The 143,555-nt window shown below is 49.2% G+C and overlaps 4 protein-coding genes and 1 non-coding gene across 17 annotated transcripts in view; 3 read left to right on the top strand and 2 right to left on the bottom strand.

Moving 5' to 3' along the window:
* LOC120680947 (ABC transporter B family member 19-like) overlaps positions 1-152 on the bottom strand; it is a 5,450-nt gene extending 5,298 nt beyond the window's left edge. Inside the window, exon 1 of the mRNA XM_039962515.1 lies at positions 1-152. This exon is cut by the window's left edge and continues 775 nt beyond it. Coding sequence (XP_039818449.1) covers positions 1-152 — 152 coding nt within the window.
* An 11,057-nt stretch (positions 153-11,209) lies between these two features.
* LOC120683010 lies at positions 11,210-18,647 on the top strand. Of its 5 annotated transcripts, XM_039965028.1 has the most exons (11): positions 11,210-11,482; positions 11,563-11,596; positions 11,704-11,738; positions 11,960-12,039; positions 12,519-12,608; positions 12,767-12,895; positions 13,139-13,219; positions 13,311-13,346; positions 13,451-13,516; positions 18,270-18,282; positions 18,436-18,647. In XM_039965028.1, exons 5-11 carry the CDS (start codon positions 12,572-12,574, stop codon positions 18,491-18,493), a joined length of 420 nt encoding a protein of 139 aa, XP_039820962.1. In that variant the 5' UTR covers positions 11,210-11,482; positions 11,563-11,596; positions 11,704-11,738; positions 11,960-12,039; positions 12,519-12,571; the 3' UTR covers positions 18,494-18,647. The 5 variants fall into 5 exon arrangements, with proteins under 5 accessions (XP_039820962.1, XP_039820958.1, XP_039820959.1 ...); XM_039965024.1 differs by lacking the exons at positions 18,270-18,282; positions 18,436-18,647 and adding an exon at positions 13,735-14,215 and having other exon boundaries at positions 11,216-11,482; positions 13,311-13,359; positions 13,451-13,559; XM_039965025.1 differs by lacking the exons at positions 11,960-12,039; positions 18,270-18,282; positions 18,436-18,647 and adding an exon at positions 13,735-14,215 and having other exon boundaries at positions 11,216-11,482; positions 13,311-13,359; positions 13,451-13,559.
* On the top strand, positions 14,845-18,634 carry LOC120683009. Of its 2 annotated transcripts, none has more exons than XM_039965022.1 (2): positions 14,845-15,143; positions 15,227-17,804. In XM_039965022.1, the coding sequence occupies exon 2, from the start codon at positions 15,395-15,397 to the stop codon at positions 17,273-17,275; it is 1,881 nt and encodes a 626-aa protein (XP_039820956.1). In that variant the 5' UTR covers positions 14,845-15,143; positions 15,227-15,394; the 3' UTR covers positions 17,276-17,804. The 2 variants fall into 2 exon arrangements, 1 of the variants encoding a protein (XP_039820956.1); XR_005678662.1 differs by lacking the exon at positions 15,227-17,804 and adding an exon at positions 18,170-18,634 and having other exon boundaries at positions 14,858-15,143.
* A 13,962-nt stretch (positions 18,648-32,609) lies between the features above and the next one.
* LOC120682228 (probable cleavage and polyadenylation specificity factor subunit 1) lies at positions 32,610-89,414 on the bottom strand. 8 transcript variants are annotated; one of them, XM_039964036.1, is made up of 27 exons: positions 89,215-89,404; positions 88,713-89,089; positions 88,471-88,608; positions 87,724-87,877; positions 87,336-87,471; positions 86,273-86,418; positions 85,336-85,431; positions 85,193-85,245; positions 77,309-77,440; positions 77,179-77,230; positions 76,961-77,077; positions 73,629-73,766; positions 73,296-73,421; positions 66,838-66,915; positions 65,372-65,491; positions 57,176-57,270; positions 48,214-48,410; positions 46,968-47,734; positions 40,122-40,202; positions 39,715-39,780; positions 39,543-39,620; positions 38,967-39,197; positions 38,738-38,884; positions 38,481-38,654; positions 35,324-35,509; positions 33,609-33,976; positions 32,610-32,868 (listed from the first exon to the last, which is right to left on the bottom strand). In XM_039964036.1, the coding sequence occupies exons 2-27, from the start codon at positions 89,045-89,047 to the stop codon at positions 32,754-32,756; spliced, it is 4,326 nt and encodes a 1,441-aa protein (XP_039819970.1). In that variant the 5' UTR covers positions 89,048-89,089; positions 89,215-89,404; the 3' UTR covers positions 32,610-32,753. The 8 variants fall into 8 exon arrangements, with proteins under 8 accessions (XP_039819970.1, XP_039819969.1, XP_039819972.1 ...); XM_039964035.1 differs by having other exon boundaries at positions 88,713-89,414; XM_039964038.1 differs by having other exon boundaries at positions 38,481-38,660; positions 38,756-38,884; positions 88,713-89,414.
* Positions 89,415-123,106: 33,692 nt separating this feature from the next.
* LOC120684113 lies at positions 123,107-123,213 on the top strand. The gene has a single exon (XR_005679096.1). It is a non-coding gene; the product is annotated as a small nucleolar RNA R71 (small nucleolar RNA).
* Positions 123,214-143,555: the final 20,342 nt, after the last annotated feature.

The following is a 143,555-nucleotide window of genomic DNA, read 5'->3' as shown; positions in this document are numbered from 1 at the left end:
GAGCTCTGCCACGACTTGTCATCGAGGCCCCGGCGCCCGACCAGCACAGGGGCGGCAAAAGAGGTGGAGTTGTCTGCCGTGGTGAAGGGAGAACGCGCGCCTTGCCGGCGACGCTGGTGCTTGCCGGAGCGGGAGAAGGAGAAGTCATCCATGAGAGAACAACTGGCGGAAGAATCCTAGCTAGGCCAATTTGCCGAGCGCGGCGTTCGGTTTGATAGGAAAAGGCTCCCCTCGGCTGCAGCTCCCGATGGTGCTCTGTGATTTGGACGGGAGCGCGACTTCTGCCGCATCGCCTTAGGATACAACGAAGCTTTGTCACGTTGCAATTGGCAAGTTGGTGCCAGGCCAAGACCATCCCTTGGCTCTCACACACTGCAGCAGTAATATAATATTCGTTGACTCACATACAACGGTGAGCGGCCGTAAATTTTGGACCAAGTAAAATGCCTTTTAGTTAGGTGGAAAATATCAGTAAACCATTCTGTGCTTTGGATCAGCTGATCAATGTATTGTGCACAGTGTGCCCTCAAAACAAAAATGTATTTGTACAGTGAAGTTAACGGTTGTCTTTTAATTTATTACCTATTTGACACTTCCGTCCTTTGCGCCACTTAACTCACACAAACAATATATAACGTATGGACTCTCCACTATCTTTTCTAGCCTAAAACACGACTATCAAATCACCTCCACAATTTACGAAATTTTTTTGCACAGAAGTGATACTGCATCCATAGAAGAAAATCATCGCTCCTGGTAAGTTAGGTTATGGTGTCGGTTGACATGGTGGTGCAGGCAGCAATGGTTGTAGGCGGTATCGGATCTTCAGGTGGGTGGGGACAGGGAGGGAGGGAGGGAAGACAAGCGGGCAGTGTCGCTGAAACGGATTTGGTGTTGAAGGCCCATCATGGACAGCATATTGCAGACATTGGGGAGTGGATAGCTACTTGATTTGTCGCGGTAGAAACAGATGGGGATCGGAGAGGAAGAACAAAACAAAAAAATTCCAGGATTGGTCGGTTTGGAGGGATTGCAACATCTAAACCCCAATTGAACAGCAAAGTTCCTTCTCTTTTCGCTAAATCAACCGTTTGCAACTTTGTTAATTCACCGCTGCTTTGAGTTAACTTAAAAGTTCATTTTCTTCATGGCGTTTAAGAATTTCTTTACAATTAACTAATCAATTTATAAACATGTTTAGTGCATAAATATTTGGTGAACACTACAACGAAAAGATTAAGAGTAGTTAAAAATGTATTTTTAGGAACGGGTGCGGTACCCGCTTCTGCTTCTCACAGCTAGAAATTAAAAAATATATTCCTATTTTAGAGGACTTTTTCATGACATTACACTAATAGCAATCGATAATATATTGGAAGAATAATTTGTGGAAAAATATCACTCAAAAGACTTTTTAAAATTCTAATACGCCAATTAGAAACAAACAGAGCACATATTGAACGGTGAATATGCCCTCGTGGAATGAATTAGCAATCCATGATGTCATGTAAGAAATTTGATAAAACAACAAAAAGGAGTTACTTCATCGTGTGTGCATACCATTTGCAAGACAGCACGAGCTCTCACCCAATGTTCGGGAGCTTGTTCGAATGATTCAACAAGTTAACATGTGTAACCAGCATGCCTTGTTTGGAGGAGCTAAAGCTGAGGGCTAAATTTTAGTATATATTAGCACTCATGTACATGCTAAAGTTTTTGAATCTTTGCTTTTAACCACTCCAATTTGAAGAAATTAGTGCTAAAGTTTACCACTTTCATCTATTAGATACAAAAACGGGACCAATTTGGTGTGGCTACCAAAGCTGTCAACAACGCACTAACGGAAATTTTTTATACGGTTGGTGCTTGGAAGTTTAGCAAATTCTGACAAAGAGCATCAGTGCATCACCTTATTCTATCACTTGTCTCCAGCGGGATCGATCTACTGGCCTAGGCGTGGTGGAGTGTGACCAATGATCCAGCCATTCACCACGATCCCTCGCCATATGGAGAAGAAAATCCGACTAAAAGATTTTTTTTCCTTCGCTGTCTACTGTAGAAAGGTGAGTAGTGTTTGTTTCCTTGCGTAAGGGGCCACGCCTCTCTCTCTTCCAAATGGCAAGATACAGCACGATGTAGGTTGTGAGATATGTCCTGTTTTGAGGAATCCAGGCATGCGGATTTAGTTATTAGTTTCGAAGAAGGGTCAGAACTCAGCCATGTCATAGAAATCATCACCACCCAAAGGTTCAACATCATGACAGAATTGTTTATATGGCTCATTAGGCAGTAGACAACTACGTGGGAATTGAATACAAACAAGCCTTCCAACGCTTCCAGATGGAAAGCCATGGTGAACATTCGAAATAGCCACAGCCTTTTTTTGAAAGGGGAACCTTTATTGATTTCAGGAGGGATATACATCAACATCGTTTTGAAATTTTCCCGACCTCTGCTCTAGGAGCACACAGCCTGATACAAAAAGCTCTGACATAAACCGACACACTAATGATTGCCAATTCTAAGACTAAACCGCCACCCATGCGTCCGGGCAAAAAACTCATCACCGTAAGTAAACCTGCCGTGCCATCGTTAAGGCACAGAGCCGCAATAAACGGTTCCTGCTTGACAAGTTTTCGGCATGTCTGATTCATAACTGGCAAGTGTCTAGTAGGGACCTGTCTAACTGTTTGAGTTTTTGTGAAAATATCTATTATTGCAGTAAATCGAAAGTTTTGACCTTGTCTGTTTTCTGGGAAAAGTGTCAGGATGCCCAACTCCCTTAATGTAAACAGTCATCATAACAGAATGGTCTGTAGTGCTTGAGCAGCGAGATGATTTTGCTGGCCACTAAAAAGGGCGTAGCGGCAAAAAAAATTCACGCGGCAACCACGTGTAAGAACTGTTCAATTTGACACCGTTTTATGCAAACCATCGATCATTATTTTTAAGATAAGAGATGACACATGTCCTCATAAGAGCATGACACATGCTAACCCACATCTAAAGACTTCAACAACCAACATGTCATGAACTTAAAATGATATCAAATCTGGTAGTCCCGGTATATGCTCTACAACATGCCTAAGATCAAGCACATATACCGTTTACAAATAGATAGATCACCAATGAACCGTAAAGAACAATTTTAGTCATTGCAAGAGTTCAACATAAATATTAAAAGTTCAAGACGTAGGAGGTTTAAAACTGAAGTTTAAAGAGGTTTAATCTTCCATTACAAGCCTGGGGCTCACGAATAACATAAAAAGAGATGAAATTTAGTTCAATGTTTTCGTCATGCTCTCACAAATACAAGTTATGCAGCAGATAAATTAATAAAAGTGCATAAGCAATGGCGTATTTTTTAAGGGCACCATCATGGTCACATTGCTTACTCCTCTCCCGTGCCAGGATGGCGGGATAAAGTGGCTAAAAACAACTTCGGGCTCACCTGCAACTTAGATTAGAAAGCAACATAAGTACAAAAGGTACTTGCAAGGCTTACACGAATAAATAAACAAGGATTATGCAAGAAGGCTCAAAAGATGAGGCTTTAGGTTTAAGTTATTATTGCATAAGCATGAGCTCTGTAACTAACATCTGGCTCTCTATCAAAATTAATTATTCCTTCCCAACTCACCACACTAATTTTAGTTGATTATGCCAAGAACAAGTAATTAATCATAAAGGTTATATGAACTATTTCCATCATACGCGAAACTTTCTACGAAGAATTCGTTGGATAAGGAGCTTGCTCATAACCGAGAGAGCAGCAATTAAAATTGATTTTTAACTTTGCAAGGGTGTACTTCTTTACCCACACTATCCAAAGGACCATAAGGCTCACCTAACTAATCATGTTGGATAAGGGGGTACTCACGTCAACCGTTCCCCACAAGCCTCGACCATTGAGGGTATGCCTAGCTTGCGTGGAGAGACACCTAGGTCCACTAGGGGCACCCCTAAGCCTCTGTACCTAGCCCCTGGTCCACACATCTAGGACCGGACCTCAATGAGCAAGTCAAAGGAGGTAATTGGCTCATCATTACCAATATTTTGGATATGGGTAGTACAACAAAATGCTCAAAACTGAGGTCATCCACGGACGGTCCTTAATCTGTTCGAGCAAACTATGCCTCCAAGACTCCTTTCTCTAGGCCTTACCATTCCGCTCGAACCATGATACTACTATTCTTCCAACAAAACCATCACCAACCTTTCCAACATATCCTAAACCGAATCATGTGAGATCAAAGATAACCAAGTGAGTGTAGTGTCTCTAACCATTCTTTTCTTTCCTTTCAAGTTATAACTGTATTCTAAGCATAGCTAAGCATCTAGTCAAGTTGATTAATTAATTGACTATCAACTGACAAGGATAAGGATAACAAATCAAGAAAAGGTAATGCAAGAAAGTAGGTACAAAAATGCAATGCATTAGTATAATACATAGATATTAATACCCAAGTGAGATAACTATGTTAAATCAAATTAAGTAGGCACAAGGAATCATACTTAGCTGCTTGCCTTGATGTTCTTCCGGCTCGACAATGAACTCAACACCGGGCTCGAGCTTAACGGAGTCGGTGGTCTCAACAGGCTCGCTCTCCGGCGTTTCGGTCTCTATAATGCATGAATGAGTGTATGCATTAGTATGATGCCATGGTTGTGCATGAGATATTACATGTCAAACAAACATTTCTACTCAACTAGGCCTGAAAGGCACTAAACATGTATTAGCCACCAAAAATCATGCAGCAAGAATAAGTCATGAAATTAATTGATCATACAGAGAACATGAAAACAAAATCAAGAGAGTTGGATTGGCAGCAAAATCATTTTTATAGAATTACTTATGAACATGGAAAATTTCAGCTACTCTAAATAAGATAAATCAGAAAACACATGCAAAATACTTTAAACAATTCTCAAAAAAATTACCAAAGAGATGAGGCATGAAAATAAAGCTAACAAAAGTGGTTTTACCATTTTATTACTTTTCAAAAATAGTTGTGCAATAAACAAACTTTCAGACAACAAGCATGGAATCAAGCTAAAAACCTATAAGATATTGTATAAACAAAAAAATTCAAAAAATAAATCATAAATGAATTAACCAAGTATTTAACATACTTTTAAAACAATAAATCATAAATGAATCTACAGAAGAGTAACATGCAAATCAAAATTTTCAACGAATAGAATAAATCATAGGAGTCTAATAAAACAAGTTTCACATTTTTCTCATGTATGCAAAATTTTCTACACATTTTGCAATATCTCAGCCGATTAAAATAAATCTTCAAAATGTTTTTGCACAAAAGACCCTGTGAAACCCTAGATCTACAGTTTCCACCCAGCAGCAGAGGCTAACCAGTGGACCCTCATTCAAAGGAGACCTGGCCAGGTCAACATGGCCGGCCGGCAACTTTTGACCGGCGATTCCTCGCCGTTGGCGAGGTTCCAGCGAGGGGAAAACGGCTGGTGAGCTTTTCCGAGGCGAGCGGCATCCGTTTTATACCTTGGATTGGGGGAGGGCGCAGCCGGCGAGGGTTCCCGACGAACAGTGGCTGATGACAGTGGAGTAGGAGCTCGGGAGGTCGGGGCAAAACAGGAACCAGCCGGCGAGATCGGGAGCGGTCCTGGTTTGGGGGTTCTGGAGGAGGTTGAGCAGCGGTCAGGGAAGGCTAGTGTGGCGGATTTTTGCTGCAGGGAGCTGTGGGGAGCGCCGGCAACGAGCTCAGTTTTGAGCAACAATGGTGCGGCAGAGTGGACGCCGGAAGCTAGGGTATGGAATGGATGCTAGCGACATAGCGTACAACACCTGAACGCTGAAACGAGCATGGCACCATTTATGCCATTTCGAGTGATTTTGGTGATCGAATGACAACGCAATCAATGGGACTAATATGATTGTTAAGATGACCATTCTCAGGCTTTTAGGTTCAAGTGATGACAAAGACAAAGAGAAGATAGGCAAAGTTAGGCCCGAAGGGCCGCCCCTCGCGGGTCTCAGGGCAGCGCTCTGAAAGCTCTTCGGTCAGTAGCACCGGAAGAATCGACGCATGAGCATCGGTGCATCCGATGGTTGTCGGAAGAACCGACGCCATGGTATTTTGGTGCTGAAGGAAATCGAAGCCAAGTCAGCTTATAGGCACCGGATGAACCGATAGTTCAAAAAGGGGCATCGATGCATTGGGCGTACTGTGTTCCAGAGATGATGCAAGTCGCGCAAGAGCCAAGTCTTCAGCACCGGTTGAACCGGTGAAGCATCAGTGCATACCATCGGTGTAATGACGTCAGCAGAAGAGGAGAATGTTGTGAGTGACCGGTTTAACCGACGGGAAAGCATCGGTTCAACCGGTGGTCACTGTGTCAGCTGTTAGGAGTTCAACGGCTACTTCGGGTATTAGAGTGACCGGATGAACCGACGCTACCCCAGACACAGGCATCGGTTCATCCGATCATACGTAGATTTTCTGCTGACCGTTGGAACAACGGCTACAAGACTTGGTGGCCTATATATACGCCTCACCCTAGCCATTTGAAGATTGCTGGAGTTGCTGGATACACACACCCAAGAACATCTCCAAGCCATACAAGAGCATCAAGATCATATCCTTAGCCCTTAGCACACTTTGAGAGTGTTGTGTAAAGGTTAGCTCTTAATGAGTGTGATTGCAAGGCCTTGAGCCTTTGTGCTGTGGTTCTCTAGTGAACCAAAACAAGAGTTTGGTGCGCCGGCACCTTGGAGCTTTGAAGCTCGCCGGCAACATCATCGACCCTCCGACTTGGTGTGGAGCGGCGACGACACTTTGTGCGAGGGACGTGGAGACCCCCATCCTTTGTGGAGAAGCTCCTTAGTGGAACCCGGGGCCAAGGTGACCGTGATTGTGTTCACAGAAGAGACTTGGTGGCCGAGTAGCAATACCCTTAGTGAGTGCTACAACAACGTGGATGTAGGTGTGCCTTTGTGGCTAACCGAACCACGGGATAAACACCCTCGTCAAGAGTTTGCTATCTCCTATCCCGCTCATTAAGCTTCCGCATTTCTTACTAGCAATTTGTGTGCCTTTACTTTCATAGAATAGTTTTTTGATATGAAAAGCTATAGGTTGCTAAACTCTCTTGGGATAGGGGTTTCACACTAGAACTACCTAGTTGCACAACTAGATAGCATGTTTTAGTTTAAGCCTTGTGCAAACTAGTTGAAGCCATAGGTCAAAGTTTTTATTAGTGCCTAATTCACCCCCTCCCCCTCTTAGGCTAGAGCACCCGATCACTTTCAAACACCCAATCAGCGGAGGAAGACGCTGATAGGTGGGGCCGGTACGTAAGTGAAATGGTTTTGACAAATCAGACTCAAAAGTTTTGCTTCAAAATAAATAGTTCCGAAGTCCAAAGTAGTCCAAAATTTATAGAAGCAATTTCAAATCACCAAGAACACGCTGCAACAAGAATTTCTCAAAAAGATGTTCTAGATTGCTCCCAGAAAAAGAAACAAAAACGTAGTTTTTAAACTTTCCAATAATTTTATACCTCGGTTTTGCTGTAAAAAAATTAATGAAAAATATTGTACATTCCTAATTTTATTTCTAGTATTTGAATAAAAGTTTTGGGGGGTACAGTTGCATAAAAAAATAAACTTCCTTCACAAACATGAAATCAACAAGGTACAAAAATTAAATAACTCATCCCAAACACATGCACATGATGCTTCATTATACTTTTATGATGTTCATGGTGCTATTATTCAATTTTTTATCATGTTTAAAATTTTGGTTCGTGACACCACGTCTTCGATCCTTCATCACGCGCCTTGCAAGATCAAATGCTTGGCATCCGATTTCCTCCCAACCAATCTTCGCACAATTCACCTTCACTTGATCCCTTGCATCATATCGGTGAAATCTTTTTCTTAATGTGTTTGCCTATTCACTCGCTAGCAAGGAAATAATTGATAGAGATAGACATTGTATGCCTATTTCGATATTTACATTTCTCACTAAAATCGGAAGGGTAAAAATGCAAAATGTTGAAACGAACTGGTTTCGCAATATGAGATTAATCCGAATTCTTGTACCCTTGTCATAATCCCGAAATCAATACTTATGGCGAAAAGGCCTCATCCTAGATGAATATCACATCCATACAATGCATAAAGAATTACTAAGAAATAATAGAGCTCATTAGTGACACGGCTACATAACCCAAGTAACATATGGCCAAAATATCTCGCAAAAAATGTTGGTTAGGAATCAAACCTGTGACTTCACGCCTAAAAAAATAGCTCGCACCAGTGCACCATTGACTGTTTAAGTTTGTGCTCCCTCTATTCACAAAAAATGCAATTCTTATTTTATCTCGATCCACAAAAGAATGCAATTTTTATTTGGGAACATATCTGGTGAAAACCACGACCTTCATGAAAACCCGTGCAAACCACGGCAAAAAAGTCGACTAAATTCACCAAAAAAATCACACATATAGATGATATTATGATACACAAACTTGTGAAATATCTTGTCCAAACACAACTTTGTTTGTAAGATATAAAAATAAAAAATTTTAAGCCAGAAAGCTATCCACATGATTTGATAGAAATTTGTTATTTTTATACCTCACAAACGAGGTCGAGTTTAGACAAGATATTTTACAAGATTATGTATCATCATATCATCTACATGTGTGATTTTTTTTGATGAATTTAGTCGACTTTTTTACCATGGTTTGCATAGATTTTCACGAATGTTGCGGTTTCCACCGGATATGTTCCGTTTTTATTTTTCGATAAGTCAAACAGTTTAAACTTTGACTGAAGTTAACAAATAAAGTAACAACATTCAAGATATAAAATAAGTACCATTAGATTAGTTATAGAATATATTTTTATTTGGATATATAAGCGCTAATAGTATTTATTATAAAATATTTCAAACTTGGACTAGTTTGATCGGCACGAATCCCATAATTACATTCTTTTGTGGGCAGAGTAGAAGCCTAAATACTCTTTAGAACATGGTCTTCGTCTTGTTAAGTATGTCCACAACAAATTAAAGGCATTAAAACCAGCACTCCACATCGCAGGCCTGTAGGGTATTGCACACCCTGGCTTCCACCGACGCCACCGCACCTAGCCACCACCCTCCACGGGAGTGATGCCGGATCCGACCCTACCGTTGCTACCCTCCTCAGGCGGGACACCATATCCCACCCCACTGCCGCTACCCTTGTCGAGTAGGTTGGCGAATTTAATTCTCCTTGTCCTCATCCTCCCCTGCCAAGGCTGAGATCCTCCTCGCCTTGACCCTAATGGCATGTGGTGAGTAGGGAGAGGGAAGGGGAAGTTGGGGAAGGAGGGGAGCATTCTCGATGTCCGTGCTTCATGGTTGGTTCAGCAGCTTTGTTGGCATCAACAACTGGGGCAGAACTCGGTGTTGTCTTATGTTCTTTGCCATGTTGACCAACTAGATTTGATTCTAGGTCTTTGATTTGTATGCGAGTGTTAGATGCTGATGTGTTAGTTTGAGGGTTGACTTGTTCTAATTTTGTGGCAGATTTCGATTCGATGGGTTAGGTTTACATCCCAAATTGTATTCTAGCTATGCAAATCCTAGCTTGCTGCTCTATGATATGTGCTTGTGCTGATGTGGTCTACCACTACTTGTGATATTGAGAGCATAGGTCAGTTTGTCTCGGATATGCATGTTTTGCATTTTGTAATAATAGGTAGTGTGCTAGCTTGATCATTCTTATAATAGATTGTGCATTTAGCTTATGATAGATGCTTGTAGGTAGTAGGTAGCTGATGAATTTATTACAAATCGTACATATCATCAACTTAATGTAGCCCTATTTTTGGATAAAATTTAAGTTGATTGGAGACACAATAATCAGTTTACTGCTACTGTTGTATTTTTTAGCCATCTCCTCATATTTAGCCCTATTTTGAATTTATTACTTCTTTCTAAGGTTATGAATCTGAGAATGCTTATTTATTTATGACAATTCTCATTGTTAGTGTGCTAACTGGTAGTACAGATCTCTTGGAACTACACTAGTAGAAATAGTAGCTTCAATGACTTTTGGTGTGTGACGTTCTAAAACTTGGTCATTGAATAGGCCACATCTATGACGAAAATCCCAAGTTCGTCATAGATCATCGGTGGCAGCCCTCAGGTATTTTGAAACCCTGACGACGAAAGGAAAACGCGCGTCATAGAAAAACATCTCATATCATCACAAAAACGGTGCACCATCAACTCCTCGTACTTGTGATGACTGTGACTCATCATAGAACCAGTGGGTTGTTGACATTTCTTAACATCATTACTAGGGTTGTGTTTCCTGGCAATGGAGCCATAAATGCTTTTCGGTATTTCTTAACGTTAATAAATAAATCTGCAAGTGCACAGATATAGCGTTATAGCATTTCACCTAGAGAGTATTTAGAGTATCATATTTTCTCAGGGAATGGAGCTGTAGCGGTGTTCTAGCTAGTTTACCCTGGAGAACAAGTGGTAGAATGGCCTAGGGTGGTGTGTTTTATCTAAGTGGAAGGGACAAGGAAGGCTATACTCTACTGCCCTTCATTTACTTCTGGCACTGGTGCTCAACTGATCTGCCAAGAGATTCTGGCAATTAGGTCGACTGTGAATCGAAACGTTGGGCGAGTTCACAAGCTGCCTACCCCTCGACACTGTGGGGCTTGCAGAAAACAAAGGTAATCTAAGTCCTAGACACCACGCCTATGCCATGGACTACTGCTCTGGCGTCGTACAGGGTTATCCCATCCTTATAAGGGGCCCACTACTAGATCATCCGCTACAACAATGAATGATTATCCCGTAAGTGAATAACAACAAGAGAATAACTTTACCAAGAATATTACCACTATAGATAAACTCAAATACTTACTCAAATGATTCATACCTGACGAGGTACAAGGCAGAAGAGAGGCTGACATGTCCGTCTCTTCTCCACACTTCTCCTCAAACACCCCCTATCCTAATCCTAGAAGTAGAGCCAAGGTGGAGTCCTTCTACATCTCTTCTTCTTCACTTGTATCTTGGTGTGTTAAAGAGGTGCTCCCTCCGTCTTATATAGTCCTCTAAGGTCAGTTCAGGGTACAATCTACCATATTCTCTATTTCTGTATACCAAAACTCTTCCCTCAAGAGCCCACGTTTCCGCTTGCCTTTGGCCGTCAGATTGCGGCGCCAATGCATCCATCCGTCCATTGCAGCGGAGGTTTTCTCGAGCCTTCCTTCCTTGCTCTTATCCTCTTCCTCCGGCCACCTCACAGGGATCCAATCGTCCTCTCCCTCAGCGGCCTCTCCTTCAGGCTGGCTTTCTTCTTCTCTGTGACCTGACGTTCGCTGCCACGGCAGCCTCTTCTCCGGCGCCTGCTCCCTGCAGTTGCAGCCCAGCGAGCGCTGTGCTCCCCCATGCCGTCGAAGCTCTTTCCGGTTCCCCCTGTTACGGTAGGTTAATACTCTATTTCCTCGATCTCATGGCCCTTGCTTCTCCCCCTCACATCTACTGCTTTTGCCGCGCTGTGCAGTGGAGCTGATTTACGCGGGCGGCAGCTCAGAATAGTAATGCTTCTACTCAGTCAGCATCTGTCCATCTGTGTTTCCTTGCTGCAGCAACAGTGATACTTCTACTCAATCAACATCTGCCCATCTGTGTTTTCTTGGTGCAGCAACACGTCCCCATCAAACAAATACCTAATTACAGGTAAACTGCGCCTCCAAGAATCAAGCTAAATAGTACTTCCTTTTAAATATTCATATACATCGCTCACTGTCCTTGCTCCTTTGTTCAGAGACATGAGATCCAAATGTTTCTAGCTTGCATTTCTCCCTCACTATTTTTTACAGAATTGGTTGCTCCAATTTGTATTGCCATTTGCGCCTAAAGTAGATGCAGGTAGCTAATTTGTTAGAAGGGTTATGCAGGTTCGCAATTACATAGAGAGGTTGAATATGGATTCATTGTATGCTTCCCAGTTGTGACAATAATGGCTGAAATGTATATGGTGTCCCACTCTTCTCCTAATCATTTACACTAATACATTTGTTCTGCTTTTACTTAGACAGTTCATGTGTGGTTTCAGAATTGCTAAATATTTGAAGCCATCCAACGAAGCATAGGTCATTCATACAGCTTCGCTTTCAATAGTAGATTATATTAAACTGTGGACTTCCATTTCGATTAAAAAGACCAATAAAGCATGGTCTGATTTTTTTTTCATATTATCCTACGTGCTTCGTATGTTCATCTTCTTTGCCTCATGCCTAGACTGTCTTTTTCTATTTCATCCTCCTTTTGCTCTTACTTTTCCCATTACATTGTTTTCCTAAAACAAACATTTGCCTCTGTTGTTTCCCACAAGGAAACAAATGTTACTGTGACATGTTTTCGTATGCTAGACCAGAATTTGATAATTTCTTCATTGCATCAGTCACCTCTCCTTTGCAAAGTATTAATAGATCCATCATTGCTGCTTGCTCTTAGCTATGGCGTGCTCAACAACTCCAGTAAAGTATCGTAGAGAATCATCTTGAACTATGGACAAAGCACGCAAGCGGAAGGCTGCTCATACAGGTCAGCCATTTGGAGGTCAAACATTAGCTTCAGACATCAACGATAAATATATATACACACACACAGACACATACATATACATAAATATCTTATTGGCAGAGCATTGTTCTACATACTTTTCTTACACAAAATATGTGTGCCTATGGTCTGTGGTACAGGGAGACCCCCCAATGAGCAATTGACGAATAATGATTCATCCATACCGGCTTCTCAGTTAGGAAGCTCCATTTCAGAATCTCTCCTTCCATCACAGAGAGTGGTCAGACAACGAGCCCTGCTATCTTCAGGTAAATCATCAGTTTTGGTGCTTCATGATGCTAACTGACAGCTTGCTTATTGCATCACAATTTTTCTCTCTCTACAGTATTGAATTGCTACACTATAATTATTATTCTGCCAACTGTGGTTCATTAATCTTTCTTCACAATAGATTTGTCACGTCTAATGCCACCTGTATTGCTTCATGCTCAACCAAACTGTGCCGCTTTCTACATTTACAAACACTAATTCGAATTCTTTGTTTCCAATAGATTTGCCACGGCCAGAGTCATCTACTGCTGCTGAAACACGTAAGAAACGTAAGGCAGCTATAGCTTCTGGAAGACAGGAAGGTGCATTTCCATAGTTATCATAGGCATATGCAGTCAATTTTGCCTCCTACAGTTCATTATAACATTCTTACACATATTTACATCTTCCCAGAGAATTCAGAGTCTCCTCTTCATAACCGACACCGCCGTAAGTTGTTAAAGTCCATACTGTCCCTTCCATATTCGATACACTAATTTAGGTTCTTTTGTTCACCGAGTGCATACATGTTTACCTGCATATATATGTCACAGGGAATTGTTCCCTAAGAGGACATTCAGGTCCTATCTCAGACTGCTGCTATATGAAGCTGCTAATACTGCCATCAAAGAATCACCGGCGAAACACACATACAAATATCTGGCAAGTTCTATTCTCAAAAACATGGTGCCTCAGCTTCAAATAATGACCTTTTGGCTATATATGATGATAATAGCGAAACTCAAAATACCATTTACCTACATTTAGTTCAACAAGGGGTTGGTTGATCACCTCATATGCTAACAGTTTTTGTTTACCCCAATTTTGTCATTCTCAGGCACTGTTTTCGCACCCCTTTATTTGGGAAGTCAGAATCAAACATGCTCATATTGTGGTGCTCGCTTTTGGGCTGAGGAACGAGTACGTGGACATGGACGGACAACTTCTCCAGTATATAACAAATGCTGCAGAGGAGGAAGCATTCTACTACCTCCTTACAAGCCACCTCCGGAGCCCTTACTTGGCCTTCTGACAGGAAAGGATCCTGCACTATCAAGACATTTCTTTGATAACATCAGACGGTACAATTCTATGTTTGCCATGACTTCTATGGGCGTCAATGTCATAAATTCTATCAACGATGGCCGTGGCCCTTATGTCTTCAAAATTAGTGGCCAACTATGTCATCGAATAGGATCACTAATTCCAAACGATGAAGCAAGACCTGAGTATTGCCAGTTATATATCTTTGACACTGATAATGAGGTTAGAAACAGAATAGCTGTTGCAACAACCTCAAACAGTGACTTTCAACCAAACGAACCTATTGTTGCTTCCTTGATAACCATGCTTGATACACACAACTCAGTTGTGCAAGTTTTTCGAACTGCCCGTGATAGGCTATCTATGCAGCCAAACAACCAATCTGGTGAACCAGACGATCGTTATGCTGTCAAGCTATTTTCCACCCCAACCCAGCATGGCAACATTTATAGTGACTCAGTTACATCTGAAGTGGTCGGCTTGGTTGTGAATGATTTAGGGACCACTGAAGAGGGGCGCGACCTAATAGTGCAAGATCACTCATGTCAGCTCCAAAGAGTAAAAGAAACACATTGCAAATTTATGGCAATGCAATATCCACTGTTGTTTCCTTACGGAGAAGATGGCTTCCATGAGAATATTAAGTACAGAAGATGTAGTCGCTCCAACAAGATCAAGCGAAAGGTTGTCACCATGGCAGAATATTATTCATACAGATTGCATGATAGAGCCGACGATTTCAATACCCCTTTGCGATCCAAGAGACTAACCCAAGCTTATGAAGTTGATGCGTACTGTTGTGTCAAGGATGACCGCCTGAGATATTACAGGAAGAAATCATTTCAAAAAAAATATAGGTCCAGCCCATATAAAGCTTTAGTTGAAGCGGTCAGAGTGGGATCACTCAAGGTTCAGCTGCGGGGCAACGAATTTACTTGCCAGGATCATTCACTGCAAGCCCCCGCTACTACTACCAAAACTATCAAGATTGTGTTGCACTATGTCGTAGGTTCGGATGCCCACATCTATTCATCACATTCACATGTAATGCTTTGTGGCCAGAAATTGATGAAGCTTTGGCATTCATACCCGGGCAACAGGCTTCTGATAGACCTGATATTGTTGACAGAGTTTTTGAAATGAAACTCAAACTACTCATACAAGATATAGAGAAGTATGAATTCTTTGGACCTATACTTGGAGGTACTGCTCTTCTCATCCCCTAATTTATTATGCTTTACCACTTACTCCAAAGTTTCTAAATCGTAATATGTTGCCTTGCACAGTTGTCTACACGATTGAGTTCCAAAAATGAGGCCTTCCACATGTCCATTTGATTCTATGGCTTAAAAAAAGATAAGCCTATTGATGCTGCTCAAATAGATGCCTTTATATCCGCACAACTGCCAAATCCATCTGTTGATCCGTTAGGTTTTGAGGCCGTTTCTAAGTTCATGATTCATGGTCCTTGCGGATCCTTAAATACGTCCTCCCCTTGCATGGTTGATGGAAAATGTGATAAGTTCTATCCAAAGAATTTTTCTGAAACCACTACTATAGCAGGTAATGGTCAGGTTACTTACGCCCGCCCAAATAATGGTATTACTACTGAGAAAAATGGAGTAAGAATTGATAACACATTTGTGGTACCGCACAATGTAGACTTATTGGTTAAATATCAAGCACATATAAATGTTGAAAGTGTCAATCGCAATGGAATGGAAAAGTATTTGTTCAAGTATACAAACAAAGGACCTGATTGTGCCAAAGCTGCACTCAAGAGAAAAAGAGGTAATCCAGACTCTCCTACGGAGATAATTGATGAAATAAAGGAATATCTAGACTGCAGATATGTTACTCCCAACGATGCTGCATGGCGATTGCTTCAGTTTGATATCCATTACACTAATCCATCAGTAGAACGCCTTGCTGTTCATCTCCCGCTACAAAATGGTGTTCTTTATACAGAGGATGACTATCTTGATCAGTTCATTGAGAATCCATCTAATCTCATAACTAAGCTAACGGCATGGTTTGATGCCAATCAACAATATCCAGAAGCCAGACAGTACACCTATGTTGAATTTCCTGAACACTGGACATGGCATGGTGATGGAAAATATTGGCATATACGCCGAAATAGTCGTGGGAAGGTTGGTCGAATTGCTAATGTTGCTCCTAACGAAGGAGAAAGATTTTACCTGCGCATGTTGTTGCATATAGTCAAAGGAGCACAAAGCTATTCTGATCTCCGCACTGTTGCCGGCCATAAGCACCCAACATTTCGTGCTGCATGTGAAGCATTGGGCTTGCTGGGTGACGATCAAGAATGGTTCCATGCTATGGCTGATGCAGCACACTGGGCACTTCCCTATCAATTGCGACAGCTGTTTGTCACATTACTGCTTTTTTGTGAAGTCACCAACCCTGTCAAATTGCTTGATGAGTACACACAGGCAATGGGAGAAGATATTGCATATCATGCGAAACAACTGACTCCAGAACTCCCTACAACAACCATGGACCAACATATCAGATCATATGTCTTAGTTGAATTAGAAAAACTGCTCAAAGATGCTGGATATAGCTTAGATCACTTTCACTTACCACAACCAGACCACAGTTCCTCTCGGATTCTCACCAATAGATTCATTATGGAAGAACTTAGTTATAATTCAAATGGTGCATTTGCTGAACTAGATGAGCAGATCAAGAGACTGAATTCAAGCCAGAAACATATTTATGATACCATAGAGCATTCAGTCTTAAATGGTTGTGGGCACACTTTCTTTGTTTATGGTTATGGTGGGACTGGCAAGACTTTTCTATGGAATACTTTGCTCAATAGTATTAGAAGCCAAGGAAAGATAGCTTTAGCAGTTGCATCTTCAGGCATAGCAGCTCTGTTACTCCCAGGAGGTCGAACACCCCACTCACGTTTCAGAATTCCATTGGACATCCACGAGCATTCTGTCTATGCAATTAAGAAAAATACACAGTTGGCTGAGCTAATACAACAGACATCCCTGATTATATGGGATGAAGCACCTGTCAACCATAGACATTGCTTCGAAGCACTTGATCGCACACTAAGAGATATCATGTCGTTCAATAATGATGATGCTTCCACCAAACAATTTGGTGGTATAACAGTTGTGCTTGGTGGTGATTTTAGGCAAACTTTGCCGGTCATCCCAAACGCAAGGAAACAACAAATCATGAATGCAGCAATCACTCGATCCCGTATATGGCCGTGCTGCAAAGTTCTTGAATTAACTGAAAACATGAGACTCAACTGCCCAATGCCTTGTTCGGCTGGCTGGATGGCTGGCTGATTTGGCGTGAGAGAAAAATACTGCTGGTTGGCTGGCTGGCTGGCTGATTTGGCGTGAGAGGAAAATACTGTTGTGGCTGGCTGAATCTCCCAGCCGAACAAGGTGCAACTCTTTCAGGCCCTGAAAGAATTGAATTGCAGAAATTTGCTGAGTGGCTCCTCTCTATTGGTGATGGCACAACTCCTGGCAGTACAATAGACCAGCCTGATACAACATGGGTTCCAATTCCAGACAACCTTCTATTGCCACCTGAACAAACGAACCTTACAGGATTGATTTCTTTTGTATATGAAACAACTCCACGTGTCACGGAATTAGCAGCCTATCTCTGTGAACGAGCAATATTGACACCAACAAATGAAGTCGCTGCCATGATAAATAAAGAGATTATTTGTAAGATAGCCACAGAAGAAATGTCATACTACAGTTCTGATTCCATTGATGATCCGACATCAAATTATTGCACTATGGAATCTCTGTACCCACAAGAGTTCCTTAACACTATCCAAATGAGTGGCCTTCCTGACCATCATCTACAACTGAAGATTGGTGTCCCTATCATGTTACTTAGAAATCTGAATCCATCCAAAGGTTTGTGCAATGGAACTAGACTCATAGTGACACAACTCACTCATCGTATAATTGAAGCTCAGATAATCACAGGAAAGGCTACAGGATCTAAAGCTTACATTCCAAGAATAACTTCTGTCTCATGTGATCCAAAATGGCCTTTTAAGATAAAGCGTCGTCAATTCCCAGTCCGTGTATCCTATGCCATGACAATAAACAAAAGCCAAGGACAAACACTTAGCAAAGTTGGCGTCTATTTACGAAGCCCCGTATTCTCTCATGGGCAGCTTTATGTTGCATTCTCACGTGTGACATCACCTACAGGCTTATGTGTGCTCATTGAGAACAACTCTGAGGGGTATGAAAACCACACACATAACGTGGTATACACTGAGATTTTCAATGACCTAACAAGCCGGAGTAATTATTAGTTCCAGGTACCACTGTAACACAGTTACCTTCTTTGCTTGCCCATGCTTCTTATATACACTTCATACTCAGAATGTTTCTTTTGATAGATTTCATAATCATACGGGCTTAGTTCTCTTAACCAATGCAGATGCTTACAATGATTTCCCTATGTTGTACAGGTCTTCTACTTTTGGCTGTTTCCATTCCAAACCACTTGATCATCTATTCCTCCGTTGATCAATTATATTCTACCAATATGCTTATAGCCAGTCTAACATGTATATCCAATCAGTTCATAGGTGTTTCCAATTCACCATATGACATACTTTAGCAGTGTATGTTTTTGTCAAGGCAACAACAATGGAAATATGTCTCTTCTGCTTTTGTGTCACTAAATATTAAACTTCTGGTGACCATGTAAAATTTAATACGATCAACCATGACGTCCACAAATAATACCCACTAAAAGGTTTCGTGATTCTATAAATATTACTTTTTGGCTTAATTATGAATGACAAGGCTGCCCGCGGCAACGCGTGGGGTACTAACTAGTTATATTTGGTAACATAGTAAAACACCTTGAGGAAGCATTGGGGGGTACTTCCATCAAAAGCTGAGCGAGAGGGGAAGTCATATAGGTCCGCCCGACCCCTGGGTGCTGCTTCTCGCATGAGTCTGCAAAACAACGAGATAGCCACCACACTCGGTTTCCTAGACCTAGTGCGGTACTATGACTTTCTGAAACTGAATGTTCAGTTTTGCTTCTAAAATTGCGTGCCAGTGATAAATAATTTTCTAAACAAATCGAGCAGAAGAGCTATTGATTATGCTAATAAAAAATAAGGGAATTCGACAGTGCTTGGAAAATTTTACGAACCATTTATGTATCAATATCCAACTGTTAAAACATAAAAGGAAATGTATTGTCGACCAGCGCCTTTCATCCGGGACATTGCTAGGTGGGTCCCCAAGTGGCTACATGGTGGTTGGTGATAAGTTTAGGCAGTTTTCTCATATCTGTGGGCCCTTGAATCCATGTGCCAGCGTATAATTGGTTGGAGGTGTGTTTCTTGGTATCTTGGGTTGATTTGCTTCGGGATATGGGCCCTTCGATCCTCATGCTCATATAGAATGCTCTGAAGTGTACTTTTTTCTTTGTTTGAGCACGGTTTTCCCCCTATATGTAGAGCCGGTCTCCTATAAATAGCAACTTACCAAAACTCATGGAAATGATGAGAATTAACATCCTATCTCTAGTTGGTGTTTTTTTGTCACCGTTCTTCACAAGAGTTGACGGGCATATTTGGTGTTTAAGGTCCACCAACACCACCACCACCACACTTAGTCGTTTGCTCGTCCTCAAATAAAGATTAAGGACTAAGGTGGATGGCACTCCTTCGATGTAACCAGCATATAAGTTATTCCAAGCTTCCTCCAAATCTTGTGAACTTTTGGGTGGCTACCATGCTTGCCTGGGTGATTGAAGAATGGAATAAAGTAGACTTCAGTTTCCTAGCTCTTCCTGCTTAGGAATCTATTTTTTATTTTAAAACAAAATAATAGTGTTTCTCCCCAAATTATTCATCGGAACACTCTTTTGTATGACTCACTCTTTTGCTTTTGATATTTTGGATGTGGGCTATCTTTCTCTTTCCTCTTATTTTTTTGGATTGGCATATGTCCAGACCATGCTTTTGAGCATGCTTTTATTTATTATCATTTTTTGCATTACCGATATGTTTTTTCTATGACATTTGAAGAGAGTTACCTCAATTGGAGTTTTATTTGATTGATGGGTGGATGGATGACATGTTTTTTGTGCAACTTCCAATGTGAAAGTCTCATGTATATGTGGAGTGTACATGATTTTGATCATAAGAGCATGGCAACTTTCTAACACGGGTCACAGAATTTGATAAAGCTCAATACAAAGACAAGCTGCATATTCATTAGGTATTGCATGATGCTCAAACTTTAGCTCTGGTACGAGTTCATATTAATTTGAGGAGGCAAGCTATTTCATTTTTAATTTTGTGAACAGAAATCCAAAGTACTTTGAGCAAGGTTCCATTCATCCACTTATATCACTTTAGTAAATTACTTAGATAACATGTGTTTCCTATTAAAATAATTGTTCACAAGAACTAGAAAGAATGCAAGGACTGCAATTTTATTCATGGAAGCGCATGAGTGCATAAGGACATTTGGCAAGATTTATGAGTTTAATTTTAGTGATCAACATAACATTCGTTTAGACTGATCATGATCATAGAAAGTTTGAGGGTTGTGTTGCCCAAACCATCGTTGATGTAGGAAGAAGAGGGAATTGAGGGGAGCAAGAGGTGCAAGGGTTCATCCATCCCTCTCAGGATCCTATTTGTCCTGTTCTTCCATGTGTTAGGCCGTCTAATGTTGTGCAACATATGGTGGGAGATCTCGAATGAGTTTACACCTGAGTGTGAGAGATCTCCCACACACTTATTCTTGTATCTATTTTTTATTCAGAAGAAAACACAAAGATGGAAACAAGCAAGGACTCTCCAGGCTTTAAATCACCGCAAGTCTAAATTTTATTGAAGCAAGGAGCATGAAGTGTCTGAAGCACCTAAGTTTGTTTTTTATTTTTTCTATTCTTTTTATCATGGCATATTGGGCATGATGGGTAACTTAGTAGGGTGGAAAACATGAGGTGAGGATGCACGCCATGTGTAGGATACTTACTTGACAGAACCCACTAGGCATTGAAAAAAAATCGAAGAGTTAAGCTTTATATACATGAAGCAAAGCTTTGCATTTGTTCAGTGTTGGCATTTATTAGCATCATCACTAGGGGTGTGTTAATTCCCCCGGTAACAGTCCTAGGAAAATGCCATTGGTATAACTTAACAAATACAGAGGGATCTGCAAGATATACTGTTGTAGCATTTCACCCATGAGTATTCATGGGTATCATTATTTATATTTCCCAATGGATGGCATGGTGTAAAGAGTTTACTAGGTACATAATCCATATAGCTGAACAAGTAAAAGACTATCTTTCATACAAGGGATAAGTTGATATAAAGATGTAAATAGGGGGTAATGTGACACACACGCATGCCAATCTCAAGACTAAACCAAAGGTTAGCAGGAGCATAGGCATAGAAAGGGTTGCCCTAGTGGTATCTACGCAAGTTAGCAAGGGTTATATACAACACAAGGTTAGATTAGCATTAAGCATTCAACATGAGGAGACAGCCTAGTACTAGTCTGCCAACAACCTGGAACAACACTTTAGACTCCCACACAACATCCGAACGTGGGGGATTATAAAGGATGGATATGGATATCACCACCTGCCACCTACCCTCAGACCGTGGGATCTAGTCAAGTTCGATAGATCCCTCATCCCCAGAACACCTCGCTCATGCACGAGATCACTAGTCTAGCCCCTCTGGCACTCCCACTATGATGATGGCTAGGCATTAGACTAGAGCAAGCCCGAGATAGCACACCAATCCGATATTGAGGCTTAAGACTAAGCTAAATAAGGTTATATAACTTAAGAAAGCATAAGACATGGTATAGCATACTATCAAGATAGCAAGATAACCATGACAATCTCTATTAAGATAGCAGAGTACCGACAAGTAGAATGCAAAGCCATACCGAGAGCCAAGGTTGCTCAACGACACCGAGGATGACTTAGATTCGCTAACAAAGATAACAAACCTAACTCCACTGACCTAAGAAGTACATGTCACAAGTGTAGAGAGGGAGAGAGGCTTCAAGTGTGGTGTGTGTTGAATGAGAGCACTCCGCCTCCTTTTATATGCTTCAAGGGCCGTTCCTAGTGGAGATTAATATGGAAACCTTTGCAACCGATGTAGGACTGGCGGTGACAAGCCAAAGGGCACCTGCTCGGGAGCCCGTCCAGGTTCGGCCGACCTATGGGGTCGCTCGACCCCCTGGTGGGCCCCTAACCAACCGTTTTCGCATTGGGAGTCTGGCATGTGGGTCCAGATCTTGATTCTCTATGTTTGCCACCTTAATACGTCTATCTACCCCGCCATGGGCCCTCATTGTAAGTGTGATGCATGACGAAATCTTCTATGTAGATCATTTGCGTCTTTGGCATGTTTTTATCTTATTTCAGACTTGTAACCTGAAATGGTCAAATATACAAATACATCTATGGAGCTAGGTTAATGGTACATGTATCCGAGTAAGGCCGGCCATTCTTCTTTATTTATGAGCATAATTGTAGGTCATATTTTGCACTTAAGGACTGTCAACCACTCCCCGAAAGTTCGGACTTTATTGATTAGGAGTTGATACAATGTTGCTTTTTCAACATTATTCTCTCGTTCTCTCATGGTTTACTCTTTAAGTATGTGGCTGTACTCTTGTTCTCTTTTTTAATTTATAAAAGTTTGCACTGTGGGGGTCTCCCCCACAGACCTTCGGGTCAAAAAAATGTTGCATTTTCAACTTATACCATAGGCACAACAAAGTGTTCTTACCATGGCCCTGAATAAGTTGGCATTGTTCTCGCCTTTTATCTTACCCTTGTGGGGCTTTTAGCTTCACCTTTTCTTTGGCGGTTGAGAGTTATAATGGTTACATAGAGTATCATTTTCTCACTCCATTGTTCGGCCATCAATCCTAAAGTTTTTGTATGTTTTTAAAAGAAATTTTAACATTCCTCAAATGATCTGTCATTGTTGACGCTCCTTAGCGCCCTAATTTATATACCACAAGCGCACGAGATCGTGTAGCTTTTCCCTTAGAGTATTCCCCCAAGGTTTATCAATTCGTGGATCGACAAAGAACTACCCAAGGTTTTCCATCTAATCTAACGGATCTATCCTAACATGAAGCATGAATTGCACATATAGAGTTACCTTTAATAGATATGAGTGTTGTGTAAAGGTTGATCTCATCCATGAACATAAGCGTAACCATAGCAAAACCAAAGACATGACTAGGCCTATTGTCATCTAGTTGTAGTTCAAGCTAACGAGCAAATAAATCATGCATCTCAATCAATGGCATCTTTAAACCCAAAATCTCCAATCCGATCCTTCGATACCCCATCTACTTAAAGCAACGCCCTGTCACGACGCCCCCCTTTGGACGAAAGCACCCTGAAGCAAGTCAAACCCCCTTTGGTAGTTCCGCCATGAACATCTAGCCACCATGACTACAAGATCATGCTAAGCAATCTATCTCGATAATAGATCTAGGATGAAGTGAACCCAAAGAAAAGAACGAAATCGAAAGAGAGAACATGGTCGCTAAAAGATTCAGAAGACATGATTATCACTACTCACATAATAGATTCATTTGGATCGCCACCACCGAGTACATACCCTTGACGACTCCAACTAGCTCATGAACTCCACCATGGCACAACCACGCAGGGAGGCCATGGCGGCTAGGGGCAGCCTAAGCCATCTCCTAGACAACTTTGAAGACTTGCGGCGGCCGTCGTCTCCCTCCGGTCTTGGCCCTAGGTTTTCGTCGAGTTCTGGGTGGATGGATGCCCCGAGTTGAATAAGGTGCGAGAATTTATAATCCGAGGAAGCCACCGGTCGAATGGGAGGCCGAACCGCCTCGGAAATGGGCTAGGCCGGCCGGCTCATGGGCCTAGGCTGGCCAGCCTACCCTCTTTCGGGCCCGCCTTGGTCTCATCTTTCGCGTGTAGACTCCTCGCATCTTCTAGAGTTTATGTCCTTCACGATTGCGCCCCTTTGGACGTCGTTATTTTGGAGATATCTTCGAGGAAAGGATAGGATAGAGAATCCTTCCTTAAATCTTCATTTGCTTTGCTTAATCCCGAAGTATCTTGATCTCATCTTCGTGGGCTCTCCTGGAGGATGGATGTGCATGAATGAGCTTCGAATCAACATGGGCTTTGGTCCTTCCTTTGGGATTTGGCCTTCGTCTTTCTCCGTGTTAGCGCTCGATCACGGGCCTCGTCATTTCATGCTCCAAAATAGGCCAAAAACCTGCAAAAACGAAGTTCCTCCAAAATATATGTGCAAGTGTGAAAATGACCAATAATTAGGCCGGGGTTAGGACGGTTAGTGATTTTGATATTAAATTCATGCCATTATCAAGGATAAACAAGGGATAAAAGGGGTACTTAAGGAGCGCCAACAGTCATCGCTCAAAGTTTTTGATTCTCACCATAGCTTTATTGTGCTTTTCTTATCCATCCTACCTCTAAAGGCTTGTATTTGTGGAGCTGTAGGTATGGAGAAGTTGAAGGCAAACCTATTTCTCATATTTGTTAAGCCAAAATCGGATCCAAAGGAGAAACAAGTCATAATCCTTGATCAAGATGTCCATATGTGTGGATATTTTTGGTGCATAGTATATGAACTCATTTTCATGAACCATCTCTCTCTTTCATTTCTTTCTTGGATATGGGCTATCTTTCTTTCTTTCTCCTTTTCTTTTTCATTGAATACTTGGACCTTCTTGGATCCGATTCTCTCTTTTTATAACATGCTTTCTTGAGTATGTCTTTTATTTCTTTTTGCATAACCCATATGCTCTGTGATGGTAAATTTTGAGAGAGTGGTCATGGATGACATGGAGTTTTAATTTGTGGGTGTACAGATGAGTGATTGCTACCTTCGAGTGTAGAAGCATAGCATATGGTGGATGGATGCATACGTGATCTTGATCATGGGGGTATGAAATGTATCTCACAAAGGGTCATAACAGTTTGACAAAAACTCAATAAGAAAACAAGTTGCATATGTGGAAGGTTTGCAATGGCTTTGGATAAGACTTTTCATATCATTGAGAAACTTTATATTTCTGAATTTTAAAAATTAAATACTCCCGATATCAAGCATCATGCAAAAGAAGATCATAGAAACTCTTTTTCAACCATATCATAACCCACAACAACCTAGATTTGGATCATGTTTTTTGCTACCCACAACTTTCAAGCTTAAGGTTTGGACATGTAGCCAACAACTCAACGACGGCCTACGGACACGACTGCATGTGGGGATGGGGCCCGGCGGGTCCACCAGTGGGCGGCACGACTGTTGGGTCACACAGTTGAGGCTGATGACATGAACTTGCTGGAGCAGCTTCGTGGATCTTGCGTGGCGGCGTTCGAGGTCCGCATGCCAGCCTACGTGCAGCGGCAGTGGCCAGTACCTGCGCCGCCGGAGTCCGCGTGCCGGCGGCTAGGCGACTTGCGGCGGTTGCCGGGCCAGGTCAGAGGGCCAGTGTTGGCCGGTCTGGGCGGCGCACTTGACGACAGTGCCGCTGCGCGTGCGCCGTGGCAGTTGGGCCAGCAAGGAGCATGGTGGCAGTTTGGAAGTGGCCCGGAGCAGCAGCTGCGGTGCCACCGTGCGAGGACGGCAGCAGCATGCAGGCCCGATGATGGCCACGTGCAGACGAAGAGGCCGCCCAGCTAGGTGAGACGCGGCAGCGGGAGCGCTCTCTGCTTCGCCGTTCAGGAGGTAGGCAAGCACTAGCGGAAGCCATGTCGGATCTACCAACAAGACGATAGTGACGCCCTCGAGCGTCGTTTACCTCCTTGAGGCGTTGTCATGGTGTCTTCCTACTCCGGCCAGCTGCAGGGTGCATCATCTGCACCGTGGTGGTGTGGCTGGTGGCAGTTTGCTTTGGTGATTGCCGGTGATGCCATGGTGGCTTCACTAGCAATAACCAAGCAGGGGTGCCAGCGGCGCCATGGTGTCGGGGCGAGAGGAACCTGGCTGCTTCTTGTGCTGCAGGTCTTGTGCTGCAGGTCATTGAGCTTGTCTAGAGGAGATGGACGCGAAAGGAAAGCTTGTGTCGATGACCCAATCTGACCGGATAGAGTTTCGTTGAGGTCCATGTCGATGTGCCAATCCAACCGGTGGAGTTTTAGTGGTGTGGTCGTGTTGATGCCCCTATCCAACCGACTAGTGTGCGGCGTCTGTCGATGTCCCAATCCGATCGGCTATAATTGTAGGTGTAGTTGTAGATGTTGTGGTCGTGATGTATGATTTTCGGATCAAGTTTCGATAAACTGGATCAATTCTCTTCTTATTATCATACACCGAAGCGCAAAGTTTAGGATCTTTCAAAAAAAACTTTCCCTTTTGAGGGGGTGGGGGTGATGTTAGTACACAGTTAGATTCATTGAGTTGAGAATTTGTAACGGTAACCGTAAACATAATTAGAAAACAGAGGTAGCGATTGAGAGGAATTGTTTGGTTCAAATACTGCATTTTCACATCAACACTAAAGGAATGGAGATGCCAAGGTAACATGCTGTTGCGGTAGGCTGCATAGTCATGGACTCGATGGTCTGGACGGGAGCATCCACAACAAGCAACAGGGGTCGAAGGAGCTTGTAGAACTTGGCGCCGGAGCCGACAGCTTGGTCAAAGCTCATCCTTATGGTTGATTTGGGGTGGAAGGTGGAATTGGGTGGAGGAGAGCATGGATGATTGGATGTACGATGTGGAAATGTACAGAGGCTGGTTTGGGGATCTGGTGTAACAACGGTGTCCTGGGCATGGAACTGGGCATGCCACGTTTCGGGAAGGCGGGCCCAACCGAATCTGGTGCTAAGAAGGTTGCACTGTGATGGAGCTGGGTCATAGGCGGCGGCTCTAGATGCCAGCCGGGGTCACTGTTTGTAGTGTGTGCACAAGGAAGAGGACGACTCGCGTGGAAGACAAAAGGAACGAAGCCGTATTGGCCATCCCAACCAAATATAACGCAATGGTAACACATGGAGCTAAAAACTGATTGTGGACCAAATTGACCGAAGCAAACACCACCTCAAGTCCTACTAGCTCTTTCGATACTTAGTTTCTAGTGTGTCTATTTCTCTAATACTAAAAAGGCTATAGTGTCCTCAGCTCCCATGCCCTGCTGGCAGACCCATCACCGCCCCATCACACTTGCAATTGCTGTCGAGCCTCCTATCCGCTCCGCACTCGCACTCACCCACGCACCACTGGGGATGAAAATCGATCGGCACCGTATCCCGAATAAACCGATCGAATACCATTTTGGTAGAAAAAACAGGAACAGGAAAAAAAAAGGAAAAAACCAGCAGTAACAGGAACGGAAGCAGGTGAGGTCTTTTCCCGACCGTTTTCACGGTTACCGGATTTGATCTGGGAATTCCCGATGGTTTTCCCGTATTAAGGCCGCATAAACATTCAAGCCCAGTCCATACTCCAGAGTCCCTGGCTCCCTCCCCTCGCACTCCCTCTCGGCTGAGGCCCAACCTCCCGACTCCAACAAAACTCACATGCCTCCGAACCCTAGCTCCCAGCCTCCCAGGCGCCAGCCGCCTCCCAGACTCAATCGTCAGTTCCACGCGCCCCGACCCTAAGGCCCCGACCTGGCCGTGGCCGCCCCCACCTGCCCGCCTCTTCCACCATCGGCCTGCCCGCCTCTTCCACCATCAGCGACCACAGCATGGCCGCAACCTACAGGAAGCGTAGCGCCGCAACGAGTCCACGACCCCGATAGCCCGACTCTAGTCCGGTGGACGGCAGTCCCCATTCCATCGCCGTATCCAAGACTTCGCAGCCCCACCACTCCACCGAACGCAGGGCGCTGGTCCTGGAATCGTTTGGGTGTGGCTCATGGCTAGCTTTTGCCTCTCGGAGTCGGAGGGTGTGTTGTATGCCTATATATTTTTTTTAGAAATATTTGTTGTATGCCTATATGTATGTGCTGAAGTGCTAGTATTATGTGACATCTATTCACTATTATGTGCATTGTTTGCCAATTAATGATGCATGGTTTTAAATATTGTGTCGAGCTAAATGTTTTGAGTGGTTACATGTATAGGTGTTCCCGATTTGAATTCTCGATTCCCCGATCGTAATCGATATGTTCTTGATCGACATAATCCGTTCCCGATATCCTGTAATATCGATTTCGTTTTCCCGTCTGCCTTTCCCGTTCCTGCATCCGTTCTCGGCAAAAAAAAAATATAGGAGCAGGAACGGTTAGGGAGTTTTCCCGACCGTTTTCAACCCTATGCACCACAGCCCCTTCTTATGCCATCTCGCCCCATCGCTGCCGGGCGGCGGCGCGTGGAAGGTCTGCGAGGTCCCACGCCCTCACCCCGGCCTCGCACGTGGCTCATAGGTGGTGGCTGGGGTGGGCGCCGCAGCAGGGCGAGCGCGCGGAGCGCCACGCGGGCCTGCGACTCCCTGGGCAGGGCTTGGGCACAACTCGAGTGGGGGAGGACAGTCGGCGCGCGCATGGGCGGTGTGCGCGGGAGACTGGGACGGCGGCGAACTCCAGGAGGGAGCCCGTCTAGTGCTGCCCTGGGGGTGGATGCCAAACGGAAGCGGCGAAGCGGGAGGCCGCGGCGGGTTAGGCGGGGAGGGACTAGCTGGGGTGGAGGGGATGCGGCGCCTGGGGCTGGGGATGGTGCGGGGAATCAGATGAGCTGGAGGCCGAGGCAGGGGTCGGGGTGGGGGTAGAGGCAGTAGTGGCGGAGCCAGCATTTTAGAGTTGGGTATTCCATCGTCGTCTCGCCATCATGTGGTCAGGGCGTCAAGCCCTCCTGCCACGGCCAGCCGCCGCCGTCTGGCCTCCCCACAGGTGCGCAATGGACTGGACGGCATCTGTCACGGCCCACGGGCCGACTGGGTTGCACGGGGTTACTGTAGCACAAGCTACTGTAGCACCGCGGAGCTCAGCTCCTTAGTCCCAAACTGAAAGTAGAGAGGGAGCCGAACCAGCTTAAATAGCCGGTCCCTGGGAAGCTAGTAACTCCGGTTCGAACCTTTTGCGCGAAGCGAGGACGAAAGCGCCAGGGAGTTATTTAGCAGGTGTGGTCTACTCAACGTCTAGAGTAGATCTTAGCCGTTATCCTGGGCCGGGTCGTTACAGGGGTATCAGAGCCATACTCTCGCGGTTTCACGCCACGTACGAACAGAAGTGCGCGTACATGAGCACGTCGGCGTGTGGAAACACAGATGCCAATAGCATATGGACGGACACACATGGGCTGCTGGCAGTGAACCCACGGATGTGGCACATAGGATCGTTAGCACTAGACGTATGGGACGTGGCCCAAGAGAGGTGATCCTGCTCCTTTGTCCCGTATGGGTAAGTTGGTTCGACGAGGACGTCGAATCCTAACGGGGGGAGATTGCCACGGCCCACGGGCCGACTGGGCTGCGCGGGTACTGTAGCGCAAGCTACTGTAGCACCACGGAGCTCAGCGCCTTAGTCCCAAACTGAAAGTAGAGAGGGAGCCGAACCAGCTTAAATAGCCAGTCCCTGGGAAGCTAGTAACTCCGGTTAGAACCTTTTGCGCGAAGCGAGGACGAAAGCGCAAGAGAGTTATTTAGCAGGTGTTGTCTACTCAACGTATAGAGTAGATCTTAGCCATTATCCTGGGCCGGGTCGTTACAGCATCCGCTGGGCCTGGGCACCGTGCGTGGCTTGCTAGTGGGGTGGATCTGCCTGCTCTTGATTCTTGATTTGGGGAGGATTTCAATCTTGCGATTTAGGGATTTGAGGGCATTGGGGAAGCAATAGGAGCTGCAGGGAGAAGAAAGGTCAAACCTCCGTGCTTTTCCTTGTGTGTGTTGAGAGAGGTGCGTTGTTGGGGGGCTGCTGGACTATCTGGCTAGTGGGGTTTGATCAGCCAGTTGTGCCGAGCTAGCTGGGCTACATTAAATACAAAATATAAATAAATTAACCCACCTTTATATGTAATAACTCTATTTCAACTCTGTCATCTCACTATTTTGGTACATGATTTCAATTGAAACGCAACTCTATTTTTGATTCTAGAACTAGAGAAATACCCGAATTTCTTCATGTGGCAACACGGCAGGGCGAGCTGTGAGGGGATGGGGCTGTAGAAATATGGGTAGCAAAAACAAAATTTGGATCTCATCCTCATTAGGCTTCTGGCCCTTAAGTGTGTGACCTTATGTGCTCACGCGTAAATAGACATGGCTGAGTACTCCTACACGCCAATAGTTGATAGCGGTCTCTAGCAAGACGTGTCAACTCCTATGCGCGCGCGAATTATATCTGTCGAGCCGTCATAATCTTATACATGCTGTTCCCTTTGCCTCACGATATTTGGTCTAGTTTGAAGCCGACCACTCTTTCTCGATCTTGTGATTCAGAATCCTTGGTTAACTCTTAACCCCAGCATGGCAATGCATTTCCTGATCCGAATCACTCGAAGGGCCTAGAGATCTCTCTTGCAGAGAGGGGCAAATCCCATATTGACCGACTACGTCCCACAACATGCTTCTTGACAGACCCGAAAACCACATTTATAACTACCCAGTTACGATGTAACGTTTGATGGCTCCTAAGTAGGTCGGTTCACATCTTGAGTACATATGACGATCTCAGGTCTTAGGACACAATGTACACATTGTGTAATGAGAAGTTATCATCTCGTATTGGGTCAGTTAAGTCTCATGTCTCGCATGAGCCTACATTATTAGTTTGACATCCCCATATCCATGACTTGTGAAATGTAATCAATCAACTAATACATGTGCTAGTCTAATATTTATGCGTGTCCTCACATGAACTCCGACTACGAACATTTTAGAATATCCATACAAGTAAAGAGTTTCACAAATACTTAACATAAACATTAATCAATATAAGGAATACTTTATTAATTATGAACAGAAAGAAATATGATTGCCAACAGGGCGGGATGGGGGCAGCGGGAGCGGAGAAGATAGAGCCGGAGAGTGCTGAGAGAGTGGGTGGGTCGACTGGGCTGGCCGTTCACTGTTTGCACGTCGTGTTCGTCGACAGTCAAGTTATTCATATCAAGGACAAAATGTACGGTTTGAAATTGAAATCTCTTCTCACGTGAAATCAAAGAAAAATAAGACAAAAAATAAGATGCAGTAAAACCCTCTTTGATAGGAGTGGACTCCAGCTCCACCTTCTGCTGTGACTCCTGCTGAAGCTTTTTCAAACGGCAATAATGAAAATGGCTCCACGGGCGGAGCAGCAATCGAGCTGGACCCAGAGCTGTCCCCATCGAGATAAGCACACACGACACTGACCCGACAATGCTCTATCGGCAAAAAAAGAAAAATCCAAATTTTCTAGCATAATCAACTACTCCACCCCATAACGAAAATGTTCTTGTAGTTCGATTATAAGCCTAGAAGTTTTAGTAAAACAGTTTTGGTTCAAAGTTGTAGTTCGATCATAAACCTAGAAGATTTGGAGCTCAATGTTATGCAAATATGACCAACCTTTTTAGAGGTCCGGCTTTATTGCAATTTGACCGCCTATGGGTTAAGTTTAAAGGTTCAAATGTCACCCAAAATTAACATGATTATTTGCATTTTTTTTGAAGTAACTGCTATTTCATTTTAACTTTAGGCCCGTAGCAACAAGATGTCCATTTGGGCCGCCCGGCCCAGCCTGGGCCCGGGCCCGCTCTAGCCCGGCCTTCACCGTGCCGTGCCTGGCCCGGCCCGATATCCCAGCAGGCCGTGCCAGGTCAGCCCACGGGCTGCATCCTCGGCCCAAGCATGAGCCCACGGGCCCATTTCGTGATGGCCAGGCCCGAAAAACACGGGGCTTCCGTCGTGCCCATGCTGCCCGCCCACCACTCGCTCTAGGCGGCCACGCCTGCCACCGCCACCGTCGCGCTCGCCAGCCCCCGCCTGGCTAGCCGTGGCCGCCAGCCCGCCACGCGCCACCGGCCCCCGCCTGCACCGGGCCGCGCCAACCGACGCCGCGCCCAGCCGCCTACCGACCTCCGCCGGTGAGGAGGGACCCGGAGGCAGCACACCGAGCCACCAACGGCGGCGGAGGCCGGAGGGGGGCGAACTGCAGGTCGGGGTCTGCGGCCAGAAGGGAGGGGCAGGCCTAGTGGCGGCCAGCGGCCGACGACAGCGGCAACATCATGGATGGGCCAGCGTGGCCGGTGGCGAGGGACGGGGCTAACTAAGGCCGGTGGGGAGGGGGCGAGGGGCGCGGTGAGCGACGGCGTCGCCGGGCGGGGCGAGCAGCTAGCGCTGGGAGGCCGAATGCCAGAGGTGCGGGGTGAGCGCCAAGGCAAGCAGTTGTCGGTGAGGGCCTGAGGGGCGGGAGGACTAGCGGATCCATCCATCCAAGATTCCAGTGGGTGAGGGCCTGAGGGGCGTCGCGAGAAAGAGTGGAGGGAGGCGGCGGCCGGTGGTTTCACAGGTGAGGGAGGCTAGGGTTTCAGCCATGCCGTGTTTGGGCTGGGCAAAAAAAAAAACAGGCTTTCAGGCAGGCTTTCGTGCTACAGGCTGCATGAACATCAACATCTATAGTAGCAACGCACGGGTTATTATCTAATCTAATACCAATAGTCTACTGAAAATCATGTCTGGTGAACATCCCATGTCTAGTGAAAACAACATTAAAAACATAAACTCGGCAGCAGCATCTTTACAATAGATCTGTTGTAAGTGGAGTCGATGGAACTGACACTAATTTTCACAGCTACTGAATTACAAAGCACCAGTAAATTCCCGATCAGTGTGATTTACAAGAAACTAGTGCTCAGTAAAAAGTCACTAAAATTAGAAAGAATTTGCGAGCGGGTGGTTCCAATTTGTTGGGCAATATCAAGTTGCTCTCCTAAAGACAACATCTCATAGCTGCAAAAAGGTGGAAAAAATTTCAAAATGCAGGTTTAGGACTTTATAAATGGTAAAAAGGTTAAGAAAAATGCAAGAACTTAACAATGGCGGTAGTCTACTAGGTAACAAACTAAGGGGTGTAATTTTATCCAATATTTTATAACATAAATAGTTGATGTAAATGAGACTCCTTTGGAACACTATATCGACCAATACTTTTAAAGTTATATTTCCAGCACTTACACTTGTAATATAGCTAACTTTATAAAAATCATTTAATTCAAAAATGAGTTCATAGTCCCTATGCAAAATTAAGTTAATCTACCATTTTAAATTAAAATATATTTTCTTACTGGTTTGGTACCATTTATTCCATTGAATTTTACTTTTGTACAAAAAAAAGTTCATATATCGGTTCTGCAATGTATTGTCCATAGCATGCTATATGCACTCACTGACCAAGGAAATACTAGTATTTCCATGTAAAAGCCAATGTGTAATGACAATCATATCACTACTATATAATATGATACAATCACTTCTCTTTTTATCAATGCATTTAGTTAAGGGTAGTACGAGAAAATATTGCAATAACTAAACACTTATATTCTTCCAGGACAAAAATTGTGAAAGGTTTCCTTTGAGGCCGTGGACAAACATAATGCAATGGAGGGTCTACAGTAGCACATCATATAATACCCCTATTTTACTAGATTAAGAAAAAAAATAATGAGACAATGGATTGAAGATTGACTTACTGAGAAAGAAGCTCAAAGTCAATGATGTTATCTGGTCCAGGTCGATGCGCCTTGCCGTTGGACTTAAAATGCCTAAATGATCTTGGGTTCAGGCCACACACATGGGGGACAGCATCTACAAGCTTCCTCTGTAAGCTCTGGAGCCGACGAAATGTCAATTCATCAACAGGTGCAATGCACCCAATGCCACCATCCAGCGTTCCAAATACAAGAGCAAAACGATTTGTCTTTTCAGATACCAATCCTTGTGTGGGCAACATCTGTATTCTCAGCAACTTCGACACATGTGCTCCAACATGAAACTCTGCTCTGGAAAGGAGCTTTTGCCCCTTCCAGCTCTCCACCATTTTGGGAGCATAGTAGAAAATCTGCATGGTGTTATTTGTTACTCTAGTGAAACGTAATTAGTGAAAGTAACCTAATTCAGATGGAAAAAGATAGTGACAAATTTGCAGGAAATTTAAACTCTAAAAGAAACACACAAGAAACATTATTACAAAAAATATAGGATTGCAATCTGCGTTATTTGTTTTCATATTAGCAATTTAGAAATATCCAAAACCCATGCAATACGAAGCTGGAGACAGGTGTGAGCAGACAGCAGATTGCGGAATACAAGGAGGCATGGCTGGCCTCCTATCACCTGACTTTTAAGCTGAGGGTCAGTGGTACATGAAGCTGGAGAAGGAAAAAAGAACATCAATCTGGGAGCATCAGACGAAAAATTGCACCAACTCCTTAGGCGGCCCTTCGTCGCTCATGTTCTGTTGAGTTTACTGAGCAGTTCCTTATTCAGATCCCTTCAGTGTGGTGGTTCAACAAAACCTAGCAGATCAACATTCACGCTACTGGTCTCAGTGGGCCAGTCAAGACCTAAGTTGAGGTACTGGTGCCAACGACTATTGGGGAAGGCCATGCTTACAGTGCAGTGAAGGCTACTGCTTCGGGGAATTCCCCTGATGGTGTAACCCTTGTGCTAATATCTTTTGCTAGTATTGTGCTAATATCTTTTGCTAGTATTTTCTATCCTAAGGACCAGTTTTGCCACTCAATGTGTAATGGCAACTTCTGCGTAGCTAGTATGGGGCAGCCGTGGATACACTTGTGCAACACTAGAAACTAGGAAGTAATAAATCATCATGGCCATGGTCAGTAGCAACTCCACTAAAAGTAGTGGGAAACTGGGAGTATGGCATCCAATGTGGCAAGGTAGGCAACACTTTTGTACTGAATCTTTGCATACAAATGTAGAAGGGCTAAGTTGGGATCCTTGATCCAGCAACATACAAGCTCCTGTGTTCATCTACCTCTAGTTCTTAACTCACGTTCATGAGCATTGATAACAGCGCCATGCAGGTGTCCAAACCTCACCCCCCTCATGCACATGGACTATCACAAGGGCTTCTAAGTCAGCCATCTAGGTGTTTCCTCAGCACCATCCGGCCACCAGTCTAGTACTTTCTTGAAGATTGATTACAATTTAATTTATTTAAGTACTGACTGCTAGGTGGACATACCCAGGAAGAATTCTACAAGAATCATTCCTGTAGTAAGAGAAAATATGATGCTTCAAGCTGCCAATGTAGTCTTGTACTGGTGGTACTATCAACTTATATTTCTTTCCAAGCAAATTGACAGTCAGATGGGCCAAGAGTATGTGAAGACCTAATGTAGTGTTCTGCTAATGTATGATATAAAAGACAAGAGAAACTTACCTGCAAATTCTTATCAGAATCTGAAACTACAAGGCTCAAGGTGCTTCCATCAATTAAAAACTCAGTTGCAAAAGATTCAAGTGACCCAAAATCTTTAGCCAGCAGACTCAATTGAGAACCTTGCTCCTTCCAGCTAAGAAAATATATGCTTTTGTGAATATCACCGAACAAAATAAAGTTTTTCACCTGTTAAGATATCGAAAGAATGTCCTTAATTTTAATGCATTGCCACAGAACTGCGATAACCTACTGCAACATAGCTTACATACAAAAAAGCACACATCATTGCACAGACAATGAACCTAAGTCATGGAACAACTAGATAAAACAATCAAATTTGAGAACCGGCACATGATTATGTAGATTCCAAAGTAGGTCATTTCAGGATTCTTGTTGGCCAAACCTCTTCAGAAAAGTTATATACAATGACAATACATGATTAACACTACTAGATTCACTATGAAACATACATTTTCATAATATATGATTCTGTATTCAAAATATTATAATCTATATGATTCTCCATTCAAAATATTATAATTTACAAAAACAAATGTGATGTTAATTGTCATATTCGAATTTTGGAGCCTGTGTTGATATCCTAAGTGAGCTACATTTGGAATCAGATGGAGTAAAACTTCAAATATAACTTGTTAGAATGTGTGGTGTGCGTGATGGGCCCGCATCCAGGCCCATGGCCAGCTCCCTGCCGTGCTTAGATGATTAGGATAGAAGGGTAATCCCTTGATCGGTTGTGATTCTATAAACCTCTCTTGAGGCTGCTTATATATGTACATGTATTGTATCCCATAATCAATCTATTATTCCATGCAATCTCAATTGCTCTCATGGTATCACGAGTCTAGGTTCTAAGCCTAGTCCTTCCGCACCCAAGGCACTCACCCCACACCTTTACCATGCGCAATCTTCCGCTACGCATCAGTCAGCCGAGCGTGATCTCCCGCAGCTCAGCTCCCAGCCGGTGCCACCTCCCTCTCTTTGCCTGATGGCTAGCTCCCTCCCTGTTGCTCCCTTTGACGGCGATGCCGACGCCGCCAAGCGCGAAGAAGATGAGCACGTTGCACGCAGGCTAGTGCACGAGGCCACCCTCGCCCGCACGGCCACAGCCGAGGAGGAAGTAGCCATTGTCAGCTGGAAATGCGATGCATATCCGCGATGCTTTGTCTCGCGCAGCTGAGGAACGCAAGGCTACGATGAGGAACGCCACACCGACGCCAAATCTACCATCTCTAAGCCTCTTGCGCTCAACTTCAACGTTGTCATGCTGCTTTATGAAGCCGCCGCTGTTCTAAATCTGCATTGAGTAATTCCTTCTCATCCTCAGCAAGTACTCGCTCCAGGACCACATCCTGCGTGACCCCACTGCCCTTGACTCCCCAGATGGGAGTCGCATGGATTGCGTCACTCGATCTTGGCTCTACGGCACCATCGCCAACGATCTCATCGACGTCGTCCTCGAGCGTCGGGAGCAGGCGTCACCGCTCATGCCACTTGGCTCACTATCGAGTCACAGTTTCCCGGCAACCGGGAGTCCGACGCCCTGCCTCAAAACCCAGTTCCGTTCCGCAACTTCATCCAAGCAGATCTGTCCATCACGAACTACTGCAAGAGGTTCAAGCAAATGACCGACGCCCTCGGCATCCTCGGCCATCATGTTTGTTAGTTAGGGCGTTTGCATCTAGTAATTTTGATCTCATACAGAGTGATTTGTGGACATCTCCTATTGCAAGTGTTTCAGGATACAAGTATTACTTGCTCATTCTCGACAACTACTCACTATTTATTGACGTTCCCTTTGCGCTTCAAGTCTAACACCTTTGCTACTTTGGCTAACTTCTTTTTCGTATCTAGGCACTCAGTTCGGTGCCACCGTGAAGGCTGTCCAGTGCAACAACGATCGGGAGTTTGACAACTCCCCTTGCACATTCTTTCTCACCCACTGCACACTCCTGCGTATGTCCTACCCATATACTTCACCTCAGAACTGTCAAGCTGAGCGCATCATTCGCACTATCAACAATGTTGTGCGCTCCCTCTTGTTTCAGGCAAGTATGCCCCCCACTTATTGGGTCGAAGGCCTGCACACTACCACTCATCTGTTGAACATATTGGCAAGCAAGACACTCTTCCACGCCCCACCTCGCACTGTCAGGCACCCCCCCCCCCTCCCTTGATCATCTTCATGTCTTCGGTAGCTCATATAGCCCAACCTCTCATTCAGTGCCGCGCACAAACTCACCCCGCGATCCACTTTATGCGCCTTCCTTGGCTATTCAGCTCATCACAAAAGAGTACCGCTGCCTTGACCTCTAGTCGAACCAAGTTATTATCTCACGCCACGTGGTTTTCGACGAAACCTTCTTTCCGTTCTATTGGCAGTCTTTGCTCTGATGAGAAATACAGGAACCCTAGCTCTAAAGAAATGTGCTAGGCCAAGGAATCTTAAGCTCATCAATGCAAGTTATCATACGGCATAGGGCAATCAGAGTTGGAGATTTTGTTGTTCATGCAATACATATAGTGAATGAAATCACAATTCTAGTAAAGGATTGTCGAGGCATTAAAGGCCATCAAGTGGTGTGTATCAATGCATAGCTCATGCCTGTTCAAGAAAAAAATGCTTTGCACAAAGGGGCAATTCTGTTCTTGTCCCTACTTTACAATGCAATTGTGATTTTACCCTCATTTTTCTTAATAATGTTGCCTTTACTATTCACAAGTCAACATAATTTTGCCCTTAGTCAACGGTCAAAACAGGGGCAAAATCACGTTCAATAGAGGCAAAATCACGTTGACTTGTGAATAGCAAGGGCAAAATCACAAAGTTAAGGGAAATGAGGGTATAATTACAATTGCACTAATGGTTAGCTCCAGTTTTGACTTTCCATCTAGGTGTAGTTTTCAAAGACCAAAATAAAGGAGCACTAGCTACATAAATGAAGAAAAAGAATAAGATTTTCTGTTGTTCTTGTCTCCTTGATAGATTTGTCCTTACTAGCAGTCATCTAAACATATAAAGGCATAAAAATAATATAAATTTAATCTGGTACCACGAAAAATGTTTATAACTATGAAAAAAAATCAGAGGTTCCTAAGCACCATATGTAAATGAAAATGAAGTTTTTACTCAACTTACAATGTTCAGGCTCACAACATGCAATGGGGCATCATAGAACGCAACAGCAGTCAATTCAGAGCCAGTCCATTTGTTCAATGTGATCTTAGGACCAGAAGCTATCAGTAGATGACCTTGAAGAGAGGCAACAGCTGATACAGCACCTTTACTCTCTTTTGAGTAGACTTCCGTAACCTGAAACTAAGATTGACTCGTTACCAGATAGACGTAGTAGTAATAGAACTATTAGGAGAAATTTTATCCAAAAAGGTACACACAATGCTCTCCTCAAGTACCAGATTCTGAGAATTTTCAGTTTTACTGAAAGAGAACAGAAGTACCCTTCCTCTAGCTGCAACATCCTCCCCTTGAACATAAGCAGTTCCAATCGCCATCAGGGTTTCATTTTCCTTTGTGGTTGTGTTCTGAGGTGAAAATCAATAATGTTTTGGTCAATAATATTTTAGCTGAGTGCAGTATCCATATGAGGGGATAAAACATACATACTTGCAATGTAACAATCCGCACTGTTAGAGCATTTTCAAATGGTTGCATCGGAATGGTGAACCTTGTCTCCCATCGTCCACTGGGTTTCTCCAACTCCATAATACGAACCTCAAATTCATCAACAGTATAAACCTTTTGGAGGTCATCACCAACTGTAAAATCGCTTTCTATGTGCAGACCCAATTCTTGATCAGCCATAGAAGAAAGTACTTGAGTTAAGGGGCGAACAACCTGCAGCAAAATAAAAAAAGAACCTTACTAAACAAATATATCCAATAATGAACAGGAAAAAAATAAAAGTATCAATTTCTTGTTGAATTACAGTCCCTCCATTCTAAATAGTAAGCCATTTAGGCTTTTCTAGATACACACTTTTTACTATGTATTTAGACATCTAGGTATGTAGCAAAAGCTATGTATGTACCTAGAAAAAGCCAAAACGACTTACAATTTGGAACGAAAGGCATACTACTTACAGGAACAGACAAATAAGACAGTACAACACTAACAGGAACCGACACCATGAGACAGTACATACTACATCCAAGAACAAACCAAAATTTACATAGTGCTTACAGGAACAGAGACAATAAGTGAGTAGAGGGACTGCTCTGCATAATATGTGACCTGATGTGGGGTGCCATGCAAGGGGACCTACAAAAGTGCAATGAATAAAACCTCTGTATACAAGATAAAACCCTTTAAATAATGTTAATGTATAGTATGTGTACATGAAAACTAATTTTACCTTTTGAACAGGCCAGTAGTTGTCATAGTTATATGCTGACGGCAACTGACATATCTTCAGAAAACCCTGCACCTCATAATTCATGAATCTCTAATGATTTTAAGATGGAAGCAAAATAAGTATCCAAACCCTACTCCATTTTGCTAGGTTTGTCCATGGCCTTGGGGAAATACATTTTGCAATGTTTGCCCATTAACAATAGATATTGATAGTTGTTGCAATGTTTTACACTCATTACCCATAATTTCAAATTGAACTAGCAGATATGGTTATATCATGTTACAAATAGGTGTATGGATTGTCATTTCAAATTGATTTTAACTCATACTTGGTCCAATGTGTCTGGTGGACATCGTGAATAGAGGGAGTACTATGTTAAAAAAATACATATCTAAACAAAACTTTACCTGAGATGTAACATATATAAGGCCATGGCAACAATTGACATTGTGGAGAACGGTAAAGGCTACAATCGGACCATCACATAACTGCAAAATATAATAACTATTTAAAAAAAGAAAAATAGAAGAATAGTTCAAGTTGTATGTAATTCATATTTCCGGATAACCTAAGGAAAGACAATCAGCTCCACTGGTAATATTTGAGACGTGTAATACGTAACAATTACTGATATATGCTTTTGAAGATGAAAGAAACAAAATATAAATTCTGATGGATTTAGCATTCAGTCCAATGCAACTCTAACCGTGTGTTTGGTTGGGGGTTGGAGCGAGCTGGGTTGGGTTGGACCCATCCCCATGGCTGTTTGGATGCAATTGAGGTGGGTTGGATTGGCTCCGCGAAGGAATATTCCTCCAATATGCGGGTTCGGCCGATTCCTCGAAAAACGACGGACGGAGCGAACCTCCTGCAGCGAACCCACTTTTCGCGACGTCCGATGACGGAGACTGACGGAGACGGGCGATGGAGGATGTGGGGCAGCGGAGGCCAGGCTCCGGCGCAGCGGAGGCGCGGGGGGGGGGGGGGGGGGGGGGCAGGCCCGCGCACGGAGGCAGCGAGCCCCGACGCCGGCACGGGCCCTGGCGGCAGCGGCCGCGAGCCCTGGCGGTGGCGACCGCGAGCTTCGGCGGCGATGCGAGCCTGCAGGGGTGGGGCACAGGGAGGCAGCTCGCGCAGAGCAGAGATGAACTCCCATGGCGGCGGCAACAGCGAGCCCCGACACCGGCACGAGCCAGGGTGGCGGCGGCCTCAAGCTCCGACCGCGAGCTCCAGCGGCGGTGCGAGCCTGCGGGGATGCGGCACGAGGAGGCAGCCCGTGCAGAGCAGAGCCGGACTCCCATGGTGGCGGCGGGCCTGTGCGGTAGCGAGTCCGGGCTATCGGCGGCAGCGGCGAAGGGGATTGATGGGGGTGGCGGTTCTGTGCGTCGGTGGAGGAGGAGGCTGCTGGGGCGGCGGGGCCATGGAGGGTGTCGATCTGGGCGGCGGCGGGGCCATGAAGGGCGGTACGGCAGAGCCATGGCGGGCGGCGGAGCGCGAGTGAGGACAAGCCGGGCGAGCTCGGTCGTGCGGTCCGGCGACGAGTGGCAGAGGAGGGCGGGGGCGGCCGGCGGAGGGGGGCGGGGCGGCGTTGGAGGGCGGGGCGGCCGGTGGAGGAGGGCGGCACGGCTTCGGTGGTGGACGGAGGAAGAAGATGGACGAAGGAGGAAGGAGCTTCAGTGCAACTGACATATGGGGCCCGCTGGACGAAGAAGATGGAGAAGCCAACGGCGTGAGCATGGTCCGTCCCTCTTTTCAATCTCTTCAACCAAACAAAGAATTGGGTTCGACCCAACCTCTTGATATTTTTTCATCCAAACAAGGGAGGGGTTGGAGCCATCCCTAAAATAAGGGTTGGACCCAACCCATCCCACTGAGTCCTCCAACCAAAAACACGGTAAGAGGCTGGGGCATCAGGATAGACCATATTATTGGAGAATAATTGTCTCTTCCTCCAAACCCTAGAAGGGTGGGATATATAGTTCCTATACATGGGCCTTTAGATGGGCCTCTATACATGGGATCACATATACACCAACACCCCCCCGCAGTCTGAACTACCGGCGCAGCGGTGTTCAAGACTGGACAATAAGAAAGCCAACACCGCACCGCAGTCTGAACAACCAGCGCAGCGGTGTTCAAGACTGCACAACGAGAAAGTACACAGAGCAAATACCCCCCCCCCCCCGCAGCCACAACTAGCCACCTGCTACGTTGAGGCTGGAGCGAAACTCCGAGAAAATCGAGGAGAGTAGTCCCTTGGTGAAGATGTCAGCAAACTGGGAGGTAGTTGGGACATGGAGTACCCGCACATCGCCGATGGCAATTCTGTCGCGCACGAAATGCAAGTCGATCTCCACATGTTTCGTCCGCTGATGCTGAACGGGGTTGGAGAGATATACGGTGCTAACGTTGTCGCAGTAGACGAGCGTGCTCTTGGCGAGCGGACTGTGGAGCTCCGCCAAGAGCTTTCGTAGCCAGGACGCCTCCGCCACGCCGTTAGCGACAGTCCGGTACTCTGTCTCGGCACTGGAGCGGGAGACAACCGGCTGCCGCTTGGACGACCAGGAGACCAAGTTGCCGCCCAGAAAGACGGCATAGCAGGAAGTGGAGCGGCGAGTGTCCAGACAGCCAGCCCAGTCAGCGTCGGTGTAGACAACCAGCTCAGCAGAGGACGAGCGGTGAAGAACTAGGCCGAGGTCCACAATGCCACGGACGTAGTGGAGGAGACGCTTCAGCGCAGCAAGGTGTGACTCCTGGGGGTCATGCATATGGAGACAGACCTGCTGAACAGCGTAGATGAGGTCCGGCCTGGTGAAGGTGAGGTACTGCAAGGCACCGGCCAGACTCCGGTAGGCAGCCGGATCTGCCACAGGATCACCCAGATCAGCAGACAGCTTCGCCTGAGTGTCGACAGGAGTGGAGCAGGGCTTGCAATCAATCATCCCAGCCCGCTCCAGAATATCGAGTGCATACTGCCGCTGGTGAAGGAGAAGACCAGACGGGCGAGGCTCAACAGTGACGCCCAAGAAGTGGTGGAGCTGACCAACATCCTTCATAGCAAACTCTTGCTGCAGAGAGGAGATGACGCGCTGAAGCAACTGCTGACTGAAGGCTGTGAGCATAATGTCATCAACATAGAGCAGCAGATAGGCAGTCTCATCCCCATGGCGGTAGATGAAGAGAGACGTGTCAGACTTGACCTCGGTGAACCCCAATGTCAGCAGGAACGTGGCGAACCGAGAATACCAAGCCCGAAGAGCCTGCTTCAGACCAGAGAGACTGGTTGAGCCGGCAAACCATGTCCGGACGACTGGAGTCCACAAATCCCGCTGGCTGAGAGCAGTAGACTGTCTCTGATAGAGTGCCATGAAGAAACGCATTCTTCACATCCAGCTGGTGCACAGACTAAGAGCGAGAGAGCGCAAGCGAGAGGACCGCACGCACCGTAGTGGGCTTCACCACTGGACTGAAGGTCTCATCATAGTCCACACCAGGTCGCTGGGTGAAACCCCGGAGAACCCAGCGAGCCTTGTAGCGCTCCAGTGTAACGTCAGTCCGACGCTTGTGCGTCCAGATCCACTTGCCTGTGACCACATTGTAACCAGACGGACGCGGCACGAGGTCCCACGTCTGGTTAGCAAGATGAGCCGCGTACTCCTCTTCCATCACGCGACGCCAGTGAGGATCCGTCAAGGCGTCGCGGACAGAGGAGGGTACCTGAGAGACCCGCGGCTCCCCCTCGGTTGCAGAGAGTCGCGGCCTGAGACGCCATCCGCCGAGTCACCATGGGATGGATATGTCGAGGATCCCGATGGACGACTGGCGGGTGGTACACCGCCGGCTCGACTCGAGAGGGAACCGACGTTGGAGGCGGCGACGACGGCTCCGGTGTAAGCGTCGTAGGAGCCTCCGGAGCCGGAGGCGGCGCCGGTGTCGGCGTCGACCGACGCCGGTGCCGGCGCCGAACCACGCTGGTACACTTGCACCGGCTGAGCATACCGCGCAGGTGCAGGAGGAGGCACCGGGGCAGCGCGTGGCACAGCAGGAGACCCCAGGGCCGCGCATGGCACGACAGGAGGTCCTGAGACCGCGCGTGGCGCGACTGCAGGCACCGGGGCTGCGCGTGGCCCGACAGCGGGCACCGGGGCCGCACGTGGCGCAACAAGGATCACCGGAAGCAGTGCCGGTGTGCCAGGAAAACCTGCAGGGAAAGGGCAGACAGGTAAAGGTGGCTGAACCACCGGGTCAGTCGGAAACAGAGACTCCTACTCAGGGTCAGGAGAAGGTGTGGAGGAGGTGGAGTAGGGGAAATCCAACTCGTCATACACAACGTGTCGGGAGATCAGGACGCGGCGAGAGGTGAGGTCAAAGCAACGATACCCCTTGTGGTCAGGAGAATAACCAAAGAACACACACAAGTCGAGCGGGGCGCCAGCTTGTGAGGAGCAGTGGCGGAGATGTTAGGGTAACATGCACACTCGAAGACCCGAAGGTGGTCGTAGCGAAGAGAGGTACCGAAGAGAGCGTGGTGTGGAGTGGGAGCAGGAGAAACAGTGGACGGAAGGCGGTTAAGCAAGCAGGTGGCGGTGTGGAGGCTCTCGACCCAGAAGCGCGGGGGCAGAGAGGCCTGGATCAGAAGGGTGCGTATGACATCGTTCGTCGTGCGAATCATCCGTTCTGCCTGGGGAGAGGTATACGGACAAGACATACGCAGCTGAACACCCCGAGAGAGGAAGAATGAACGGGAGGTGGAGTTATCAAACTCACGCCCGTTGTCACACTGGACGGCCTTAATGGTAAGACCGAACTGAGTGGACACCCAGACAAAGAAGTGGAGGAGGGTGGGGAAGGTCTCAGACTTGGCGCGCAAGGGAAAAGTCCAAGAGTAGTGTGAGAAATCATCTACCACCACCAGATAGTAATTGTAGCCAGAAAGGCTGAGAACAGGAGAAGTCCATAGGTCATAGTGAACAAGATCAAAGGCATGCGTCGCATGCGAAGAAGAGAAAAAGGAAGCCGAACATGACGACCAAGCTGGCACGCATGGCAGAGGTGCTCAGCAGTAGCCCTAGTACAAGGAACATCGGTACTACGACAAAGCTGAGCCAGAACGTCGCGGCCAGGGTGACCGAGACAGCGGTGCCAGGTGGTGGAAGATGGTGTCGCGGCAAAAGCGGCAGACGAAGAAGAAGGCGAAAGTGGTGCAGCGGAAGACGGAAGGCGAAGGGTGTAAAGGGGCCCCATGCTGTTACACCGGAGGAGCGGACGCCGGAAGGCCGAATCCTTTACAGTGAGGCCAGAAGAGTCAAACTCGATGGAACAAGAATTGCCAGCTGTAAACTGACGAATGGAGAGAAGGTTATGAACCATCTGAGGAACAACAAGGACATTGGGAAGACAAAAAGAACAAGGAGCAGAACCCACGACGGTGACAGGAAGGCAAGACTCATTACCAACCATGATGGAAGAAGGACAAGAGGGGTGTGGGGGTCGGACAGAAGAGAGGACACCGGCGTCAAGGGTGGTGTGGAAGGAGGCACCCGAGTCGGCGATCCACTCGGTGCTGACCGGCGGCGTCCGCCCCATGGCGCTGAAGGACTGCGCCAGTGCGGCCTGGCACCACCCCCAGGCCAGGTCGGATGCTGGCTGGGCTGAGCGGGCGGGGTCCAGAACGGCGCGCCCGCGGCCTACATAGGCGGGGCGGCGGCGAACAGGGGAACAGCACCAGTGAACATGGCCGCCGGCTGGGGCTGAGGACGAGCCCCCCCTGACCCTGAAACGGCCACATCGGGATGCGCCCTGACCATGTAGCGCTGAAGGATGGCCAGAATGTACCTTCAGGGGCAGGAGTGGGAGCCAGAGTCGGGGTCGGGGTGCCCTGACGACCTCCACCAGTACCACTAGAAGTAGCGCCGCCAACACCACCCTCACGTCCGCCCCGACGATGACGCCCGCGGCCTCCCCCACTCCTGGTCTGGCCGGTGAGAGGAGCACCAAGGAGGCGGTCGGGCCGGGGTCCAGATCCAGAGGGCGGATCCTGGTGGGAGGACAGAGCGCCGTGCTTGGTGAAGGGGACGACGGTCTGAAGACGCTCCCAAGCAAAGGCAGTCGCACGGATGCGCTCCTGAGCCGCCGAAGCCTCGGACTTGGCGGCGAGGAAGGCAGCGGAGGCGAACGGCACGTCCGCGGGGGGCATGCCTTGCGCAGGCCATGGAGGGGGAGTAGCATCGGCGGCGTCCTCGGCGGCGGCGGCGCCCCCGGCCGGAGCAGGCTCAAGGACGGCCAAGGCGGCGGTCGGAGCACGCCAGGCCGAGATGGCGGCGTCGGCGGCGGTGCCCTCGGCGACCACAAGCGCGGCGGCGTTACCCGCGGTGGCGGCGGCCCCCGCGGCTGCCACAGCGGCGGCGGCATCAGGCGCGGGCGCCTGCCAGAGGCCGCTGGCGTCGGCCCTGGCGGCAGCGCCTGTGGCCCAGGCGGCGGTTGGATCTGCGGGCCTGCGTCCCCGGTGGCCCTTGCACCCTCCGGGATGGCGCCAGCGGCGGCGGTAGCAGCGGCCGGATCGGGCAGGGGGGCGAGCGCGGCCAGGACGGCGGCGGCGCCTCTGGGCCACGCGGCCGGCGGGGCGCGAGCAGGGGAGGCGGCGGCGACTGGAGCACCGGGCGGCAGCAGAGGCCACGCGCCCATGACGCCTGCGGCCGGAACAGAGGATCTGGGCCAGGCAGTGGCGGCTGCAGCACAGGCGGCAGCAGAGGCCACACGCCGTCGCTTGTGGCCGGAGCAGAGGAAGAAAGGGGGGGGAGGAGGAGAGGGGAGGGGGGGCGGCGCCGGCGGCGGCGGCGGCTGTAGGGGAGAGGGAGGGAGAGGGAGAGAGGCTAGGCTAATGATACCATATTGGAGAGAATAATTGTCTCTCTTCCTCCAAACCCTAAAAGGGTGGGATATATAGTTCCTATATATGGGCCTCTAGATGAGCCTCTATACATGGGCTCACATATACACCAACACATATGAAATTGAACAAACAGTGAGAATAGTTAACAACACGTCAACACCTAATTGAAAAAACTGCAAGATAACTTTTCTTTGTCCTTTTGGATTCTGGAATGAAGATATTAAGTTCAGCCGAATAACTGAGTTAGATTTTACTCAACAAAAGAATGTTATTGCTTCCTAGCCATGCAAGAATATCAAGGAAAGAGTTACATCTCAGATACCCAAAAAAAAAAGGACACTAATAGTGCAGCATTTGATACCTGTGGATGCACCCGAAATCTTTGTCGGCAAACAAAAACCCAGGTTGGCCTTGGGCCACCAAGAAATAATCCCTCATAACCTCCAACATTATTGAAAATTGTTATTCTTGGTCGTGTAAAACTTGATATGTCATCTCGTGCTGAGACATCAATTGAAACGCGATGAAATCTCAAACTTCTAAGTCTTGAATCGCTGGCATTGTCAATATCAGATGAACCATTCGGTGACGAAGGAGCACATTGTGCATTGCTTTCGGAACCATCATAACAATAAGCATGGTAACACAACAATGTCCCATCATTCAATAATCCAAAGAGGAAAGGACGACTGAACTGACCAGACCATCTATGCATTGCAAGCTCAACTATCTTAATGTTATTTGTTTCCTCTTTCTTCACAGAAACAGTAGTAGCATCTGGGACTCCAATTACAGCATCCTTAGTATGGGAAAGGTCATCTGACAAAATAGCTGATCCAGAAACAAAATCTTCCACAGAGAACACACATTTAAAACTTGGCACTTCAAAAATTTCAAGTTTACCGCTTTCAAAACAAATTATGCAATATATATCTGACTGATCATGAGAAAAACCATCATTGCCATCAGTAGCCTCTCCAATACCAGTGGATAGCCATGCATCAGTACGCGCCTTTCTTAGCCATGGCTCAGGGCCTCTGTCATGGTGAAGTGTACATGAAGATATTCGCTCACTTGAGCTTGCAAATACAGTAGGAGCATTGACAGAAATAGTACAGTTAGAATGATCTGCATCAGAAGAACATAGCAAGTATTCAAGCTCCTTTTTAACAAAAAAAAAGACAAAAGTACAGCGAACAAAATAGAAGTTCCCATGATTTCAGTTAACTGGCAATGACAGACATAGGCCATGAATTGAGCAGGTAGGCCATCCAAAAAAAATCTAGATTAAACCGAATAGAATAGCTTCTATTTAGCTTTAGAAAAATTCCTCAGGATTCTACAAGGGGAAGCATCAAGTATATTTGTGTAAAACCAACTTTCAGTGCTAATATGTGAATAGTGACAGTCAAATACGTGGCCTATACCCATCAGAATTCCATGTTACACAGATCGAAATTCATGTGGCATACAAATCGATGGAAAGCTAATCACATCCAAACATCATCAAAATTATCAGGATAACACTGGAGTATGGATTCTTCTGATGCACAAAAAAGAAGCATGAAAGAAAAATAACACAACTAGTGGATATACGCACACCATACCTCCTACAAGAAGTCGAACGGTTCCATCGACCATCTTCAAAAGAACATATGGATCTGCAATTGAAGCAGATGCCGCTGCAAGAGGCTCAGAAGTCAATGAAGATTCTGAACCGTGCATAGTGAAGTTTAGTTCTTGTGTCATGAAGGAACCATCAAGCACACGAGCACCCTTGGCATATACCTGTATGACACGTCGCCTGCAAAAATTCAAATAACACTATGATGATAAAGACAAAGTTCTAATGGTGCTGACCATTCACCATTTAGTAAGGGATCATTTCGATACATAACTCTACGAAGATGCTAAAGCCAGTAATGCCATTTCGGAGTTTATGGACATATGTTTTCAAAATTTATAGACCTAAGTGACAAATTACAAGTTGATGGACCTAAAAATGCACTTTTGGAATTCCTAGACCAAAATGGCACACCCTTAAAAGTTGGTGTCGTGGTTAAAAGGCGTCGCCTTGGTGTCCAGGCGCAAGGTGACTACCTTTCCCGATTAGGCATCCGCCTAGTTCGTTAGGCGTCCTAGCATTGCCAAGGCGCCCCTGGCAGACGCCATGTCGCATGAAAAACGGGCGCAGGAAGAAACCATGCACACGGGAAGAAATTGCGGCATGGAACCATCCGCCGACCGCGCGTGAAGAAATTAGGCATGAGATAAGGGCGGGAGGTAAGGAAGAGATGGGGAGAGAGGAATTAGACTAGACCCACCATTCCCTGCCAAGCTAGAAGCCGCCGGAGCTCCTCCCCTTACCTGCCCGGCGAGATTAGCGACGGCGCGTCCAGCCGCGCGGCGGACCAAATCTTCGTGAAGCACAGCCGCACAGCCCAGCCGGTGGCACTGCACATCTGCCTTGTGCGCCCCCCCCCCCCCCCCCCCCCCCAGCTACTAGATTGGGAGGAGCCTCCCATCCGCTAGATCGAGGAGTATTGCTCTGTGCTGCCTCCCTGCTGGCCGCCAGCTTCAAATCAGCTTCCCTTCCCGCTACGTACCTGCAAGCCGTGCGCCCGCTGGGCACCTGCAACCCGAGGTATGCCTCTCCTCTCAGTCCCACCTCTATAGCTGCTATACTACTTATTTGTCGATTGCTTGTGCCTTTTTTGTTCTGTGCCTATAAAATAGAGTAGAGCTCAGCACATGACACATGGTCACATGAAGTTATCTCCTTCCGACTTGCACACGTGGAGTGGTCGCCTAGTAGTCTAATTTGTATATCATTAGGACATTAGGGCTCTGATTTATATGCTAATTGCTCTATTTTATATGTTTTAAAGTGAGTTGCTTTGCAGAGCTGTTATGTTCCATATGCTTGTGCTTGTCTTTTGTGCTACTGGGTAATAATTTTACCTTAGTAACAAAGATGAGGTAACATGCACCTTATGTGGTGTGTCAGTTCGTGGAGGGATAAAAAGGTTGAAGCAGCATTTAGCAGGAGGCTTTGGAGATGCAAAGATTTGTGAGAGGGTGAGCACCGAAGTTAGAAAGGAGATGGCAGCTTACTTGGAGTCAAACAAGAAAAGAAGACCATTGTTCCTTGAGGATGAGGATGGAGAAGAAGTGGTGGAAGTGACAGCAGATGAGGCACAACAAAATGGAACTTCCCAAGCTTCTAAGGTTCGGCCTAGTTTAGGGACAGCAGCTAAAAGAAGGCAAGCAACCTTACCGTACAAGGCTACAGCTGATAACAAGACTGCACAACAAAAGACAACCATATCTGTTGTTGAGACGCTTCGAAAAACACCAGAAGTGGTAGATGAGAGCATGGTTTTTAAAGTGTAAAGGCGAGATGCGGCGACCCACCCCCAACATGATGCCTAGGTGACGCCTAGGTATTGTAAGGTGACGCCATATCAACATGTAAAACAGCAAGAATAGTACCAGGGAGGAGGAAGGAAGAGAAATAAAGAAAGGGAAAGAGGGAAGGAGAAGTCTTAGTTTAGCCAATCAGTCAACAGGCTCTGTTCCAACCTTGTCACATGCACGATGCAACACCTCTCTATCCCTGTCAGAGAATGGAAGCACTCTCTCTCACTCACACACTCATCTCATACATGCATGGACAACCTGCCAACTCTCCTGTTACTCCATACCATGTCCTGCTCACTTTTCCAGTTGGATGGGATGTGGTGACCTGTTGGCCTATTCCCAACTCACTTTTCCTCACTTTTTCCACTGTCTCTCGCTCCTTCTCTTATTCTCATAGCCTTTTGGCATAGCGTCGGGGACACCCAGCTCTGCTAGAGCGCCTTGCCGCCAAGGCGACAACTAGGCGACGCCTTAATAACCATGGATGAGAGGCTTTCAGGCTCTTATCAGCCCACGATGAATGCAGCAGCAAAAAACAAGGAGGAAAAACTTTATGTGGATATGCAGTGGGCTTTGTTCTTCTATGAGTGTGCTGTACCTCTTAATGCAGCAGCCGCAAGACAATTTCAGTTTGCAGTTGAGGCAACGGCACAATTTTTGTTCAAGTTATAAGCCTCCAACACCTTATCAACTTGGAAAGCCATCGCTTAAACAGGCTGTGAATTCAACAAGTAACATGAGGAAGGATCATGAGCGGGCATGGAAACATTATGGCTGCACACTCATGTCGGATGGCTGGTCTGATAGGAAAGGATGCCACTTGATTAACTTCCTAGTGACCCGGAGGGAACTTACTTCTTGGAGTTTGTCGATGCATCAAGTGAAGTACATGATGCAAACATGCTTGCTGATTTGCTAGAGAAAAGAATTGAGGACATTGGAAAAGACAAGGTCGTCCATGTTGTCACAGATAATGGTACTAACTTCAAGGCAGCGGGCAAGCTTCTAATGGAGAGGATTCCTACAATATTTTGCAGTCCATGTGCTGCACATTGTTTGGATCTCATGCTAGAAGACATTGGGAATTTGAAGGAGTTCAAGAATCCTATTTCCCGTGCAAGGCATGTGACAACTTTCATATATAGACATGGGAGTATCCTTCATGCCCTGAGAGAGAAGACAGGTTGGGCTGATCTTGTGAGACCTACAGCAACTCATTTTGCAACAACCTTTCTTACCATGAAGAGTTTGCACAAGCACAAGGATGCATTGACGGGTTTATTTGTTACTGAAAAATGGATTGGGAACAAATTGGCAAAAACCAAAGCTGGTCTAGATGTGCATGACATTGTGCTCTCTACAGAATTTTGGAACAAAGTTGAAGATTGCCTTAGAACTTCAGCACCACTTCTTATTGTGCTTAGGGTGGTTGATGGAGATGAGAAGCCAGCAATGCCAGAGGTTCAAGCTTTAATGAATCATGCAAAGGAAAGGATCAAGCTAAGCTTTGCCATCCAAACCAAGAAAAGGTTGCTCGAGAAGATCATGGCGATAATTGATCGACGTTGGGAGAAACAAATGGATCATCCACTCTATGGGGCATTGGGGCTGCACTGTATTTGAATCCAAGGAAGCTACATCCTACCAATTGTTCAAGGTTGCACCCCGTATGAGCGTTTGTTTGGCCATCCACCCAACTATAGTCATCTCCGTTGCTTTGGGTGTGCCTGCTTTGTTCTCCCTCCTCGTGAGCGCACCAAGCTAACTGCTCAATCCGTTGAGTGTGTTTTTCTTGGGTACAGTACGAAGCATAAGGGTTATCGCTGCAACAACCCTATTGCATATCGAATGAGGATATCTCGAGATGTCACCTTTGATGAACCCCGCCTTTTTTACCCTCGGTCCTCCTCCACCTTCTCTTCCACTACCGCGGAGTATATCTCCTTGACTCTTCCTGACGTGCCTCTTCTGCTGCCATCCACTCCACTACCACCACCTTCAGTTCCTTCTATAGTTCCTCCACCTCCACCTGAGCCTTCTCAGTCACACTTTAGGACTCCTCCCGTCGAGATTCCTCTTTCCCCTCTTGTGTCTTCTCTGCTATCCCCAAGTCCTACTCCTGTGATGGTCCCTCCACGTGAGATCACCTAAGTCTACTCTCGTCGCCCGAGACCTCCACCTCCGCCTTCCCCTGAGTCGTCTTCCTCACTCCTCGAACCTACTCCTGTGGTGGTCCCTCCTCATGCAATCACTCACATTTAATCGTCGTCCGAGAACTCCACCTTCACCTTCACTCGAGTCTTATTCCTCACTCCTTGATCCTGCTCCTGAGTCGCCATCTCAGTATGATCTTCGTGATCGTGGTGCTCTACGACCTCAAGAGCGCTATGGCTTCACTGTTACTGCACTTGTTGAGCCAGCCACTTACCGAGAGGCTGTTATCCACCCTGACTAGCAACACGCCATGGCTAAGGAGATTGCTGCCTTGGAGCGTACTGGTACATGGGATCTTGTCCTGATGCTTCCTCAGGTGACTCCTATTACTTGCAAGTGGGTCTATAAGATCAAGATTCGCTATGATGGCTCCCTTGAGCGCTACAAGACTCATCTTGTAGCTCGTGGTTTTCAGCCGGAGCACGGTCGTGATTATGATGAGACTTTTGCACCCATTGCTCACATGACCACAGCTCGAACTCTTCACGTTGTTGCCTCTGTCCGATAGTGGTCCATCTCCCAACTTGATGTCAAGAATGCATTTCTCAAAGGTGAGCTACATGAGGAGGTTTACATGCAGCCACCTCTAGGCTACTCTGTTCCAGATGGCATGGTTTATCGTCTGCATCGCTCCCTTTACAGCCTCAAGCAGGCTCCTCGAGCCTGGTTTGAGCGTTTTTCCTCCATTGTCACTTATGCTGGTAGCCCAGCACCCACGATCCCGCTCTCTTTGTCCACACTTCCCCTCGTGGTCGCACGCTTCTTCTCTATGTTGATAATATGATCATTACTCAGTTCATTGAATTTGTGAAGAAGCATCTTAGTGATAAATTATTACTGTCTAATTTGGGTCCTCTTCGTTACTTCCTTGGTCTCGAGGTCAGGCATCTACCTCTCCTAGGTGAAGTACATTCAAGATCTCTCTCGTGTTGCTCTCACCGATCACCGCACAGTTGACACACCCATGGAGCTTGGTGTTCAGTTGCGAGCCACTAATGGTGAGCCTCTTGCCGATCCAACTCGCTACCGCATCTTGTTGGTAGTCTCGTCTACCTTGGGATCACTCGTCCTGACATCTCCCATGTTGTTCACATCCTGAGTCGGTTTGTCTCTGCACCCACCCAGCTTTACACACACCTCCCTCCCTCCCTCCCCCCCCTCTCCTCCCCCCACCCCTCCTTTCCTCCCTCTCTCTCTCTCTGCTTATTTTGTCTTCCTTGAGTCCTCCTTGATTGCATGGAAAACCAAAAAGCAAACAGCAGTTTCACATTCAAATGCTGAGTTGAGTTGAGGGCTATGGCAGTAATGACAGCTGAGATCACCTAGCTCCAGACCTCCAGTGGCTACTTGAGGATTTCGGTGTGATGGATTGCAGACCAACACCTCCCTCTCCTCTGATAGTACTTGTGCGATCAGTATTGCTCGGGACCCTATGAAGGATGAACTCACCAAGCATATCGGTGTTGATGCTTCTTACATGAGATTGCAGGTGCATGATCAGATTGTGGCTCTTCAATATGTGCCTTCCAAGTTTCAATTAGCGGACTTCCTCACAAAGGCACAGACAAGGGCTCAACACCAAGGGCTCAACACAGCTACTTCCTCTCCAAAATCAGTGTTGTGGATCCCCCATGAGTTTGGGGGTGGGGGTTTACATATATATATATATACACACATATATATATACTCTCCTGTATTTCCCTTTAGTTGGAGGGCCTCTTTGCATATTGTACACATGTATATTCTGCCCCTTTGGGCCATGGAATAGATTGAGTTGCTGATTGTAACAGCCAGGAGTAAGAACATTTTGTTATCAACAGCTGTGGTAACGCTAGTTTTTACCAAGAGAACCTGGTTAATTTGCAGCACTATTATGCTACTATATTTGATTTGATCATTTGTTGCCACTTTAGACTGCCAAAAATTCACGTGATATTAGCCTTGATTGGAATAGTGGCTCAAAGAAGCGTGTCGCAGCGCATTGAGAAGCCGACCCCACCCCACATCTCGCATCTGGCGTCCACAAGTTCAAACCTCACGTTTTGCCCGCAGGGGTGCTCGTCGGACCCATGTTTGACGCAAACCGTTCAGCAGGCTTTCCTCACTTTTCTTCGTCACACTCGATGCAGACGCAGATCCAAGCACAGCCATTGATAAGGCAGAAAAACTAATAGGTATATCTTGCAATTTAGATTTCAAGACTCCAATAGAGATAATTCGTAATTATCATTAATTGAATAACCAATACAGTGTAATGGTAACTAACAAGTTTAGTACAATATAGCAAAGTGTAGAAGTGATAGAATTGGTGTATAATGGATGGATTGTTTGCATTGAGGCCTCGGCCGGTATATATAAGAGTACAAGACTTGGGGGGCAAGGCTCCCGAGATACATATGGCAGTTTACGATACATATATCTACAACTACCAAATATACTCTAATACTCTCCAGCAGTCACAGTGGGAGCACCGCAAACGGTGAGACTGGAGAAGAAGCCGAAAGCAGTAGCCAACGAACTAACATCCCCCCGCAGTCATAACGTCGGTGTGGTGCGGATGCTGCGACTGGAGAGAAAACTGGCGAGTAACTCATGCGAATGGTAGCCCTTTGTGCTGATGTCGAGATAGCCGAGCTGAAGGAGCCATGGTTGAAGATGTCGTGCATAGAGTAGTCGTGGTCGACGTAGAGCTGTCGAAGTTGCCGAAGACGAGGTAGCCGCACATGAAGCCGCGGGCACACGAGGAGGCGCCATGGTGGTGGCGTAATGGAGAAGACGCCGGAGACGAAAATGGCGACGCGTCGAGGCAGTCGTAGAGGGAGCGATGCCAAAGTCGATGCAGTCAGGCCATCGGGCGACACATGGCCGAGTTTGCCAGGCTCGGGAACGCATCGGGGACGATGGGCACGCACCGGTGTTGCCAATACCGGACGTGCAAGGGAGGATGCACAACCAGACGCCGTCGCCGAGGGACCAACAGAGAAGGCCTCCACGACGGTTGCAGGCGCAGAAGAATGGCGAGGAAGAAGATGCCGATGCAGCCCGCAGTTGCTGGAGTAGACGAAGGGGTAGAAGTGGACGGCGACGATGGCGACGAGGTGGTGCTGGACGAAGCGACAAGGTAACCCCGGACGATCTGGCGCAAGGCCTGATGATCCGGAGGACGTGGCGGCGGAGCTCGAAGAAGGCGCGCACTGACGTAGTCGTAGACGATGTCGAAGATGCGGTCGAAGTGGCCGGCGTGGACGAAGTCGAGGACGTAGTCGGCGGCGGTGAAGATGCAACGACGAGGAAGACCACGGGTGGCGCCGCGGCTTCCCGAAGAGGCGAAGCAACGGCAGCCCTCCATACTCAGGGAAGAGGCACGCAATTCGAGGACGGACGTCACGGGAGCCGAGTGGATCACGCACATCGGCTGATCAGACCGAGTAGCGTGAGGCGGGACGACGGTGGGCGAAGTCGGTGAAGGCGTCCTGATCGGTGAAGGCGACGACGAGCCGGCGAAGGTCGACGTGCGAACGAAGCGGCGAGGAGGGCAGTGCAGATGGGCATCTCCTAGGGCAGCGTCCATGTCACCATGTCGCATGTCGAAGACGAAGAAGAGGCCGGTGAAGTCGACGCCGATGTCGAAGTAGAGGCGCAAGGTCGACGGGCGGTGGGCGACTCAATCTCGATCAGTGATCGAGTAAAAATCAGAGAAACTAACCAAAAATAAATCAGCAGCAGCAAATCTTCGCGTAGAGCCTCTTGGTGCGCATAGCACAGGCCTCCTCCCCACTCTTATCCTCTCCCCTGCTCATCATGGTCAACGACGGACCATAGCCACGGCGCGAGAGAGATAAACAGAGGGTGAGAAAGAGGTGGCCAGGCGACGGCGATGAGGGCGGGTGGCACGCGTCCCTCCCGGCGACGGCAGGTAGCCGGAGGCGATGGAGGATCCCCGCCAGGGATGGCAGCGGATCCGGAGCGTGGCGCACGTCCTGGCCGGCGACGACGGATCCCCCCGAGATGCGGAGGAAGCCGCCAGGGAAGAGGCGCGACCGGCAGCGGAGGGAGCCCGCGTGAGGCGCGCGGGACAGAGCCGCACGGGCGCTGCAGAGGAGGCCGCCGGGTGGACGGTGCAGCCGACGCGGGATCCAGACGGGAAGCCTGGCGTGAAGGCGACAGGTCGGAGCGGAGGTGCTGCACGGAATTCGTCGACGACGAGTTGAAGGCGCCACGCGGAGCCACTACTGCCACCACGGCAGCACAAGGTGGGTCACGGGCGCCGCCAGGAGACTGCGACTGCCACCACGGCAGCGCGGATCGGATCGTCGGCGGATTCCATGCGGGTGACGAGGTACGCCGATCTGCTACTGCTTGACACTCTAAGGGCGGCGGATTAACTCGATCCGCCGTGATGGAGGGCGCTGCCCCCGGCAGAGGTCATGGGCGACCTCCCCGGGGGCGCGCTAGAAGGCCGGCGAGGGGGCGCCCTGGAGGGGCGCCGTGGGAAACAGGGGGACGGCGGCGGCGCGAGAGGAGGGGCGCCGGCGACGCTAGGGTTAGGGCAGCGAAAGGTTGCCCAGGATCTCAAACCCTAAACTGTGATACCATGTAGAAGTGATAGAATTGGTGTATAATGGATGGATTGTTTGCATTGAGGCCTCGGCCGGTATATATAAGAGTACAAGAGTTGGGGGGCAAGGCTCCCGAGATACATATGGCAGTTTACGATACGTATATCTACAACTACCAAATATACTCTAATACAAAGCCATAGCAATTAGTCACCAGGAACCAAGGGCTACAGGTCTAAACAAGGGTCAAAGGCAGTAGATCAGAATGAATGACCCCAACCAATCCGAGGCACCAATCACTCCACATATGCATGCGCTTGTACAACAACAATATATAAAGTGACAAGAAAATGATTTGATTAGCAGTGGGCCATACCTCCCAAACAAGTTACCAGCAGCAATTGTGCTTGCTTGGACATTATAATCAACTGTTTCAGTAACTTCTCCTAGATCATCACCTGTCTGAAGTACCTTTGAAACACAATAATGGTGCACATTTAGTAATTCTTTTCTCAAGCAAAATTCTCAAGCCAAATTGAAATGAACTATATGTTAAATAGAAAAATAAACGAGTACTTTTTTTAAAAGAATGGTGGAGCAACCCCAATGGAAATAAAACATACATAACTCCCCTAGCAGATCAAACAAGCACACATTTCGTCAAAAGAAATTAGAGGATCATGCCCAGTGGTAGAATATATTGTTAAACACCAAATCAATTATCCTTAAATAAACAACTTTAAACATACATCCGTATCACATGATCGAATATGGAAATACTGGTTGTAGAGACAACTGGATGGCAGTGCAGCTACTTATACGGAAGACAAGTAACTATGTATACATCTGGCTGGGGATAGAAAATAGTGATTAAATTTAGGGGTGATTTCTTATATGCCACTGAATAACTTCATATGCCGGTCGCATGCTACAGGTATTCAAGGGCCCATGTTCAACCACACAATAAGTGGCATACTGAATATTAAGTGGCATATCAGAAATCACTCCTAAAATAATAATCAGGCTAAGTTTGGGGGCAATTTCTTATATGCCAGGGAATAACTTCGAATGTTGATCAAACTCTATTTATGTTCCAGAGACCTTATGTTCAACCACACAATGAGTGGCATAATTATGTAAGAGTAGATTGCACCCACCATACAACTTTTACGGTTGTATCACTTTGGTCCAACAAGTTGTAAAACATGTGAATGGATGCATGAACTTGTCAACTATGTACATGCACGGTCATATGTGCACAACGAGCGTATTTTGCCAAATAAAGATTTTGCATTTACCCGGTGCCCAAGATTTCCATATCCTTTTCCAAGGCTCGAAGGAAGTAGAGCCGATGGGGAATGCTCGGTAAGCCGACTTGGTGGAAAAAGTGCCGGAGAATTCAAACCTCTAGATGTGGGCATCTTCATTAGTGTTGAGACTAATGCCTGCTAATATGTCCCAAATTTCCAAATACTCAGCTAGACCCAGCCAACCAAGAGCACCCCTTATATCTGACCCAAGTCAACTCAAGGAGGGCTTCTGCCACATTTCTTTTGTTCCTCACTCTTATAGAAACACTCTCTTAAAAACATTCGGTGCTAAATCATCAAGACGGTTGCCATGAATCCATCGATCACACCAAAAAAGGATGAAATAGGGCAATGTAGTGTACTGCCAACCACTTCCGCAATATTGTTGTCACACTGAATAGGAATCACACAACTTTTGGAGGTTTGTTTGTAAACCAGAGGCCTCACCGAAAAGTTGAAGTAATGCTTTTGTTAACTGCAGGTCATCACCACTTGTCCCTGCATGCCAGCCACTGCTAAGCTCCAACCGCAGGCGAGGTCTGCACCCAATCCGTGTCCAATAGAGTTATTTTGTCTTTTAATTCTTAGTGAGTTGGTTTGTGTTAGCACGCCCCACCTAGCCAACCCGACCATAAAACCCAGGTGTTATAGTGGGAGGGGTGGGGGCTTTTATCCATAGTCCATCATTCCCCCTGCGGCGTGCGAGCCCGGCGTAGCCCGCAGCAGGTTCTAGTGCCCGGCGTAGCCCGCAGCAGGTCTCAGCACACGAGAGGCGCAGGGGAAATCGCGCAGCAGAAATGCGTGGCCAGGTGGGTTCGAACCCGGGACCTCGGCTCTGGTACCATGTTAGTGCGCCCCACCTAGCCAACCCGACCAGACTCCGCCCTCTGGATCTGGATCCCGGACCGACCCCCTCCTTGGTGCTCCTCTCACCGGCCAGACCGGGAGTGGGGGAGGCCGCGAGCGTCGTCGTCGGGGCGGACGTGGTGGTGGTGCTGGCGGTGCTACCTCTGGTGGTACTGGTGGAGGCCGTCGGGGCACTCTGACCCTGACTCCGGCTCCCACTCCTGCTCCCGGCCCGATGTGGCCGTTTCAGGGTCAGCCGCAGCCGGCGGCCATGCTCGCCGCTGCTGCTCCCCTGTTCGTGCAGTCCTTCAGCGCCATGGGGCGGGCACCGCCGGTCAGCACCGAGTGGATCGCCGACTCGGGTGCCTCCTTCCACACCACCCCACATGCCAGTATCCTCTCTTCTGTCCGACCCCCACACCCCTCTTGTCCTTCTTCCATCATAGTTGGTGACGGGTCTTGCCTTCCTGTCACCGCCGTGGGTTCTGCTCCTGGCTCTTTTCGTCTTCCCAATGTTCTTGTTGCTCCTCAGATGGTTCATAACCTTCTTTCCATTCGTCAGTTTACAGCTGACAATTCTTGTTCCATCGAGTTTGATTCTTCTGGCCTCACTGTAAAGGATTCGGCCTCCCGGCGTCCGCTACTCCGGTGTGACAGCACAGGGCCCCTTTACACCCTTCGCCTTCCTTCTTCCGCTGCACCACTCTCATCTTCTTCTTCGCCCTGGCTGTCTTGGTCTGCCGCTTTTGCCACGACGCCGTCTCCCACCACCTGGCACCGCCGTCTTGGTCACCCTGGCCGCGACGTTCTGGCAAAGCTCAGTCGTAGTACCGATGTTCCTGGTACTAGGGCTCCTGCGGAGCCCCTCTGCCATGCGTGCCAACTCGGTCGTCATGTTCGGCTCCCTTTTTCCTCTTCTTCGCATGCGACGCATGCCTTTGACCTTGTTCACTGTGACCTGTGGACCTCTCCTGTACTTAGCCTTTCTGGTTATAAGTACTATCTGGTGGTGGTCGACGACTTCTCGCACTACTCTTGGACGTTTCCTTTGCACGCCAAGTCTGAGACCTTCACCACCCTCCTCAACTTCTTTGCCTGGGTGTCCACTCAGTTCGGCCTCACCGTTAAGGCCGGCCAGTGTGACAACGGGCGGGAGTTCAATAACTCAACCTCCCGTTCCTTCTTCCTGTCTCGGGGTGTTCAGCTGCGTATGTCTTGTCCGTATACCTCTCCTCAGAACGGCAAGGCTGAGTGGATGATTCGCAAGACGAACGACGTTGTGCGCACCCTTCTGATCCAGGCTTCTCTGCCCCCGCGCTTCTGGGCTGAGAGCCTCCACACCGCCACCTACCTGCTCAACTGCCTTCCTTCCACTGCTTCTCCTGCTCCCACTCCACACCACGCTCTCTTCGGTACCCCTCCTCACTACGACCACCTTCGGGTCTTCGGGTGATCCGGTCTGCTGATCTGGGTGATCCGGTGGCTGATCCTACTGCCTACCGGAGTCTGGCCGGCGCTTTACAGTACCTCACCTTCACTAGGCCGGACCTCACCAACGCTGTTCAGCAGGTCTGTCTCCATATGCATGATCCTCGGGAGTCACACCTTGCTGCGCTGAAGCGTCTCCTTCGGTACGTCCGTGGCACTGTGGGCTTCGGCCTGGTACTTCACCGCTCGTCCTCTGCTGAGCTGGTGGTCTACACCGACGCAGACTGGGCTGGCTACCCGGACACTCGTCGCTCCACTTCCGGCTACGCCGTCTTTCCTGGGCGGCAACCTGGTCTCCTGGTCGTCCAAGCGGCAGCCGGTTGTCTCCCGCTCCAGTGCCGAGGCGGAGTACCGGGCTGTCGCTAACGGCGTGGCGGAGGCGTCCTGGCTACGATAGCTCTTGGCGGAACTCCACAGCCCGCTCGCCAAGAGCACGCTCGTCTACTGCGACAACGTCAGTGCCGTGTATCTCTCCACCAACCCGGTCCAGCATCAGCGGACGAAACATGTGGAGATCGACCTACACTTCGTGCGCGACAGAGTCGCCATCGGCGATGTTCGGATCCTCCATGTACCGACTACCTCCCAGTTTGCTGACATCTTCACCAAAGGACTGCCCTCCTCGACCTTCTCGGAGTTTCGCTCCAGCCTCAACGTAGCCACCTTTGTACTCTATTTGTACTCTCTTCTTGTCCACACTAGGTCGCTGAGTGAACCCCCGGAGAACTCAGCGAGCCTTGTAGCGCTCCAGTGTGCCATTAGCCCGACGCTTATGCGTCTAGATCCACTTGCCAGTCACCACATTGCAACCAGACGGACGCGGCACGAGGTCCCATGTCTGGTTAGCAAGAAGAGCCGCGTACTCCTCTTCCATCGCGCGACGCCAGTGAGGATCCGCCAAGGCGTCGCGGACAGAGAAGAGTACCTAAGAGACCCGCGGCTCTCCCTCGGCGGCGGAGAGAGTCGCGGCCTGAGACACCATCTGCCGAGTCACCATGGGAAGGATATGCCGAGTATCCCGATGGACGACGGGCGGGTGGTACACCGCCGGCTCGGCTCGAGAGGGAGCCAGTGGAGGCGGCGGCGGCGACGTCTCCGGTGGAGGCATCCCAGGAGCCTCCGGAGCAGGAGGCAGCGCCGGTGTCGGCACCGAATGACGCCGGTACACCTGCACCGGCTCAGCGTACCGCGGCGGTGCCGGTGTCGGCGCCGAACGACGCCGGTACACCTGCACCGGCTGAGCATACCGCGCAGGTGCAGGGGAAGGCACCGGGGCCGCGCTTGGCGCAGCAGGAGACATCGGGTCCACGCGCGGCACGATCGGAGGTCCCGGGGCCACGCGTGGCACGATCGGAGGTCCCGGGGCTGGGAAAACCTGCAGGGAAATGACAAACAGTAAAAGGTGGGTGAACCACCGGGTCAGTCGGAAACAGAGACTCCAGCTCGGGGTCAGGAGAAGGTGTGGAGGAAGTGGAGTAGGGGAAATCCGACTCGTCAAAGACGACGTGTCGGGAGATCGGGACGCGGCGAGAGGTGAGGTCAAAACATCGGTACCTATTGTGGTCAGGGGAGTAATCAAGGAACACACAACGAGTCGAGCGGGGCGCCAGCTTGTGAGGAGCAGTGGCGGAGGTGTTAGGATAACACGCACACCCGAAGACCCGAAGGTGGTCGTAGCGAGGAGGGGTACCGAAAAGAGCATGGTATGGAGTGGGATCAAGAGAAGCAATAGACAGAAGACGGTTGAGCAAGTAGGTGGTGGTGTGGAGGCTCTCAGCCCAGAAGCGCGGGGCAGAGAGACCTGGATCAGAAGGGTGCGCACGACGTCATTCGTCGTGCGAATCATCTGCTCAGCCTTACCGTTCTGAGAGGTATACGGACAAGACATACGCAGTTAAACACCCCGAGAGAGGAAGAAAGAACGGGAGGTCGAGTTGTCGAACTCCCGCCCGTTGTCACACTGGACGGCTTTAACTGTGAGGCCGAACTGAGTGGACACCTAGGCAAAGAAGTGGAGGAGGGTGGGGAAGGTCTCAGACTTGGCAAGGTCCATAGGTCACGGTGAACAAGATCAAATGCATACGTCGCATGCGAAGAAGAAGAAAAAAAAGGGAGCCGAACATGACGACCGAGCTGGCAAGCATGGCAGAGGGGCTCAGCAGGAGCCCTAGTACCAAGAACATCGGTACTACGACTGAGCTGAGCCAGAACGTCGCGGCCAAGGTGACCAAGACGGCGGTGCCAGGTGGTGGAAGACAGCGTCGCGGCAAAAGCAGTAGACCAAGACGGCCAGGGCGAAGAAGCCGAGAGTGGTGCAGCGGAAGAAGGAAGGCGAAGGGTGTAAAAGAGCCCCGTGCTGTCACACCGGAGTAGCGGACGCCGGGAGGCCGAATCCTTTACAGTGAGGCCAGAAGAATCAAACTCGATGGAACAAAAATTGTCAGCAGTAAACTGACGAATGGAAAGAACATTATGAACCATCTGAGGAGCAACAAGGACATTGAGAAGACAAAAGGAGCCAGGAGCAGAACCCACGGCGGTGACAGAAAGGCAAGACCCGTCACCAACCATGATGGAAGGACAAGAGGGGTGTGGGAGTCGGACAGAAGAGAGGATACCGGCATGTGGTGTGGTGTGGAAGGAGGCACCCGAGTCGGCGATCCACTCGGTGCTGACCGGCGGCGTCCGCCCCATGGCACTGAAGGACTGCACGAACAGGGAAGCAGCAGCGGCGAACATGGCCGCCGGCTAGGGCTGAGGACCCTCCCCCCGCCCCCCGACCCTGAAACGGCCACACCGGGATGCGCCCTGGCCATGGGGCGCTGAAGGATGGCCAGGCCGTACCTCCAGGGCCAGGAGCAGGAGCCGGAGTCAGGGCCAGAGTGCCCCGACAGCCTCCACCAGTACCACCAGAGGTAGCGCCGCCAGCACCACTACCACGTCCGCCCCGACGACGACGCCTGCGGCCTCCCCCACTCCTGGTCTTGCCGGTGAGAGGAGCACCAAAGAGAGGGTCAGTCCGGGATCCAGATCCAGAGAGCGGAGCCTGGTGGGTCTTGGCGGCGAGGAGGGCCATGGCGAGAGTAGCTTCGGCCGTTGCAGCGCCGGCGGCGATCGGATGCCCGCTGAAGGCGGCGGCGGCGGCGGCGAACGGCGCGTCCGCGGGGGGCATCCCGCGCGGGTCCCTTGGAGCGACGGCCTGCGCGGCGTGCGCGGCGGTGAGGGAGGCGGCGGCCCACGCGGCGTGCGCGGCGGGCGCGGCGGCGGCCTACGCGGCGTGCGCGGCGGCCTGCGCGGCGTGCGTTCGCGCGGCATGCGCGGCGGGCGCAACGGCGGCCTGCGCGGCGGGCGCCCGCGCGGCCTGGACGAGCTTGGCCTCGACGAGCTTGGCATCGAGGTCCTGCAATATCTCCTGTGCGCGCTCGTAAGCCTTGAGGTGCGAGTCGACGCCGCGCAGGTCGTCGACCGCGGCGGATGGGGCGGCGCCGGCGCCCCGGGGCGGCCATGCGCACGCGCCGGGGGCGCCCGTGCCACTCGCAGCGGCGGCAGTGGCCTGGAAGGGCCACGCGCGCAGAGGCCGGGGCCAGAGGAGGGAGGGCCGCGCCAGCGTGGGCAGCAGCGGCAGTGGCTGCGCCGGCCGTGGGAGCAGCAGAGGAGGGCGCGTGCAGGGTCGCGGCTCCCGCGCCCAGGACAGAGCCAGCGGCCGGCGCTAGAGGAGCGGCAGGCGGCGCCAGGACCTGGGCGGCCGCGCTCTGGGCGGCCTGGAAGGCCGGGGCGGCGGAGCCCCCAGCGCTAGCGGCCAGCGCAGCAGGGGCAGGGGCGGCGCATGCGCCAGAGCCCGCGCCGTAGGCCTGGGCGGCGGCGGCGCACCCCCCTAGGGGCTGGATCGAGCGGCGGCCGCGGATCCCGCGAATCCCGCGCCATGGTGGCAGGCCTCGGCGTCGCAGGCCTGCTCGGCGCGCGAGGTCGGCGGCTTGGACCGCGAAGGCATCGCGGCAGTCCTGCTCGGCGCGCGCGAGGTCGGCGGCCTAGAGCCGCGCGCCTGGGGCAGAGGACCCGGCGTCATGGCACGCCTGGAGCAGAGCAGAGGAAAGGGGGAAGACGAAGCAGGTGCTGGACGCAGGAGCGGCGGCCGCAGCAGAGGTAGAGGAGGGGAGGGAAGGAGAGAGGAGGAGGCGCCAGCGGCCGGCGGCCAGCCATGGCGGCGGCGGCGGGGAAACCCTAGGCAAATGATACCATGTAGGAGAGAATAATGGCTTGTATTCCTCCAAACCCTAGAAGGGTGGGATATATAGATTCTCTAAATGGGCCTCTATACATGGACTCACATATACACCAACAAAGGCCATTCAAAAGATGCACAAATGATGTCGAGTATGCAAATCCACAAATTAGACACAGAAGGGTAGCACACTAGCTATCAGTTGTGTCCTATGATTTTAAAGTCCACAAATAATACGACATGAGAGTTAGAGAAAAAATACAACCATTATTTCAGAAACATACATAAGCATTAAAACACCCAGCCAAGCACAGTTCATAGTGAGATCCAGGTCCCAGTAAATCTAACCAAAGTGGAGGAATCATTCGACTAATTGTTCATGGCAACCTAGCCTAGTCCAAACGACCCGGACCTGTCGCACTCTTCAGGCATGGGTACAGCTGGACGAACCTAGCTTTTCAAAGCCATGCTTTTTCAGGCCAGGCAAGGGGTGTGAACAGGTCTATACTCACCATAGAAAGATGAAGGCCAGAAAACATTCAAATATCATATTTTCGACAATCAACTCTCTAAAATTCCATATTCTACTAATACCAAGACTCGAGATACTATTATCTTTAGTCCCACATAATTGTAATAACTCAGAACTCACTATATAATGTATTCAAGTCTTCAAGGAGGAAAAAGGAAATGGAAATAGAGTTACCATTGTACGGCTTTCTAGGCTTATTATCAAATAAGCATGATATTCATTATCCTCAGTTATAATTCCACGGGAACTCTTGTAGTAAACCGTCCAAATACCTGTGCAACTTGGTAGTTCCACCTACACAAGTTATGAACAAACATAAGCAAAATACTTGGGACAACGAAATTGAAACTTCTGAGAACAAAAAAGACAAAGATAATGATACCGGTGTCAACCTATAATTGCACAATATTAATTTCCACAATATAAGTTATTTGGGTACTGTACACTTCTGACAAGTCAATTCCCTTCTATTTTCCCGCTATGTCTAGTCCCCAATTTTTTCACATGATTCACTTTTTCACTTAAACAGTGATTGTCATGCCTGGTAGTAATGTCATCATCCTAATCGCTAAAAATTAACACAAGCCCCCTCCTGATCTACACAACAGCCACAGATAAGCTCTCTTACACATCATCACGGAAATGCTCAAAACCACAACCAAGTTATCCTCACCAAGGACAATACTAACGAATCAGCTAAAAATCTGCCTCCAACACCAACCATTTACAGCGACAAATATCCCCTCATTATCATTGGTCTTCTTCTGCGGACACAGCTTCTCTGCCAATGACAATGACATTAAGATCCATCCACCACTCTGATGGTACTGCCTATAAGCATCCAGTTATTCAACCCATCAAACCCATCTATGCCACAGCCCAGTTATCAAACCCATGAAAAGGTGGCAATGGCATGTGACAAGAAATTGGACAGTATAGGTTTGGTGAGTGGGGGAGTTTATGAGGTATCAATTAGTTGGGGGTCTGGTTTAGTTTGTACCAAGATGTGTCTGGGGGAAGTATGGACATGAGTGCACTATAAGCCTTTTCACAATTTTCCCTAAATTCAAAATATAACATGCATATTGATGATTGCAAAATAGAAAATACTAATATAAGATGGGAAGGCAGAAGAAAAATGGTGAAGTATGTTGTTAGAGTTTCACAAAGGGAAATGTAGTGGTAAATTGAGCAGCCCTGGTATGACCCGGTGACTGAATTTTTCTGCTATTACATGACGAGCGATAATTTTGGGGACTAGACCTTTTGTTTTTTTCTGTCAATACATGTCAGGTTATCCAGCAATGTTAACATATTGACATGTTACAACATGTATATAACATTATAACCTATTGTGATTACATTACCATCCCCAAAGTCCAACAAAAAATAACCTCTACGTGTATTTCATTAGGTCAAAGTTACGCATAGCGAATGAATGTGCACTGGGTCTGTTAAGTAGCCCAACCAGAGTTTGCAACATCAAAAGTACAAATGCAACTTTGTCCAAATGAACAATCCCAGGCATAATAGTGGCATCAATTGACAAAGAAAGAAAATTGCATACCAAGCATTTTCTTCTTTCCAAAAGAGTGATAAAGGGTGATTGATCAAAAGAACAGGAAAAAAAATATATGCACCTCGGTAATTAAATCTGGACGAATAGATTGTTGAAGGGCCGACAGTGTTCCATTCTTTCCATGACCAGAACAACACACCTGAAACAGGCAATATTGTCACAAAGGAAGAAACTCAAATGAAGAATGACAGAAGTTATACAGATCAGCAATTATCTAAGAAATCAGGATGAGTAGATTGTGTTTCATGACATGGTTCCACTAGAGCAAGAAAGATTTGATGCAAAGAAAGGTAACAAAAAGTAAATTATGAATCACATTAAAAAAGGGCAGCCCGGTGCATTTAGCTCCCGCTTGTGCAGGGTCTGGGGAGGGGTCCGACCACATGGGTCTTTTGTACGCAGCCTTTCCCTGCATTACTGCAAGAGGCTGTTTCCAGGACTTGAATCCGTGACCTCATGGTCACAAGGCAACAGCTTTACCGCTGCGCAAATTCATTAAGGATGTGTGATGCAGACAAGAGGGCTGAACTGTCACACAGCAAGTGCACTGGGCACACTAGCAGCCAGGCTTGAAGCAAGGACCATTCGGGTGCAAGAAACAGCAGCAAGAACGATGTCTCTATGTTACTTTGTTTACGTTGGAGAAAAGTTAGTTTGTCTACTTCAGCAACTAGAATTCTAATTGCATCAGTAAGTTAGCATCAGGATTGGATGTGCCAGATCTGTGCGTTAGGGCTGGTCCTACCTAAGAGCTCCTAAATTGATAGTGAAAATAACAAAATCTACTTCCTTTGCTACCCTCCTATCGTTCCAAGCAACCAGAGACGCTCGACTTTTTTTTTATCGCAGTGTTTAACCTGTCAAGAATTCGGTCAATGACATAGCATATGGAAGAATACTGAAAAGGTTAACACATGCAGTAAAATGGGTGGAAAAATTAATCCATGGCTGCTTACCACATGTGAGATTTTTTTTATTTAGTTCTTTTGAGAATTTTATTTTGCAAAGGGACACTCTGAGGTACAATTTCTAAAAACTAGCCCTGTAATTCAGCGATAATTGTCACGGCACCAAAGGCACATACCTCAGTGCTGTGACAGTTAGAGTTGGCCCTGCTGTAATGACAGGATACGTGGCATCACAGTACCCTTTGTTGGAGTATATTGAGCCCATGTGTATAGAGGCCCATCTAGAAGCACATGTATAGGATCTATTTATACCCACCCTTCTAGGGTTGGAGTAAGACAAGCCATCATTTCCTCCAACATGGTAATCAGAGCCTAGCTCCTGTGCACAGGCGCCGCCGCCGCCATCCTCCCAGGCGCAGCCGCAGCTCCACTGCACGCGCGCCATGGCCGGCCAGCCGCCGCCGCCCCTCTCCTCCTCTTCCTTTCCTCCCCTCCCCTCCCCTGCTAGCGCCGCCCCCTCCATGGCTGCGGCCCCTGCTCCAGGCGCCGCTGCAACCGCCGCCGCGAGCTGGCCGCCCGCGGCCGCCATGAGTTGGCCGTCCGTGGGCGCCGCCGCCGCTGCTACGGGCGCCACCTTCCCCTCCTCCCCTCACCCGCGCCGCCACAGTAGCAGCAGCCGCTCCCCCTACAGCCGCCAACTCCCTGGCTGGCCGGCAACCAGTGCAGCCCGCGCCGCCGGCCTTTGCTGCTGCTGCGGGCCCCCTCTCCTCCTACCTCCCCTACCTCTCCTCTGCTGCGCATCTAGGGCGCAGATCCCCTGGTGCGGGCGGATCTAGGGCGCAAAGGCCCTGGGATGCACCTGCCCCGCAAGTCCCCGCCGCTGCCGTGCTGGGCGTGGCCGGCGCCGCTCGTGGCTCGCGGCCGCCAGCCGCGGCCGAACGCGCCCCCTCCCCTGCTCCAGGCGCCGCAGCTAGGCCGCCCTACGCCACCGTCGTGCTGGCCACCGCCCAGGGCGCAGCCGCAGGCGCCAGGGCGGACGTCGGGGAGGGTGCGGGCGCTGGGGCGGCCGGCACTGCCGCCGCCGCCGCCCAGGGCGCCGCCCAGGCCGCCGTCGACCTCCGGGACGCCCTCACGTCCGCGCGGGCCGCGTCCCGACCCCTGCTCGCGCCTCCTCCCACCCTCGGCGCGACTAGGGCAGGGGACGCGCTGTCCTCGACCTCGATTGGAGCAGGGGAGGCGGTGATTGGCACAGGGGGCGCGCGTGCGGGCTCGGCCCCCGCCCCCGCCCCTGCCATGCAGCTCTTCGACGCGCACTGCCACCCCTCCAGGGCGCGGCTCTGTTCCAGGCCGCCACCCAGTCGCCTCCTCCGCACCACGGCGCGGGCCGCGCCGCCGCGCACGCCGCGCAGGCCGCCATCGCATCCGCCGTGCAAGCCGCGCGGGCGCCCGCCGCGCACGCTGCGCAGGCCGCCATCGCGCCCGCCGCGCAGGCTCAGGCCGTCGCGCCCGCAGACCTGGCCGCCGCCGCCGCCTTTGGGGCCGCAGTCGCGCCCGCCGCGCGGGCCGCTGCCTCCCTCGCCGCCGCGCACGCCGCGCAGGCCGTCGCGCCCGCTGCGCACGCCGCCTAGGCCGTCGCGCCCAGGGACCCCGCGCGGGCCGCTGCCTCTCTCGCCGCTGCACAGGCTGTCGCGCCCGTCGCGCACGTCGCGCCGGTCCAGGCCGTCGCGTGCCCTCGTCCTCTGCCCCAGCCGGTGGCCATGCTCGCCGCTGCTGCTCCCCTGTTCGCGCCGTTCTGGACACCGCCCGCTCCATCCAGCCAGCAGCCGACCTGGCCTGGGGGTGGGACCAGGCCGCACTGGCGCAGTCCTTCAGCGCCATGGGGGGGACGCCGCCGGTCTGCACCGAGTGGATCGCCGACTCGGGTGCCTCCTTCCACACCACCCCACATGCCGGTATCCTCTCTTCTGTTCGACCCCCACACCCCTCTTGTCCTTCTTCCATCATGGTTGGTGACGGGTCTTGTCTTCCTGTCACCGCCGTGGGTTCTGCTCCTTGCTCTTTTCGTCTTTCCAATGTCCTTGTTGCTCCTCAGATGGTTCATAACATTCTTTCCATTCGTCAGTTTACAGCTGACAATTCTTGTTCCATCGAGTTTGATTCTTCTGGCCTCACTGTAAAGGATTCGGCCTCCCGGCGTCCACTACTCCGGTGTGACAGCACGGGGCCCCTTTACACCCTTCGCCTTCCTTCTTCCGCTGCACCACTCTCGTCTTCTTCGACCTGGCCGTCTTGGTCTACCGCTTTTGCCGCGACGCCGTCTTCCACCACTTGGCACCGTCGTCTAGGTCACCCTGGCCGCGACGTTCTGGCTCAGCTCGGTCGTAGTACCCATATTCCTGGTACTAGGGCTCCTGCTCAGCCCCTCTGCCATGCGTGCCAGCTCGGTCGTCATGTTCGACTTCCTTTTTCCTCTTCCTCGCATGCGACGCATGCATTCGACCTTGTTCACTGTGACCTGTGGACCTCCCCTGTACTCAGCCTCTCTGGCTACAAGTACTATCTGGTGGTGGTCGATGACTTCTCGCACTACTCTTGGACGTTTCCTTTGCGTGCCAAGTCTGAGACCTTCCCCACCCTCCTCCACTTCTTTGCCTGGGTGTCCACTCAGTTCGGCCTCACCGTTAAGGCCGTCCAGTGCGACAATGGGCGGGAGTTCGATAACTCCACCTCCCGGTCTTTCTTCCTGTCTCGGGGTGTTCAGCTACGTATGTCTTGTCCGTATACCTCTCCTCAGAACGGCAAGGCTGAGCGGATGATTCGCACAACGAACGACGTTGTGCGCACCCTTCTGATCGAGGCTTCTCTGCCCCCGCGCTTCTGGGCTGAAAGCCTCCACACCGCCACCTACTTGCTCAACCGCCTTCCGTCCACTGCTTCTCCTGCTCCCACTCCACACCACGCTCTTTTCGGTACCCCTCCTCGCTACGACCACCTTCGGGTCTTCGGGTGTGCGTGTTACCCTAACACCTCCGCCACCGCTCCTCACAAGCTGGCGCCCCGCTCGACTCGTTGTGTTCCTCGGTTACTCCCCTGACCACAAGGGGTACCGATGCTTTGACCTCACCTCTCGCCGCGTCCTGATCTCCCGACACGTCGTATTTGACGAGTCGGATTTCCCCTACTCCACCTCCACACCTTCTCCTGACCCCGAGCTGGCGTCTCTGTTTCCGACTGACCCGGTGGTTCAGCCACCGTTACCGGTCTATCCTTTTCCTGCAGGTTTTCCCGGCGCACCGGCACCGTTTCCGGTGATCCCTGCTGCGCCGAGCGCGGCCCCGGTGCCCGCGGTCGCGCCGCGCGCGGTCCCCGGACCTCCGGTCGTGCCGCGCACGGACCCGGTGTCACCCGCTGCGCCACGCGCGGCCCCGGTGCCTTACCCTGCACCTGAGCAGTACGCTCAACCGGTGCAGGTGTACCGGCGCCGCTCGGCGCCGAACCCGGCGCCGAAGCGATACGCTGAGCCGGTGCAAGTGTACCGGCGTCGTTCGGCGCCGACACGGGTGCCGCCTCCTGCTCCAGAGGGTCCTGCGACGCCGACACCGGAGCCGTCGCCGCCGCCGCCTCCTCCGGCTCCCTCTCGAGCAGAGCCAGAGGTGTACCACCCGCCGGTCATCCATAGGGATCCTCGGCATGTCCATCCCATGGTGACTCGGCGGATGGCGTCTCAGGCCGCGACTCTCTCCGTCACCGAGGGAGAGCCGCGGGTCTCTCCGGTACCCTCCTCTGTCCGCGACGCCTTGGCGGATCCTCACTGGCGTCGCGCAATGGAAGAGGAGTACGCGGCTCTTCTTGCCAACCAGATGTGGGACCTAGTGCCGCGTCCGTCTGGTTGCAATGTGGTGACTGGCAAGTGGATCTGGATGCATAAGTGTCGGGCTGATGGCACACTGGAGCGCTACAAGGCTCGTTGGGTTCTCCGGGGGTTCACTCAGCGACCTGGTGTGGACTATGATGAGACCTTCAGCCCAGTGGTGAAGCCCGCTGCGGTGCGCACGGTCCTCTCGCTTGCGCTCTCGCGCTCTTGGCCTGTGAACCAGCTGGACGTGAAGAATGCATTTCTTCACGGCACTCTCTCAGAGACTGTCTACTGCTCTCAGCCAGCGGGATTTGTGGACTCGAGTCGTCCGGATAGGGTCTGCCGGCTCAACAAGTCTCTCTATGGTCTGAAGCAGGCTCCTCGGGCTTGTTACTCTCGGTTCGCCTCGTTCTTGCTGACATTGGGGTTTATCGAGGCCAAGTCTGACACGTCTCTCTTCGTCTACCGCCGTGGGGATGAGACTTCCTATCTGCTGCTCTACGTTGATGACATTGTGCTCACAGCCTCTAGTCAGCGGTTCCTTCAGAGTGTCATCTCTCTGCAGCAGGAGTTTGCTATGAAGGATCTCGGTCAGCTCCACCACTTCTTGGGTGTCACTGTTGAGCCTCGCCCGTCTGGTCTTCTCCTACACCAGCTGCAGTACGCACTCGATATCCTGGAGCGGGCTGGGATGACTGATTGCAAGCCCTGCTCCACTCCTGTCGACACTCAGGCGAAGCTGTCTGATCTGGGTGATCCGGTGGCGGATCCTACTGCCTACTGGAGTCTGTCTGGTGCTTTGCAGTACCTCACCTTCACCAGGCCGGACCTCACCTACGTTGTCCAGCAGGTCTGTCTCCATATGCATGATCCCCGAGAGACACCTTGCTGCGCTGAAGCGTCTCCTCCGCTACGTCCGTGGCACTGTGGACCTCGGCCTGGTTCTTCACCGCTCGTCCTCTGCTGAACTGGTGGTCTACACCGACGCTGACTGGGCTGGCTGCCCGGACACTCGACGCTCCACTTCCGGCTACGCCGACTTCCTGGGCGGCAACCTGGTCTCCTGGTCGTCCTAGCGGCAGCCGGTTGTCTCCCGCTCCAGTGCCGAGGCGGAGTACCGGGCTGTCGCTAACGGCGTAGCGGAGGCGTCCTGGCTACGACAGCTCTTGGCGGAGCTCTACAGCCCGCTCGCCAAGAGCACGCTCGTCTACTGCGACAACATCAGCGCCGTGTATCTCTCCGCCAACCCCGTCCAGCATCAGCGGACGAAGCACGTGGAGATCGATCTACACTTCGTGCGCGACAGAGTCGCAATCGGCGATGTTCGAGTTCTCCATATCCCGACTACCTCCCAGTTTGCTGACATCTTCACCAAGGTGCTGCCCTCCTCGACCTTCTCGGAGTTTCGATCCAGCCTCAACGTAGCCGGTGGCTAGTTGTGGTTGCGGGGGGGTATTTGCCCTTTGTACTCTATTTGTACTCTCTTCTTGTCCAGTCTTGAACACCGCTGCGTCGGTAGTTCAGACTGCGGGGGGTGTTAGTTTTCTTGTTGTCCAGTCTTGAACACCGCTGCGCCGGTAGTTCAGACTGCGGGGGGTGTTGGAGTATATTGAGCCCATGGGTATAGAGGCTCATCTAGAGGCCCATGTATAGGTATTATATATACCCACCCTTCTAGGGTTGGAGGAATACAATCATTATTCTCTCCTACTCTCTCTTTCAATAACCAACAATTTCAGAGTTCAAACAACTTACCAACTCATAATTGCTTTGTTTTGCAATGCCTGCCGCATTCGGATCCGAATTAGTTCTTAAACCATATGCAAAATCTTTCAGAGGACCAACATTGATCAGAGCATCTCTCACGACAAATGAGATCTTCTGTAAAGTTTACATGAAATAAATCAGCAATAGGAGAGAAAATGGCAAGCACCTATGCAGCAGGAAACTTATCATGTAACAAAACAAAATGAATAACTAAAAATAAAGAAGAAATCGTATAACCTACAACAAATGGAACATATAGCAGCACTGCAGAAGGTGGATATAAACAGATAGCTACGATACAACAGAAAGTATTCTTCAGACCTGTGCTGAATCTAGACTATTTGGCACTGAATTACTATGAAAAGAAAGTTCCTCAACACTGTTCACATCTTGTAAAACATCAGAAGGAATCCTTTTTAGACGCTTTGCAAAAGGCGGGTCACCTTCAATATCAGCAGACTGTTGCACAAATAGAGAACAATATATCAGTCACCAAGGTTCAAGGGACAGACTAAGAATAAGTTGAGCATAATTTCCAAAAGTTCACCGCTACATGTGTTACAAATGATTCATGCATGGAAAGATGCAGTCATGTATAGGAATAAAATTATACACTCACAAAACAAAGCAAAAAAATTGTAAGAAAAATATTTACTATCAATTGCATGAAATAAACAAAATTCTTAATGTAGGAGAGTGGTGCAATGGACGAAACTTAGCAGCAACCTCTAGTCTAGTTTTTTTCTCGAACGAGCCCTTGCCTAGTTTTAATCAAGCAGCTAGACTAACAATAAAAAAAGACAAGCATTGATAGTTTTTTCCTGCACTGACATTCCTACCATATGATTCTAGATAGTATTTCTGCATGTATCTAGCCTGATTCCAATTGCAAAGTTTTCTCCTGCACCGACATTCCTACCATGTGATTCTAGATAGTATTCCTGCATGGATGCCTGATTCCAATTGCATCTTCTAACATGTAAGAGCTAGGACAATTTACACAAAATCATAAGTTAGCAGAATTGCAAGGCCATTACAAACTTGCAATACAAATACATTTGATTTTCAAAGTCCATGTTTTCCTAGTTAATTCCCTGACTTGCGGTCGCTCCATCACCACATGATGTCCATTAACCACACCCTTCCAGGATCTTGTTGGGAGTCCTGCTAGAGTACCTGTTCACGACACCGCCATCATCTACCATGGGCCGACTCTCCAAGCAGCCTCTGCTCCCTCCTGGGCTGATCCCGGGCCACCACCAGCTGTTCAGCGGCCTGCAGCCGGTATTCTCGACGCACCCTAGCCGGCCCACGACCACTCCGTGCAATAGAGCAGAGGGCCTCAGGGATACGGCTGCTTCACCGCCACCTGTCATGACCCAGGTTGGTTCAAGCTGCTTCACCACCACCAGCTCTTGCCCCAGCGCTGGTCCCTACCCGGGCACCAGAGCCACGCTGCCCAGTCACATGCTCCCAGAAAAGGACTCTTCAACATGTTCATTTCATGAACCTCTCAGGAACTGCGCCACCGTCACCCATTCTGGCTAACTACAGTAGTGGGCTGGCCGATCGCAACCAGAGAGCGGCGACGGGTGACAAGTAGGCGCTCAACTACAATGACACATGCCCAGTCACAAGCTCCCAGACAAGGACTCTTCAACATGTTCATTTCATGAACCTCTCAGGAACTGAGCCACCGTCGCCCATTCTGGCTAACTACAGGAGTGGGCTGGCCATCACAACCAGAGAGCGGCGACGGCTAACGAGTTTGAGGCGCTCATCTACAATGACACCTGGCAATTCATACCTCGACCACCAGGCGCCAACATTGTTACGGGCAAGTGGATCTACAAGCACAAGTTCAACTCCGACAGCACACTTGCCCATCACAAAGCGTGTTGGGTGGATGGCGGCTTCTCTCAATGGCACATCACCAAGTACGATGAGACTTTCAACCCCGTCATCAAGTTTGCCGACATCCGGGTGATCCTCAGCATCGCTGTCCCACACGCCTGGCTGATACACCAACTAGACATACTACTGCCAGCATCCACCAAGATTCGTTGACTCCACCATGCCCAACCATATGTCTATTGCAGAAGCCCCTTCCCTTGTGCATAGTACCAGCACTTTAACACGCATATCAGGCAGCCCGGCTTCATCGAGACAAACTCCGACACTTCCCTCTTTGTTTGAAAGAAACAAATTGGGCACGAGCATCACCTGTTTGCTCCTATACATTGATGACATCATCATCACAGCTTCATGGCCGCACCTTCATCGCATCACAGCACGTCTATGCTCCAAGTTTGCAATGACAGACCTATGCGACTTCCACCACTTCCTCAGCATCGCTGACACGCTCCACCGACAGCCTCTTTGTATCCCAACGACAGTACGCCCTCGACCTCCTCTAGCGCACAATCATGGCCAAGTGTCACTCCACGTCAACCCCAATTGACACTCGAGCCAAGCTCTCCGCTTTTGACAGTACTAAAGTTGCCGACCTCTTCGACTACAGGAGCAAGGCCCACACTGTTCAATAGGTCTTCTTCATGCATGATCCACACGAGCCTCATCTCGCGCTAATATGCACTATGTGAATGGCACCCTATCACAGCAAGTATTATGGTGGGCTAAAAGCAGGCTAAATGCTGAGGTGGAGGAGAGAGAAGAGGAGAAAGAGGGGAACTGGGCTGTTAGCTTACAGTCAGCTTCGACACAAGAACCAAAAAATTTTGTGAGATAGACAAGTGGGCCATATATTTATGGTGGAGAGCTAAACCATTATACAAGTGGGCTGAGAGATGAGCTATAAAGGTTCTTACACCCAGCAGCAGGCTAAATCATTAGCCTTGCTCTCAAATGTACTTCACATAGGCACCAATCCTGTTGAGTCTCTAGCAACCTACTCCGACGCCGATTGGGCTAGCTACCTTGACACTAGATGGTCCACGTCCAACTTCTGCATGTTCCTCAGCAACAACTCGGTGTCCTGGTCCTCCAAGCGCCAAACCACCATCTCTCGCTCCATGCCGAAGCAGAGTACCGTGATATTGCACACATTGTCATCGAGTGCTATTTGCTCCACCAACTCCTATAGGAGCTCCACGTCCCGATTGCTATTGCGACCGTTGTCTATTGTCACAACGTCAGTGCAGTCTACATGAATGCCAACCTAGTCCATCATCGCCGTATCAAGCATATCGAGATCGACACACACTTTGTTCGCAAGGTCTCTTGGGCCAAGTTGGTGTTCTACACATACCGTCCTCCCACCAGTTCACGGACATCATGAACAAAAGGTTTGCCTATACAGTTGATCACGAATTTAGGTCTAGTCTTTGCGTTCGAAATCCTCCCATTGGGACTGCGGGCAGGTATTAGGGAATGTATAGCCACTGATTTGTTCATTCCTTGTATACTTGTATTACCATGTATACCATTGGCTATATATATAATGCAGCCAACCCCACCCCCACCCCACCCCCGGTCATTAGGATGTGAGGTGTTCTCCCATACTCCTACAATACGCAGCATATTTCTTAGCATATAAGTTTTCCAGTTAAAATGTTACATGGCCATGTAGAGAACTTTCTCAAATAACATCAAATAATTAAGGAGCACAACCAGAGAGAGATCTCAAAACTAACCTCATCTGCTAGATCAGGCAGAACAGATGTTGGCACCCCAAAGGAAAATTGCACAAGAAGGCTGTCTGCCAGATGACTGCCAAGAAAGAAGAACGAACTTCCAAGAGTTGTAGCACCCTATTCCCAGTAGGTTAGTGAACATGAAAAAGATTATCCTTCAGTTGAGTAATATTACAAGAGTAAACCCTATGAGCAAAGTAAGTGCATAGGTAACTGACCGAACTCAGAATAGATGCTTTTGATTTCATAAGATCTAATCTTTGCACAGATCTGAAAATCCAGAAAAGTACACAATGATCAATATAAAGTCGAGAACACTTGAACAAATATTAAGCAATAGTATCATACCGCCCATCGTAAACCACTGTTAGTAATAATATTTCTCCATTCTTTGATGAAAACATTACAATATCATGGGATAACCATGTTGCTTTAGCTGCATCAAGCTCCACATGGAAACTCGTTTTAAGAGTTTCTGGGCTGCAAAGTTGACGAAGAGACATAAAGGCACCATAATGAAGACTAAGGAAACTAAGAAACAGCCATTTATGGTAGCAGAATCATGCATGGACCAAAGTAAAACATATTGTATACCGAACCCAATTATATACTTGCAATACTAGACAGGCACCACAATTTTTTATACATAAAAGATCAACTTAAGCTGCAGCGGCAATGACACCCTGTTAAGTACTAGTAAATATTGCATATTTCACAACAACTGCCAGTGGTAATAGTCTTTTTTTAAGAGAATACAGGGAAGCCATCCCCTACTTACTGGTAATATCTGGTCAACAAGTCAATTGAATTCTGGATTGCAATATCATGCGACGAACTCTATTTATTAAATGAACCATGCGAAAAGCCTTCCATTCAAAAATCAGGCAACAATTTCATTCAGCTTCAACAGCTAATTTCTTTTTCCCCAGCCATTGACAACTATGCACGGTTTAATATTAGGCAGAAATGAAACATCAGTTCTGCAGACAACTTATAGAAATAGCGCCTGCCAATTTTTTAGAATAATAATGGTGGCAGTATTGGCAATCATGTAAAAGCATATCAACCGATGCAAATATATACACGTATGCTAGTGCCAACAGTGCATTGAAGTCACATCTAAGATAGCATCTCATTCAAATTGCATAGAATGATAGAATACAGACTCCTAGCAAAAACTGGTGCTAGGTACAATGGAAAGCATCAGCAAACCATAATGGACTGGTTCTAAGCTCAGCATTTCACTAATTAATAATTATACCCTTTATGCCAATGGCCTCAACTAAAAAAAAGACTCAACCACAGGGAGAGACGTCCCCCTGATATTGCCCCTAAGAAGGTTTTACCACCATATAATGTGATCCAAATATTTTTGAAGGTAAACAGGTAAAACATAGTCACTGTTCAAAACTGTTTCATTTTTTTCAGGTACACAGATGGTTATCATTTTGCAATAATTTGTCCACAGAAATGACAGCCTTGTACCAATCCACACAGGATATTTCTGCTGAATCCAGTATATTAGAAGCCTGTCTACAGCCAACAGAATCTTGACAGTTGCTTTATTTTTGCTAGCTTGATCTAGATCAATTTCCACTTCGCATATTCAAAGAGAGCAACAGTATATCCTTGAGGGGTTTACATGTGAGTGATGGTGGCCATGCCCCATGGGCATTATCATCTAATGGTTAATGCCACAGTAACTATATGTGTGTGTTAGCGCGCCCCACCTAGCCAACCCGACCATAAAACCCAGGTGTTATAGTGGGAGGGGTGGGGGCTTTTATCCATAGTCCATCATGCCCCCGACGGCGTGCGAGCCCGGCGTAGCCCTCAGCAGGTTCTAGTGCCCGGCGTAGCCCGCAGCAGGTCTCAGCACACGAGAGGCGCAGGGGAAATCGCGCTCTGATACCAACTTAGACCACCCCCTCTAGCCACTCCGACCCTAAAACCCAAGTGTTAGAGTGGGGGAGAGGGGGGGCTTTATCACTGGACCAACATTCCCCCTACGGCGAGCGAGCCGCGCCGGTGGCTGCTGGCTGCTGGTCTCAGCGAACCCCGCAGGGGAAATCGCGCAGCGGAAGAAATGCGTGGCCGGTGGGTTTCGAACCCGGGACCTGGCTCTGGTACCAACTTAGACCACCCCCTCTAGCCACTCCGACCCTAAAACCCAGGTGTTAGTAATGACGGGAATAATTGCTCTATTACTCCAACCCTAGATGGGTGGGTATATATAGTTCCAATACATGGGCCTCTAGATGGGCCTTTATACATATGGGCTCAATATACTCCAACACCCCCCGCAGTCTGAACTACCGGCGCAGCGGTGTTCAAGACTGGACAACAAGAAAGCTAACACCCCCCCCCCCCCCCCGCAGTCTAAACAACCGACGCAGCGGTGTTCAAGACTGGACAAGATGAGAGTACAAGTAGAGCACAAAAGGGCTAAAATCCCCCCCGCAGCCACAACTAGCCACCGGCTACGTTGAGGCTGGATCGAAACTCCGAGAAGGTCGACGAGGGCAGCCCCTTCGTGAAGATGTCAGCAAACTGGGAGGTAGTCGGGACATGGAGTACCCGAACATCGCCGATGGCGACTTTGTCGCGCACGAAGTGTAGGTCGATCTCCACATGCTTCGTCCGCTGATGCTGGACGGGGTTGGTGGAGAGATACACAGCGCTGACGTTGTCGCAGTAGACGAGAGTGCTCTTGGCGAGCGGGCTGTGGAGCTCCGCCAAGAGCTGTCGCAGCCAGGACGCCTCCGCCACGCCGTTAGCGACAGCCCGGTACTCCGCCTCGGCACTGGAGCGGGAGACAACCGGCTGCCGCTTGGACGACCAGGAGACCAGGTTGCCGCCCAGGAAGTCGGCGTAGCCGGAGGTGGAGCGACGAGTGTCCGGGCAGCCAGCCCAGTCAGCGTCGGTGTAGACCACCAGCTCAGCAGAGGACGAGCGGTGAAGTACCAGGCCGAGGTCCACAGTGCCACGGACGTAGCGGAGGAGACGCTTCAGCGCAGCAAGGTGGGACTCCCGGGGATCATGCATGTGGAGACAGACCTGCTGAACAGCGTAGGTGAGGTCCGGCCTGGTGAAGATGAGGTACTGCAAAGCGCCGGCCAGACTCCGGTAGGCTGTAGGGTCAGCCACCGGATCACCCAGATCAGCAGATAGCTTCGCCTGAGTGTCGACTGGAGTGGAGCAGGGCTTGCAATCTGTCATCCCAGCTCGCTCCAGAATATCGAGGGCGTACTGCCGCTGGTGCAGAAGGATACCAGACGGGCAAGGCTCAACAGTGACGCCCAAGAAGTGGTGGAGCTGACCAAGATCCTTCATAGCAAACTCCTGCTGCAGAGAGGAGATGACACTCTGAAGCAACTGCTGACTGGAAGCTGTGAGCACAATGTCATCGACATATAGCAACAGATATGCCGTCTCATCTCCACGGCGGTAGATGAAGAGAGACGTGTCAGACTTCGCCTCGGTGAACCCCAGTGTCAGCAAGAATGTGGCGAACCGAGAGTACCAAGCCCGTGGAGCCTGCTTCAGTCCATAGAGAGACTTGTTGAGCCGGCAGACCATATCCGAACGACTCGAGTCCACAAATCCCGCAGGCTGAGAGCAGTAAACAGTCTCTGACAAGGTGCCGTGAAGAAATGCATTCTTCACGTCCAGCTGGTGCACAGGCCAAGTGCGCGAGAGCGCAAGTGAGAGGACCGTGCGCACCGTAGCGGGCTTCACAACCGCGCTGAAAGTCTCATCATAGTCCACACCAGGCCGCTGAGTAAACCCCCGGAGAACCCAGCGAGCCTTGTAGCGCTCCAGTGTGCCGTCAGCCCGACGCCTATGCGTCCAGATCCACTTGCCAGTCACCACATTGCAACCAGACGGACGCGGCACGAGGTCCCACGTCTGGTTGGCAAGAAGAGCCGCGTACTCCTCTTCCATCGCGCGACGCCAGTGAGGATCCGCCAAGGCGTCGCGGACAGAGGAGGGTGCCGGAGAGACCCGCGGCTCTCCCTCGGTGGCGGAGAGAGTCGCGGCCTGGGACGCCATCCGCCGAGTCACCATGGGATGGATATGTCGAGGATCCCGATGGATGACCGGCGGGTGGTACACCTCCGGCTCTGCGCGAGGGGGAGCCGGAGGAGGCGGCGGCGGCGACTGCTCCGGTGTCGGCGTCGCAGGAGCCTCCGGAGCAGGAGCCGGAGCCGGTGTCGGCGCGGAACGACGCCGGTACACCTGCACCGGCTCAGCGTACCGCTGCGGCGCCGGGTTCGGCGCCGGACGACGCCGGTACACCTGCACCGGCTGAGCGTACCGCTCAGGTGCAGGGGAAGGCACCGGGGCCGCGCGAGGCGCAGCAGAAGACACCGGGTCCGTGCGCGGCACAACCGGAGGTCCGGGGGCCGCGCGTGGCTCGACCGCGGGCCCCGGGGCCGCGCTCGGCGCAGCAGGGATCACCGGAAGCGGTGCCGGTGCGCCGTGAAAACCTGCAGGAAAAGGACAGACAGGTAACAGTGGCTGAACCACCGGGTCAGTTGGAAACAGAGTCGCGAGCTCGGGATCAGGAGAAGGTGTGGAGGAGGTGGAGTAGGGGAAATCCGACTCGTCGAAGATGACGTGTCGGGAGATCAGAACGCGGCGAGAGGTGAGGTCAAAGCATCGGTACCCCTTGTGGTCAGGGGAGTACCCAAGGAAAACACAACGAGTCGAGCGGGGCGCCAGCTTGTGAGAAGCGGTGGCGGAGGTGTTAGGGTAACACGCACACCCGAAGACCCGAAGGTGGTCGTAGCGAGGAGGGGTACCGAAAAGAGCGTGGTGTGGAGTGGGAGCAGGAGAAGCAGTGGACGGAAGGCGGTTGAGCAGGTAGGTGGCGGTGTGGAGGCTCTCAGCCCAGAAGCGCGGGGGGAGAGAAGCCTGGATCAGAAGGGTGCGCACGACGTCGTTCGTCGTGCGAAGCATCCGCTCAGCCTTGCTGTTCTGAGGAGAGGTATACGGACAAGACATACGCAGCTGAACACCCCGAGACAGGAAGAAAGACCGGGAGGTGGAGTTATCGAACTCCCGCCCGTTGTCACACTGGACGGCCTTAACGGTGAGGCCGAACTGAGTGGACACCCAGGCAAAGAAGTGGAGGAGGGTGGGGAAGGTCTCAGACTTAGCGCGCAAAGGGAAAGTCCAAGAGTAATGAGAGAAATCATCAACAATGACCGGATAATATCTATAGCCAGACATGCTGAGTACAGGAGATGTCCACAGGTCACAGTGAATGAAATCAAAAGCATGCGCAGCATGCGAAGAAGAAACAGAAAACGGAAGTCTAACATGACGACCTAACTGGCACGCATGACAGAGGTGCTCAGCAGGAGCCCTAGTACATGGAACATCGGTACTACGGCGAAGCTGAGCCAAAACGTCGCGGCCGGGGTGACCAAGCCGGCGGTGCCAGGTGGTGGAAGAAGGCGTCACGGCAAAAGCAGAAGAAAAAGCCGAAGGCGAGGCAGCGGAAGCAGGAAGCCGAAGAGTGTAAAGGGGCCCCGGGCTGTCACATCGGAGAAGTGGACGCCGGGAAGCCGAATCCTTCACAGTAAGACCAGAAGAGTCAAATTCGATAGAACAAGAGTTGTCAGCAGTAAACTGGCGAATAGAAAGAAGGTTGTGAACCATTTGAGGAGCAACAAGAACATGAGGAAGACGAGGAGCATAACCCACGGCGGTGACAGGAAGGCAAGACCCATCACCAACCATGATAGAAGAAGGACAAGAAGGGTGTGGGGGTCGGACAGAAGAGAGGATACCAGCATCGGGAGTGGTGTGGAACGAGGCGCCCGAGTCGGCGATCCACTCGGTGCTGGTCGGCGGCGTCAGTCCCATGGTGCTGAAGGACTGCGCCAGAGCGGCCTGGTCCCACCCCCCAGGCCAGGTCGGCTGCTGGCTGGGCTGAGCGGGCGGGGTCCAGGAAGGCGCGAAGAGTGGAGCAGCGCTAGTGAACATGGCCGCCGGCTGGAGCTGAGGACGAGGCCCCCCTCCCGGACCCTGGAACGGCCACATCGAGATGCGCCCTGACCATGGGTTGCTGAAGGATGGCCAGGGCGTACCTCCAGCAGCAGGGGTGGGAGCCGGAGCCGGAGCCGGTGTCGACACGCCGCCCCGACGGCCCCCACCGGTACCGGTGTTGCCAGAGGCAGGGCCACCAGTGCCACCACCACCACCACCCCGTCGCCGGCGACGTCCACGCCCCCCCCCCCCCCCCCTCCTCCGGTCTGCCCAACGGGAGGAGTAACAGTGGAGGAGGTCGGTGGAGTAGCAACGAGCGCGGCGGGGGTGGGCGAGGACGATCCGGGCGCGAGACCCCTGGTGATCTCCTCGAGGGCGAGGTCGTCCCGGACCTACAGGAAGGTGGGGAAGGGCCTCTGGCGGGCGATCCAGCCCTTCAGGTGGTCGTAGGTGCTGCTCAGTCCCCGTAGGACATTGAGCACCAAGACTCGATCGGACACCGGATCCCCGAGGTCGTGGAGAGCATCGGCCATGCTCTTCATCCGCCGGCAGTACTCACCGACGGAGAGGTCCCCCTGCACGAAGGTACGGAAGGTGGCGTCGAGCTGGAGGGCGCGATACTCGGCGTTGCCGAGGAACTGTCCCTCGAGCGCCACCCAGGCCTGCCGCGCGGTGCCGCCGTGGGTCCGGACGAGGTCCTGAAGATCCAGGGAGATGGTCCCGAAGATCCAGGACAGAGCGACGCTGTCGAGGCGCAGCCACGTCACGTCCCGCGCCTCGATCGGCAAGTCGACGAGGACGTGGTCGTCGAGGGCGTAGCGGCGAAGGGTGAGGAGGACCTGGTCCCGCCAGCGGCCGTAGGAGGAGGACGCGGGGTCGAGGAGGACGAAGACCAGGGCACTGATGTTCTGGACGCCGGCGGCCTGGAGGTGGAGCTGGGCGACCATGGGGTCGGTCGGGTCGTACCGGGGTCCAGAACCAGCGGGAGGGGGCTGGTGGGAGGAAGAAGCGCCATGCTCGGGGTCGACGGGAAAGCCGGAGGAGACGCGGAGGTAGCGCTCCGCCTCCGCGACCCGGAGTGCGAGTGCGTCGGCCGTGGCGCGCTCGCGCTCCCATGCGAGGGCTGCCACACGGACTCGCTCCTGGGCCGCCGAAGCCTCCGACTTGGCGGCGAGGAGGGCTGCGGCGAGAGCGGCGTCGGCCTGCTGCCCTCGGAGGGCGGCGGCGGAGAGCGGCGCATCCGCGGGCGCCATCCCGAGGCCGGACCACGCATGATCGGCGGCTGCTGCGGCGTGCTGTTTGCCAGCAACGATGGCGGCACGGTGGGCGTCCTGCGCTGCAGCCCACGCGGCGGCCGTGGGCCCTGCGGGGCCCGCACCCGCGCCAGCAGAGGTCGCGGCGGGCAGAGGGCCCTGCTGGGCTGCAGGGGCGGCCGCAGGAGGCTGCTGGGCGGCACTGGCGGCCACGGCAGCTCCCCAAGTGGCGGCGCCAGCACCCACGGCGGCGGCGGCGTCCACGGCGGCGGGATCTGCGGCGGCGGCGTCCACGACGGCGGGATCTGCGGCGGCGGCGGCAGCACCCGGCGGCTGGAGGGAGGAAACCAGGGCGGCGGCTCGCGTGTGCCCAGCCTCCGCGTCCTCGCCAGCTGCTGCAGAGGAGGCGGCGCGGATCTGCGGGCAGGGGGCAGCAGCGGCCCAGGCAGAGGATCTCTGCGGCGGCTGCAGGGGAGGCGCGGCAGCAGAGGAAGAAGAGGTGAGGGGAGGGAAGGAGGAAGGGGGAAGAGGGACGGCGCCGGGAGGGGCGGCGCCGGCGGCCGGCGGCCAGCCATGGAGGCCGGCGGCGGCGGCTGCAGGGTAGGGAGGAGAGAAAAAACTGGCTCTATACCATAATGACGGGAATAATTGCTCTATTACTCCAACCCTAGATGGGTGGGTATATATAATTCCAATACATGGGCCTCTAGATGGGCCTTTATACATATGGGCTCAATATACTCCAACAGTTAGAGTGGGGGAGAGGGGGGGCTTTTATCCATAGTCCATCAGTGTGTACTAGTGCAAGGTGCTAAAGTAACATAAACATCTTAGCAGTTACCAATCAGAAACAAGGTATAGTGCTTCTCTCTGTGATTTGAGGGAAATAACAAGCAAGTACTTTCCTAATGCAGGATGTAGGAGTAAGCCAGTCATAAGGAAGATGGAATTTACAATTTTCAGCAAGAAGGCAACATACTACCTGCCATCAGGCTGGGATGAGAAACTGTTCAAGGCAAGTGAACAAGATGTGGACTGCAACAACGAATAAAATTTAATAATGAATGGCTACAGACAATCAAAGAATCAAAGTTCATCAGCCATGAGTATTTTAGGTGGACAAACCTGACTATGATAATGGATCGAATTTGCACAGATCACAAGAATGCCACTAATAGGCGGAGGAACAGCAAGAAGTTGATATGCATCATGCGGCAGTTTCTGGAGAGAACAAATAGTACTTTGTAAGCTCATATTGAGTCCAAGAAAATGAATCAGTTAAGTGCTTAAGAAAAAAAAAATACATTAATGAAGTGATTCGTTGATTGCTTCAGTGAAGGAAAGAAGCAAAATAAACCCATAAAGGAAAGAAAAACAATAGACCCAACAGGCTGACAAGGTAGGAATAGGATGTTGGAAACTGTGCTAAAAACAATAGATAATCACAGCAATAAATCACAAAAGTAACTGTCAAAAAACTTGAAAATCAATACAACTTTTGGAATCCCATGATAATTTGGACAGAAAAAAACTTGAACACAGCTCCAAGATGTTAATTGCTAAGCACAATTAATGGAAAAATAAATTGATTAGTTTAAGACCAGGTTATACACCTCTGATAGCCCCAATCAACTGCATATCTCATAAGTTTAGTACAAAACAATATGAGCTTATCAAGCAATGATGTACTAGGTCCGGACTCAAAACAAGACAAAGAAGTCAATAGTAATTTAAGTCATTGCTTAAACCTTTAGCCAATTTCTAGCACAAAGAAGTATACGATAAGTACAAGAAGCAAGTAGTGACAACCTATGTATTTATAGGTATGTATTAGTTCTGTAAAGCTGTGAAAGGATCAATGATTTATGTGAAATCATAGTACAAATGATTAAAGATACAAGCATATTTTATTGATAAGATATGATATAACAAATGGATTTTATAATTCTTGAATACCCAATCCATATAAGTATGTTAAGATTTTTTTTTTTTGAAACAATGTAAGAAGATATAGACTTTAACAAGAAATGACAAAAGCTAAAAACTGATCTTGCACACTTACAGCAGAAGACCATATCATTGGGTGTTGCTTTAAACTCATACTTATACTAAATGCAGATATCATGCATGTTTGGTTCTTCGATGAGATACGCCCAGCCCACGTAGGCTCTTGCTCATGAAGTATGACCAACACAGGCTCAATATAACCTGAAGGCATCATAGTGTAAAGATGGCATGAATGAAATAGTTTTGAGTATGAGAAGTTTGTGCCACTAATGATGAATATATACAGGAACTGTGTGACAAAAAATTAAGAAAAGGAACATGTGATACACAGAACTAGAAGCAGTGGATAGAGGAAAAGAAGAAAACGGTTAAAGAACTCTATCGCATAAAACGATTAAAGTCTTGAACAAGAAATGGCTGCTTGGGCAGAGTAATGAAGAAATTGCTCCTCGTCCGGTTGCATGGATCCCGAAGCATCGTGCTAATAAGCGCACTGTTCTTGAATCCATGACCAACCAGTAATAGATTCAAGAAATTTGCTATCAAGGACAACTTCGTCTTCGAGACTTCTTGCAGAGGTGGAACTACAGCCAGGTGTTACTGATTCGCACATTTGGAGGCACTCTAGTTCTGACCAGTACTCAGCGAAATCCATGTGTGAAGCTCTGTTTCAGGGAGGAGTCCATTTTGATGCTTGGGAGCGCATATGGAAGTCATAGACACCCCACAAATGCCGTTTCACTATGTGGTTGGTCATACACAATCAATGCCGGACTGCAGATCACCTGGCACTCCGAGGTCACCCTCATCCTGGACGCTGCCCCTGTTGTGACCAGAAGAACCATGTATGCACACATTTTGACAAGTTCGTGCATCCGTTTGTGCGTTTTGCTACTTGTTGGACCAAAGTAATACAACCATACAAATTGTTGTATGGTAGATACAATTTACTCATCATATTATCATATACGATATGATGATCAATTTTAGTAATTTAAAACACGAAACATTTTAACAAAATAGGATGGAGGGTTAGATAGAAAAATAATGTCAGCACGATCTACTGATAATAGCGGTTGCAAATATTGCAAGACATCCAAAAGAAGATCTCATCTCACCATGCACAAATGTAAAATCTTTGATGTGATTCATTTCTAAATGACGCAAGTCAATCACATATGAAGAATCAATCCGAACAGCAGCCGAACTCAACATACGTGTAGGTTCATCTTCTCCAACAAAGCTCTGCCCAACCTAAAAAGACATAAAATACTATTAGTTGTCAATCAATGTACATGCAGATTTTTCATAATTGTACTAATTTGAAAGCGAATAATAAAACATCTTATTAGCCGTTTATTTCATGGATCCCCCACCCCACTGTAAAGATGGTAAAAAAAATTGGCTGAGGTTTAATGTTAAATGAATCAAGATTACAGGAGATACAAAGCTACAAATAGTTACACTTCCGGATGACAACAAGAGACCAAATCAAGGAAAATCGACCTGTGCTGCTTTCAGAATTATCATCTGCAATCCATAAAAAAGTGCAGCACCACATCTGCCTTGAGGATCCGCTTTTATGACAGGACCAAAGGCAAAGGATTCCCTGCCTCTTTTCAGATGCAACCAGTCAGGGCCTTCAAAGCAATGCATTGAGCTGAAAGATCAGGAATCATAATCTGTCAGGCAAAGCAACGAACTAATTCAACCATGACAATAATTATTTAGTTTAGAAAGAGTCCGAGAAATAAAAAAAAGGTGCTAGCTATAATTTTATCAATTTGTGAGAAAAATTAAAGGTGCTAGTTACTCCCTCCACTCGAAATTATAGGTTGTTTTAGCTTTTCTAGATACATATCATTTGCTATGTATCTAGATATACACATCTAGAAAAGCCAAAACGACCTATAATTTGGAATGGAGGGAGTACAAGCCAATAGTCATCAGCATCTCGATCTTTCAAAACCTCTACAAGAACAACAAAGCCATTTCATCTAAACATGTTGTGGTAGGCCAAACAAAAGCCACCAGTAAAGAGGAAACAAAATAATATGATCCTTCAACACGTCTAACAGAAATATAATACATATATGTGTAAAGTTTCACCAACAGCAAAATTCTAATTTGCACATACTGACTTATCATTACAGTTAGTTAAAAGTTGAATTATTGTGCCCATATACAGCGAAGGAGAAATACTCTATGTTTGTTGGTCGTTAACAGTGACAATCCAATGTGACATGTGCATACCTCGTTCGCAGGCCATTGATGCTGTCATCAAACTCCAGGCATGCTACTTTTGCATCTTTAAATGCAAGTGCGATGGAGTCTCGCGTATTCTCTGTGCCATCCGACAACACAGCCATCGACTCAATGTTACCGTGAAGCCTAAATGTCATTCAGAGAACAATTAGCCTCCAAGAAGCTAACATAATTACCTGAACTCTAAAGCTAGAGGTAAATGCAGAAATGCAAGAAAGCGTCCCCTGCACCTGTAATAGCACACAAGCTCCAGTCGAGCACCGGATATCCCGTCCAGGACAGCAGCCAACGAAGAAGTCCCCCCATCCTGAGCCCCCATCACGGCGTCAGTCCTCACGGCGTACACCTCGAGCACGTTAGCTGCCACCACGACCAGGTTGGGGGTGGGGCCCACGCGCTGGGGCGCCCTCGCCGCCGAGGAGTCGACGTCAACCTCGGGACCCGAGATGGTGGGGGGCAGTGAGGAGAAGGCGGCGGCTTCAGCAGGGGAATGGGTAATGAAGCCGGCTGCGCAGTAGTCGATGCCGGTGGGCCAGTGCATCATCTTGTACGCCGCGTAGCTCATCTTGGGATGGGGGGCGCGGGCGACAGCGATGGGGCCCGAACTCTGGGATTTGGCAGCGCGATTCGAATGAAACGCAACGGAATGGAGCGGAGACTCTTACCAAAACCCTAAAAGAACCCCTTGGCGGAGCGAGTTCGGGGCGGTAGGGTAGAGCTGGCAGTCCTTACAGGTCGATGGAAGTACCAGCGGCGCCGCGCGGGTGCGTGCCTCGGCGGGAGGGGAGAGTCGGAAGCAGAGCGAGGCTCCGTCGGCAAGGCAGAGGGACGTCCGGGTCTGTCGGTCGCCTCGCCGCCGCCGCGGAAGGGGAGGCGGAGAGGAGGGGATTGCAACTGCTGCGTGGGAGGTTGAAATGGCCAAATCTCTATCTCTACTGCTATTACGTGGTAGAAAAACAACATTCTGAAAAAATATCTATACTAAATTTTAGCCGCAACAATTTGAAAAAAAAAAACATATTTAAAGGTAATGACTTGATTTTTTTAGTTTTTGCCACCAGCTTAGCACCATGTGTGTGGATCCCACTGAACAATATCTACTCCACCGTTCTCCTTCTCCCTCACGTCGCATCCTCCCTCCCTCCCCCTCTGCGCGTTGGGCGAGCAGCTCCCCCCGGCCGCCACCAAACTATAACGACCTGTCCTGGGATAAACACTAAGATTTACTTTGCACGTTGAGTAAATCACACCTGCTAAATAACTTTCTTGCGTTTTCGTCCTCGCTTCGCGCAAAAGGTTGCAACCGGAGTTATTTAGCTTCCCTAGTCCTGATATTTAAGCTGGTCTGGGTTTCCTTTTCTCCTCAGTATGGACTAAAGGGCACTACTCCCCGGTGCTATAGTAGCATCGCTACAGTAACCTCGCGGCCCACTGGCCCACTGGGCCGTTCTGTTACACAAACTCTAGTTGCTCCGGGCGGTCTCGATCCGCTATAGCGGCCGGCTGTTGGGCGAGGCGCGTAGTGACGCTCCCGCTCGGGGCGCTGGTCCCGCGGTGGGGGTTCGAGGGGGCGCGGTGAGCCCTACTCCAAGCGGCGCGGTGCGCCCGGCATAAAGGCGAAGGTGGACAGGGCTCGGGATTTTCGCGCAGGATGAAGAGATGGAGGCTCACGGCCGCGGCGTCACAGGCAGGGTCGTGAATGGGAGAGGCGGGTGAAAGGATCTTGGTGATGCCTAGAGGTGGTGAATAGACGAACCTGCAAAACTTGACAAATTCGTCGAAAAGGTTAACCCTGTCGGAACTTTCGACCCAGTGAAGAAAGTTCCGATCCCACAATAGAGTTTGAACAAAATTCAAAAACTATAATGAAATCGAAGAACCTATTTGAGTCAAAAGTTCACCAAGGTGTTGTAGACAACCCTGCAAGAGATCTCGTGCACTAGAACAACTCGAAGGAGTACATCAGGATAAATTAAGCCTTAGGTCAACAAGAACAATATATGAACAAGCAAGAGACACGAAATTTGTTCCCAAAGTTCCGATGAGGCTGGAAGGATTTTCCTGAGAACCCCTTATCAGAGGAAGGTTGGGACTTCCTATGCCGTCGGAAGTTCCGACGTGACATATTTCATTTGGCCGAGAGCCCCCGATCGGAAGAACCCTAGAACTTCCGACACTGATCGGAAGTTCCGTTCGTGGATCGGAAGTTCCGATGACTTGAGAAGTAGCCCAAATAAAGATAGATTTGAGATGAATTTGATTTGATATTGCTTGTAGACATATAAGACAATTTAATTCAATCGTGACCAGACACAAACAACATTACATAACAATGATCACGCGAATCAAGTTTTGATCCAAATATCAAAATCCAAAGTTTTTCAAGAAAACTCACTCAAATAAATTCATTTTCCCTATCTAGACAACAAGCAAGTATGTGCAACATGTCAAGCCAAGTTACGAGAATCCAAGATATTTAGTTCACTCCTCAAAACACAAAACATTTGCTCATCTAGAGGCTTGGTAAAGATATTGGCAAGTTGCCGTTCGGTGCTCACATGACGTAAAGCAATATCTCCTTTAGCCTCATGATCCCGGGGTGGTCCGAGTTGGCCGCGTGGCGGTCCCGGAGTAACCCCGCAGGTTCTCATGGTCCGGGGTGACCCCGGTCAACCCCGGGGAGGCAGTCAGGGCCACCCTGGTTTTACCACAACGGAGCGCGTAGTAAATGGCAGTGGGTCCCGACCATCATCCATCTTCAATTTTGATGGGACAGATAGCTCAGGGTTAAGCTGAAGCGTCCCCTCATAAGAGAAGACTTAAAAGTGATACAATACCAGTCCCAGGAGGCTGATAACACCTTTATTACATCAGATGGTACATCACCGTACAACTCTACGCGGAAGTGGTCAGTGAAGCGCCATTATTGCGAGGATAACAACTAACACCCACACCACGATATTAACTACGAAGAGGGGGTCATCAGAGTCTTGCGCCATACGGAACTTCCTGCGGGTGACCCTATCCACAGGCAAGGTTGGGTGCAGGACATGACCTCTACTCAACGTCTTCGGGAACGAAGTCTGGATCTTCCTCTGTAAAAATTAAGAATGGGGTGAGTACATACGTACTCAGCAAGTCCAACCACACCCACGGAGGGGTATAAACAGAATATAATGCATAGGGTAAATCAAGGATAAGGCTAGGGTTTACTTTACAGAAAGCTAATTTTTATGCAGGGGTTCATTTGAAAGAAATGATTTTCAAAGCAAGTTTTTCTTGTACCGAGTAACACATAGTGTTGACCCTCACAGGATCCGAGTTTTAAGCTGCTACCGGACTCCTCATCCGCCGTAGCACACGGCACAACCGCCGGACACTTTTCAAAAATCACTCACGCCAACCCATCCATTCCAAGAAGAAACACTAGTTGTGTGACCAAACCGTAACTCGCCCAGTACCGTGGGCACGGCTATTCGAATAGATTTTAACTCTGCAGAGGTGTGCAACTTTACCCACAAGCGGGGTACCGCAACTCGATCACCTTAGTATCGGTGCAGATCCCAACAAAGTCGTTACCCACCTTAGCTAGACCTGACTAGTCACCACGGGATCCACCAAGGGGCCATTGACCTATCACCGAGGTTTAACCGGGGCATAGTCACACAGAGCTTATCCCTTCTCCTTGGTCACCCGTTGCTCTCAGCTCTCCTGATGGCTATCAGACTAGCTAGTGGGGTTAATGCTAAGTCGTTGCCCATACAACGGTCGAGTGGTTTGCACGATAGTGGAGTTAGGCAAGATGACACACCAACTCAGTCCTTAATTGTGACAAGATGGATATCTCCCAACCTTGCTCTACCACACAGGTACGAGCACACCAATCGGCAATTCACACAGAAGTGCCATCCATCCCGTCTAAACTCATCTTTAGAAAATTCCACATTTTTCCCTTCCCACACACTCACACATTTTTCCTTTATAAAACAAGTTGTATTGTGTTTTAGGTCCTAAGCGTTCTAGCAGCGATTAACGTCCAAACAAATCACATTCAGACATTAATTTAGGTGGTCAAAGAATGGTTATAACAAATCAAGGGGTGGCTATCCAACCATGTTTTCAGCAGGCAAAACATATGCAGTTTTATAAAACAGGCCAGTAGGTTGTGTTTATAAAACTGGGACAAAACATGCATCAAAGGATGAGATTGAACTTGCCGTCTTCAAAGCCTTCCGGGAAGTCCTGATCGAGGTACTGTCCTTCGGGTTCGGGGTCGCGGAACTGGTCCTCGTTCACTTGCTCGCAGTACTGCTCGTCGACGGGTTCTCCCTTGTTCACACCGTGATCTACGACGCACACAAGCAAGCACACAATCAGAAAAAAGAAATAAAGGTTTTATCGCTAAGCTCGATTCGGAAACAATTAAGATATGGAAACAGGAATAATATTTTTGGGCGGTTCCCTAATGGCATGGTCAAAAGTGTATTAGAAATAGTGTGGTACAGTTTCAGGTCGATCGGAGGATTTTTGGCGCATGAAATGACGAGTTAAAGGAGTGGTTAGGGGTTAACCCGGGGTTCAGGGGCCTCGTTGTAATTATTCTCGGAAGAGAAGGGCTTGGTTGTAATTTCCAAAAATATCTAGGGCATACTAGAAAGGGCAACGGCTTATTTATAAATGTTTTCATAAGGTGGGAGGGTTGGTTTCAAATAAAAATAAAAGAAAGGGTTTCTTTTGCAAAAGGTCAAGAGAGTGGAAGGGTTCTTTAAAGAATAGAGGGAAGGGGAGGGAGTTTTTGGCAAATGTGCCCTCCTTCTTCCTCCTCACGCGCAGAACAGAGGAGGGGGCGCTGGACGCCGGCGGCGACCCTCGCCGGCGGCCCAGGGCACGGCGGCGGCTGGGGTCAGGGGGGAAAGAGGGAGGGGAGGCTCGTGGGGTCGATCGCCCCCCTCGATTTCAGGGAAGGAGGCCTATAGGGAGGGGAGCCATGGCGGCAGGCGGTAGCAGGCAGCGGTGGCCGTGGTGGCGTCGTTGCGGGGCTCGACGGCGCCCCGGAGCTGGGGGAAAAGGGGAAGGGGACCTCGGGGATTCTATTGCGCCCCTTACCTTGGGCGGAGGTTGCGCAAAGAGGCGGCTCCGCGGTGGCCGGCGAGGCTTGGCGGCTATGGTGGGCAGTGGTGGCGTTGGGAGCTCGGGAAGGAGGCAGGCGGTGGCTAAGGAAGCTGTGGTGCTCGGAGGTGAGGTGGAGGGCTTACTTATAGGCGTGGCAAGGCGGTGGAGCTGGAACGCGGCGGTGGCCGGCCGGCGGGCTCGGCGGTGCGCCTTTAATGGTGCTCGTCCGGTTGCGCGTGTCGTGGAGCGGCGTGCGGGCGGCGAGGTCGGCCTAGGGTGATGGGATGGCTCGGGCAGGCGTGAGTAGGGCAGGTGGCGCTGTGCTTGACGGCGGAAGGCGTGGCGAGCAGGGGCTCGCGGTCCACATGGGAAAAGTGCGCACGTGTGCGGCCGACGGCGATGGTGGGGCGCTGTGCGCGGCTGGCTTGACGACGGGTGGCGCGACGAGCAGGAGCGCGCATGGAACGCGTGCTGTGGCACGTGGACAGGCGGTGGCGAGCGGCGCAGCGCGCGGCACGGCGTGTGAGCGGGTGTCGCGGCGTGCGCGGCTCGGTGCGTAGGGGCGCGGCGAGCGCGTGCGTGCAGCGGCGAGCGCGGCGCGAGCAGAGGGAGGCAGCGGCGTTGCGCACGCTTGCGCGTAGCCCAGGGGGTGCTCGGCGCGGCCGGGTGCTCAGGCCAGGGGGGCGTGCGCAGGCTGGGCGCGCTCGGCGCGCCGTGCGTGCGGGAGAGGAGAGAAGCAGGAAGAAGGAGAAGGAAGGAGAAGGGGAAAAGAAAAAGAAAAAGGTGAAAAGAAAATGAAAAAGAAAAGGGGGGAGAGAGAGAGAGATAGAGAGGGAGAGAGAGAGAGCACGCCGGCGGGATTCGCGGTTGGCGATCGCGCATGGGCGATAGGCAGCCGAGCGGCGCGGGATGGGATGGCGGCGAGGAAAAAGAGGGAGGGGTACGGTCGGCGGAAAAAGGAGAAGAAAAGATGGATCGACAATTGAAGTCGGGTGTCGGGACGGCGAAAATTCCTGGGAGGGAATTAGGGTTTAGGGTTAATTGAGCTCAACGATGAAAAAGTTTTGAAAATTATTTTTAGCGCGTGTTTTATTTTGGTAGATTTATCGGGATGTCACATAAGCTATCTGCCGCCTATCCTCTTATCATCTGAGCGCACGGCACCCCCATAATCATGATGTTCTTATGGGGAAGCCACGTGCCCCCTTGGGCTCCGTACCGAGCCTGGCATCTGGACGCCGTAGCCTCTGGGATTTCCCGCCTGGCAAAGATCTTTCTACCAGGCGGGTGTCTTCGTGGGAAAGGAAAAGGCCTTCCTCGGGCTTCACGTGAACGGGCCGAGCCCGACCCGTTCCACGCGGTTGTCCGTCTCCACGGGCGGTTATTCAGGGCTGGGACCCCCTGGCTGACGTCACCGGATGACATCGCTGGTGGGCCACCCCTCCTTAATCGCCCGTTTATCCGGGGTTATGGGTACCCCCGTTCCCATTATACTGACAGTAGCCCTCGGACCCACCGTCAACGCAAGAGTTGCGTTGATGGTGGGGCCAAGAGCCCCTTCAATGTTGCACTCGCTTCCCCACATCGCCATTATGGGTGGTTGTGCTGAATCCGTCGGGGGAGAAGCAACGCCGCAGCCGATCCCCTTGTTGACTCGCCTCCTCCCCGCCCATAGGTATATAAGCGAGGGGAGGACACATCTGGCCACTACGCCTTTCCCCTGCCTTCAGACTCTTCTTCTTCCTCGCCTTCGTCTCCGACCCCTTAGCTTTCGCCATGGCTCGTAGAGGCGCATAGGCGAGAGCCACCTGCGTCCTCGACTTCGCCCTGTGCAACATCGACGATGTCGCCGTAGAGGTGGCACGGAAGCTGGTGCCAGCAGGCACTGTGCTGTGCTGGATCAGAGAATTCCCCGTGTCACGCAACGCGAGGGAGGTGGTGACCTTCCTCGCCTTCTTGGTGGTGGAGCTGGCTCCTCCCTTCTCACCGTTCATGATGGCGGTGTTGGAGGAGTTTGCCCTCCACTTGGTGCACCTTACCCCCAACGTCGTCCTCACGCTGGCGCTCTTTGCCCATGCCTGTGAGGCATTCGTGGGGGTGAGGCCGTCGGTGGAGCTCTTTCTCCACTTCTACTCAGTGGTCCGGTCCGGCTCAGTCTCTCCCGGCCCCAGCGCCGCCCGGCAGCACTGCACCGTGGGCGGTGTCTTCTTCAGGCGGCGCAACACTAGCTTCCTTCTCGGTGGTCGGCGGGACAAGTGGGAGAGCTGGGAGCGGCAGTGGCTGTACATCGAGGTGGACAATCCGTCCCCTCGTCTCCATCTTCCCCAAGGGAGGCCGGTGGGCAATGCCTGGTGGTCGGAGATGCTAGTGCTGAGAGCGGCGGGGCAGCCGGTGCTGGAGCGATTCGACTCACTCCGGCAGGTGGGCCTCACTACGACCATGGTGGCCGTGGACTTCTTCTGCCGCTCACCCTGGGCACGGAAAACCGAAAACCGAAAACCAAACCGATTATACCGAAACCAAAAAATCGGTTCCAGGTTTGGTTCCTACTTCTCAAGTACCGAAATTACTGAGGTACTTTCAGTTCTGGGCCTCGGTAAACCGAATTACCGAATTTACCTAGTAGCCTGGCAGCCCACGAAGCCTATCAACAAAATAACAAGCCCACAGCCCACTCGCTCGGTGCTCACTGAGTGAAACCCTAGCCCCTCGCATCTCTCACGATCTCACCCAGTCAGTCCCCCCCCCCGCAGTCCCACACGGATGCACCACAGCCGCCGCCCGCCGACATCGCCTCTCACACGGACTCGCGCACGCGCACGCGCGCAACCGAGTGACCGACCGGCGACCACCCGGCGCCCGGCCCCCGCCCGCCTGTCTCCACCTCCACGGCTCCAAGGTCGAGTTGCTCCACGTCCCCCACACGGCCGCGCCGTCGTCGAGTTGCTGCCCGACCGAGCAAGGACCCACAAAGATGGCTACTTCCATTGATTCCTACAATGTAAGTCAGATTTAGCGATTTCAGTGTTTGATTGATTTTTGACAGAGAAATTTGGTCCTCTTTATTTTGACTTCACTTCTAATATTCCACAGATGTCTTAGTCGGAGGAAGACAATGACCAAGTCATTGATTAGTCGCTCGAGGTTGAGGAGCAAAGGAATCAAGACTACAGTCTGAGGTCGGTCCTTTCGGTAAATACCGGAACCGAACCGAATATACCGATACCAAATTTCTTCGGTACCGAGATTTTGTAGGAACCGATCGGTACCTATATGTTCAGGAACCGAATTTGCATGGGTACCGAGGAACCGAACCGATCGGTTCGGTAATACCGAACGCCCAGGGTGATCCACTGCTGCAGGCTCGCCCCCACCCGGCCTGGTACTATAATGGCAACAACTACGCCGGTCACCTGATGCGTGGCGCGGAGTTCAAACATGATGCCGACAAGATGTTGGGATGGCTTGAAGCGGTTATGGAGGAGAAAGATCTGGCGGTGGCATTCCTCCCCGAGGGGGTGATGCCCCTGTACGAGGACCCAGAGGCGGGCGTTGTGCTTAGCTGCCTCTTGGAGATGGACGAGCGGGGACTGACACAGCTGCCGCTGCCTCCTCCTCCCGGTGGCGGTGGTCATGGCCAGGCGCCGGGAGGGGGCAGCCCCACCGGAGCGAGGGGAGATGCACCGAAGTCAAGCCGAGGGGGGAGCCAAGTGCCCGCGCGCGGCCTCCCTATCCAGGTGGACTCCTCATTGGTGTTGCCCACGCCATCGCGGCTCGAAGGATGTGTGCTGGAGGGGGCATCTTCTTCCGACATCGCTACTCCGGCTGCCTTGGGGCAAGCGCCGACCCCGAAGCGGCAGGCGATCATCTTCCTGAGGTGGCGGCGGCCCCCCCTATCGGGCGCCATGTACGTCCCGGGTTCATGTCCCTTTTTTCGTCCCTTATCTTTTTCGTAGGTCGACGTCTTGATCATCTTCCTTGGTTTGGCAGGAGCACCCTTTGCGAGCCCCCCGGTAGGGACAGCGGCTGCTCCAGCCATGCTGCCTCCAGTGCTTCCCGCCGCCGCTAGCGTCGAGGTCGCCGATACGGGTGCGTCAGGCCTTCCTGACGCAGCAGCGGTCTCCCCTGTACTGGCGCTCTCCGTGGAGCAGGTGGCGGCGGCTGCCGGCATCAACGACAGGACGGGGCCCCCGAGGACTCGTCTTGCCCCGGCAGCGCCGCTTCGACCTGTCAGAACATGGGAGCCGGAGGGCGCGTCATCCGAGGGTGACGCACCGGCGACACCCCTGACCATTGCGCAGGTCATTGCCATGGTTGAATCGGTGCTCCGAGGCCTACTGTGGCAGCCCCGCCCGACATAAACCGGCTTAAGTGCGCTAACCATCATCAAAACGACAATCGGAGTTAACACACACTTAAAATGGAGTAATCCGGCAGTGCTGTCGGGTAAAATCCCGATAAAACCACTTAAACCTGGATCGAACAAAGCAGCATAACTCACACGAAGGCGAGTCCAGAGATTACAACACCTCACAATATATTACACCACAGAGTTTGACATAAAAACAGACTTACAAACCAAGTTCCAATTTTACAAAGTACTTTTCAAACCAAAGTAACAGAAGTTCATCAGAGTCCTTTATTTTAACGGAAAGTAAACACGAGAACTAACGACGATACGGATGTCTCGAGAAAGCCCGATACAAGACATTACTCGTTCTTGTCATCATTGGCCGGGAACGTATCCCACTCCACGGACCAACCAGGCGGAAGAGTGCAAGGCCAGGTCAAACTGGCAATCATATCCTCAAAGGTTTCACCTGAAACAAAATATAGCCACAAGCAAGGCTGAGTATTCTAATACTCAGCAAGGCTTACCCGACTGAGGGTATACTTAGCCCTTTATCTAGACATGCAAGGCTTTTGGCTTGAGGGGTTTGTTTTGCCGAAAAGCGATAAAGAGTGGGTCCTTAATTGCAGGTTTTAGCTTTCAGGTTCTAATTCAATTACCCATTCTAAGTGAGTATCTATCCAACAACATACATGGTGAACAAAAATTATCTTTCATCAATCAAACATATTCATCATCGTCATCAAGTTCCACTTCTTACTCTATGTAGCAGAAGAGTTAAGCAGTCCCATTATCCGTGAGAGGCGGACGATTCGAATCGAATTTGTTAACCTTGCAAGGCAGACCTAAACACACGTCACGTGGTTACTCCCAGAGTCACACGTGCAACATTTCCCCTTTCTTTCCGGGTTGTGGATCAGGGTCACCGTCCTCGACTACAGAGTACGTCGACTCTGCACCCGCATGTGCGCGCATGAGAAACGACGTTCAAAGAAGGTGAGGGAGAAGTCCACTTGCCGGGCCAATCAGGTACTTAAGCTTACCGATTACCATATTCTCGGCATGTGTTTAGTACGTTCAAACGCTTAACTACCACTACCACACACTGCGGCCTTATCACATTTCGCTAAACAGACGGGACATCCCAAGTACCACAGTCCCGCCCGTAGGCCTTATAGTTGCAGCAGGTAGTAAACATCCAACTCCTATATTTCTCGCGAGTGACAGGAAATCACTCGACTTCTACCGAAACATTAGCATAGCCAACTAGCGACCTACACATACTAGTGTTCAAACATCGGTACCTAGGATTATGCAATTAAGGTTCCAGTCAACTCCTGTAAACTTAAATGCACAAATAGATAGGAACAATAATAAGTTGCATAAATTTAAAATAGTAGGACATGCTCCGGGGCTTGCCTTCCTGGGCGTAACTGGATCTGGGCTCTTCCGAACTCGGGTTCGGGTCTTGCGCAGCTTCAGTTAGATTAACTTGAGCTTCGCGCTGCTCACTCTCGGACTCGGGCACCAGCTCGTAAGTTCCGTCAGCGAGAGTAGTAGTATCTATATGAGATGCACAAAGGTGAGTTGCTGTGATGGTATGAATTATTTCACAACAACGGTGTAATGCAAACAAAACCCGAAGTTAAGTGAAACACTTTCATTCATATTTTACTGGGCAATCGTTTATAGAGTAGTAACTCAACACACATACAGTAATAAACTCAACAAAAGTTACTTCAAACAGAAGGTAAACAGTACTAGCTATCCTGCAAAACTCATCCTAAATCTTGTAGCCAATCAACCGACAAATCATGAAATCAAACAACTCCTAGAACAATATTGAATTATACAGATTAGACCAGAGTATAAAACATTCTCAAACTTTAATAGTAGGTCTAAAAAGGGATTAATTAGCTACTGTGAATTTTTCAGGATTTATTACGCACAGAAAATAAATAGGAGAAAAATAAACAAAACATACATCAGCTTAACAAGATGGATTTTTAGATCCTGTTCTAATCATGAACTGGGGCTCAAACTCCATGGACAAGCTATACTATGCTAAAAGAACACTCAGAAATATTTTCATGATTTATTATCAATATAAACTATTTATCATAATTAAAGTCTACTAAACAAGCATTAAAACAAAGAAATAGCTACACAAATCTAAAAATATTGAAACTTGGACAGTGGTGCTCATTTAGTATTGTAAATACACAGAAAAAGTTTCATGCATATATCTAAGTCAGAACATCCAGAAATAAAAAGCAAAATATCTTACTAGATCTAGCCAAGATTAGGGTTTCATCTAGTTACAAAGGTCAACTGGTGCTCAAATTTTTACACAACACTAATCATAGCATGAATTAGCTACCAACCAAAAATCACCTATATATTCTAAGTAGAACTCCTAGAACAATTATAGCATAGGAAATCTAATCTTTTTCCTAGATTAAAATACAAACAGAAAATAAACATTTGCATGTAATGAAAGTTGTAGATCTTGTTGCAAGGATTCCAAAACATTTGGATTTACATTTTTCTGATTTTTCTATGAATTTATATCGAATTTACAAATTTGCTGGTTTGGAAAACAAAAAGAAAAAGAAAGAACTTTTTGCGCAGAGGCCCCTGGAAGACTGTTTCTTCTCGCGGAGAGGCCCTTGGCCGGTTTGGGAAACAGAGGAGGCGGCGGGCGGCGGGATTCCGGCGTGGGGGCTCACCGGGGGCGGGGGAGAGGTAGGGGAAAAGCTTCACGGCGTCGAGAGGAACCTAGGGGTGTGCTCGGTTGGGGCTAGGGATGGCCGGAGCGGCGGCTCCGCGGAGCAGGAGCGGCGGCGGCGGCGGTTGGCAACGGCGGCGGCGGTCCGGTGGCCCAGGGCGGCGGCGAGCGGGTCGGGGAGTACCTGTGGAGGGTGAGGAAGCTAGCTGCGGGGGTTATTGGGCACGAGGGAGGGCGGAGGAGGGGGCTCCGCGGCGACCTAGAAGGGGGCGGCGGCCATGGTGGCGGCGGCGGCTGTTCCCGGCAACAGGGGCTCGCGGGGCGTGGCGCGCGGGCTCAGGAGGGGAGAAGGACGAGTCGGGAACGTCTCTGAGCTTCGAGGGAAGACTCTAGGCGAGTCGAGGCGCGAGAAGGAGCGTGGCGCGGTCGGCCGGGCCTTCACGGCGTCGCCGTGGCGCCTCTGCGGCGATCCTTGGCGTGCGTGCACGGGATGGCGCCGCGTGGCGAGGTCGAGCGGGTTGGGGTGGCCGGTCTGGGCGAACCAGGTGCCGGGGAGGTGGCCTGGCCGGGCGGGCGGCGCGCGGCGTGAGGCCGGCGGCCCTGGTCGGCCGGCAGAACAGGGGAGGAGAGAGCAGAGAGAGTAGAGAGAAAGAGAGAGAGAAGAAAAAAAAATTTAATTGAATTCAAATTTGAATCTTTCTCAAAAATTCCTTTTGAAACATGGAAAACCTTGAATACGAAAGTTGTAGGGCATTTCAAATTCTATATTTTTCGCTTCAGGCACCAACTTGTTTGAGCTATGAATCAAAAATCATTTTCGAATTACGTTTGGTAAAACTTGAATTTATTCAACATTTCATGTGACCTTCACTTGGGATTTAATTCTTCATGCCCAAAAATCTAACATCACCTATAAAAGATATTGATGCATTTTATTTTGCATTTTATGGTGAGTATGAAAAATTACACTACTACCCTAGATCAGATATAACCCACCCAAAGCACAAGTACACACACATACACACATTTATTTAACGCGACGCTTCTAGGTTAGGGGTACATGATTTGGTGTTAACGACCCTGGTTTGACTAATTAAACACCTGGGGTGTTACACCTACGTGGGCTCCAGGCGAATGGAGCCGTACCTAGCGATCCCTCCCTGCCGGCGGTGAGTGACCAGCTGCAGCTGGCCCTGATCGACGCCTCCCGCCATGAGGAGGCCTTGGCGATGCAAGAGCGGCGCCAGACGGAGGAGGCCGCCGCCCTCGCCACCCGGGAGATCCAACATTCGGAGAAGGAGGCGGACACCGCTTCCTATCAGGCGACCCTGGACGTGCTTGCCCAGGACCTGTCCCTCTGCAGGACTTGGCTGCCGCTGTGGTGGCCAACGATCGGGCGGCACCCGCCCAGTAGGAAGCGCACGAGCGCGTCTCGGCGGTGGCACCAGATGCCGCCACCAAGGTCAAGGAGGCCTGGGCCAGCTTCGACGCCGAGCTGTGCGAGGCCAACCGCCCCACCGAGGACACAGAGGCGGCGACAACCAACATTGCGGCGCGCGTTGCGGCCACTTAGGAGGTCGCTGGCTTGTAGGCAGAGCTACAGGAGGCCCTCCGCGCTAGCCACTGGTCGGAGGCGGCTGAGGCTCACGGCCAGCTTCTCCGGCTCGCTGACGGGGTGTGCACCCTGGAGCATCGCTTCAAGGAGACCTGGGAGTCGATGGGCTTGGGTGAGGTCGAGCTCCTACCCCGGGGGAATCTCCCCCGGGTGAGCTCTACCTCATCCCTAGGATGGTTGTCTTGGGCGACCGTCTGGCGGAGCTCGACGGCGCCCTCCGGCAGGCCGTTGAGGACAGCTCGCGGATGCTAGCGACGGAGGTGGTGGAGTTCGCTCTGTCGAGCCTGTGGACCCGTGTTCCTGACCTCCCCCTGGAGGAGGTGCTGGAGGGCATCGTCCCGGGCTATGAGCGCGCGGCCGTACCCGTGCCCTTGCGGACCGCGTGGTGGCCTCCTTCGTACCGGAAGCCACTGGCGACCCTCCTGCTGGGGACGACATCGACCTGGCGGCCCAGCCTGCAGACCCGGGGAGGAGGTGGACGCCGGCCAGTAGGGCTCTTAGTCTTTTTTTCCTTGTTTTCTTTTGCTTGAAAGTCTAGCGCCTCAGGGGCGGTTGTAATGAACTTTTGTCGGAGTAATCTTTTGCTGGAGGTGTGCAATCGGGCCGCCATGCCTAATTCTCTGTCTTTGTCGATTGCTTGTTGATGTGCTCCTTGTGAGTTGTTTGCGTGCCGCGCCTCCCTCGCCGTGTCAGACCACGCGGTGGTGTCAGCGGCAAGGTCTGCACCACTGTTGGCGCTCGATATCGGTGATTTTCACCGCCAACGCTCCGCCTGATTTCATGAAACAAAGGTCATATTCATGCCAAATTCACATATATTAACAAGTTCCATGAGTTTTGGTGAATATTTGAACGCAGGAACAACATCTATGAAATTTGGCCAAAATGGGAGAAAATCCAAGCCGGCCGGACTATCCACCTTGGTAATTCAAGCTCATCTTTGGTCAGAGTGCTCATGAGTGCAAATACAAGCAAATCCAACATGGTTTTATACAAAACGCATAAACCAATACCGGAAGGCTTGAGCCATGACAAGTTGGGTTCACCCGCAGTGACCAAACTCAGAACCAAGTCCTAAGCCGACTTGAGGAAGAAAATACAAGCATTGGTTGACACATCGATGGAACGGAGGGCCGAGGGGGGACAACCCCAGGACGGCCGGCCTAGGGCGGGCTGCCTGGCCCCTAACTGCCTCGCTTCGGACTAATGCAAATACAACCGACATCTACGGGTGATCTAGAACATCCAGTAGAAAGGCAGTGGAAAATGGACAACACCCTAGGCCGAGGCCGGCCGGCCTGACTTTTTTGCGCCACGTGTGCATACTTCTAGAGGAAGTTACAACCGCCATGTGTGCATCCCTCAAGTGGAAGTTAAAATCGCCATGCATGCGTGGACAGCTTTGCTTACAAGTCAAGCCAACCATAGCTTAGCTTACAAGCTAAGCAACCTTAGCCTTGCATACAAGCTAAGCAACCCACCTTGCAGGCCTATAAAAGGGAGCCACCACCTTTCATTCAGCACACACCATTTGGAGAGGAGATGAGTCCAAGCAAGATGTAGTCCCACTTAGTAGAATAGGGAAAGTGTGAGGTGAGAGTCTTTGGAGAAAGTCAAGGTAAAGGAGTGGTGACGACTTCTCTCGGCCTTACTCCATTTTGTAAGAAACCTTGGAGGAATGGAATATCTTCGGAGTGAAGTTCCTCGTCTCTCATCGGTATCTCGCTAGTCTTTCTCTTTACTTCAGTTATTAGTTTACTTTCTGTCATTGATCTGCGGGATTCCTAGTCTGCGTAAGTAGCGAGTTCTACTTATTTGAGAGTGCTTTCTGTCTTGCCGGGAGGCAAGAGTACATGACTCGATAGTGTTAGGTGTGGTGCCTAGATTTGGTTGGTTACATAAGGTTGTGTTCCACCCCACGGAACCGTTGTGGTAGGCGGCAGGTGGTGACAACCCTATCCGTCCCTTGTAGTCCACTACGTTCGGGTGTTTTCATTGTAGTAGTTGCAGGTTGCCGTTGGACTCTCCTCTCACCCCTTTCTGAAGTCCTTCCTCTTCCAGCCGCCGAAGCAAATCAAGATAGTTTAGTTGCAAGTGTTCTGGGTAATGAGTTGGCTAACTGACGTTAGACCCTCTACCCACTTACTCTTTTCCCCTGGTGGGTCCGGCTGAATAGTTCTAGGTTTGGTCGAAGCTTTACTGTTCATTAGATTCGATATCCCAGGTATACTCCCTGGTGAAAGCTACAATCGGTCTCTGTGCACTTGCGGAGTAATTTGTTTAGGCTAAGGACTGCCAACAAGCTTTCTGGCGCCGTTGCCGGGGAACTGTAGCACACTAGTCTGGAATTTGTTTGGCTGTACACCTTTCCGCCCATCCACATGGAGTTCTACTCCTAGTTATCCGGTAGTTCCATCCCGCGAGTATTTAGAACGGCCACCATCTTGCCATCCCCCCTTATCCGATGGTTACGAGATCAGTCCTAGTCTCGTAAATCATGGTTCGCGCAAAGTCCTTCTCTATGAAAAAGGACAAGAATCATTGCTGGAATTCAACCATACCCGGTTCGAACCAAAACACCTTACGGTGAAGCTCTCCTCGTTCTCTCTGACAGGCGAAGCGAAAATTTGGTACGACCAGACGGCAGGAAGAGTCGGAGGAGATTGGATAGAGTTGAAGGATGAATTTTGCTCCCCTGCTACTGAAGTGTTCGCACTTGGAACAACGTGGGAAAGATTTTTGCTAATGGCGAAATCCGGCATACCTCATCAAATTCCGGAAGATGCTGAAGCAACATTTCGTTAGTTTTTTTTCCACCCAAACCAACTAATCACCCTATCAGCTGTATCCTCTCACCTCCACCACACATAGTGGAGATTACCGAACTAATCAAGTCCATAGATTATGAGCCACTCGTTGATGATATGCCAATGCTCATCATGACCTCGGTTATGTTTCAAACATGCCCAAGGAGCATAAGTGCATATGCTCAAGATCTGAGGCACTCATTCCAGATGCTACATCACATATTGCGGGTCTTACTATGATCACTAGCAAGGAATGGATAGAGGAGCGAAATTCAATTCCTGAAAAACTCCTCTGCACTATTGGGGACGCTGCACTGCAAGAGAACTTCTACGATCTGAAGGAACTCGTGTTCTTCTCCCGTAAGCACCTGAAGTGGATCGAGGCCAGATGATGGAGAGTAAGGAGATTTTCCATGTTATGTCCCTGAAGATGGGGCGTAACAAGATCTTTTCGGATTTCCACATCTTCGATATCCCTGAAGGTGATAAATTCTCTTGATCGGTCAGCCAATAGAGCCACTTTTCAACCCCAATGGATACCGAGCTACTCTTCATAGCTCAAGGTAGACAAAGAAAAGATCCCAGTCAGTCTAGTCTGTTCAGGCAATACAAAAGACTAGACCGAAGCAAGACCCACTGGAGAAGGCAGTCTATCTCTGAAGAAGATTCCATTCAATTCACCTAGGAAACAGAACCGGGCCGCCACCTCAAGCTCAACAAAGAAGAAAAACCGCAACATCTTCTTCTTGAGCTGAAACCGCTACATCCTAGGCTGAAGTACGCCTTCCTCCAACATCAACAGTAGCATGCCAGTCTTCATCAGCGACAAGCTGACAGAGAGTAAGACTTGCCTGCTCGTTGCAGTCCTAGAGAAGTACCGGTCCATCATCGGGTATTCTCTCCAAGACTAGAAAAGGGATCAGCCCTGACTTGTGCACCCATCGTATTTTTATGGAATCGGACCATAAGTCATCCTAAGAGCACCAGTGATGGCTGAACAATGCGATAAGGAAGGTAGTGAACCAAGAGGTATTGATACTGTGACACCCTAGGTGTCTGCACAGTAGAATTGTATTTATTTTATGCATCATGTGCTTAATTTGCTTGAAAAAGGATCTTATTGTAAAAATAAAAGGGTAGTTGTGTAAATATGATTTATTGCAGGGTCCTTTCTATAGTTTAATTTGAATAGGGAGAGCTAATATTGCTTTTGTGGAGGGTTTATGTGTAAAATTTAGTGTAATCATTACATGGCCAAAAATTTTGCTTTTTAGTTTGAAATTAAATTGAATTTGCAATGGAAAAGACAAAAGTCCATTAAATTCAAAATCCTTCCAATGTTTTCAAAATAACTCTTTAACCTTTGGTCAAATCAATTTTTCACAATATCAAAGTTGTAGATCTTGAAAAGTTGAACAACTTTCATGTTGGGCATTTTTTCATTTGAGTCCTAGTTTAGAAGTTATTTTAGTTTTACAGTGGGATCCCTAAACTTTTTGGAATTTGCAAATAGATCCACCCTTCTTCTTCCACCTCTCTCCCTCTCTGCTTCACCGCCGCTGGCACAGTTCAGCGCCGCCTGCCGCCGAGGAGGGCCGCATGCCCGCTCCTGCTTCCCCACCGCCACATGCGGCGCCCCCGCGACCTCCTGGACCCACTTCCCCTCGCGCTGGACCTCTCCTCCCCTCGCCACGCAACCCCGACGAGCTCCGCGGCCGCCACCTCGCCGTCGCCGTGGACAGCTCGTTGCAGAGCCTCAGCTCCCCAACTCGCGCGCGCCTCAGTACCAGGAGCAATCCCGTTTCATTTTCCCCTCCTTGCCTCGCCCGCTCCCTGCTTAGAACCCCCAGAACATCGCCGCCACCCGCCCGAACGCCGGCGAGCTTGAAGCTCACCGTCGCCCCGCACCTCCAGACCACCAATAGCTCTGCCTTGTCCTCGCGTAGCTCACTGACCCCTCCTCGTCACCTATTCTGCACCGGAGCAACCTCTCCGCCATTTCTCGAGCTCCGACCGCCGTTCTTCTCCGCCGCCGTCGCCCTGCTCGCAGTGGACCACCTCGCTCCGACCATCACAGACCCGTCCAAGCACACCATTAGGTGCGCCTTTACTTCCTCATGCTCCCCAGTCTCTTTTCCCTCACCGCCGGCGACGAACCTCGTCGGGATTCGGCCGGTCAACCCCCTCCCCTCGCTCTGACTCCGGCCAGGGGCATGGTTGCTAGGATTTGAAATCTTCTAGGGGCCTGGATGCAAGTCTTCAGTTCTTTTCCTTTTGTTTTTAGGCTGACCTTTGAAAATACCTAGAAATTCGTAGAAAAATCATAAAAATACAAATCCAAATGTTTTTGAATTCTTGTTACAAGGCCTACAACTTTTGTTACATACACATCTTCATTTTTATTCTGTATTTTAATCCAAGAAAAAGGAAAGAATAAATAGGCTTTATTTGTTCTTGGAGTTCTACTCAGTAACTGTCTGTGATTTTTGGCTTGATTGTGTCTTATAGTTTTACTAGTACCTGGTAAAATTTTGAAACCTTTTTGACATCATTAACTAGGTCAAAGTTTCAAGATTCCTAAATCTACTAGTTTTGCTAATTTATTTGTGCTGGTAGAAATATTTAAGTTCTGAGTGTGAAACTTTTTTCCATGCTTACATATCACTACAAACTTGCTGTTACCCAAGTTTGGGAAATTTTATAGCTGTCTAGCTATATATTTTATTTAATGCTTGTTAAGTAGGCTTTAATTGTGATAAATAGTTTCCTTGCTTAGAAAATTTTGAGAATTTTTGTGTAACTCTACTTTGGTCGTGTATTCATGTCTGTAAAATTTAGGATCCAGAAACACTATAGAACTTCCTGTACTAATTAGCTTTATCATATGTGGTTTAATTTTGTCAAAATTATTACTTCTGTTTTATGTCTAGATAAATTCTTAAAAATTTGTGGAACGTTCATAAGCCTATGAAATATGTTCTGAAAATTTTTGAGCTTCATAAGTGGTGTGGTTTGTACTGTAGAATTTAATCTTGTTCTAGGTGCTACCTGAGTAAATGTTTTATTCTGATTAAATGGCTGCATGAAATGGTATGAATTTTTCAGGAGTAATTACTCTGTATACCTTCTGTTTATAGTATTTTTTCTGAATTTCTTGCTTTTTGAGTACTGAGTTGTTGATTTATTAGCAAACCATGTTATATTTGCTATAGGAAACAACTACCACTTGCTTTATGAAGATAGTGTAGTTCTTTTGTGAAGTTGATGATGTTGTTCTGTGGAGTAAGAGATGTTAATTAACTACTCCATAAATGACTGCCCATGTGTTAAGTTTGTTTGCTAATTGTTAGACTGCAGTTTCTTCGCCTCGTGTGTATATTTATAATACTATTCTTGCATCACATATAGATACGACTGATCTAGCTGACGGGACGTACGAGTTGACCCCGGAGTCTGAAGAAGGTGATCCAGAAGTCTAGGTGAACACTGCTGTACTGACTGAAGACCCGGACCAAAGTTCGGAAGAGCCCAAGGCTGTTTTAGCTAGCGACTACTGAGAATGCAAGCCCCGGACATAACCCAGTATTTCAAATTATTACAATTTATCGTTATTACTTACTTGTGCATTTACAGTTCTTAGGATTTGAATTGAAACCCTAGATGCATGATCCTAGGAACCTATGTACTGAACACTAGACCTGAGTTCAAATAATTGCTAAGCTTATAGGACCGGTAAAAGTCGAGTGATTGCCTGTCACTAGTGATTGCCTGTCACTCGCGAGCTCTATAGGAATTGCTTGTTTACTTTCTGCTATCAATATAAGGACGACGGACGGGGTCGCGTTCGATATCATGACCTTGGGTGAGACCCTGTCTGTGTTGATAAATTCTGCTAAGGTCGCGGTGTGTGTGGTAGCGGTGGTTAAGTTTTTGAACGTACTAGCCACATGCCGTAAATATGGTACGCGGTAAGCCTAGTAGCCGATCGGAACGGGGAGTGGATATACCTTTCACTCTCTCTTAGAGATAGGTTTTATTTATGTTTATGTTGCGCAACACCACGGGTGCAGGGAGGATGTTGGTGCCCTGTAGTCGGGGAGAATGACCCTATCCACAAGCCGGAATGAAAGGTCAACGGTTGTTTGGGAACGACCCGACAGTGTTCCAAACGTGTGTGTTAGGTATGCCTGGCCAGGTCAACAAATTTCGATTCGAATCGTCCGCTTCTCACAGTTTGGGACTGCTTGATCCCTTTGCCACACAGAGTAATAAGAGTAACATTTTTATGATCAATCTTGATGTTTGCTTAAAGTTCTACCATGGTTGAATAGGAGTAGTTGCTTACATAGAATGGTTAATCAACTAGAATCTTGGAAGCTAAAATTTGAAAGTAAGGACCTACCCTTTATTGCTTTTCAGCAAAAGGAAAACCAGAGCCTTACAAAGCCCTGCATAGTCTAGCTAGGTGGATTAAGTATATTCGTTGACGGTTAAGTCTTGCTGAGTATTAGAATACTCAGCCTTGCTGTTGAAACCTTTTTCAGGTATGAGTTTTGAGGACCAGATCGCTAGTCTGTCTTGGCCCTGCTCTTTACCTCCTGGCTGGTCCGTACAGTGGGATCCATCTTCGACTGGCAATAACCCCGACGAGTGATACCTTGCTTGGGCTAGCTTGGTGTCCTTTTGCGACGTGTTGTAGCCATCATGTTTTCTTTCCGCTGCTTTTAAACTCTGAACTTAAACTTATGTCTTGTATAATGTTTTACTAAGTTTGGATCTGTATTAAGTACTTTGAACTTGATGTAATAAATACTATGCCTGTGTTGTAAAATATGTATGGTTGTAATATCTCTGGACTCGCCTTTGTGCGGGGTATGCTTGTTCGATCCGAGAACCGGTGGTTGTATCGGGACGTTACCCGACAGACCAAGAATTGTTTTGTTTGAAGTGTGTTTGAGCCGGTGTTGCCTTTAGGGTGATGGCCAGCGCACTTGAGCCAGGATAATTCAGGTGGTTCTGCCACAGATACTACTGCAGGCGGGCGTCATCAACCCCGTGTAAGACAATGTTTTGGTCAGCCTAGTTCAAGTGGTCCCAAAGAAGGGAGCAATCACCTCTGAGGTTAGAGCGCTCATATTCCAGAGGGAAGTCATCAAGGACGTGTATCGATAGTCAACAAGACTATCCGAAATGACCACTATCCTCTCCCCTTCTTTGACGAGGTGCTTGAACGGCTGGCTAAGCACTCATTCTTCCAATACCTTGACGGAAACTCTTGTCATCACCTAATTCATATGACCAAGTAAGACAACCTTCACCTGTTCCTACGGCACATTCGCCTACCGGTGAATGTCGTTGGTCTTTGCAATGCACCTACTTTACTTCAGAGGTGTAAGATGGCGACTTTCTCTGCCCAAATCGAGAGCATCATGAAGGGTTTCATGGATGATTTCTCAGTTGGCAAAGATTACCTTGAGAATTCAGACGAAGTTCTCAAGAATTGCCAAGAAACACACTTTGACCTTAATTGGGAGATGTGTCTCTTTATGGTTAGAGAAAAGGTTGTCCTCGGACATTGAGTGCCATGAGGCACTCGTTTCTTCACCCATCATGCATCCTCCCGATTGGAAATTTCCTTTCGAGACCACGTACGATGTAAATGACTACGCCGTCGGAGCAGTGCCAGGTCAATGCAAGGATAATCAACATTATGTCAAATCTTATGCAAGTAAGGCATTGACCATAGGTCAGTTATGCAACAATGGAGAAGGAACTTCGGCATTGGTATTTGCCTTAAGTTCAGCTCCTACTTGGTTGGTGCTAAGGTGATAGTATACACGGATCATGCTACACTAAAGCACCTGTTGATTTAGAAGAGAGCCAAGCCACGACTCATCCATTGGATTCTGCTCGTACAAGAATTCGATCTGGAAATCAGAGATAAGGAAGGAGCAGAAAATTGTGTAGCTGCTCATCTCTCAAGAATTCAAGAAACCGATTGACTTCTCGAGAGATGATACTCTTTTGGCGATCACTATATCCAGTCCAAGGTATTAGAACTAAGTAAATTTTATGGAGACTGGATATATATCTCTAGATGAAGACAATAAGAAGTTATATACACCTTAGCAAATACCACCCTTGGGAGAACCCCTATCCATTCAAAGTCTGTGCTATTGGTTTACTCCAACCGCTACATCCCGCTATGTGAGACTCGCGAGATTCTTGTGCGTGCTCCTCCTTACCATAAGGATGACACTACAGAGTATTCTGTATCTATGAATAGGTTTGGCAGAATGCATAATTCTAGCCAACCAAATTTTGAGATGCTAAAGAATCTATGCGGTGTCCAAGATGTCAGATGCTAGGCCACTGAAGAGCAACCTTCAGTTGGAAGTAATCGACATATGGGGAGTTCACTTTGTGAGTCTTTCCCTATGTCAGAGCAAGCGCATCTGGGAGGCCATGGACTATTTGTCCAAATGGATGAAGCACTTCCTGTGTTGCGGCCGACTCGAAGAATTCAAAGAAGATTCAGGAAATCACATTTCCTTGCTTTGAATTTCCAAGAGTCATGTATGGTATTGAAGGCTCACACTTCACAAGACAAGACCTATAGGAAGTGTCTCAGCGAATTGAGAGTAAAACCACCGGGCTGCTACTCCATACTGAAAGTGATCGGGTGCTCTAGCCTAAGAGGGGGAGGGGGTGAATTAGGCACTAAAAAAAACTTAGACCTATAGCTCCAACTAGTTTGCACAAAACTTAAACTAAAACAAGCTATCTAGATGTACAACTAGGTTGTTCTAGTGTGAAGCCCCTATCCCAAAAGAGTTATGCACCCTATAGCCTTTCCTAACAAGAAACTACTCTATGAAAGTAAAGGCACAAAGGTTGCAAGTAATAAATGCGGAAGCTTAAAGAGCGGGATAGGAGATAGCAAACTCTTGACGCGGGTGTTTATCCCGTGGTTCGGTTAGCCACAAAGGCACACCTACATCCACGTTGTTGTAGCACTCACTAAGAGTATTGCTACTAGGCCACCAAGTCTCTTCCGTGAACACAATCACGGTCACCTTGGCCCCGGGTTCCACTAAGGAGCTTCTCCACAAAGGATGGGGGTCTCCACGTCCCACGCACAAAGTGTCGTCGCCGCTCCACACCAAGTCGGAGGGTCGATGACGTTGCTGGCGAGCTTCACGCTCCAAGGTGCCGGCGCACCAAACTCTTGTTTTGGTTCACTAATGAACCACAACACAAAGGCTCGAAGCCTTGCAAACTCACTCACTAAGAGCTATCCTATTTTATTTAGAGATACCTCCGTGCATGATATGATCTAAGCTCTCTAGTTATAATATCTAGTTGTGCACTTGATTTTCACATCATCATGTTGTGTACACACATATGGAGAGTTTAGCTCATGTCATGCTAGTTTCGTGATTTTGTGATCCACCGTAGTAAAATTTTCAATTGATATCTTCATTGATATCATACAATTGGATCATGAGTCATGGAACTAACTCCCTATGCTACTAATCTTCTCTTGAGCTATTGTTTTTGCAAGAACTTTTTAGGAGCAAGACCTTTTAGGTGATTTGATTCCAAAGGGGGAGAAATATGGATCAAAGCAAGGTATTTTCTCAAGGAGAAGAATCATATCCCAAAGGGGGAGAAATACCTAAAAGTGAATCAAGTCATGAGGGGGAAGTAGCGAAAAAGGGGGAGAATAAAAGGGGGAATCATGGTTTTAGGGGGAGGCCAAGTCATCATTGGATGATGGTAAACATCCATGCAAGCGTAAGCGGTTTTCAATTGATTTCAATTGGTATCAAGTGGTTAAATTTGTCACATTTTGCAAATTTATGCTTGCTTTGAATGTGTTGTCATCAATCACCAAAAAGGGGGAGATTGTAACGAACATGGCACCATTTATGCCATTTCGAGTGATTTTGGTGATCGAATGACAACACAACACTTGGACTAATATGATTGTTAAGATGATCATTCTCAGGCTTTTAGGTTCAAGTGATGACAAAGAGAAAGAAAAAAATAGGCGTAGCAAGGCCCGAAGGGCAGCCCCTACAGCGGTTCCACTACCCGGTTAGCGGACGGGGGTCGAGGGGGATCCGCCCCTCGCGGGTCTCAGGGCAGCGCCCTAAAAGCTCTTCGGTCAGTAGCACCGGAAGAACCGACGCCATGGGCATCGGAGCATCCGATGGTAGTCGGAAGAACCGACGCCATGGTAATTTGGTGCAGAAGGGAGTCGAAGCCAAGTCAGCCTATAGGCACCGGTTGAACCGACAGGTCAAAAAAAAAGGCATCGGTGCATTGGGCGTGCTATGTTCCAGAGATGATGCAAGTCGCGCAAGAGACAAGTCTTCAGCACCGGTTGAACCGATGAGGCATCGGTGCATACCATCGGTGTAATGACGTCAGCGCCCAGGAGAAGATCCTTAAGCACCGGATGAACCGGTGATGCATCGGTACAAAGCATCTGACAGCTGACACAGTTGCCATCGGTAGGGGCTGCCCTTCGGGCCTTGCTACGCCTATTTTTTTCTTTCTCTTTGTCATCACTTGAACCTAAAAGCCTGAGAATGATCATCTTAACAATCATATTAGTCCAAGTGTTGTGTTGTCATTCGATCACCAAAATCACTCGAAATGGCATAAATGGTGCCATGTTCGTTACACATACCATCCCTATACCAATGGCTAGGCAGAAACATCTAACATGAAGATCAGAAACATTCTGCAAGAAGATAGCAAATGCCATGGGGAAAGGATGGAATAGCGTGATACCCGAGGCACTCTAGGCATATTGAACAGCCTTCAAGACACCGATAGGACAAACGCCGCACCAGTTGATCTATGGCAAAACTTGCCATACACCAGTTGACCTTGTGCTCAAATCCCACGGGCAATTAAGAGGTGAAAAATGGATCTCCAATCAGTCGGGCTTAAAAGGGAAATCCAATGGGCTGAATTGGATGAATGGAGGAAGTACGCTTACCATAGCTCCAAGCTTTACAAGGAGCGGATGAAAAGATGACACGATAAGTGGATCAAGATCAAGCATTTAGAAATGGGAAAATAAGGTACTACTCTTTAATTCCCACCTTCGTTTGATTGGTCGTGATAATCTTAGAAGTAAGTGGAAAGAGTCTTATCTAATAAACCCTCTAGGACGATGTCGGGAATATTGTAAATATTCCTCGATCCCGAACTACCAGAACTGAAAGGGATAAACGACTATGAGTTATTCGAGCTAGAGCCCTCGTTTATGGTCATCGCCAGACCTTAAACATGCCTTACCCTAGTCTAGTGTGCGCCAGTTTATTTCTCAAGTTTTATTTCAGAAGCGCCCAGTTATGTTTGAAAAAAAACTAAACTAAAATGAAATAAATGCTTCATGCTTGTGCTTTAGTTGGTTGGTGCACATTTGTGTGCCAACCGACCCCCCCTATTATTATATTTTCATCAAGTGCGCAGATGAACATCATGAACAATACTGAGACAGACTCCTTGGCAAAGTTGAGCAAAATTTGACGCAACTCAAGATCAGGTAGCCAGCCCAAACTCGTGCTTTACCAAAACATCGACATGACGACTCATCACTGAGGTTTGCGACCCCATCTTTCTTTTCCCTCCTGATTTTCATTCAAATCAGTTCTAAATGAAATAAATTAAATTTGGATGAAACTCATGGAAGAGATGAATTCACACATGACTTGCAAAGGTGGCTAAGTTTTATTTCTTATGCGAGTACTTGTTATCTTTGGAACTTACATGATAGGGTCACTTGAACTTTTGTTTATTGACCCTCATGATATAATGAAATGAGAGACATGTTCTTTTCTAATTCAAAGTCTTGTAGTTTCTTTAAAAAGCTAAAAAGAGGCAACTCTCATTCACTTTCAACCATACAAAGTTCTATTCAGAGCCATACATGAATAGAATTGAACCCACATAGCTATCTTTTGACATTTTGAGCTTGATCAAACATCGTTGCCTTTTGAGAAATATCATGATCATCGATTACTTTGGTCATCCACTGTGCACGTTCATTAATAAAGTCCATCAAAAGTGGTTCACCAAACACTCTCCATCTCCCTGAAAAAAAGAGAGTGAGCAACAATCTTCCTCGAGCAAAAAAAATAAAAAAAATAAAAGAGAGGACAAAGGGGAAAGATGGAGAAGCCAAATTCAAACACCACTCAAAGGGACATTCATCCCTCACATACACATGCACATGACCAACTCCTAAAAGATGACATGATCTCTCAAAGACAAGATCTTTGATCTTGCAAAATAAATGAGGAAGATATGCAAGTTTATCCCTACCTTGAGCCACACAAAAGCCTATTTAAACATGGGAGAGGTTTTGTCTAAAGACCTTAGTGAGATTCAAACACAAAATGAGAGACTAAGAGTTAGTTGAAAGAGATGAGAGCATGCCTCCTGTTTTGAAAATCTTGCAAAACCTCCAAGTACAGAGAAAAGGAAGTGAATCATGTTCTCCATTGAGTTGTTCTGGGGATCAATATTTGAAGGTGAAGGTGATAGCCACCCGGAATCCAAGGTATGAGGAAAGTTTAGAAATAAATCTTATGCATTCTTTGAGTTCATGAAACCAGGCTTCGCTCTTTTTCGACCTTATTGCTCGGGGCGAGCGAAGTCTGGTTGTGGGGGTGTGTTGGCGGTCGATATCGGTGATTTTCGCTGCCAATGCTCTGCTTGATTTCATGAAACAAAGGTCATATTCATGCCAAATTTACTTATATTAACAAGTTCCATGAGTTTTGGTGAGTATTTGAACACATGAACAACCTGTACGAAATTTGGCCAAAATGGGAGAAAACCCAGGCCGGCCGGCCTATCCACCTTGGCAATTCAAGCTCATCTTTGGTCAGAGTGTTCATGAGTGCAAATACAAGCCAATCCAATGTGGTTTTATACAAAATGCATAAACCAATACCGAAAGGCTTTAGCCATGACAAGTTGGGTCCACCCACAGTGACCAAACTCAGAACCAAGTCCTAAGCCGACTTGAGGAGTTAAATACAAGCGTTGATTGACACATCGGTGGAATGGAGGGCCGAGGGGGGACAACCCTAGGCCGGCCGGTCTAGGCCGGGCCGCACGGCCCCTACCTGCCTTGCTTCGGACCAACGCAAATACAACCGACATCTACGGGTGATCCAGAACGTCCAGCAGAAAGGGGGTGGAAAACGGACGACACCCCAGGCCGACCGGCCTAGGGGAGGCCGGCCGGCCTGACCTTTTTGCGCCACGTGTGCAGCCTTCTAGATGAAGTTATAACTGCCATGTGTGCAACCCCCAAGTGGAAGTTACAACCGCCATGCATGCGTGGACAGCTTTGCTTACAAGTCAAGCCAACCATAGCTTAGCTTACAAGCTAAGCAACCTTAGCCTACAAGCTAAGCAACCTTAGCCTTGCTTACAAGCTAAGCAACCCACCTTGGAGGTCTATAAAAGGGAGCCCCCACCTTTTATTCAGCACACACCATTTGGAGAGGAGAAGAGTCCATGCAAGATGTTGTCCGACTTAGTAGAATAGGGAGAGTGTGAGGTGAGAGTCTTGGCGAAAGTCAAGGTAAAGGAGCGGTGCCGAATTCTCTCGGCCTTACTCCATTTTATAAGCCACCTCGGAGGAATGGAATATCTTCGGAGTGCAGTTCCTCGTCTCTCGTCGGTATCTCACTAGTCTTTCTCTTTACTTCAGTTACTTGTTTACTTTCTGTCATTGATCTGCGGGATTCCTAGTCTATGTAAGTAGCAAGTTCTACTTATTTGAGAGTGCTTTCTATCTTGCCGGGAGTTAGGAGTACGTGACTCGATAGTGTTTGGCGTGGTGCCTAGACTTGGTTAGTTACATAGGGTTGTGTTCCACCCCACGAAATCGTTGTGGTAGGTGGCAGGTGGTGACAGCCCTGTCCGTCCCTCGTAGTCCACCACGTTTGGGTGTTTTCATAGCAGTAGTTTTAGGTTGCCGTTGGACTCCCCTCTCACCCCTTTCTGAAGTCATTCCTCTTCCAGCCACCGAAGCAGATCAAGATAGTTTAGTTGCAAGTCTTCTGGGTAATGAGTTGGCTAACCGATGTTAGACCCTCTACCTACTTACTCTTTTCTCCTGGTGGGTCCGGCTAAATAGTTCTAGGTTTGGTCGAAGCTTTACCATTCCTTGGATTCGATATCCCAGGTATACTCCCTAGTGAAAGCTACAATCGGTCTCTGTGCGCTTGCGAAGTAATTCAGTTAGGCTAAGGAGTGCCAACAACCACGGCACATGACATGATGAGAGAAACGAGCCAGGGCAGCGTCCGTTGTCATGCGCATGCCCCGGGCCCGACCAGGTGCTTCGCCCATTGTGGTGCCCATGCCCCGCCGCCAGTCCTGTTGACCGAGGCACATGGCGGGGCTGGAGCAGCTGTCGTGCTCGCCTTGCCCTGCCACCGCGCCAATCGAGGAACTGAACGAGAGCAGGGGGATGAACCAGAGTTGGGGGATCCCTTGGGACCGGTGGATCCTTCCAGGGTACCACTGGGAGAACCTGGTCGGACCGCTCGTGACTCCTACCGGGCTATAAATAGTCGGGCAGGGTTCTTCTTCTAGCTCAAACCTAAGATGGCTGTGCCACTAGACGTAAACTCCATGGCGGGTGTAACACCCGGTTTACAAAAGGACATAAACCGAGCAATCATATACGTGCCAGGATCAAGTCACACGTATATACAATAGAATGAACAGTATATCACAGCACATATCACGTAAAAAGATATAATAAAGCGAGTACGAATGTTATTTATTACAATAATGACAAAATGTCTGATACAGAGTATGCGGAAGCGTAAAACATATATGTTAACTCTCGTCGGAAGCTGGGCACCACAGGGACGTCGACTGGGAGATGAACGCCTAGAAGTCCTCGTACTCCTGGTAGCTCTGGGTGAACTCCCTCGCGTCGGCAGGAACTGAGCAGCAGTAGAGTATCCCCAAAAAGGACAAGAGGAAAAAGAGTAGAGAAGGCAAGTGTGAGTACACAACTTGTACTCAATAAGTATAACACAAACTATGAGGCTCTAAGGTTGGCTGACTCAACTGCATTAGCTTTTAATCTTGGCAAAATTTTATTAAAGCTATTTACTACAAGTTGATGAGTTACCATACCCCAGTTACATAGTAATTAATCAAAATTAATTATAATACTACTGAGAACCAAACCAAACCAATCACCCGGGAAAACCCTCCTAATCAAAGGAAGATAACCCCACTAATCAAAAGGAGGATCTGGGCCGCTCATGACAGTGAGCACGGCTAGTATACCAGTTTTACACTCTGCAGAGGTTGCACATCTATACCCACAAGTCGTGAGCTACGCTAGTTGTTCATCACACTTCCGTAGGTGAGATGACTAGCAAACTCACTACGAGGCCGTTACAAAGAATCTCGTTGGTAAGGCGTAACCGCGAAGAGTTGGATGAGCGATGATGGGGCCCACCTCACAGGGGTACAAGACACGGAGCACAGACCAAGCCGGAGGAGCAGGGACCATTGAAGCTTACCACCCTTTGCCCCGCAGGTAAGTTACTCCAAACCAAAAAGACCTAATTTGTAAGCCAAGACCGTCCCATTCCAGTCTTATGGTAGCGCTGTTATCCCAGGTTGTCGCTCTATGAACCGGTCCTTATGGAGAGTGGCCAACCAAGCACTAAGTATCATGCTGCCCCCCTAAACCATGTTTCTAACAAAAACCAATTTTTAACGAGACGTGAGCCACTCAAACGGGCCACTCCCAGAATTAAGTTACATATACCATTAATCAAATTAATTAAAAAGGACCAAGTGTGTTATAGCGCAGCAACCTAGCACAACTAACCAAGATGCAACCCAGGGGATATATATAGGGTAATAAAGTGGCTAGGAAAGTCCTTATGGGCATACAGTATTAAAATGCAGTATGAAAATGTATTTAAAAGTGATGGGTGTTGTTCATGTTATACTTGCCTTCCTCAAACTATTCCTGCTGCTCAAACTGCTCAGAAGATGGTGGCTGCTCTGGGTACTGGTACTGATGCTCCTCCGGTAGCTCAACGTCTACTCACGAACACATGGCCAAAAACAAGGCAACAACATAAACATACATGCAAACAAAGGCTAACACTAAGAAACAGTACAACAATACATAAAAACAGCAAACAAAACTAAGCTAGAACTATTCTACGCGTTACAACGATCGCGTGGACATAAAGAACGCTTAAAACGGAGCTAGAACCGAGGTAACTAACCAAGCCTAAGCACCACTCCTAAACTATCGAGTTACTGACTTCCCCCTCTCGCTAAGGCTAGAAGAAACCCCAAATGGATAGAACTTGCTACCCACGCAGACAAGGGATCCCGCAGATCAAAGAGAGTAACTATGATAACAACTGAACTATGAGGCACTCAAGCTCCAAAGGTGTGTGCTACAGTAAGGTGAGGGGTCCTATTTATAGTGTGCCAAGGTCGGTTCTCGGTAGTTATTTCAGGTAGCGCCGGTTGTAAGCAACAGTAGAGGCAGTGCTTGATCTTCCCGCGAAAGCTGGACACTAGAGGCTGGAGAGTGGGACTGGGCGGTCTGGCCTAGGCCGGCCGGCTTGGCCCTGCCTCCATGTGGCACTGCCTTCCCCTGGGACGGTCCTGATCTACTCTGGGTGTAGGTCGTTCAGGCGGTTTGATCAACCGACTGCATCTTGGGCCGGGCGGCCTCCTTGGGGCCGGGCGGCCTGCCTCTTGCAGCCTCTTTTGGTCCTCTGTTGCACCGACACACTCCTCTCTGGCTATGAATCAATCATGGATTAGGTGGACATTGTGTGCTTGATCATGGCCCAGGTTGGCTTCTCTTTTGGATATGTGTTCAAGCCTTTCGGGTCTAAGTTGTATATTTTTGGGTCCAACCCATTGGAATGGCTTGAATTCTCCCTCTAGGTGGCATTGGTAAAGTCTCATACCAAGATTCCACCAAAAGTATGCCGGTCGGCCGGATTCGGGCCTTCCGGTCCAAACAGCGTCTGTTTTCGGTCAACTTTGGATATGTTGTTCCTGAAGTCAAATAAACACAAAAACTTGTGGAACTCATTAGTAATAAAGGTTTTGGCATGGTTATGGCCTAGCTTTCATGAAATCAGGCGGAGCGTTGGTAGCGAAAATCATCGATATCAACCGCCAACAACTACGTCAGCGAAATTCTCCCATCCGATGGCGGTGAAAGCTTGGTTCATGTCTTGCTTAAGTCCTATCTTTATGAGGAAGCGAGTTTCGAACCTCTTGGCGTGGCTGAAATTCTGCTTCTTCAGTAGCGCTCGTAGTCGTTCTTGATGTTGATTTGTTCAACCATCGTCAGGATCCTGATACGGAAACAGGGTCTCGGGACTGCTGGAATTTCTTCTTCCTCCTAGGATACATGTGTACGGAGACCAGAGTAGACCGAAATATTATCCCGGGAAGAAGATGAACTCCGCGAGCTCCTCGATCTTCTCGAGAGTGCTCTCTTGACCTTCTCCTTGGCTCGATTCAGCATGGCGCCTGCAAAATGTTAGCACAAGCAATACCCGAAGGAAACAAGGATTAAGGGGAGAGGGTTAGCGTTAGTCATTCTTGCGGGGCGTTAAACCACCACAACCGCTTGTCGTTCAGTGTGCCATGATTTTATTTGAAGGGGAAATATTTTTGTATTTTCTGGTTTATGAACTTCACTAACTACTACGGAAATTTTATTTGTTTTTGGTTTGAGCTAGTACCTGAGTTCCCTACACAATTAACTCAAAAGAGCTTGATTAGGCAAAAGAACTCAAGAAAGAGGGAAGGAGATGCTCGTGTTTAGGCTGAGGCATGCACAGCTGAGCTTGTGGTGCACTGGGAAGCATCACCCTCGTCGGATTTTATAGCAGTCCGCCAGCCAAGCGAGCCACAACGGCAGTCTACTCCTTAGACTTGTAGATGAACGTGCTTTCGTTGGTGGTGACAAGACGTGAGCGGAGGAGAGGAGCCAGCCAGCCATGATGGGGTCGATAGGCCAGCTCCTACACTTTCAGTGCCCAACCTTTGTTCTTTGCTTCGTGCGCACTCAATGTACCTCATCCCCTGCTGCTCTTGGCCAAACTTAGAAGAGGTGGGGCCGGCCGGCCTAACATTTGGCCAAAAAATTTTGAAAATTTTTGTGAAGTTCTTTTGGATGCAGATTTTCAAAATTGAAATGTGCTTTGGTTGAAAATCAAACATGCTTATGCAAAAATGAAACAAAATTTATGCAAGGGAAATTTAAACTATCCTATATGCAATGCAATGAAGGATACGTACCATGTACCTCATGGCGAGGGGTCGGGTTTTGAGTCCGGAGCAAGACTCTCCATACCTTTGGTTCGATTGTCGTCGCCGGATGGAGTCCCTGACGATGACACCATCTTTCGCCACACTTTCTTGGTAGTGGGCGTTATTTCGACCTCTTTCTTCTCTGATTCTAGGAATTTCTTACGCTGGATTCTTTGTCTCGCATTTCTGTGGTTATGAAGCTTGATTTGTTTCATCTCCTCCTGAACCCGTAGACTTTCAACAAATTCGATGAGGGCTCGATGGATGGGATCGATGGTTTCTCCGACTCTTTCTCGGATTTCTTTTTCCGGTTGAATGCCTTGACTTGTGAGCATTGTTCGACCTTTGGTTTGAAGGCGAACTTCTCCTTTTGCCCATTGATGTTGAGTTGGATTTCTCCAGCTCTGACATCAATATGTGTGTTTGCTGTGCTCAAGAACGGCCTTCCCAAGATGAGAGGTGTCTTAGTTTCGACTTCCATGTCGAGGACGACGAAGTCGACAGGGATGAAGAAATTCTAGATCTTGTTTGGAATGTTCTCCACTATTCTCGTGGGGTAGCAAACCGATTGGTCCTCTAGCTGCAAACACATGGCAGTAGAGGCAAGTGCATGATGGTTAAGTTTGTCATAGACCACCTTTGGCATGACACTGATGCTTGCTCCCAAGTCGCAAAGAGCGTTTGAGAAATGTTGGGTCCCAATTGAGCATGTGATGGTAGGGCAGCCTGGGTCCTTCTTCTTCACCAGAAGAGGATCGAGTATAGCAGCGCTACACTCTTCTGTTAACTGCACGACCTCGGTGGTGGGCAACGTCCTCTTGTTTCCAAGGATATCCTTGATATACTTGGCATATGTGGGTACTTGCATAGCATCAAGAAGCGGTATATTGACATACAACTTCTTTATTACCTCGACAAACTTGCCGAATTGTTCATCGGCATCCGGCTTCCTTATCCGCTTCGGAAACGGTAAGGCAATTGTATCGTGGTAATCCCGTGAAGTTCTAGGGGGTTCCACGGGGTCTTCCTGGGTTGTTGAAGTGTCGGATTCGACGGCCTCCTCCTGCACCTCGTCATTAACGTCGGTATGGCTAGCGGTTACGGTCTTCCGCCAAGTTCCTGCATCCTGTGGGAAAGGTGGCTCACGTGTGGACTTACCACCATGCGTAGTCAACGCACTAACGTTTTCTTTCGGGGTAATTTCCAGTTGCCCGGGCAATTTCCCCGCGTTAGCGTTGGGACAAGAAGAGGCTAATTGAGCTACTTGAGTTTGTATCATATTATTAAAGCTCAACTGGTTTTTAATAATAGAATTAAAGCCCTCGAGTTGCGCAGTCATGGACTCCAAAATCTTGTCATTAGCAAGAAATTTCTAGCTAATGTTGTTATTTATTTGTTTCTGGCCGTACACTAGGTCTTTTAAGGTGGGCTGAAAATTATTGTTAAAATTCATACTTTGTTGTTGACCGAAGGGGAGGTTGGGCTTTGAGTTCCAACCCTGCTGAAGACGGAATCCCTAGTTGGGATTGTTGTTACTTCCAACAAAGGAAAGGAAAGAACCACCCGCTGCTGCGTCCACGTGGTCTTGAGCTTGCTGATTCAGGTCATGGAAGAAGTTCTGAATAATCAGCCATTCCTCCATGCCGTGGTGTGGGCATGCTTGGATGTACTCCTAGAGACGTTCCCAGACTTCTGGGATGGTCTCATCCGGTAATTGCTGAATCCCAGAGATCCTGTTTCGGAGGGCATTGGTCTTGCCCACTGGAAAGTACTTGGCTAGGAATGCATTTGAACAAGCTTCCCATGTTGTGAAAGCTTCTTTGTTGGAGTAAAACCACGTCTTGGCCTTCCCGAGTAGTGAGAACGGGACCAGGCAAAGGTGGACGATATCCAATGTAGTTCCCTTGGGGTTGATGGTATTCCTCACCTCCAGAAAGTTCTGGAGATGGGCATTGGCATCCTCGGATGCCTTTCCGCAGAACGGACTTGCCTGGACCATGTTCACCAGTCCAGTTTTCAGCTCAAAGCCGTCATTGTCGGCTTGGTCTTGGTGCAATCCAGTAGGGATGTGGCTACTGGACGGGGCAGAGAACTGACGAAGAGTCTTCTGAGCCATGGGTGAGGAGGCTGATGTGGACGGGGAGCTAGGAGGCCAAGTGAGTCTTTTCTGAGGTGGGACGACGCGGCGTCTCACAATTCTCCCAATTCTTTCTGGATTAGGATTGAAGTTACTTGGTAGGTCGAAACCGGTCATGCACTGCTCTGCATCAATCAAAAAGATAGACAAAGCAATGATAAGCCCGCTAAGGTTAGCGGTGACAAACTAGTGAAGTTCATCAAACTATTTACGATGTATTTAGCCAATTGCTTCCCCGGCAACAACGCCAGAAATGCTTGTTGGTGTTTCTTATGCCCAATAGAATATATATTCCGCAAGCGCACAGAATCACCGTTGTAGCACTTCACCTTGGAGTATTCCAGGGTATCATATTTTTCTCAAGGAAGCGCTATAGTAAAGAATATCGTAAATCAAATGATAACCGTACTAGCTTAATCAACCAACTAACTAGATGGGGTTAAGCCAGATATGTAGATAAGGTAAATGGCCAGTCAATGACCGAGTGATACACGAAGGCTCAACTCCTTAGAGAGATAGCAGCTGGGAGGACCACGAGCAAGATAAGACACTTGATACACTTCTGAACTATCGAGCTTGCCTCTCTAGATCAGACTAAACATCTAACTAATCTTCAGGAAAGCAGAGCTTACTTTGGCTGCTGGAAGAGAAAGGACTTAAGAAAGGGATGAGAGGGGAGTCCAACGACAACCTGCACTACTGCTGTGAAAACACCCGAATGTGGTGGACTACAAGGGATGAACAGGGCTGTCACCACCTGCCGCCTACCACAATGGTTCCGTGGGGTGGAACACACTTTCTAGCTAACACTAAGCTCAGACACCACGTCTGCACTCAGTGTTAGGATATCTCTCAAGGCCTTCGAGAGAAATCCCCCTCAACCTAGAGAACTAACTTGAGTTACTCTAGTCCGGGTGAGAAAACCCGTAAGATAAGATCCCAAATACTAGAAAGATAACTTAGCCTAAGCTAAAGTAAAACTTTTGTGTTCAGGCTGAAAACTCAGACTCGAGAAGATAAAGAAAGGCGGAAAGTAAAGCTGACTCAAAAAAGTAAAGAAGATAACTTATATTTATAAAGTCAAAAGAAAGATACAAGAACTATACCAGACTTCCGACGACTCTAGAATCCTGAGCAAGCTCGACTCGACTCTAACTCCCAAAATACTAACCTACTCTAGAAGGTGAAGTAAAGAGAGAAGAGCTCCAATGGTGTGTTTTACAAGTGATGGATGGGGGTCCTTTTGTAGTCTTCCAGGGTCGGTTCTTGGCTGGTAAAGCACATGGCGTCAGTTGTAAGCAGGTAAGGTTGGTGTGCTTGTCTTCCATGCGAAGCCAGGACGAGAGAGGCCGCCAGATGGGGCCGGCCAGCCTCCCCTAGGACGGCCGGCCTAGGTGTGTCCCACGTGGCACCGACCTTCATCTAGACGTCTGTGATTTTCTCCTGGAGTCGGTGTTCGTTGTGTAGCTTCAACGCATGCTGGCCCTCCGTTGCACCGACTTTGTGACTTGGTACTTGTGGCTGCTTCAGGGTGTTGGATCACTAATTTGCACTTGAATTTGACCTGACTTGTGGGTCCTTGGATCCATGCCATTGCCTTTCAGTCCGTCTGATTAAACCGACATCCGATCCACGACTAAGAGGCATTGTACTCATGTCACATTGCCCCTGGATCGAAAATGTGGCACTGTGTGTGGGGGTGCCAGGCCGGCCGGCCTAGGGTAGGCCGGTCGGCCTGGGTTTTCACCCAATTTCGTCCATTTTTGGCACATGTTCACCTAAAATCACAACTCATCCAAAACTTGTGGAACTCGTTAGAAATAAACAAAATATGAATGGAACATAGTGTAAAGCTCATTTTATTCCCGAGACGTTGTGACTAGAATGTAAAACAATGGTTGTCAACAAGCATGAGGACCAAGCAACCCGAGGCCACCTCGGGAAGTTTTGCCTGGGGGCACCCTCCTACCTATGCATTACCTTGCTTTTCCATTCATGATAAGCATGTTTTGAATTCCTATCAAATTCAAAAACTCTTGTGTCTCATGGATGGGACGCCCAGCGTCATGAAAGAAGGACACTCTCAGCCAGGTTGGCATGTTGGCTGCGGGGCTCACAGGCTCTTCCTGGCCAACTCCGACTCCCTGCTTGGTCTCCGGACCCAGGATTAGTTGCCCGCTGGGAACCCTATGACCTCACCACTCCACCTCGTGCTAAGAAGCTCCGGAGTAGTGAACAGGCAACCACCCCGGGACTTAAATTTTCCATAAAGGAACAAAGCAAGAAGTAAATGTTTCCACAAACAAAAAAGGTCGAAAAGAGACCGGGATCCATGGATCCCAAAAAAGGAGAAATTTATTGTTTTTTCCTACATGAACACAATACAGGTTACAAAACAGCATACATGAAGTTGCCACGAAGGACTTCCCGGTACACTAGGAGCACCACGCCGCGGCCGGAGCGGGGCTACAGTGAGGCCAAGGAGGCCTCGCCCGCCGGACCGCGAGCAGGAAGGGCTGCGGGGGCAATCTGCGGCTCCGGGACAGGGGAGGAGATAAGCTCAACTGCTTTCTCCAGCCCATGCATCCCGAGCTAGCAGATTTGAGCAATTGCTGCAAAGCAGTGGCCCCTGTTGAAGCTACTATCGGAGGAAGTTGACGACCTCTGTGCAGCTGATGATGCAATCTACGCCCCATCATGGGGCATAGCTGGAGAAGCTACCGCACTGGGGGAGATGAGAAAGGCTCCGAGCCCCTCATTTGGGCCAGAGGCACAAACTGGCCCAGCCCCGGCAACGGCACCAGCAGTAGCCAGCTCCAACATCCAGAGGGAGACTGCCAGCTGACGAGGAAGATGAGGAGTATCCTTTCTCATCGGCTGACGGCGACCTACGGTGGACGCTGGCTAGCTGGGGGCTAACAATCCTCGAGCAGGAGCAGCAACGGCCCTAAGAACGCTGCTCGGCTGTGCATGCAAGCCTGCAAACATCTGCCTCCCTTGGTGGAGGAAGACATCAAACCGGCGACACAGTAGAGCAGCAGCTCCCTTAAAAGGGCGCGCTACGGATTTCGGCAGCGGATGGGGATGCAGCGGGCATGAGTGCTCTCAGGAAAAGTGCTCGCAGCCGCGCTGCCTCCGCTTCCCAGGAAACAAACCCTCTTCGACCCCACTCGACTACACTCGACTCAGAGGGGGATACATGCAAGGGGGAGCTTCCCGGGCTGCCGCCGAAGACCTCAGAGGACCGCCTCCTCCGCGCTTCAAGGCCGCCGTGGCTGCCCAAGCCCACGACGCTGTTTCGACACAACTCCACTACACTGGAGGGATGGGGGCAGTAGCTGCCCTAGGCTTTCCGCCGATGACGGAGAGTATGTCTGCAAGGGCGACCCCGGGGAGGAGCTCCGGGGCCCCGATGTGACACCCCGGCCTACAGATAGTATAGGAGAATTTGAGAATCTCTCAGATGAGGCAGAAGAGTTATGCAGATCTAAGTTGAAGAAGTGCCTGAGAGTGCCAGAAGAATAAGCACCATTGGAAGGGTTGAATGTGCAGGAGATCCGACCTACACCGAGCATCCGGTGAAGATTTTGGAGACGTCTGAGAGAGTTACTTGGGACAAGAAGATCAAGACGTGCAAAATGCAATGGAGTGACCACACCGAGAAGACGAGCCGATGAAGACTTATCCAGATCTCTTTGCTAAGCCAGTCCAACTGAATCTCGAGGACGAGATTCCTGTAAGGGGGTAGGAGTTGTAACACCCCGTTTTTAAATTCTAGCCCTATCCGGATCGCTTTGCTAGCCAGCCCAGAATCTCGGGACGAGATTCCTGTAAGGGGGTAGGATATGTAACACCCTAATTTAAATTCCAGTATTTAATAATAAATTTAATTAGCTTTACTTAATTTTCTAAGGAAAATATGCTTAGTCTTGCATTTAAATTAATTTTCTTTCATAAGTAAATAAAATTTATTTTAGGTTTAACATGTTTGTGCATTCATGCTGGTGCATAATTTTATTTGAGTGAGTGCATAGGAGTTTGAATTCAAATTTGATTTGAATTCAAATAGATTTGATTTTGAAAACCAGGAAAGGAAATAGAAAAGAGAAAGTAAACCCAACACCCCAATCCAGCCCAAAACCCCAACCACAGCCGGCCCACTCCCTCCTTTCCTTTCTCCCCACAGCCCAATTCCGCGCTCGGCCCAGTCCGCTCTCCCTCTTCCCCGCACGGACCAGTTCCCTCCCGCGCCTGGCCCGTGACCCCGCCTCCTTTCATTGCCCCGGTTCTCTTTCTCCCACGGCCCAGCTGGCCCAGCTCGCGTTGCCTCTCTTCTCTTCCACCGACGCGTGGGGCCCAGCAGTCAGAACCTCCTTCCTACCCGCGCTGGGTTGCCCTGCTCGCGAAACCCGCTTCGCCCGCGCCCTCGCCTCAGCCGCTGCACTCCTGGGCCTACACGTCAGTGCCCGCTACCGCGACAGCGCGCTCGCCCGCGTCCCCGTCTCCGCCGCTGACCAACACGGGCCCACTTGTCAGCGCTTCCTTCTCCCTTTCCTTTCTTCCTCCCCGCGCCAGCTCGCCCGAACGTTCCGCCCGGGATCTCGCCGCGCCCAATGGCACGGACGCCCAGGATCAGTGGCCACCCCCTTTAAACACCCCCTGCGACCCCCCTTTTCCCCTATCCTCGTCCCGTAGCCGCCTCTAACCCAAGCTCCGCCCGCCGCACCCTGCTCCGCCGCGCAGACCGTTCGTGCGCCGCCGTGGCCACGCCGCTCCGCCGCGCCCTAGCCCCTGTGAACCGCCGTAGTAGCACCGCCGTGAGCCCAGGAAGCCTCCAGATCCGGCCTTCCTCGAGATCAGCACGTGCAACAGCCGGAATCGCGCCCGAGATCAGCACGTGCAACTGCCGGATCAGCCGGTGAGTTGCTCCGCCGCTGCGATTCCTCGCCGCCGTTGATACTCCGGCCTCCCTGACCCCCCGTCACACCATCGCAGGTCCTCCCTGAGTCGATCTGTGGGACCCAGAAGCCCGGAGACGCCTTGCAGCCGCCTCATCCCTGAGCTCCGTCGAGCGCCGCCACCGGTCAACGACGCCAACCCCTTGCACGACCCCACCGCTTGATTCCCGTACCAGGTGAGCACCACCGTGGCACCCACTACCTCATACACCGGTTGGTCTGGCCCGTAGCCCTTGCCCAGGGATGGAACACCGGATTGCCGGTGCTCCGCCGCCGCCAGCCGCGGCGAGCTCGCTGCAGCACAGCCTGGCCCCCGCACGCGTCTCGCCCTGGCTTGTTTTAGCCTTGCGCTCGCTCCCTGGGCCCTCTGCACTCATTTCCCCGCACTGGCTCCGCCCGAACGCGCGTGCGACGTCGAGCACCACCACACAGACCCACCGCCGTAGCTGCGCTCGCAGTTGCAGGCCTCCCCATGCCCAGATAATGCCCTAGATCGATCACGCATACCACGTAGTGCATCCCTGACCCAAATCCCGCCCGAATTGACCCCAGAACGTCAAGAATGACGAACTCCTGTGAGTTCCCAGCGCGGCACCGCCGCGGGACCTCTGTCCCGGCGAGCCCTGCCGCCGCCCGATCTAAAACGGACGATCCAGTTTAGACCGTGCTCCGTTAAGATCTGAGCCGCCAGATCTGAATCCAACGGATCAGATCTAAGGATACCCCTTCGCCCTGACATTTTTGCTAAAGAGTCCCCCAACTTCCTTGAAATCAACCCGCGGTCCAGCTGTGTTCAGAAATATTTCCAGATCGGCCCAGAACTTTGCACGGACCCCCCTGAGCTTCTTGGTTTTAGAACCCGCCGTCCACCCTTGGCAGTTTTGCGCGCTAAGCCCTGCAGCTATGGTTTAATTATGTATAGGTCCCTGGTTTTTGTAGAAAACCCCTGGAAACTAAGTTTCTCTTGCAGAAAAGCCCCTAGACCTTGTTTTAAGCATAGATTTCATGTTCTAGCTCCCTTCTCATCCCTTTTTGAGCCCTTTTCTTAGGCCGCAAAGCAGATCAAGTTAGTAGTCTATCAAGTATCTTAGTAATTAGGATTCTATCTGAAGATAAGCCCTCTACCCTCGAACCTATGCTCCTTGGCGGGTCTGGTTGAATTGCTCCAGACAACTAGTCGAAGCTTATCATTTCTTGGATTCGATATCCCAGGCTTACTCACCTAGTGAAAGCTACAATCGTTCTCTGTGCGCTTGCGGAGTAATTCATTAGGCTAAGGAGTGCCAACAGTAGTCGAACCAGGTTGACAACTCTTAACCATTGAATTCCTCATCTCTCTTACCATTGAAGAAACCGGTTCCGAAACCAAAGTTTACTTTCGTTTCTTTAATGAACAATTTGAAATGACCCTAATAGAGTTCAGCATCGCGTTGGGTTTTCACAAAAGATGCATTCCTTGACCCCAACACACTTGCTGAAAAATACGAGTACGACTGTAATTCTTGGTGGAGCTTAATTTCTAATGAACCTGTGAGTAGCAAGAACAACATAGTCTCCATCCACAATCCTACTTTGAGGTTTCTTGCCAAGTGGCTCACCATGGTGGTGCACCCTCGTGCAGACCTCCGCCTCTACAGCTTACCTGAGCTGCAGTGTATGTACGCTATGGCAAACAAGATTCGCTTCTCACCCATCAGGAGCATGCTCGCTCATTGGCAGAAGATGATTTCGGGCAAAAGCCCCATCGACATGACCTCTCTGGTCACTTGTGTTGTGAGGTATGTCAAAGCGATGGGTGGCGCCGAAGTCACCTTCTTGTCCGAGACAAAGACGTACAGATATGAGGTCGGTCTCGAGCATTTTGTGCAAGGGAACATGATGCGAGAGGGGCCAGGGAACTCTATCTTTATGTGTTACCCCTGATACGATAAGGAGATCGAGCTGCCATGCCCGAGACTCTCTCTCTACTCGGTGAATAGTCTAACCTTGCAGATGGAAAAAAGAGAACCCGCACGGCGAAGTGTTGCAGGACCACAGATGAGGAGCAGGACCTGGCTCGAACAACAGCAAGCCGGAGTAGGACCATCATGACAGGCACCCCCGGTTCACACAACGACACAACCAGGGCCGTCCACACAGAACATGAGTTTCGAGGAGGCATATGGGTATTACACCCATACCGACCCGAACTCATATCAGGCCGGCGGCAGTGGGTACGCCGGTGGGCAAGAACCTTACTACCCTCCAGGTATGCATCCGTCTTATGGTCCAAAGGTGGGTCCTTCATCGTTAGCACGCTTCAACTATGAGGATCTGATTCTATGGAGCATCTTAGATCTCTCGAACCGCATCACCACCCTTGGCACATAGCAACAGCAAATGCTGGAAACAATGACACACAACACCCAGTCACTTGGCGTTGGACTACCAGCAGTCCCAGCCGTTCTAGTAGCACCAACCATACAAGCAGCCCGAACAGGAGGACAATGATGATGAGGAGGAGGACCCCGACAAGGAAGAGGAGGACCCCGACGAGGAAGAGCGGGACTCCGATAAGGAGGACTGAGCTTTATTGAAGCTTGGGGGAGAGACACACCGCCAGGTAAGTCATCACACCCGTCCTTTCATTCAGCAGCCATGTTTGTTCTAAATAAAGTTAATAATAATAATAACAAATAATAAAATCTCATTACAAAAAAATCCAATATTTTCATGCTTTGAATAAAACTCATATGAGTGGAAATCTGTGTAAGCTCTTACTTTGGATATGATGAATAGTTGTCCTATTCATGCCTTGTATGTGCCTCATATACAGCTTTTTACTCTCCTAGTAACTAGTTGGCACATAATAGTTCCACCGAAATCTGGTTGTGTGGAGGCATGAGTTTAATTTCCAAAGTCTAAGTTGTTGCGGGGTTCGAGATAGCCCAAACCGGATTTAAACTGCTTGCTCTAGTAGGGAACCTCTCAGAATTCTTTTGAAAATTAAAATTTTGGTGAAGGTTTCCCATGGTTAAAATGACCCATCCAGAGCCTTACATTTTTCATAAACTGCTATGAGCTATCTCAACTTACCTAGAGTTTTGTCGAATGGTGTGTCCGCTTAGGGAATGGTACTCGCCATCTACAGATCTTTCTCCTTCACGTACCCGTTGTTTGCTAGCCAAAAAAAATGCCTGGTCTGTCAGTTACCTACTCCGGGTATTGACATCCACTCTTGCCAGACATATTCCCCCGCGACCAGAAAACCAACATTTCAAACGTGTACCCATTCATCCCACAAAGGTCTTCCCCTCGCAAAACTCCAAAGAATTCAAGTCATATCAGCAAGAGAGATGTTGGTGTAGGTCACTCTTCAGAGCAAAGGAGTATCACAACAGTCCGGTTCGTCGAGGGCGCAGTGTTTTCCTAAACGTTGAACAGTAAACAGTCAGTCACCCTTTGTTTAGTGTTTAGACTGTTTAAATAGTGTTTAAACGGGGTTAAACAGTCTAAACGGTTTGGCATATTAATGTTAAAATATGCATATTTATGTATGTAAATGTCAAATATACTAGAAAATCTACATATTTGCACATGTAAAAAGTAACTATTCTACTAAATAATCTTTTTGGAAGAAATCTAAATCCCACAACATTTCATATACTTACGGTGATACTTGGTTCGGTATTGATTGTGGTAGTTGTAATCCTCCTATTGACTAAATTATGAATTAAATGATCATTTAGCTCATTTAATCATGATTAACTCGACTCTATTTAGATGATTTATAACGCCCACTATCAAGCTTCATAACCACAGAAATGCGAGACAAAGAATCCAGCGTAAGAAATTCCTAGAATCAGAGAAGAAAGAGGTCGAAATAACGCCCACTACCAAGAAAGTGTGGCGAAAGATGGTGTCATCGTCAGGGACTCCATCCGGCAACGACAATCGAACCAAAGGTATGGAGAGTCTTGCTCCGGACTCAAAACCCGACCCCTCGCCATGAGGTACATGGTACGTATCCTTCATTGCATTGCATATAGGATAGTTTAAATTTCCCTTGCATAAATTTTGTTTCATTTTTGCATAAGCATGTTTGATTTTCAACCAAAGCACATTTCAATTTTGAAAATCTGCATCCAAAAGAACTTCACAAAAATTTTCAAAATTTTTTGGCCAAATGTTAGGCCGGCCGGCCCCACCTCTTCTAAGTTTGGCCAAGAGCAGCAGGGGATGAGGTACATTGAGTGCGCACGAAGCAAAGAACAAAGGTTGGGCACTGAAAGTGTAGGAGCTGGCCTATCGACCCCATCATGGCTGGCTGGCTCCTCTCCTACGCTCACGTCTTGTCACCACCAACGAAAGCACGTTCATCTGCAAGTCTAAGGAGTAGACTGCCGTTGTGGCACGCTTGCTCGCGACCGTTCTTAGTTCCTGCAATTCAAATAAGTTCCGAGGGGGGATGTGTGAACAGAAAATAATTTATATTTTTGAAATTTTTTTGGCTTTGTTTTAATCGAGGAGTCGCCAGATTGCAAAATGTCGCCGATGCCCCCGTGTGTGACCGTTGGAGATGTTTGCTTCGCAGTTTTTGATAGTTGGAGATAGGGGCGGCGCTGTCTTCTCGCCCACCTGAGCGCGTTCTCAGACGCGCGCCCCCGGCTATAAAAGGGGCCGGGGGGGGGGGGGGGCAGCAGGCGTGTACCGTCTTATGCGAGCTCTTCTTTTCCTTGCGGCTGCCCTTCGCTTTCTGCCCTCTCTGCTCTTCCTTGTCGCCCGCTTCGCTTCCCTAGTCTTCGGTCTTTCCTCGCGACGGCTTTGATCGCCAATATGGCTCCTCGCTTGAGCATGAAGCCTCCGCTGACCCGAGCGCTGGGCGAGAGCCACATGACCCGCGAAGTCTTGGAAGGGATGATTCTTGGGGGGGTGGTTGCCCGCGACCAGATACGGGCTCCGCCCGCTGGACAGGGCAAAGCGCGCCCCGAACCTGGCGAAGTGGTGGTATTTCGCGATTTCTTCACCGCGGGTCTTCGCTTCCCGTTGGATCCAGTTGTCGTGGACATTTTATGTCATTTCACGGTCTATGTCCACCAGATGACGCCTACGTCCTTTGTCAGGCTCAATTTGTTTATGTGGTTGGCGAAGACCGGCAGGGTTACGCCAACCGCAGAAGCCTTCCGGGTCTTTCGCATCAATTACCAGCCGAAGAGCATTATAGTACACAAGAAGGACGACAACAGCTGTGAAGCGGAGCCTCAGTATGGGTGCTACACCTTCGCCTTCAGACCGACGGCTCCAAGCCCCATTCTGGCGTACCAAAACAAATGGCCCTCAGACTGGGCCAATTACTGGTTTTTTCACAAGGTTCGCGTGGACCCGGAGATGAACACCAGCCCCTTGTGGGTTGAGAGGATTCCAGTGCTCGGGAAAACACCGGTGGTCGCTGCGCCGAAGGCCGTAGAGGCTAATGCCTTCGTGGCTCTGCTTCGGGAGGTGACAAAGAACTTTAGCACCCGAGATCTCGTCGTGAGTTCTATGCGTGCCAGTGCTTCCCCGTCCAGGAAGGGTGGCCCATGACCTCCTGGGCGCCCGAAGAGAGGTGGATCGAAGGCATCCCAATGCCAGATTTTACAGCATGCATCAGTATTGGCCGTGATGGTTTGTTTTTTTGGGTTTATAGCATGCTTTAGTATTGGCTGTGATGGTGCGTTTTTTTGGGTTTGTTTGCAGATGTTGACCCGATGGTCATCGAAGCCGTTGCCGACGAAGCCATTGTCCCCGTGGCCAATGTGGAGTATAAGTAGCTGGTGGAGAAACTCGGGGGCACTCGGAAAAACCAAGTGTTTAGCTTCTTTGAGATTGTTCTGCCCCGCCGTGAAGCCAGAGCGCTGTTGGCGGAGGCCGAAGAGAAGAAATAGCAGAAAGCTACTAGTGGCACAACGAGTGAGATAAGACTCCTGATACACTTCTGAACTATCGAGCTAGCCTCTCTAGATCAGACTAAACACCAAGCTAGTTCTCGAAAAAGCAGAGCTTACTTTGGCGGCTGGAAGAGGAAGGACTTCAGAAAGGGATGAGAGGGGAGTCTAACGGCAACCTGCACTACTGCTATGAAAACACCTGAACGTGGTGGACTACAAAGGACGGATAGGGCTATCACCACCAACCGACTACCACAATGGTTCTGTGGGGGTGGAACACACTTTCTAGCTAACACTAAGGTCAGACACCACGTCTGCACTCGTTGTTATGATTTCTCTCGAGGCCTTCGAGAGAAATCCCCCTCAACCTAGAGCACTAACTTGAGATACCCTAGTCCGGGCGAGAAAACCCGTAAGATAAGTTCCCGAGCACTAAGAAAGATAAATTAGCCTAAGCTAAAGGAAAACTTCCGTGCTCAAGCTGAACACTCAGACTTGAGTATATAAAACACTACGGAAAGTAAAGCTGACTCTGAAAACTAAAGAAGATAACTTATATTGATAATGTCAAAAGAAAGATACAAGAGCTATACCAGACTTCCGACGACTCCGGAATCCCGAGCAAGCTCGACTCGACTCTAACTCCTATGCTACTAACCTACTCTAGAAAGTACAAGTGAAGAGAGAAGATCTCCAATGGTGTGCCTTGAAGTGATGGATGGTGCCTTCTATTTATAGCCTTCCAAGGTCGGTTCACGGCCGGTATTGCAGGTAGCGTCGGTTGAAAGCAGGTAAGACAGTTGAGCGTAGCTTCCACGCCAAGACCCAGCCCGAGAGGCTTCCAAGTGGGGCTGGCCAGCCTCCCCTAAGCCGGCCGGCCTGGGGATCCCGCCATGTGGCCACCGACTTTCGGACAATGGCTCTGATCTTCTCCTAGAGACGGTTGACGGTTGCTTCAGCTCCACGGTTGCAGGTGCTAGGCCGGCCGGCCTAGGGGAGGCCGGCCGGCCTCCCTCTGGCCCATCTCAGCCTCTTGTTTTGCCGAGGCTTGACTCCTTATTTGTGCGTTGTCCAGGGAAGTGGGTCACTGAATTCTTCTTGATCTTGGGCTGCTTTGTGGGTCTTTAAACCAATGTAAATGCCTTTCGGTGCATCCAATTGAACCGAGGCCCAACCCTTGACTCAGAGCCTCATGAGTGTGTCTCATTGCCACTGGATTGAAGCTAGGGCCATGTTCTTGAAAGTGCCAGCCCGACCGGTCTAGGAGAGGCCGCCCGGCCTGGGATTTTGCCCATTTCTGCTCATTTCCTGCAATCAGAACTCATCCAAAACTTGTATAACTCGTTAGAAATAAACAAAATATGAATGGAACATAGTGTAAAGCTCATGTTATTCCTGAGAAGTTGACGGCTAGAATGTGAATTTATGGCTGTCAACACCCCCAAGCTTAAACTTTTGCTCGTCCTCGAGCAAAGCTTAAACTGAGGCTCGGGGGATCAGGAGTTGCATCAATGTTTACCCTCTTGCTGGTACCTTGTGCACAACATATTACTCTTCCCGTCTGTACTTATGAAAAGTTGGCTCATACCTAAGGTTCTGGAAGATGGGGCGTATTTGTTTTTCATCCCTCGGTCTTGGGCGGTTGTTGGACTAAATAACCTTCACTGGAATGTTCCCTGCTACATGTTCAGGTTCCCAGCTCGGATTTTTTTTGCAAGAATATTTTTTCAAAAAAGGTTCAGATTTCCCAACGGTAGTCTCGAGTCGCTCAAAGTGTATGATCCTCACCTATGGTCGAGATATCTGACCATGTTCCTCCTACCTCTAAAGCTGATATGTGGAGTTATGGGTAGGAAGATGTTTGCATACCTTGATTACCTGTATTGCTCAGCCGAAGGGTGATCCATGCTGGGGTTGGTACTTAGCCAAATTCAGGTCTCATGGAACATGGGATATTTGGAGGGTATGAAGGGATGAAGTGGATAGCTTCCCATTTGAATTTATTTGAACTCCATCATTTGCAACTCTTTGGGATGGAGAGTGGGCTTTTCTTTCTCTCTCTCTCTCTCTCTCTTTTTAAAGAAGATAGCCCCACTCTCCCTTGCTGATATATCTTGAATTCTTTGGAGTTTTGAATGGGAAGCTTTTGTGCAATGGACTGTGGTGTTGAGATTGTGATTGCGGGGGAGTATAGCTGGCAAAAGTGGATGTCAATACCCGGAGTGGGTGACTGACCGGCCAGATATGTTTGGGCTAGCAAATGGTGAATTTTTATGGGATGAAGACCTGTAGATGGCAAGTACCATTCCCGAAGTAGATGCACCATTCGACAAAGCTCAAAATAACTTTAGATAGCTCAAACAGTTTATGCAATATAAGGCTCTGGATGGGTCATTTTAACCATGTGAAACCTTCACCAAAATTTTAGTTTTAAAAGAATTCCGAGGGGTTCCCTACTAGAGCAAGCAGTTTAAATTCCGGTTTGGGCTATCTCAAATCCCGCAACAATTTAGACTTCAGAAATTAAACTCAAGCCTCCACACGACCAGATTTTCAGTGGAAGTACTATGTGCCAACTAGTTCAGGTACTAGGAGAGTGAAAAGCTGTAAACGAGGCACATACAGGGTTTAAACAGAGCAACTATTCATCATTTCCAAAGTGAGAGCTTACACGGATTTCCACTCATATACATTTTATTCAAAGCATGGAAATATTTTTGGGGTTTTTGTTATGAGATTATTTATTTATTACTACTATTATTATTTTTCTTTGTTCTTTTTGGCATGGCTACTGAATAGAAAGAATGGGTGCGATCACTTACCTGGCGGTGTGACCCCCCAAGCTTCGATGAAGTTCAGTCCTCCTCATCAAAGTCCTGCTCTCCCTCGTCGGGGTCCTCCTCATCGTCATCCTTGTCCTCATCGTTGTCGTCGTTGTTCCCCTCCTCGTTGTCGTCATTCTTCTATTCAGGCGGCTGGTACGGCTGGTACGGCTGAGACTACTGATAGTCCAGCCCAAGGTGGATGAAGACGTTCGAGATGTCATACTGTAAAGCAGAGGTCAACCCTCAGCTCTCCTGAGTGAGCTGGGTGTTGTGTGCCATCGTGTCCTGCATCTGCTGCTGCTGTGTATCAAGGGTGCTGTTATGGTTCGAAAGGTCCGTGATGCTCCGGAGAATCGGGTCCTCATAGTTGAAGCGTGCCGACGATGAAGGACCCATCTGGGGACCATAAGACAAATGCATACCTGTGGGGTAGTATGGTCCTTGACCTCCGGCGAATCCACTGCTGCTGGCCTGATACGGGTCATAGTTATAATGCCCATATGCCTCTTCGAAGCTCATGTTTTCCGTGGACGGCCCCGGTTGTGCCGAGGCATTAACCGGGGGTGTCCGTCGTGATGGACTTGCTCCGTCCTACCCGCGCCGGGTCCTACTCCTCGTCTGTGGACCTGCAACACTCCGTCGTGCGGGTTTTCTTTTCTGCATCTCCAATGTTAGACTTTTCACCGAGTAGAGAGAGAGTCTCCGGATGGAAGCTCGTTCTCCCTATCATACCTGGGGTAACACATAAAGAGAGAATTCCCTGGCCCTTCCCACATCATGTGCCCTTGGACAAAATGCTCAAGACCGACCTCGTATCTGTATGCCTCCATCTCGGGCAAGAAAGTGACTTCGGCGCCATCCATCGCTTTGACATACCTCGCCACACGGGTGACCAGTGGGGTTATGTCGATGGGGCTTTTGGCCGTAATCATCTTCTGCCAATGAGCAAGCATGCTTCGGACGGGCAAAAAGCGAATCTTGTTCGCCATAGCGTACAAACACTACAGCTCAGGCAAGCTGCATAGGCGAAGGTCTGTGCGAGAGTGCACAACCATGGCGAGCCACTTGGCAAGAAACCTTAGAGTAAGATTATGAATTAAGACTATGCTATTCTTGCTACTCACGGGTTCATTAGAAATTTCACTCCACCAAGAGCTACGGTCATACTGATAATGCTCAACAAGTGTGTTGGGGTCTAAGATGCATCTTTTGTTAAAACCCAAAGCAACACTAAACTGTTGGAGAGTCATTTCAAATTGTTCATTAAAGAACCGAAAGCAAACTTTAGTTTCAGTGCTGGTTTCTTCAACGGTAAGAGACATAAGAAATTCCATGGTCAAGAGATGCGAACCTGGCTCAACGATGTTGGCGAAGTTCTCCCATCCGACTGCAGTGAAGGCTTGGTTCATGTCTTGCAAGAGCCCCGTCGTGATGAGGAAGTGGGTTTCGAACCTCTTGGCATGGGCATAGGTTTGCCTCTTCAGTAGCTCGAGTGCTTGCCGCTCGTAGTTGTTCTTGAAGACGATTTGTTCAACCATCGTTAAGATCCTGATGCGAAAGCGGCTTCATGGGACTGCGGGAATTTCTTCTTCTTCCCGGGATGCCTGTGAACGGTGACTAGAGTCGACCGACATGCTATCCCCCGAGAAGAAGATGAACTACGCTAGCTTCTCGATCTTCTCGAAAATGCCTTCTTGACCTTCTCCTTGGCTCGAGTTATCATGGTGCTTGCAAAAGGTTAGTACGAGCAATACCCGAAGGAAACAAGAAGTTAAGAGGAGGGTTAGCGTTAGTCATTAGTTGTTCTTACGGGGCGTTTAAACCACCACAAACGTTCGACGTTCAGCATGCCATGAATTTATTTATAAGGGAAATATTTTTGTGTTTTCTGGTTTATGAACTTCACTAATTACTATGCAAATTTTATTTTGGGGCGAGCTAGCACTTGAGTCCTTTACTTAATCAACTCAGAAGAGCTCAATTAAGCAAAGAAACTCAAGGAAGAGAGAAGAGATTAAGGAGCTTGGGCTGGGGCATGTGTACCTGAGCTTCTAGTGCACCGAGGGATGTCGCACTCGCTAGCTTTTATAGCCGGGCGCCAGGGCCAGGCCGGCCGGCCTGGGGCAGGCCGGTCGGCTCCTATGCGGCGGCCGTCGAGCCATGTCATTGGTCTAGTGCTTAAGCTTGCAGGTTTTGATGCCAGCGTCGGTGGTGACGGGACATGAGCAGAGGGCAGAGGCCGGCCGGCCTGCATGGGGCCACGCGGCCTGCCCCCAGCATGTTGTGTTCTCATCCCTTTGTCCCTTTGCTTCGTGCTTAATCAAAGTTCCCACTCCCTGCTGCTTCCTGCCAGAGAAGAGAAAGGTGGGGCCGGCCGGCCTAGGTGGGGCCGGCTGGCCTAGTTCTTGGCCAAAATATTTTGAAAATTTTTGTGAAGTTCTATGGGTGCAAAACTTTCAAATTGTAAACATGCATTGGTTAAAATTCAAACATGATTATGCAAGATGAGAAGAAAATTTATGCAAGGGAAAATGAAACTATCCTATATGCAATGCAATCATGGATACGTGCCACGTACCTCATGGCGACGGCTCGGGTTTTGAGTCCGGAGCCGGACTCTCCGTTCCTTTGGTTTGATTGTCGTCGCCGGATGGAGTCTTGGGCAATGACACTTTCTTCCGCCACACTTTCTTAGGTGTGGGTTGTGTTTCGACCTTTGCTTCCTGTGATTCCAGAAATTTCTTATGCTGGATCCATCATTTGGCATTCCTCTGATTGTGAAGCTTGATTTGCTTCGCTTCCTCTTGAATTTGTAACTCCTCCTGAATCCGTAGACTTTCCATGAACGCAATGAGGGCCTCAATGTTCGGAAGCGACGGTTTCTTCGTCTCTTTTTCAGATTTCTTCTTCCGATGGACCTCTTTGACTTGTGAGCATTGTTCGACCTTCGGTTTGAAGGCAAACTTCTCCTGCTGGCCATCAATGTTGAGCTGAATTTCTCCAGCTCCAACATCAATATGGGCGTTTGCTGTGCTCAAGAATGGTCTGCCCAGGATGAGCGGCGTCTTGGCATCGACTTCCATGTCAAGTACGACAAAATCGATGGGAATGAAGAAATTCGGGATTTTCACCAGGATATTCTCTGCTATTCCCATGGGACAGCGGACTGTTTGGTCCACTAGCTGCAAACACATGGCAGTAGGGGCAAGTGCATGATGGTTAAGTTTGTCATAAACTACCTTTGGCATGACACTGACGCTTGCTCCCAAGTCGCAGAGGGCGTTCGAAAAGTGTTGAGCCCCGATCGAGTAGGTGATGGTGGGGCAGCCTGGGTCTTTCTTCTTCACCAGGAGAGGGTCGAGTATAGCTGCGCTACACTCTTCGGTTAACTGTACGACCTCAGTGGTGGGCAATGTCCGCTTGTTTCCAAGAATATCCTTGATATACTTGGCATATGTGGGTACCTGCATAGCGTCAAGAAGCGGTATATTCACATATAGCTTCTTGATTACCTCGATGAATTTGCCGAATTGTTCGTCGGCCACTGGCTTCCTTATCTGCTTCAGAAATGGTAAGGCAGTTTGTTGGTATATCTTAATGATCACAGACTAATCCGCAAATGCACAGAAGATACCGTTGTAGCACTTCACCCGAAGAGTATTCAGGGTATCGAGATTTCACAGGGAACGGATGTGTAACGATCTTCTGGCTAGCTTAACCTAGGAGAACAAGAAGTAGGTGAGTTTCGGGTAGTGTGGTTTATCTAAGGTTAAAGGTCAAGGCAAGGTAAACTTAGGCTCGTCACTTGTTTACTTCGGTCACTGGTCTGACCCAGGTACTGTTAGGGACCTCCGGCTTGTGGCTCTACGCCGTACTCGGACAGGGGGGAGTGCACTAACCACGAAGCAGCTTCGTAGCGGACCGACAGGGCTGTCACCACCTGCGGTCTACCCTGCAATACTGTGGAGCACGAGGCAAACAAAGGCAATCTAGGACCTAAGCATCACGCTTAAGCCTTCGACTACTTACTCTAGCGTTGCGCAGGGTTACCCATCTTTATCAGGGGCTCTCTACTAGAGCAACCGTTACGAGAACGGACGATGAACCCGTAAACAAATGAATAACTTAAGAATACTAAACCAAGAACTTAACGAAAGATGAACTCCGGATACTTACTCAAGTGATTCGTACCCGTCGAGGTACAAGACGAAGAGAGGCCGACACGTCAGGCTCTTCTCCGATCCTTCTCCCACACACCCCCTCTACTCTACTGATACAAGTGGAGACCTACTACTACTTCTCCAACAAGTGAATGGAATGGTGAATGGTGATGCCTTGAGAGGGTGTGTGGGGCTCCTTTTATAGCTCCAAAGGTCGGTTCCCACAATCAACAGATATGGGAACATGGATAACCGCCTTCTGGAGGATAAGAACTTCATTCCCGCCAAAACTTAGCCTGAGCCCCTTCCATGTGGGGTCGGCCGAACCCCTGTGGCCGCCTCTGGCCACCGCCTTCATCTGGGTCTCTGCTTGGTGGGTCCTGATGTCAGATTGGTCGGTGCCGGGGTTGGGTTGATCGGTTTGGTCTAGTTTGTGGGCCCTCTTTGTTGGTATGATGCAGTGTTGGATATTCTGTGCAAGTGTGTTGCGTCTTTCGTCTGTTTTTGCTCTATTCTGGGTACAAGTGTCTGCAATCCAAGAATCACCAAAACTTGTGGAAATGGTTAGTATTAAGCCCTATAACTACTTTTGGTGCTTGAAAGTTATGAAAAGATGCAGGAGTTGACGGCTTTATTTCTGACTTAAGGACCGTCAACAACACCCCCACACTTAGCCTTTGCTCGTCCTCGAGTAAAGAGGCAAAGACTAAGGTGGATCCAACTCCCTTGAAGAAACCTGCATACAAGTTATTCCAAGTTTTCTCCCAGACTTGTGAACTTTTTGAGTGTCTACCATGCTTACCTTGATAATTGAAACTTGGAACGGTTTCAAATTTCAGGTTCCTTAGTCTCCCGAGCTTAGATACTTAGGTTTTATGAATATTTTCAAAATCAAAACATAGCTTAGCTCCTCAATTTGTACTCTCGGATCTCTCTTTTTGCTTTTCGGATTCCTCACCAAGGCAGATCATGCCTTCTTTTTCTCTTACCTCTAGAAAGGCTTATGTGGAGCTCAGGGTACGGAAAAGTTGAAGGCATACCTGTTCCTCTTGTGTTGCTGAGTCAAAGACCAGATCCTTAGGAGAAACAAGTCATAAACCTTGATCAAGATGTGCAAGTGTGTGGAATTTGTGGATGATATATGAACTCCTTTCATGAGCTATTTCTCTCTTATTTTCTTTTGGACATGGGCTAACTGTTGGCACTCCTTAACCTAACGAATTACTCCGCAAGTGCATAGAGACCGATTGTAGCTTTTCACCAGGGAGTATACCTGGGATATTAAATTTAAGGAATGGTAAAGCTTCGACCAAACTTAAAGATTGTCAACCGGACACAACCAGCGAGAAGAAGATACGGGAAGAGGGCCTAACTCCAGATAACCTACTACTCTAACTAGCTGACGAGCTAACTACTAACTTGATCTGCTTCGGCAGCTAGAAGAGGAAGGACTTCAGAGAGGGGTGACAGGGGAGTCCAACGGCAACCTGCACTACTACTTTGAAAACACCCGAACGTGGTGGACTACAAAGGACAGATAGAGCTGTCACCTCCTACCGACTACCACAACGGTTCCGTGGGGTGGAACACAACTTAAGGTAACTACCAAGCCTGGGCACCACGCCCACAACTCTCGAGCTACTTGCTCCTACCGTGTACTTAGATAGAGAGCAACCTAAAATAAGTAGAACTTACTACTTACGCAGACTTAGGATCCTGCAGACCAAAGTAAGTACTTAACTAGTAACTAGGACAGAAAGTAAAGCTAGCGAGAAACTAAAGTTGAGACAAGGAACTTACTCAATTAAATTCCTCTGAGACGGATACAAAGTGGAGTAAGACCGAGAGAACTCGAGTCTGCTCCTTTCAGCTCGGCTTTCACCAGAGCACTCACCTCACTCTCTTCCTACTCAACACAAGTGTACAAGAGACTCTCATCTCTATGGAATGGTGTGTATTACAAGAGGGGTAAGGTGCTCTATTTATACTACTCTGAGGTCGGTACTGGGCTGAGCGTCAGTTGCACGCAGGTAAGACGGTTAAGCTTGTCTTCCTCGCCAAGATAGAGCTTCAGAGGCCGCCAAGTGGGGCCGGCCGGCCTCC

Source organism: Panicum virgatum, chromosome 7N (genome assembly GCF_016808335.1).
Source record: "Panicum virgatum strain AP13 chromosome 7N, P.virgatum_v5, whole genome shotgun sequence".
Lineage (NCBI taxonomy): Eukaryota > Viridiplantae > Streptophyta > Magnoliopsida > Poales > Poaceae > Panicum > Panicum virgatum.
The sequence above is the reverse complement of the archived record's forward strand: the minus strand, read 5'-3'. Positions and strand labels throughout refer to the sequence as shown.

Bases quoted from the DNA above. Each gene is read 5' to 3' on its own strand.
- LOC120683010 (XM_039965026.1), top strand. From the start codon at position 12,572: ATGGACAAAGCACGCAAGCGGAAGGCTGCTCATACAG. The intron at 13,360-13,450 runs GTCCATACTGTC...TATATGTCACAG, and splicing joins CACCGCCGTAAGTTGTTAAA to GGAATTGTTCCCTAAGAGGA. The intron at 13,560-13,734 runs GCAAGTTCTATT...TGTCATTCTCAG, and splicing joins AACACACATACAAATATCTG to GCACTGTTTTCGCACCCCTT.
- LOC120683009 (XM_039965022.1), top strand. From the start codon at position 15,395: ATGATTCATGGTCCTTGCGGATCCTTAAATACGTCCTCCCCTTGCATG.
- LOC120682228 (XM_039964035.1), bottom strand. From the start codon at position 89,047: ATGAGCTACGCGGCGTACAAGATGATGCACTGGCCCACCGGCATCGAC. The intron at 73,422-73,628 runs GTCTGAAGAATA...TAAACTTTACAG, and splicing joins ATAGTCTAGATTCAGCACAG to AAGATCTCATTTGTCGTGAG. The intron at 40,203-46,967 runs GTATCAAATGCT...TATATTTTGCAG, and splicing joins GATTTCGGGTGCATCCACAG to TTATGTGATGGTCCGATTGT.